The sequence below is a fragment of the Elephas maximus genome, chromosome 13 (assembly GCF_024166365.1).
Source record: "Elephas maximus indicus isolate mEleMax1 chromosome 13, mEleMax1 primary haplotype, whole genome shotgun sequence".
NCBI classification, from domain to species: domain Eukaryota; kingdom Metazoa; phylum Chordata; class Mammalia; order Proboscidea; family Elephantidae; genus Elephas; species Elephas maximus.
In genome coordinates this window covers 64086018-64229112 of record NC_064831.1, presented here as the reverse complement: position 1 = coordinate 64229112, position 143095 = coordinate 64086018, and the positions used below count along the sequence as shown (strand labels likewise).

The following is a 143095-nucleotide window of genomic DNA, read 5'->3' as shown; positions in this document are numbered from 1 at the left end:
TCAACATCTTTACAGAAGTATGCTTCAGTTTTTTGCCTGGGGAAGGATTAGGAAAAATTAAGTTTAATAAACAGCCTTTTTTTTCTTCCTTACTTTTTTTTCTTCCAGAAATTATCAATAATCATACCCATTGTTGTTGTTGGGTGCCGTGGAGTCGATTCCGACTCATGGTGACCCTGTTTGACAGAGTAGAGCTGCCCCATAGGGTCTTCTAGGCTGTAGTCTTTATGGGAGCAGATCTCCAGGTCTTTCTCCACGGAGTCACTAATGGGTCCAAAATGCTGACCTTTCAGTTAGCAGCCAAGGTCTTAACCATTGTGCCACCAGGGCTCCTTTAATCATATCTAAACCAGAAACACTTTACCCTCAAGTCAATTCTCACTCATAGTGACCCTATACAACAGAGAAGAACAGCCCCACAGGGTTTCCAAGGTTGCAAATCTTTATGGAAGCTTACTACCACATCTTTTTCCTGCGCAGCTGCTGGTGGGTTCAAACCACCGACCTTTCAGTTAGTAGTTGAGTGCTTAACCACTGTGCCACCAGGGCTTGTTTAATCATATCTACACTCATTAGATACCTAGTGGCTGGCCCTTTATACATACCATCTCCTTATGACCACATAACAAAGTAGGTAGGTATCTTCATTGCCCATCTAGAGAGGGGGACATTGGGGACTTGGGTTAAGGAATCTGTCAAGTGCCCCTTGAGATAGGAAGTAGGGGACAGGAGCACAAGCTAACACCTCCCTGATTCTCAAGCCCTGTTCCTTACATTCCACTCAGCTGCCTTGCAGACTGGTTAGAATTTGGCTTCTGTAGGAAAGGGAAGGAGCAAAGACATGAAGGTGGAATTTGTTTGACCAAAATACAGAGCCCTCCAGATGGCCAGTGGGAGCAAGGATGAAGGAAGTGAGCTGGGGCCAGGCTGCCTACAATGGCTTTTCTCCTGCGGGCATCTAGGAGCCAATGAGGGTTCCTGGATGTGAGACCTATAGGATAAGTGCTAGGATTTACGACTTCAGCATCTGGTGCAGATGAGATAGACTAGATAGAGAGGATGGTGGGTGGGGGAGCAGGAAGAGGCATTAGGAGCCCTCCCTGATTCCCTGTTAGAAATTCTTAATAGCTCAGGGGAGAAGTACTGGTAAGGGTAGTGGCAGTGGGGTGGCCAGGTGTAGGAGGTAGTAAAGAAATGACAAAATGGGTCATAAATTGGGCTTGGGTAAGAAAAGAGGGCTTTTCCCAGACTGGCAAAAAGAGTGCAGTCATTTCTTCTGGGTGATGTTCACCAATGGGATGGTGAGGAGGTGGTAACTTAGATGAGAGATACCCATTCATTCATTCATTCCACTGATAGTTTTTGAGCTCTTTATTATAAGGCAGGTAGTGAGCTAGCTTCTGGGGTTGGAGCAGGGGAGAAGATTGAAACTGGGCTGTCTTTATGGAGCTCACAGCCAGCGACCTGGATGCTGCCTCCCAGAAAGAACTTTCTGAGCAAAAATTCTCCACCTTCCTCCCCATTCCTTCTTTCCTCTTGAGATACAACATGAGAACCTTCAGGGCTCCAGGTATAAGATTCTGAGGGGCAATCCGGTTGGTTTCCCCACCTCCGCCCACTGTCCTTCAGCCAAAAGTTGATTCTTTACCTGGAATTGGATCAATATCACACAGAGAGTCCCCAGGACCCTTTCCACACCTGTTCCCAGTCTTTGGTTTCACAGGAGGAATTTTCTTTCTTTCTGTCTCAGTTCCATCTGAAGCAGTCGAGTGTCTACTGCAAAGACTGCTGTGATGGTTCTAAAAAATTGAATACCTTAATACACCTACTAGAATGGCTGACAAAGAAAAAAAAAAAAACCTGAAATTATCAAATGTTAGCAAGGACACAGAGTAATTAGAACTCTCATATTAATACATCATTTCGTAAATAATTACACCAAAAATCAAACCCATTGCCCTCAAGTCGATTTGGACTCATAGCAACCCTATAGGACAGGGTAGAACTGCCCCCTAGAGTTTCCAAGGAGCGCCTGGTAGATTTGAACTGCAGACCTTTTGGTTAGCAGTCGTAGCACTTAACCACTATACCACCAGGGTTTCCTAAATAATTATACGCAATTGTTTAATTTCTTTTAAACTATTACTAGAAAATATGAACGTAGGTATTTATTTGAAATTATATATTATTCTGCATTATTTACTTTTCTTGTTATTATTTGCTACTACTTAAACAGAGCATCAATAGGACTAGTTAGCAGTGGCAGCAGTAATTAATGGTGTTGTCGTTATTAGTTGCCATGGAGTCAGTGCTGACCCATGGTGAGCCCAAGTGTGCAGAGTAGACACGCTCCACGGGGTCTGCAATGCTGTGATCTTTCAGAAGCAGATCACCAGGCCTGTCTTCCAAGGTGCCTCTGGGTGGATTTGAACTTCCAACTTTTCAGCTACTAGTCAAGCGCTTAATAGTTTGTGCCACCCAAAGACTAATTCAACAAATATATGAGAAAAATATGACAAAATTTTTATACTATTTCTATCCTCCGGTAAAGAAGTTTATTTTAATTTTTAAAAACTCTTTACTGGACATTTAAATTTTGTAAACTATATAAAAAAAAGTACTGTATATTTTAGAATACATAAATATAGGACTTTTTAAAAGGGAGACATAAATGCAATCACACTAATTAAACAGATATTACCTACAAATAATACAAAATAACAATGACATGTTTCTTTCTGTCCCATGATACATTAGGAGATTTTTACTCTTTCAGCTCCGTTTTCCAATACTGCTTCTCTGAACTGCCTGTGATGGTGAGGACATCCTTCTTGTCTTTTAAAAACAAAACCAAACCCAGTGCCATCGAGTCGATTCCAACTCACAGTGACCCTATAGGACAGAGTAGAACTGCCCTGTAGAGTTTCCAAGGAGAGCCTGGCGTATTCGAACTGCTGACCTTTCAGTTAGCAGCAGTAACACTTAACCACTATGCCACTACGCCACCAGGGTTTCCATCTTGTCTTTTATGTAGTAGTAAAACTGAATACAAAAAATGTAAAATGCACTTTGAGTTGGGGCTCTACTCTTATCAAGCCCACATGACACCGTTTCCTGGTGCCAGTCCAACCTGATACATCAAGCTAAATATCCTTTCAATAAAAGCTTTTGAACGTGGACTGCTTAGGATGTTTCTTACCAGCAGCAGCAGGATTTTAGACTTGTAGGAATTAATCTCCACTTCCCATCTCCAAAAATGTCCATCCACTTTGTATCTAAAGGCTTGTTTGTCAGACCAGCTGTGCGTCAGTCAGGACCTTTGTACCCATAAATTCATCATATAGGATACCCATGTCTAAAGTGTCCATCCTTTTTATACATTTCAAAGCACATTGGGTGTCATCATAAGTAAACCTCTTTTCTCAGGGAAAATGTTTTTAAAGCACAGAGGTGATCTGAACTTGTGAAATCGAAGTTGGATTCCAAATAAGTTATTGTCTTGGTAAAGAAATTGAGGACATCCTGTTTAACTTGACTGCTGTTTTCTGGTAATACCTTTTTTTTTTTTTTTTACTTCCGAAGCAGTCTTATTTCCCAAAAAGCAAGAGTCTTTTTTTGCTCTATGAGTTTTTGTCACAACCTCATCATAACGCGGAACAACTCAGGTACGGTCAGTTCTCCCCTTGTCTAGGCTCCTTATGACCTCTTCAAAGACCATCAATTTTAGAGAAACAGCATACAAATTCCTGTTTTACTGTAACTTTTTTTCTCCATTCTCATCTTCAATGCCTTTCCAAATCACAGAAGGGCATTCATCCTGTCCCACACTTTAAAAATATGATTTTATGGCAGGCCAACATTTTCACATCTTTTCTATGGCCAGCACCAATGATAGACATCTTGCCAACACATGTCTAAGGAGGTGTTTCATTATGTAAGCTTCTATATCACAGGCCAGCAAAGCACACCCCTTTTTAGCAGTGCTGTGTAAAGATGTGCAGGACATTTATCATGCAAGATCTTCTCATTTTCTTTGGTAAGAAGTTCAGAGACTGAGCAGAATCTGCCAAAATTTACATTTGCAGTATTCGCCAAAAATATAGACAGATGAGCAAAGTCTTGCTTGCATTTGGACAAGTTATCAACAATCTTTCTTCAACATTCTCTGTGATTTCATTAAAACAGTCATAGAAAACAATAAAACAATCTGAAACTCCATTTTTCAAATCAAAAACTAAGAAAACACGTTTTTGCTGCCATGATTCAATTCATTGTCTATTCTATACACTATAGAAAACCTCCGTTGGTAACAGGGGTGGATTGACCAGTAAACAAGGTATGCATGAGTTTACAGCAAGCTATGTAGTGCGCTACAGATGAGTAAGCACAAGTAATCCTGTGCATACCTTGCTTATTGGGTCATCCTTCCCTGATTGGTGAGATCTCACAGGATCAGCTTACCCTGCGTCTTAGTCATCTAGTGCTGCTTTAACATAAATACCACAAGTGGATGGCTTTTATAGGCTAGAAGTCCAAATTCAGGGTGTCAGCTCCAGGAGAAGGCTTTCTCTCTCTGTCAGCTATGGAGGAAAGTCCTTGTCATCAATCTTCCCCTGGACTAGGAGCTTCTCAGTGCAGGGAACCCGAGTCCAAAGGATGTGCTATTCTCCTGGCTCTTGATTCTTGGTGGTATGAGGTACCCCCTTCTCTGCTTGCTTCCTTTTCCTTTATCTCTTGTAAGATAAAAAGTGGTGCAGGGAAACTCCCTTTACATTGGATCAGAGATGTGACCTTAGTAAGGGTGTTATAATCCCACCCTAATCCTCTTTAACATAAAATTACAATCACGAAATGGAGGACAACCACACAATACTGGGAATCATGGCCTAACCAGGTTGACACATATTTTGGAGGGCACAATTCAATCCATTATACCCTGTGAGGGGCCAACCCATCTATTATCAAATTCTTCCCTTTTGTGTGATATACCCAAGCTGAATCAGTTGCTGCTGTTTTCACCAGAGTGTTGGTGTCTTTTTGGGAGATGTAAAAACTTTCGATTGATTTGGGGGTACTTATCTGTCTCAACTTGGATTTATGAGATTCAGTCTTCATATGTGCTCTCACATTCTTTCCTCCACCGTGCCCAATCCCATCCCCACCTAGGGATTTTTACACCCCTTTTTCCTCCACATGCCCATACCCCATATTGTACAGCATGTTCAGTGCTGGTACTTACCTCCCTAATCCAGTTGTATGTGTCTTTCCAGTTGTCGTTAAAATAACAGAGTCACGGGCAAAGGACTTGAATAGACATTTCACCAAAGACGGTATACAAATGGTCAATAAGCACATGCAAAGACGCCGAACATCACAGTTTAAGGTTAAAGGAGATGTAGCTGCTGGTGATCATTATTGTGACTGCAAATCGTGGTTGCCACTATCAGGGGTCAGGGGAAAGCCAATGACAGCAACTATGAAAGGATCTATGCTGCATCCAGCTGACACTAAAGACAAAGTTGCTTTCAGCTCCAGTTTTTGGGCCACCATATGGGGCTTGTGCTTCTTCCCCAGCCTTCCATATCCATCACTGAAAATGGATTTTTTTTTTCATTCTAGACAGGGGTTTCCTGGGACAAAAGACTTTTAGTGTTAAAATCAGGACAAAAAAAAAAAAGTCTTAGTTATCTAGTGCTGCTATAACAGTAATATCCCAAGTGGGTGGTTTTAACCAACAGAAATTTATTCTCTCACAGTTTAGGAGGCTAGAAGTCTGAATTCACGGCACCAGCTAAAGGGGAAGGCTGTCTCTCCTGTTGGCTCTGGGGGAAGGTCCTTGTCATCAATCTTCCCCTGGTCTAAGAGCTTCTCAGCATAGGCACCCTAGGTCCAAAGGATGTGCTCTGCTCCTGGCTCTTCTGGCTTGGTGGTAATGAGGTTCCTCTCCTCTCTGCTTCTCTCTTTTATATCTCAAAAGAGATTGATTCAGGACACAACCTAATCCTATAGATGGTGCCCTGCCTCATTAACATAACTGCCTCTAATCCTGCTTCTTTACAATCATGGAAGTTAGGATTTATAACACATAGGATAGTTATCCTATGTGTTATAATTATCCACAGAATAGAGGACAACCACACAATACGGAGAATCAAGAGTTAGCCAAGTTGACACACATTTCACAATTCAATAATAACATTCCATTCTTTGGCCCCCAAATATTCATATCCTTGCCACATGTAAAACACATTCACCCTATCATATCTCCCCAAAAGTCTTAAATCAACTTCCAGTGCAAATTCCATCCTGAGACAAAATTCCTCTTCATCTGTGAAATTCAGAATAGAAGTTTCCTGCTTCCAAAGTACAATGGCAAAACAGGCACAAGTTAGACATTTCCATCACACATGGGAGAAATTAGAGGGTAAGAAGGGATAACAGGCACCAAGCAAGTCCAAAACCCAGCAAAACACGTTACGTTAGCTCTCAAATTTTGAAAATAATCTTCTATTCCCTGAGGCCATTTAGGCAATGGTGCTGCCCTCCAGACTCTGGGTGTTGGCCACACTATCCAGATTCTGGGTGGAGGCCCCTAGGCCCTGGGTTTCAGCTCCGCCTTCCAGGCACACTGGGACAGCAACTCTGCTCCCTCAAATTTGGGCGGTCCCATTCTGCTAGTCTAACTAAGCGGCAACCCTACCCCCTCAGCTCTGGAAGGCCCTGTTCTTCTACCACTTGGGCATGGCAACCGTACTCCCTCAGCTTTGGTCAGTGGGTCCAGCCCCATTCTCCTGACACCTGCGAACAGCAACACACATTCTGGAACTAAGTTGGTGAAGATCTGACTCTTTGAAACCTAGGAGGCTGCGGCCCCACCCTTTGAGACCCAGCAGACCATGGTTCCATCCTTTGAGGCCCCAGAGATCATAGCCCCCACCTTTGAGACTGATGTAGCTCTCCTTGTCTCTCAGCTTCTGTTTCCTTGTTCTTTGGCCTCTCAGCCCCTCAGACCTCTTGGACTGGCCCTGCCTCTGCCCCGCTCAGGCAAGTGTTACAAAGCACTTCAGCTCTACCAGTAAGTGCCCAGAAATACCACACTTCACCTGTAAGCCTCAGCTTGAAGGCCCTCAGCTCTCTCACTTTGTGGGTCAGCTCCCACACCATCTCATGCTGATCTCCTGGTTCTGCTGCCACTGTTTCTCTGCCACTGCTTCTCATTGTCTGCGCTGTCTCCAGTGTTATTAGCTCTCCTCACTTCCTTCTGAGCCCTCACCAGAATTGTCTTTGATGTTTATTATTCCACTAATGGCCTCTTAAAGGCAATCTAGGCTTTTACTAATAACCCAAAACCCATTGCCCTTGAGTCATTTAAAACTCTTCCAACCTCTACCCATTACTCAATTCCAAAACTGCTTCCACACTGTAGGTATCTGTTAGAGCAGCATCCTACGCCTGGTACCAAATTCTGCATTAGTTATCTAGTGCTGCTATAACAGTAATATCCCAAGTGAATGGCTTTAAGTGATAGAAATTTATTCTCTCACAGTTTAGGAGGCTAGATGTCTGAATTCAGGGCACCAGCTAAAGGGGAAGGCTGTCTCTCCTGTTGGCTCTGGGGGAAGGTCCTTGTCATCAATCTTCCCCTGGTCTAAGAACTTCTCAGCACAGGGACCCTAGGTCCAAAGGATGTGCTCTGCTCCTGGCTCCTCTTGCTTGGTGGTAATGAGATACCACTCCTCTCTGCTTACTTCTCTCTTTTGTATCTCAAAAGAAATTGATTCAAGACACAACCTAATCCTGTAGATTGTGTCCTGTGTCATTAACATAACTGCCTCTAATCCTGCCTTGTTAACATCATAGAGGTTGGGATTTACAACACACAGGATAATTATATCAGGTCACAAAATGGAGGACAACAACACTATACTGGAAATCATGACTTAGCAAAGTTAACACATATTTTGGGGGGACACAATTCAATCCATGACTCCAACAAACAAAACCTTTGCCGTCAAGCCAATCCTGACTCATGGCAACCCCATGTGTGCAGAGTAGAACTACACTCCATAGGGTTTTCAAGGCTATAGCCTTTCTGAAGCAGATTGCCAGGTCTTTCTTCAAAGCATCTCTGGGTAGATTTGAACTGCTGACCTTTCAGGTAGTAGTTGAATGCTTAACCCTTTGTGCCACCCAGGGATTCCAAAACCAGGACAGTCCCAGGCAAATCAAGGCAGTTGTCATCCTAGAAAAGAGTGCATAGTGTTTGATCTCATTTATATGATATTCTGGAAAAGGCAAAACTACAGAGACAAAACTCAGATCAGTGGCTGCCAGGGGCTGAGGGTGGGAAAAGAGATTGACTACATAGGTATGCAATGGAAATTTTGGGAGGTGATGGAAATATTCTCTATCTTGATTGTTCTGGTGGTTACACAACTATATAAGTTTATAAAAATATACAGAACAGCGTACTTAAAAGTGGTGAATTTTACCATATGTAAACTATGCCTTAAAAAAAAAAAAAAGGCTGCTATGGAGTGAGGCTCCAAGCAGAAAGAGGCTGGGCCAGGGCTCAATCCCTCTTTGTGGGACCCCAGTGGCAGAAGGCCAGGCCTCACTGTGTGCTCAGTGTGAGCCAGGACACACGACAGCAGGCTGGTGGGCAAAGTGAGCCTCTCCAGCCTCTGGAGGACAAGGCATTTAGAAAGGAAGGGAATCAGATTAGAAGACCCAGTTAAGCTGGGACCAAAGCATTTGTCAGCTGGGAGGTAAATGACAGGAAAAGAGGGTCATCGGCAGAATACCCACACACCTGGACAAAGGTATGTCTTATACAGCAGGAAGGGAAATGTGAACAGTCAGGAAAGTAGGAGTCTGGGAGGGTTGCATGCATTCCTGAGAGCAGGGTAGCTGCAATAAAGCTGGCCTTCCAGCTCATACTGAGGTCCCCTGTCACCTGTTGGTGGCCTCATGGTGGGTCTGGCAGGGCTTCACTCAGCACTTTTCTCCTGGCACCTTCAGGATCAAGGCTTCTGGAAGTTGCCCAAATTAAGAGACAAGAATTGCTTCCTCCCGAGATAGCAAAGTGAACTGTGTCTTTCAGCACCCAAACTCTGCCTCCCAGGGTAGGCCAGAAAACTGGCCTTGCCCAGCATCCTCTTGAGCCTGGTGCTGTGGTCTGGAGTATGTCCAGCCACGAGAGCTGCGTTTGACCAAGGTAGGTAGGTTGGGGTGGGGGGAGGCTTCTGTATTACTTTCCTAAGGTGGTTGTAACTAACCCTTGGAAACTTGGTGGCTGAAAACAACACACGCTTATTCTCTTATAGTTCTGGACAGCAGAGGTCTGAAATGGGTCTCACTGGGATAAAATCAAGGTATTGGCAGGGCTGCATTCTTTCCGGAAACTCTTCCTTGCCTTCTCCAGCTTCTAGAGGTGGCCCATGCTCCTTGGCTCTTGGTGCTTTCTCCATGTTTAAAGCCAGCAGCATAGCATCTTCAAAGCTCTCTGATACCCCTGCTTCTCTCTTCTACTTACAAGGGCCTTTGTGATTACATCGGGCCCACCTGAATAATCCAGGATAATCTCCTCAAGTTGACATTCTTAATCACATCTACAAAATCCCATTTGCCTTGCATATTCACAAATTCCAGGGATTAGGGCATAGACATCTTGGTGAGTAGAGGACTTTGTTCTGCCTACCTCAGCTTTCCTATCCTGAGGCTCTTCCTTGAGCTCTGGAGAGCACAGCGTTTTCTGTTTATCTCTGACCTCCTCCATGCCCCCATTGCCATCCTCTCACTCATCAAGTGGGTTGCCTGCTCGTTCCTCCCCCCCGACACTCACCTCCTCCACAGGAAGCCCCCATGAGTCAGGGCCAGGGTCCCCCCCACCCCCACCATCCCACTCCTCAGCCCCAGAACAGTGGAGCCCAGCCTGAACACTCAAGGGTAGGAGGGGAGATCAAGACTGGTGAATGGTGAACAGATCTCTCTGTCAGGGTTGCTTGCTGTGGCTCTCCGCTGCCAGGGCGGAAGCACCCAGCCCAGGAGCCCCTTCCCCGATACAAGAACAGCAGAAGAACATCTCTTGGGACAAACAAAAGTGCACCACCTCCCCAAACGAGAGCCCATCTTCAAGGTGACTTTTCTAGACCGATGCACAGCTATTCATCTGTGTAGACAGGGAGGTAGGAGGGGATGCTGTCATCACTGTAACCACTTCTAAGCCTTACATGTGACTGAGGGAAGTGGGGGATCTCACTAACATAATATCCTCAATTCTCTGCACTGGCGAGGGGGCGGGTGAGTGAGCAGACTAAGCTCCGGGGAGGCAGGCTGCATCCATGGAGGAGGGAGCACATGGGGTGTGCAGATTGTATGCACCCTTGTCATTGGTTACCAAGGGACAGCACTCTGCTTCCATCCGCCCCCAGGGAACAAGAAGGTGCTCTGCCTGCTTGGGAAAGGGTCAGGTGGCCAAAAGCCAGATCAGCTGTGCTTGAGGACAGTGGGAGGATATAAGTACCGCTGGCCTGTCACCTTGCGTGTGGAAGAACACACAAGGCAGAGGAACGATGTCTTTAATTGTTGGAAAATGACATTTTTTTCTAGCTTTCTGCTGTTACAAACAGCTCAGAGAATGAATAATCAGTTAACAATGGATTTCAATGATTTTTTTAAGTAAAAGAGAAAAAAACCTATTAAAACTAAAAAAATCAGATCAGTCACAAAAATGCTTAAAGATGTTTGCAAAACCCCTCCATGGAAAATAAATATTAGTCACACCTGAAAAACCAGGGATTGAGGGTTCTTAGTGGCTGGGGACACTTATGCTTGGCCAAATTGCTTTTGACTGGGTTTTGGTTTTTTGCCCCAGTGGATGCTGATTCTGTTGGGCAATACGGTTTTTTTTTTTTTTTTCAGTGCTTCTCAGAGTTACAGACTTCAGGAAGCTGGCAGAGACATGGGACTTGTCAGAGGGCTGATATGGAATCCAGATACAGTCCAGAACAAGTCAAGAATGATTCAAAGACAAACATACCCCACCAAAGCTGGTGGGGTAGGGACAGCCTTAGGAGCAGCTTCAGGGGAAGGGTGAACAGATTTTAGTTGACTCAGCTCATCCTCCACCGCTGAGACTAACAGCTCAATTTGCTGGCTCTGTCACTAGGGTGGACTGGGCCTGCTGCAGAGACACATCTATAAATCCAGTTGCAAGAAGCTGGAGAAGGTAAGCATGGAGAAAATGAGGCAAGGGCTGGCAGGGATCTCAAGAAACTGGCAGCAGTTTTTGCATTTTCCAACTTGCCCTTTGAGCTTCCTCTGATATGATCATAGTTAACCATGTGAACTTAATTATTACCAGCCAGTCATTGGCTTTTACAGGAACAAGGACTTTTAGAAATCCGCTTCAAAATGGTATTGCTGTCTTAGGAAGATGTTATGGATTGAATTGTGGCTCCCAGAAAAGATGTGTAGAAGCCCTAACCTCCAGTACCTATGATTGTGACCATGCTTGGAAACAGGGTCTTTGAAGAGCTTATCAGTTAAATTAACATGAGGTCATACTGGGCTAGGGTGGATCCAAATCCAATATGACTGGTGTCCTTATAAAAGAGGAGACGAGACACAGAGGGAAGACAGCCATGGGAAGACAGACGCAGTAATTGGAGTGATTTACAAGCCAAGGAATGTCAAGGATCATTGGCCATCACCAGAAGCTAGAAGAGAGTCATGGAACACACTCTCTGAGCCCTCAGATGTAAACAACATGGCTAACACCCTGAATTTAGGCTCCTAGGATGTTAGCAAAATTGAGAGAAACCCTCAGTGAGATGGATTGACATAATAGCTTCAACAATGGGCTCAAACACACCAACAATGGTGAAGATGGTGCAGGAGCAGGCAACGTTCTGTTCTGTTATACATAAGGTTGCCATGAGTTGGAGCTGGCTAGACGGCAACCAACAAGAATAACAGCCTCCAGAACTGTGAGACAAGAAATTTCTGTTCTTATAAAGCTATCCAATTTGTGGGTTTATTTAGGCAGCCCTGGGAAAGTAATACAGAAGGTAATTGGTGTTTTCCCACTCTGTGACTGCACTCATTTCCATGGCAGCAGGATATGTTCCCAAAATTCCTGTAGCCACAGCTGGGAACAGGGAGCATCTAGCTTCTGGGGCAGGGAGGGGCCAGCCTCATGTTTCCCAGCTTCCTTCTGTCTCCTGAGTTGAACAACTCTTCATTCATTGGTTCATTCATTAATTCAGAAGATACGTATTAAGTAGGTACTATACTTCAAGCCAGAAATGCTGGTGTAGTAGTGGTTAAGTGCAGCGGCTGCTAACCAAAAGTTAGCAGTTCAAATCCACCAGGCGTTTCCTGAAAACTCTATGGGGGCAGTTCTACTCTCTCCTATAGGGCCTCTATGAGTCAGAATTGACTCGACGACAATGGGTTTGCTTATACTTCAAGCCTAAGTCTAAGTTCTGGGGAAAAAAAGGTGAGTAAGGTACTATTCCTGACCATAAGGAGTGCACCTTCCAGGTTGCTGAAGACACCCAAGATTTTATTCCCAGCGAATGATGACTACATCTCCAGGACCTGATACTTCCAGTAAGTGCCTGGTGGGTGGTTGATAAGTACAAGGCCACCAATGATGAGTTGCATTCCCTGACCATTTTCCAATAACTGTCAACTCACACACCCACACACAGACAGGCCCGTAGGATTCCTTTCCTGTGGTGATTCTGATGGTTTTATCATTTTCTAGGCCACAAGCAGTAGCTTCCCTTTTGATAGATAAAACTCAACATAATTAAACCCAAAGCACACCCTATAGTCAAAGAAAAATGAGGAACAAGTTCAGATATGTTCCTTTGTTTCCTGAATATAAAAGCCAGGAGAAGGGAAACAGGATTTATAACTTCCAAACCATGAGAGGGAAACATACCATAAATAAAACGTGACCAGTTTGACAAAAGGCAAGAAATGGGGGGCAGGAAGGGAGGACAAAAAGTATGGTAGAGAGCTGAACTAAATGAATTAGAGAACAGAAAAACAATTGAAAGAATTAACAAAGACAAAAGCTGATTCTTTGAAAAAATTAACAAAATTGATAAACCATTGGCCAGACTGACAAAAGAAATACAGGAAAGGAAACAAATAACCAGAATAAGAAACGAGACGGGCCACGTCACAACAGACCCAACTGAAATTAAAAGAATCATATCAGATTATTAAAAAAAATTGTACTCTACCAAGGATGTAAAAGACCTATACAAAGAAAACTACAAAGCTCTACCACAAGAAATTCAAAAGGACATACTTAAGTGGAAAAACATACCTTGCTCATGGATAGGAAGACTTAACATAGTAAAAATGTCTATTCCAGCAAAAGCCATCTATACATACAATGCACTTCTGATCCAAATTCCAATGACATTTTTTAATATGATGGAGAAACAAATCGCCAACTTCATATGAAGGGAAAGAAGCCCCGGATAAGTAAAGCATTACTGAAAAAGAAGAAGAAAGTGGGAGGCCTCACTCTACCTGATTTTAGAACATACTATACAGCCATACAGCCACAGTAGTCAAAACAGCCTGGTACTGGTACAACAACAGGCACATAGACCAATGGAACAGAATTGAGAACCCAGATATAAATCCATCCACGTATGAGCAGCTGATATTTGACAAAGGACCAGTGTCAGTAAATTGGGGAAAAGATAGTCTTTTCAACAAATGGTGCTCGCATAACTGGATATCCATTTGCAAAAGAATGAAACAGGACCCATACCTCACACCATGCTCAAAAACTAACTCCAAGTGGATCAAAGACCTAAACATAAAGACTAAAATGATAAAGATCATGGAAGAAAAAATAGGGACAACCCTAGGAGCCCTAATGCAAGGCATAAACAGAATACAAAACATTACCAAAAATGATGAAGAGAAACCAGATAACTGGGAGCTCCTAAAAATCAAACATCTATGCTCATCTAAAGACTTCACCAAAAGAGTAAAAAGACCACCTACAGACTGGGAAAATTTTTCAGCTATGACATCTCAGACCAGCGCCTGATCTCTAAAATCTACATGATTTTGTCAAAACTCAACCACAAAAAGACAAACAACCCAATCAAGAAGTGGGCAAAGGATAGGAACACACATTTCACTAAAGAAGATATTCAGGCAGCCAACAGATACAGGAGAAAATGCTCTCAATCATTAGCCATTAGAGAAATGCAAATTAAAACTACGCTGAGATTCCATCTCACACCAACAAGGCTGGCATTAATCCAAAAAACACAAAATAATAAATGTTGGAGAGGCTGCGGAGAGATTGGAACTCTTATTCACTGCTGGTGGGAATGTAAAATGGTACAACCACTTTGGAAATCTATCTGACATTTTCTTAAACAGTTAGAAATAGAACTACCATACAACCCAGAAATCCCACTCCTCGGAATATACCCTAGAGATACAAGAGCCTTCACACAAACAGATATATGCACACCCATGTTTATTGCAGCTCTGTTTACAATAGCAAAAAGCTGGAAGCAACCAAGGTGTCCATCAACGGATGAATGGGTAAATAAATTGTGGTATATTCACACAATGGAATACTGCGCAGCGATAAAGGACAGTGACGAATCTGTGAAACATTTCATAACATGGAGGAACCTGGAAGGCATTACGCTGAGTGAAATTAGTCAGAGGCAAAAAGACAAATATTGTATACGACCACTATTATAAGATCTTGAGAAATAGTATAAACTGAGAAGAACACATACTTTTGTGGTTACGAAGTGGGGAGGGAGGGAGGGAGAGGGTTTTTTATTGATTAATCAGTAGATAAGAACTGCTTTGGGTGAAGGGAAAGACAACACTCAATACACGGAAGGTCAGCTCAATTGGACTGGACCAAAAGCAAAGAAGTTTCCAGAATAAAATGAATGCTTCAAAGGTCAGTGGAGCAGGGGCGAGGGTCTGGGGAAAATGGTTTGAGGGGACTTCTAAGTCAATTGGCAAAATAATTCTATTATGAAAACATTCTGCAACCCACTTTGAAATGTGGCGTCTGGGGTCTTAAAGGCTAACAAGTGGCCATCTAAGATGCATCAATTGGTCTCAACCCACCTGGAGCAAAGGAAAATGAAGAACACCAAGGTCACACGACAACTATGAGCCCAAGAGACAGAAAGGGCCACATGAACCAGAGACCTACATCACCCTGAGACCAGAAGAACTAGTTGGTGCCCGGCCACAATTGATGACTGCCCTGACAGGGAGCACAACAGAGAACTCCAGAGGGAACAGGAGATCAGTGGGATGCAGACCCCAAATCCTCATAAAAAGGCCATACTTAATGGTCTGACTGAGACAACAGGAATCCCAGCGGCCATGCTCCCCAGACCTTCTGTCGGCACAGGACAGGAACCATCCCCGAAGACAACTCATCAGACATGAAAGGGACTGGTCAGTTGGTGGGAGAGAGATGCTGATGAAGAGTGAGCTAATTATATCAGGTGGACACTTGAGAGTGTGTTGGCAGCTCTTCTCTGGAGGGGGGATGGGAGGATAGAGAGAGAGGGAAGCTGGCAAAATTGTCACGAAAGGAGAGACTGAAAGGGCTGACTCAATAGGGGAAGAGCAGGTGGGAGTACGGAGTAGGATGTATGTAAACTTATATGTGACAGACTGATTGGATTTGTAAACGTTCACTTGAAGCTTAATAAAAGTTAATAAAAAGAAAATTGTACTCTAACAAATTTGCAAACCTAGAAGAAATGGATGAATTCCTAGAAAACAGTTCCTACCTAAACTAACACAATCAGAAGTAGAACAACTAAATAGACCCATAACAAAAAAAGAGATTGAAAAGGTAATCAAAAAACTCCCAACAAAAAAAAGCCCTGGCCCGGATGGCTTCACTGCAGAGTTCCACCAAACTTTCAGAGAAGAGTTAACACACCACTACTACTAAAGGTATTTCAAAGCATAGAAAATGATGGAATACTACCTAACTCATTCTATGAAGCCACCATATCCCTGATACCAAAACCAGACAAAGACACCACAAAAAAAGAAAATTACAGACCTATATCCCTCATGAACATAGATGCAAAAATCCTCAACAAAATTCTAGCCAATAGAATTCAACAATATATTAAAAAAATAATCCACCACGATCAAGTGGGATTTATACCGGGTATGCAAGGTTGGTTTAATATTAGAAAAACCATTAATGTAATCCACCATGTAAATAAAACAAAAGACAAAAACCACATGATCTTATCAGTTGATGCAGAAAAGGCATTTGACAAAGTCCAACACCCATTCATGATAAAAAACTCTCACCAAAATAGGAATTGAAGGAAAATTCCTCAACGTAATAAAAGGCATCTATACAAAGCCAACAGCCAACATCATTCTAAATGGAGAGAGCCTGAAAGCATTTCCCTTGAGAACGGGAACCAGACAAGGATGCCCTTTATCACTGCTCTTATTCAACATTGTGCTAGAGGTCCTAGCCAGAGCAATTAGTCTAGACAAAGAAATAAAGGCACCCGGATTAGCAAGGAAGAAGTAAAATTATCTCTATTTGCAGATGACATGATCTTATACACAGAAAACCCTAAGGAATCCTCCAGAAAACTACTGAAACTAATAGAAGAGTTTGGCAGAGTGTCAGGTTACAAGATAAACACACAAAAATCACTTGGATTCCTCTACATCAGCAAAAAGAACATCAAGAGGAAATCACCAAATTAATACCATTCACAGTAGCCCCCAAGAAGATAAAATACTTAGGAATAAATCTTACCAAAGATGTAAAAGACCTATACAAAGAAAACTACAAAGTACTAGTGCAAGAAACTAAAAGGGACGTACATAAGTGGAAAAACATACCTTGCTCATGGATAGGAAGACTTAACATAGTAAAAATGTCTATTCCAGCAAAAGCCATCTATACATACAATGCACTTCCGATCCAAATTCCAATGACATTTTTTAATATGATGGAGAAACAAATCACCAACTTCATATGAAGGGAAAGAAGCCCCGGATAAGTAAAGCATTACTGAAAAAGAAGAAGAAAGTGGGAGGCCTCACTCTACCTGATTTTAGAACATACTATACAGCCACAGTAGTCAAAACAGCCTGGTACTGGTACAACAACAGGCACATAGACCAATGGAACAGAATTGAGAACCCAGATATAAATCCATCCACGTATGAGCAGCTGATATTTGACAAAGGCCCAGTGTCAGTTAATTGGGGAAAAGATAGTCTTTTTTTTTTTTGTCTTGATTTCACTTTTTTTTTTTAATTTTTATTGAGCTTCAAGTGAACGTTTACAAATCAAGTCAGTCTGTCACATATAAGCTTATATACACCTTACTCCATACTCCCACTTGCTCTCCCCCTAATGAGTCAGCCCTTCCAGTGTCTCCTTTTGTGACAATTTTGCCAGCTTCCAACCCTCTCTACCCTCCCATCCCGCCTCCAGACGGGAGATGCCAACACAGTCTCAAGTGTCCACCTGATACAAATAGCTCAGTCTTCATCAGCATCTCTCTCCTACCCACTGTCCAGTCCCTTCCATGTCTGATGAGTTGTCTTCGGGAATGGTTCCTGTCCTGGGCCAACAGAAGGTTTGGGGACCATGACCGCCGGGATTCCTCTAGTCTCAGTCAGACCATTAAGTATGCTCTTTTTGTGAGAATTTCGGGTCTGCATCCCACTGTTCTCCTGCTCCCTCAGGGGTTCTCTGTTGTGCTCCCTGTCAGGGCAGTCATCGGTTGTGGCCGGGCACCAACTAGTTCCTCTGGTCTCAGGATGATGTAAGTCTCTGGTTCATGTGGCCCTTTCTGTCTCTTGGGCTCATAGTTATCGTATGACCTTGGTGTTCTTCATTCTCCTTTGATCCAGGTGGGTTGAGACCAATTGATGCATCTTAGATGGCCGCTTGTTAGCATTTAAGACCCCAGACACCACATTTCAAAGTGGGATGCAGAATGTTTTCATAATAGAATTATTTTGCCAATTGACTTAGAAGTCCCCTCAAACCATGGTCTCCAAACCCCTGCCCTTGCTCCACTGACCTTTGAAGCGTTCAGTTTATCCCAGAAACTTCTTTGCTTTTGGTCCAGTCCAGTTGAGCTGACCTTCCATGTATTGAGTATTGTCCTTCCCTTCACCTAAAGGAGTTCTTATCTACTAACCAATCAGTAAAAAACCCTCTCCCCCCCTCATAACCACAAAAGCATGTGTTCTTCTCAGTTTATACTATTTCTCAAGATCTTATAATAGTGGTCGTATACAATATTTGCCCTTTTGCCTCTGACTAATTTCACTCAGCATAATGCCTTCCAGATTCCTCCATGTTGTGAAATGTTTCAGAGATTCGTCACTGTTCTTTATCGCTGCGTAGTATTCCATTGTGTGAATATACCACAACTTATTTACCCATTCATCCGTTGATGGACACCTTGGTTGCTTCCAGCTTTTTGCTATTGTAAACAGAGCTGCAATAAACATGGGTGTGCATATATCTGTTTGTGTGAAGGCTCTTGTATCTCTAGGGTATATTCCGAGGAGTGGGATTTCTGGGTTGTATGGTAGTTCTATTTCTAACTGTTTAAGAAAATGTCAGATAGATTTCCAAAGTGGTTGTACCATTTTACATTCCCACCAGCAGTGAATAAGAGTTCCAATCTCTCCGCAGCCTCTCCAACATTTATTATTTTGTGTTTTTTGGATTAATGCCAGCCTTGTTGGTGTGAGATGGAATCTCATCGTAGTTTTAATTTGCATTTCTCTAATGGCTAATGATCGAGAGCATTTTCTCCTGTATCTGTTGGCTGCCTGAATATCTTCTTTAGTGAAGTGCATGTTCCTATCCTTTGCCCACTTCTTGATTGGGTTGTTTGTCTTTGAAAAGATAGTCTTTTTTAACAAATGGTGCTGGCATAACTGGATATCCATTTGCAAAAAAATGAAACAGGACCCATACCTCACACCATGCACAAAAACTAACTCCAAGTGGATCAAAGATCTAAACATAAAGACTAAAATGATAAAGATCATGGAAGAAAAAATAGGGACAACTTTAGGAGCCCTAATACAAGGCATAAACAGAATACAAAACATTACCAAAAATGATGAAGAGAAACCAGATAACTGGGAGCTCCTAAAAATCAAACGCCTATGCTCATCTAAAGACTTCACCAAAAGAGTAAAAAGACCACCTACAGACTGGGAAAATTTTTCAGCTATGACATCTCCGACCAGCGCCTGATCTCTAAAATCTATATGATTCTGTTAAAACTCAACCACAAAAAGACAAATGACCCAGTCAAAAAGTGGGCAAAGGAGATGAACATGCACTTCACTAAAGAAGATATTCAGGCAGCTAACAGATACATGAGAAAATGCTCTCGATCATTAGCCATTAGAGAAATGCAAATTAAAACTACGATGAGATTCCATCTCACTCCAACAAGGCTGGCATTAATCCAAAAAACACAAAATAATAAATGTTGGAGAGGCTGCGGAGAGATTGGAACTCTTATTCACTGCTGGTGGGAATGTAAAATGGTACAACCACTTTGGAAATCTATCTGGCGTTTTCTTAAACAGTTAGAAATAGAACTACCATACAACCCAGAAATCCCACTCCTCGGAATATACCCTAGAGATACAAGAGCCTTCACACAAACAGATATATGCACACCCATGTTTATTGCAGCTCTGTTTACAATAGCAAAAAGCTGGAAGCAACCAAGGTGTCCATCAATGGATGAATGGTTAAATAAATTATGGTATATTCACACAATGGAATACTGCGCAGAGATAAAGGACAGTGACGAATCTGTGAAACATTTCATAACATGGAGGAACCTGGAAGGCATTACGCTGAGTGAAATTAGTCAGATGCAAAAGGACAAATATTGTATACGACCACTATTATAAGATCTTGAGAAATAGTATAAACTGAGAAGAACACATTCTTTTGTGGTTACAAGAAGTGGGAGGGACGGAGGGTGGGAGAGGGTTATTTACGGATTAGTTAGTAGATAAGAACTGCTTTAGGTGAAGGGAAGGACAATACTCAATACATGGAAGGTCAGCTCAACTGGACTGGACCAAAAGCAAAGAAGTTTCTGGGATAAACTGAATGCTTCAAAGGTCAGCGGAGCAAGGGCGGGGATTGGGGACTATGGCTTAAGGGGACTTCTAAGTCAATTGGCAAAATAAATTCTATTATGAAAACATCCTGCATCCCACTTTGAAATGTGGTGTCTGGGGTCTTAAATGCTAACAAGCGGCCATCTAAGATGCATCAATTGGTCTCAACCCACCTGGATCAAAGGAGAATGAAGAACACCAAGGTCACACGATAACTATGAGCCCAAGAGACAGAAAGGGCCACATGAACCAGAGACTTACATCATCCTGAGACCAGAAGAACTAGATGTTGCCTGACCACAACCGATTACTTCCCTGACAGGGAGCACAACAGAGAACCCCTGAGGGAGCAGGAGAACAGTGGGATGCAGACCCGAAATTCTCATAAAAAGACTAGACTTAATGGTCTGACTGAGACTAGAGGAATCCCGGCGGTCATGGTCCCCAAACCTTCTGTTGGCCCAGGACAGGAACCATTCCCGAAGACAACGCATCAGACATGGAAGGGACTGGACAATGGGTTGGAGAGAGATGCTGATGAAGAGTGAGCTACTTGTATCAGGTGGACACTTGAGACTGTGTTGGCATCTCCTTTCTGGAGGGGAGATGGGAGGGTAGAGAGGGTTAGAAACCGGCAAAACGGTCACAAAAGGAGAGACTGGAAGGAGGGAGCGGGCTGACTCATTAGGGGGTGAGTAAATATGGGAATATGTAGTAAAGTATATATAAGCTTACATGTGACAGACTGACTTGATTTGTAAACTTTCACTTAAAGCACAATAAAAATTATTTAAAAAAAAAGTATGGTAGATAGAATACTCAAAAGAACGTGTCAGGAATAGATGTAGACATATCATTAAGCATGATATATCATGAATAAGTTCTAATCTATTAAAAGAAAGGTGCTCAGACTGGGTTCTTGAAAATCCAGTAGTACATGATTTACAAATGTTCAGTTATCTATTGCTACTTAACAAACTACTCTAGAACTTCGTGGTTCAAAACAAAAATGATTTATTATTTCTCATGATTCTATGGATTGGTAATCCAGTTCTGCTGGTCTTGCTTGGAATCACTTATGCGGTTCCTATCAGCTGACAGCTCAGCCAGTGCTGGGGAGTTCAAAGTGGCCTCAATACATGCCTGGCAGTTGGTAATGGCTGTTGGCTGGGACATCTTGGTTCTCTTTGATGTCTCTCATCCTGCAGAAGCTTAAACTGGGCTTATTCACAGCATGGTGGTTAGAAGGTTCCAAGAGGGTAAAAGAGAGCCGCAAGGCCTCTTAAGACCTAACCTCAGAAGTCATATGTCCCTTCTGTCACATTATATTGGTATTGGTCAATGCAACACAAGTCTAGCTCTTGTCAAGTGGTGTTAAGAGTGGCTGCAGGTATATCTGGGATCTGATTAAGGGTATATTGAGCTGGGGATAGATTTAGCTTAGGTTTAGTGGCATATTTTTGTGGTTTGCAGTCACTTTCATGTATAGTTAAGTTCTTGCTATTTGCCCGAATTTAAGAATGATGTTTGGGAATATTCCTATCACCCACTGGGCCAGCTCACCTTTCATGGTGACTTGAAGGTGCAGAGCCCTTATATCATATTATGAATATGTTGTATCATAATATGACTGTGTTCCACGGCATTTGGCAATGAAGCATGTGGGTAGCGGAAAAAAGCAAGGTTTGAAATGTATGGAGCCAAAAGCTAGTCTATGGAAAATTCTTCCTATCATTGAATGTATACAATTGTAAGGGAAGGGTTCAGTTCTTACTGAAACTTAGTGTCTTAGTTATCTACTGCTGCTATAACAGAAATACCACAAGTGGATGGCTTTAACAAAGAGAAATTTACTTTTTCACAGTCTAGTAGGCTAGAAGTCCAAATTCAGTGCGTCGGCTCCAGAAGAAGGCTTTCTCTCTCTGTTGTCTCTGGAGGAAGGTCCTTGTCATCAACCTTCCCTGGACTAGGGGATTCTCTGAGTAGAATCCAAAGGACGCGCTCTGCTCCCAGCACTGCTTTCTTGGTGGAATGAGGTCCCCAGTTTCTACTTGCTTCCCTTTCCTTTTATCTCTTATACGATAAAAGGCGGTGCAGGCCGCACGCCAGGGAAACCCCCTTTACATTGGATCAGAGATGTGACCCAAGCAAGTGTGTTGCATCCCACCCTAATCCTCTTTAACCACAGTCAGAGATTATGATTTATAACACAAAGGAAAATGACAAAATGGAGACCAACCAAATAATACTGGGAATCATGGCCTAACCAAGTTGACACATATTTTGGTGGGACACAATTCAATCCATTACACTTAGTAAAAGCCAATAGTCTCTCCTGTCAGGAATATATTTGATAGTACAAAATGGACCTATACCCACACACAGAAAAATGAAACATACTTCATGCCCTGCACAAAAAGAAAACTAATTCAAAATGGATTAAATTTAGATTTAATATTTAAGTTTAATTTAAATATTAAATCTAAAGCCATAAAGTTCTTGGAAGAAAATATAGGAGCAAAGGTTTGGGGCCTAATTTTTTTCAATGATAGGTTATTGAACGCAACGATTGCACAAACAACAGAAAACAAAATAGACACTGTGACCACATAAAAGTTAAATACTTATGTTCATCAAAAAGGCTTTATCGAAAGAGAGAAGAACCTACAGACTGGTAAAAATTCTTTGGGAATGATACAGCCAATAAGGGTCTAATATCTAAAATATATAGAAAACTTCTACACCTTAACAAAAAAAATTTAAAAAAAGCCAATCAAAAACTGGGCAAAGGACAGAAACAGACACTTCGCCAAAGAGGATGTCCAAATGGCTGACAGACACATGAACAGATACTCAACATCATTAGCCAGCAGAGAAAGGCAAATCAAAACCACAATGAGATACCATTTCACCCCGACCAGTGTGGCTAAGATAAATGGAAAATAACAAGTATTAGACGGGATGTGGAAAAACTGGAACCCTCATCCTTTGCTGGTGGGAATGCAAAATGTTGTAACCACTGTGGAAAACAGTCTGGAGAGTCCTCAAAAAACTAGAGGTAGGGCTGCCATATGACCCAGCAATTTTACTCCTAGGTACATACACTAGGGATAGAATAGACGTGACAGGAGCAGACATATGCATACCTGTGTCCATTGGAAGGAATACACAGTCACTGTACCCAAAAGAATTGGTCAACATTCAAACATTTCAGGAAGCAGGATATGATCAAGAACCAATGGTACTGAAGGAAGCAGTCCAAGTTGCACTGAAGGCATTGGCAAAAAACAAGGCTCCAGAAATTGACAGAATACCAATCAAGATGTTTCAGCAAACAGATGCAATGCTGGAAAGGCTTACTTGTCTATGCAAGAAACTTGGAAGAGAGTTACCTGGCCAAACTACTAGAAGAGATCCATATTCATACCTGTTCCAAAGAAAGGTGACCCAATGGAATGTGGAAATTATCAAACAATATCATTAATACCACATGCAAGTAAAATTATGCTGCAGATAATTCAAAAATGGTTGTAGCAGTCAGAGGTGTAATTAAAGCATGGCAGGTAGAGCGAGTGCCCTGGGTCCCACTTGAGGAGGGGCACTAATGAGCAGTTTCTATTGGCCATTGTAGTTTCCATTGCCAGCTGTGAAAAATCATTCAAAAATTTAAAACTAATTGCCATGGTAGCTATTTTCCATAGATAGGCCCCCAGCAGTAGTATATCAACAGGGAACTGTCAGAAGTTCAAGACAGATTCAGAAGAGGATGTGGAGTGAGGGATGTCATTGCTGATGTCAGATGGATGTTGGCTGGAAGCCCAGAATACCAGAAGTGTACTTGTGCTTTATCGACTATGCAAAAGGATTTGAGTGTGTGAATCATAACGAATTATGAATAACATTATGAAGGATAGGAATTCCAGAACACTTAATTGTGCTGGTGTGGAACCTGTACATAGACCAAGAGGAAGTCGTCTGAAAAGAACAAGAGAATAGTGCGTGATTTAAAATCAGGAAAGGTGTGCATCAGGGTTGTATCCTTTCATCATACCTATTCAATCTGTACGCTGAGCAAATAATCTGAGAAGCTGGACTATATGAAGAAGAACATGACATCAGGATTGGAGGAAGACTCATTAACAACCGGCAATATGCAGATGACACAACCCTGCTTGCTGAAAGTGAAAAGAACTTGAAGCACTTATTGCGGAAGATCAAAGCCTACAGCCTTCAGTATGGATTACACCTCAGCATAAAGAAAACAAAAACTCTCACAACTGGACCAATGAGCAACATCATGATAAACGGATAAAAGATTGAAGTTGTCAAGGATTTCATTTTACTTGGATCTATAATCAACATTCATGGAAGCAGCAGTTAAGAAATCAAAAGACATATTGCATTGGGAAATTTTGCTGCAAAAGACCTCTTTAAAGTGTTAAAAGGTAAAGAAGTCACCTTGAGGACTAAGGTACCCCAGACACAAGACATGATATTCGTAATCACCTCATATGCATTCGAAAGGTGGACAGTCAATAAGGAAGACTGAAGAAGAATTGATGCATTTGAACTATGGTGTTGGTGAAGATTATTGAATATACCATGGACTGCCAGAAGAAGGAACCAATCTGTCTTGGAAGAAGAGGAGCCAGAATGCTCCTTAGGAGAAAGGATAGTGAGACTTCATCTCGCTTACTTTGGATATGTTATCAGGAAGAACCAGTCCTTGCAGAAGGACATCATGCTTGGTAAAGTAGAGGGTCAGAAAAAAGAGGAAGACCCTCAATGAGATGGACTGACACAGTGGCTACAAAAATGGGCTCAAACATAGCAATGATTGTGAGGATGGTTTGAGACTAGGCAGCGTTTCGTTCTGCTGTGCGTGAGATGGAACCAATTCGACGGCATCTAACAACGATGTTCATTGCAGCACTATTCATGATAGCAAGAAGATGGAAACAACCTGAGTGCCCATCAACAGAGGAATGGATAAGTAAAATATGGTACATATGTACAGTGGAATACTATTCAGCGATAAAGAAAAATGAGTTTCTAAAACATCTTACAACATGGATGAACCTGGCGGACATTATGTTGAGGGAAACAAGTCAAGCACAAAAAAAAAAACCAAAAAACCACAAATTTGTATGTTTTCACTTTTATGAAATGACATGAATAGGTAAATATACAGAAACTAATATTCATTAGTGGGCAACAGGGATGGAGGGAGAGGAAGATTCACTCTACAGATAGTAAACACTTGGTATTTTTGGTGATGGGAAAGGTAACGCCAAATGAGGGTGGTGTGTGCATAGCTTGACGGAAGTAAATGATGTCACTAAGATGTACACAGGAAAAAAGGACCTTTAGGTAATTGCTATGGCTTATATAATTTTGAAACAACAACCAAAAAATATATGCATGGGTATATATGTATGTATGTAGGCATATACATGTATAGGTATGTATGTGTGAGTGTGTATGTGTGTATATATAAAAACCAAAACCAAACCCCGTGCCGTTGAGTCAATTCCAACTCATAGCAACCCTACAGGACAGAGTAGAACTGCCCCATAGAGTTTCCAAGGAGCCCCTGGCAGATCTGAACTGCCGACCCTTTGGTTAGCAGCCACAGCACTTAATCACTACGCCACCAGGGTTTTATATATATATAGGTGTATACAAATATTTATGTATATGCATGTATGTGTGTGTATGCTTACATATTTATATATATGACAAACCACACAGGGGGCAAATTTATAGATACTTTGTAGACATAACCAAATATCTTGCAGGAATACTTTTCTGGGTTTGAAGCTTAGGACCATAGTCTAGTGGGACAACTCAGTCAATAGGCATAATAAAGTTCATAAAGCTTATGTTCTACATTCTAGATTGGTGAGTAGTGTCTGGGGTCTTAAAAGCTTGTCTAAGATACCACTATTGGTCTGTATTCATCTGGAGCAAAAGAGAAAGCAGGAAACCCAATATTCAAAGAAGGAGCTGGTCTACAAGACCAGCAGTCTACATGAACCATGGCCTCTTCTACCCTGAGACCAGAAGAACTAGATGGTGCCCAGCTACCACTACTGACTGTTCTGATCAGGACCACAATAGCTGGATCCTGATAGAATGGGAGAAAAATGTGGAACACAGCCTCAAATTCTTAAAAAAAATCAAGACTTACTGGACCAGGTTGAGACTAAAGGACTCCCTGAGACTATTGCCCTGAGATACTCTTTAAACCTTGAACCAAAACTAGCCCGAGGTCACCTTTTAGCTAAATAACAGATTGGCTCACAAAATAAAGAATATCACTCATGACTACTGTGTACCTTTAAAAAAACATCTATATGAGACCAAACTGTCAACAATTACTTTAAAGTAAAGATGAAAAGGGAGGCAGGGAAACTAGAGTAATGGAAATGGAACAACCAGAACAGATATAATGAGAATGTTCATGCATTGTGAAGAATGTAACCAATGTCACTGAACAATTTGAGTAGAAATTGTAGAATGAGAACCTAAATTGCTGTGTAAACCTTCACTGAAAACACAGTATTTTTTTTTAAATGGCCCAATACCTTCTAAGTACCAAGTTAAAATGGCCTCAAACCTAGAATTCTGTACTCAGCCAAATTATTAATTAAATGTGAGAGCACATTTTTTTTTTCTTTTTGAATGGGAATCACATTAAATAGAATATAATGGAATTCCTGTGTCTGTGGGACACAAACCTACAATGGTGTTGCAAACTTCAAGCCCATCTGTCATGTTTTATGAATCTCAATTTTCAATAATAAACAACAAATTTCCATCAAGCATGCTAAAGTAGACTGAACTATCTTTGATCTGCTTCCATAAAAGAATACAGCCAAGAAAACTCTGTGGGGCAAGTCTACCCTGTCACATGGGATGGCTGCGAGTTGGAATGACTCCATAGCACCCAATAACATGGGAAATATTACAAAGTCATTACCACTAAGAAGAAGCACTGGTGGCTTTGGAACGTGTCACATTGTCTAGGTCGAATTATTTTTCCCAGAATTTCCTTCCCTGTATGTTTCCACCTAGGGTGGGCCACCAGAGACATTTTTGAGTGGGATTTAGAAGGTGGAAGAGAAGCAGCAGCCTCTCTGTAGCTCATACACGTTTGTTGATTACCCTCCTTCTTTTGGAGCAGCAGCTGGGCCTGCAGCAGCTCCACCTTCCCCAGGATCCTCCTTCAACTTTTGACTCCTGGGCCAGGTATGTGTTTAGCTCCATGACATAGGGCACCAGCTTCTTCTGCAGGACACCCATGTCATCAAGGTTGGAGACAGTTCCAGTCTACCCTAATGGAGCCCAGCTCATGCTCTTGGGTTGCAGCTTGTCCTTGTTCTCCCTCATTTTACATCCATCTTCCTTTTCACACTGCCTGCCCTGTAGACATCAAGCTCCAGTGTCAGGTGGAAAGACAACAGCCTTACAAAGCATGCTTAACCAGCTTCATAACTGTGTAAATACTTGTAACAAATCCCTTATTTTAGATAGCTGACCAGTAAAACCAGTTGCCATCGAGCTGATTCTAACTCATGGCAACCCTATGTGTGTCAGAACTATGCTCCATAGGGTTCTCAATGGCTGACTGAAGTAGATGCCAGGCTTTTCTTCCGAGGTGCATGTGGGTGGGCTTGAATCTCCAAACTTTTGGTTAGCGGGTGAGCATGTTAACCATTTGCACCAACCAAGGATTCCTTTAGATAGATAGATAGTAGAGAGGCCGATAAACAGAGATGTAGATGTATAAAAGTGTGTGTGTATTAACCTTCTAGTGGTTCTGCTTCTGACGGAAGCCATCAGAGATACAACTAAAATTTCAATAATATTATAGACGTGCGCCATGCAGTTTATGTTAGACTGCTTTCCTGGATTTTGTGATGTTTATGGTGTTTGTCAGCTTTTTTGAAACTGCAATTTGTTGTGATTTCTTTCCATACTCAAAATAAATATTTATTTTGTGCTTGTAATTTTGTGTAATTGTATACATTTTAAGCCCCACAAAACCCAGATCCTCTCCTGCTTCTTTAGGCAAAGTCCTCCATCAAAAGGGGGAATAAACCAAGAATGACAATAACATAGCACCCAGGAAACAGGAGGCCCCACATAGCACAGGGCAAAGGTGATCTGGGGATGCTGGTGCAGGACGTCCAGGCTGACAGCTGTGCAGGAGGCCTTGAGAGGTGCCCAGGTGGGGCGGTGGGGGGCTGCAGAAGGAGTATCACCAAGAAGAGAAAATAAAGGCCTCAAACATCAAATTTTTTAAATATTTTGAGAGGAAACTTACACTTTTGCAATAAGTTTTGGGAGATAGCAATAGAAACACAGAAAATAAACAAATCTGAAAAAACAAGGCAATTATCAACTCCAAGGAGAACAAAAGTTTATATAAGAAAAGATATATAATCACATTGCAATGCGTGGACCAGCTGCGACTAGCAATTAGATAATTATTGTAATGTAAACATTGAATGTTGATTGAAGAAAAAATTGTAATTTAATTATATTGGAAAGATGGGGGAGGTGGGTGAGAGAGAGAGAGAGAAAAAAACAAAAAACCCACTGCTGTCAAGTCGATTCCAACTCATAGCAACCCTACAGGACAGAGTAGAACTGTTCCATAGGGTTTCCAAAGAGTGCCTGGTGGATTCGAACTGCCAACTTTTTGGTTAGCAGCCATAATTCTTAACCACTACGCCACCAGGGTTTCTGTGTGAGAGAGAGAGAGCTAAATCTTTAACTTCCATAAGAAGTCAATCGGTAATATCTAAAACTGAAAAAAAAAAAAAAGCAGAAAAGCATGTTTTTTTTAATATGGTAGTAAATATCAGACAAAACAGCTGAAAAATTTGAAAGTGGCTGCCTTAGGGAACTGGAATCAGGGACAAAAAACAGGGACTGTTTTTATCGTTATACACTTTAGAAATTATTTGAGTAAAACTAAAAATGTAATAATAGAAAAAAGATACCTTAGGCAAATACTAAGAAAGAGAAAGTTTCAATAGTTGAAATATTAATATAAGAAGAAATAAAATTCAAGGTTAAAAGCATTGAAAGGAACCAGGAAGGAATTTCGTATTAATAGATGGCATAGTTCACCAAGAAAGAATAATAGGCCTAATCATTTGCCTATCTACTAATGGAGCTTTGACAGAAATTCAGGGATAAAAGAAATCTACAAAGCAGGAGATTCCGAATGAATCTCTCTTCGAAGTCCACAGCTCAGATAGACAGAAAACAAGAATACGATGGTTTGATAACAATGAAGTAGCTTCATCTAAAAGATGGTATGAAACATTTTACCCAATAATTACAGAGTATAGATTTTCTTCAAACACATACGAAGTTTTCGAAAAAATTAAACATTAATTCAGCCACAAAGGAAATCAATAAAACTCAAGAAACAAAAATCATACGTGACATTTTCCCAGCCACACCTCATAAAAGTAGGAGTTCTATTTATTTAAGCACAGCCGAATAAAACAACCACCACAAAACCAGCCACCTGAAAAATTTTAAATACACTTATAAAATCTTTTGGGTTAAAGAGGAAATTCATACTGGAATTCACAATGTTTTCAAAAGGACAGAAAAAAACGTTACACTGAAGCAACACGCACAGGATCTATAACCCTCAACGATTTCTGTGATGAGGGACATGTCCTGCATCTCTGCTGTCTGGTATAAGGTAGCCACCAGCAATCTGTGGCTATCGAGCACTTGAAATGTGGCTAATGTGACTGAGGAACTAAGTTTTTTATTTTACTTAATTTCAATTTAAGTAGCCACAAGTGGCTACTGGTGGCTACCATATTGGACAGTGCAGTATTATAATGAGCACATTTTACTTTTTTGCCTTATTTCCAAGGGTGATTTTTTCCATTAAAAAATATTGAAGTATAACAAATACAATAAAGTTCAGGTATTAGAGTGTACAGCTTGAGGAACTTTGACATATGCGTACAGCTGTGTAACCACTTCCCGGATCAAGATGTAGAAAGTTTCCCTTGAGGCCCCTGCTAGGCAGTGCTCCCCAGCAGTATCCCAACGTCTTGCATCATAAGTGAGCTTTGCCTGTGTTTGAGCTTCATGTAAATGGAATCACCCACTATGGATTCTTTTGTGTTTGACTCCTGTTGTGGACTGAATTCTGTTCCCCCAAAATAAGTGTTGGACTCCTAACCCCTATCTCTACCTGAGTTTCATCCCATTAGGGAGTAGAACTTTCTTTCTTAAGTTAGTGAGGGCATTTTCATGTACAATGTGGCCTAAATCTAATCACTTCTGAGCTATAAGAAGAGCAGATTAGACACAACAGCAAGCACAAACAGGGAAAGAAAGACACCAGGTGAGGCTCACCAAGGAACCAAGGAACCAAGGAAAGAGACAAGGATTTTTCCCCAGGGCCAACAGAGACAGCCTTCCCCTATTGCCGGTGCCCTGAATTCAGACTTACAGCCTCCTGAACTGTGAGAAAATTAATTTCTCTTTTTTAAAGCCACTAACTTGTGGTACTTCTGTTACAGCAGCACTTGGTAACTCAGACAGCTTCTTTCGCTCAACATTATGGCATCCACATAGTTGTGTGTACCTGTAGTTCATTTTTTTCATCGTTGTGTATATTACATTGTATGAATATACCACAGTTTATTTACCCATTCTACTATTAGTGGACATTTGGGTTATTTCTAGTTTGAGACAATTACAAATAAAGCCACTATGAACATTCTTGTATAAACACTTATTAGGTTAAGAGCTACTGCTGCTAACCAAAAGGTCAGCAGTTCTAAGCCACCAGCTGCTCCTTGGAAATCCTATAAGGCAGTTCCACTCTGCTCTATAGGGTCACTATGAGTTGGAATCGACTCAATGGCAACTGGTTTTGTTTTTTTTTTTTTCATCGCCAAAGCCTTATTACGAACACTGGTTCTCTCTCTCTGTCTCTCTAGCCAGTGTTCTTAATGAGGCTGTGGTGATAAAATATATATACCCCCCCCCCGTTTGTCATACTGTGGGGGCTTGTGTGTTGCTGTAAAGCTGGAAGGTGTGCCACTGGTATTCAGATGCCAACAGGGTCACCCACAGCAGACAAGTTTCAGCTGAGCTTCCAGAGAAGACAGACTAGGAAGAAGGACCCAGCAGTCTACTTCTGAAAAGCATTAGCCAGAGAAAACCTTATGAATAGCAGCGGAACATTGTCTGGTATAGTGCTACAAGATGAGCCCCCCAGGTTGGAAGGTACTCAAAAGATGACTGGGGAAGAAGAGCTGCCTCCTCAAAGTAGAGTCGACCATAATGACGTGGGTGGAGTAAAGCTTTTGGGACCTTCATTTGCTGATGTGGCATGACTCAAAAGGAAAAGAAAGAGCTGCAAACATCCATTAATAATCAGAACCTGAATGTACGAAGTATGACTCTAGGAAAATTGGAAATCATCACAAATGAAACGGAACACATAAACATTGATATCCTAGGCATTCGTGAGCTGAAATGGACTGGTATTGGCCATTTTGAATCAGACAATCATATGGTCTACTATGGCATTGCATTCATCATCAAAAGAACATTTTGAGATCCATCCTGAAGTACAATGCCGTCAGTGTTAGGATAATATCCATACGCCTACAAGGAAGATCAGTTAATTCGACTATATTCAAATTTACACATCAACCACTAAGGCCAAAAATAAAGAAATTGAAGATTTTTACCAGCTTCTGCAGTCTCAAATTGATCAAACATGTAATCAGGATGCATTGATAATTACTGGTGATTGGACTGTGAAAGCTGGAAGCAAAGAAGCAGGATGGGTAGTTGGAAAATATGGCCTTGGTGATAGACATAATGCCGACGATTGAATGATAGAATTTTGCAAAACCAATGACTTCTTCATTGCAAATACCTTTTTTCACCAACATAAATAGCGACTATACACATGGACCTCACCAGATGGAATATACAGGAATCAAATTGACTATACCTGTGGAAAGAGATGATGGAAAAGCTCAATATCATCAGTCACAACAAGGCCAGGGGCTGACTGCAGAACAGATCATCAATTGCTTATATGCAAGATCAAGTTGAAACTGAAGAAAACTAGAATAAGTCCATGAGAGCCAAAGTATGACCTTGAGTACATCCCATCTGAATTTAGAGACCATCTCAAGAGTAGATTTGATGCTTTGAACACTGCTGACCCAAGACCAGATGAGTTGTGGAATGACATCAAGGGCATAATCCATGAAGAATGCAAGAGGTCATTAAAAAGACAAGAAAGAAAGAAAAGACAAAATGGATGTCAGAAGAGACTCTGAAGCTTGCTCTTGAATGTCAAGTAGCTAAAGCAAAACGAGGAAATGATCAAGTAAAAGAACTGAACAGAAGATTTCAAAGGGCGGCTCAAGAAGGCAAAGTATTATAATAATATGTGCAAAGACTGGAGATAGAAAACCAAAAGGGAAGAACACGCTCTGCATTTCTCAAGCTGAAAGGACTGAAGAAAAAATTCAAGCCTCGAGTTGCAATAGTGAAGGATTCTATGGGGAAAATATTAAACGAAGCAGGAAGCATCAAAAGAAGATGGATGGAATACACAGAGTCATTACACCAAAAAGAATTTATCAACATTCAACCATTTCAGGAGGTAGCATATGAACAGGAGCCAATGGTATTGAAGGAAGAAGTCCAAGCTATACTGAGGGCATTGGCAAAAACAAGGCTCCAGGAATTGACAGAATACTAACTGAGATGTTTCAACCAATGTATGCAGCACTGGAAGCACTCACTCGTCTATGCCAAGAAATTTGGAAGACAGCTACCTGGCCAACTGACTGGAAGAGATCCATATTTATGCCTATTCCCAAGAAAGGTGATCCAACCGAATGCAGAGATTATTGAATGATATCACAGTGGTTAATATCACACGCAAGTAATATTTTGCTGAAGATCATTCAAAATCGGCGGCAGCAGTGTATTGACAGTGAACTGTCAGAAATTCAGGCTGGATTCAGAAGAGGACGTGGAACCAGGGATATCATTGCTGATGTCAGATGGATCCTGGCTGAAAGCAGAGAAAGATGTTTTCCCGTGTTTTATTGACAAATTATGGATAACATTGCAAAGAAGGGGGATTCCAGAACACTTAAGGAACCTATACATAGATCAAGAGGCAGTTGTTCAGACAGAACAAGGAGATACTGTGTGGTTTAAAGTTAGGAAAGGTGTGCATCAGGGTTGTATCCTTTCATCATACCTGTTCAATCTGTATGCTGAACAAATAATCTGAGAAGCTGGACTATATGAAGAAGAACAGGGCATCAGGATTGGAGGAAGACTATTAACAACCTGTGTTATGCAGATGACACAACTTTGTTTGCTGAAAGTGAAGAGGACTTGAAGCACTTACTGATGAAGATCAAAGACCACACCCTTCAGTATGGATTATACTTCAACATAAAGAAAACAAAAATCCTCACAACTGGACCAATAAGCAACATTGTGATAAACAGATAAAAGACTGAAGTTGTCAAGGATTTAATTTTACTTGGATCCACAATCAACAGCCATGGAAGCAGCAGTCAAGAAATCAAAAGACACATTGTGTTGGGCAAATCTGCTGTGAAAGACCTCTTTAAAGTGTTGAAAAGCAAAGATGTCATCTTGAAGACTAAGGTGTGCCTGACCCAAGCCAGGTATTTTCAATCGCATCATATACATGTGAAAGCTGGACAATGAATAAGGAAGACCAAAGAAGAACTGACTCCTTTGAATGGTGATGTTGGTGAAACCCATTGCCATCGAGTCCATTCAGACTCATAGTGACCCTGCAGGACAGAGTAGAACTGCCCCATCAAGTTTCCAAGAAACACCTGGTGGATTTGAACTGCCGACCTTTTGGTTAGCAGCCGTACCACTTAACCACTATGCCACAACGGTGTTGGTAAAGAATATTGAATATACCATGGACTGCCAAAGAGTGAACAAATCTGTCCTGGAAGAAGTACAACCAGAATGCTCCTTAGAAGCAAGGATGGCGAGACTACATCTTACATAACTTGGACATGTTATCACGAGGGATCAGTCCCTGGAGAAGGACATCATGCTTGGTAAAGTATAGGGTCATTGAAAAAGAGGAGGACCCTCAATGAGTTGGACTGACACAGTGGATGCACCAATGGGCTCAAGCATAACGATTGTGAGGACCAGGACCTGGCACAGGACCAGGCAATGTTCCGTTCTGCAGTACATAGGGTCGCTATGAGCCGGAATGGGCTGGCCAGCACATAACAACAAAAAACAGACACATACATACCTATATATACACAAAACCAAAAAACTAAACACGTTGCCGTGGAGTCGATTCTGACTCATAGCAACCCTGTAGGACAGAGTAGAGCTGCCCCATAGAGTTTCCAAGGGGCACCTGGTGGATTTGAACTGCTGACCTTTTGGTTAGCAGCTGTAGCACTTAACCACTATGCCACCAGGATTTCCGTATATATATATATGTATGTGTATACATATATATGTATGTGTATATATATATCCAGGAGTAAAATTGCTGAGTCATAAATTGCTTCTAACTTGAGCAAACAGTGCCAAACATTTTTCCAAAGTGGTTATATTTATCCATTTACATCCCCAACAGCAGCCAGAGAGTTCTAGTTTAAGCATGTTTTACTTTTATAAGCGGCAAAAGATATGCAATTTTTGATATTTTGAGACAGCAAGAGAAACCCTTTTTCTTGACACACTCCGTAATTAGCAGCAAATTTAATGCTATGTAAACCATTTTGTCCTTCACTCAGTCTGACTTATACTCTATAAGTCTCAGGAGGAGGTTTGGCTTGATGGCTAAGAGCTCTGGCTTCAGAGTCAGACAACTGAAGGGGAAACCTCCATCCTGCAAATCACCAGCTGTGTGATCTTGGGCAACTTACTAACCCTCTCTGTTCTTCTATTTCTTTGCCTGTAAATTGGAAAAACCATGTTACCACCTCAGAGAATTTTATAAGGATTAGTAAGATAATGCTTATGAAGTTCATAGCATGTACCTGGAATATGGTAGGAGTTTAATAAATATTAGTTATTGTTGGTTTTATTAATAGTTGTATTAATGTTAGGGTGACCATTCTTAGCCATTCTAAATGTGTGGTAAGCCACTTTTATTAAAAAACATTTGATCATTAATTTCCCCTTCCCATTTTTTCCCCATTTTAACACTGATCAATTCTTATAAAGTTCTTTTCTGATTTCTATGGTCGTGGCAAATGGTCAGAAGCCTGAAGGACTTTTAGACTTAATTTAAGGGCCTGTTTGCCGGAGTGTTGCTAAGAGAAAATGTGTCTAATTTTTCAAAAGCAAATTAACTCCTAATACACAAGGGGCCCTGTTTGGACAGTAAACCGTTGATAAAAATATGAACACTTTTATTCTTTTTGTTCCATGTGGACTTAAACTTAATTATTAAACTTGCAGTCACATGTCCCAGACAAATTGCACACAATCAGCACAATTTTTTAAAAAAATCATAACATTTTCAAATCAGTAATTTGAAAATGTTATGATTTTTAAAAAAAATTGTCCTCCCAACTAATTTAACCCAACAGTTTGGTTTTATTTTCTACCCATCATGGGGTCTCTAATGAGCCCTGGTGGTGCAGTGGTTAAAGCGCTCAGCTGCTAACAGAAAGATCAGCCACTCTGCAGGAGAAAGATATGGCAGCCTGCTTCCGTAAAGATTTATAGCACTGGAAACCCTATGGAGAAGCCTTGGAAACCTAATGGGGCAGTTCTATTCTGTCCTACAAGGTCAAAACCTATGGGACAGTCTTGGAAACCCTATGGGGAAGTTCTATTTTGTCCTATAGGGTCATTATGAGTCAGAAATTCCAACTCTCGAAGGCAGTGAGTTTTGGTCTGGGGTCTTTGAATGGCTACTTTTTTTCATTTTCTTTCTTTTTTTTCCATCCATATCAAGTCTCATTAGGAACACTGGCCATATAACTAAACACTTATATTGCAAGACATTTCATAATTCAATCTCTTTTATATTCCAGTCCCAAGCAGATCTTTCATTTTCAATATGATGTCGTTCTCTATTGAGCCCTAAGGCAAAATCTTGTCATTGAACACATATGTGTGGTGGGCGGGTTTCAAATGCAATCAGTTAATTGACACGTTACAACTGAAATGGCTCTGCTTGCTCCATTCCCAATTCCCCAGCTGAATTGCTCTTGTTGGTATCCTCGTATTGGAGATTTACAAGGTATAGGTAGTTACGAGGTCAAACACAGCAACTTATTGCCTCTATATGGAACTCTCCTATGTTCTGGTGCCTGGGCTTGGCTCTTTCCTCGGTGTATGCACCTCGTCCTTGAATGGACATGTTTCTCCAGCTTCTCCTGCCCAGTGTTCACGCAGTCCTGGTTCTTTCTCTGCAGGTGACACCCCTTGTCGTACAGGCCCATCTCTCCCTGGGGGGTGTCTCATAGCTGGGGCTCTAATGTTAACAAATCTGGGGTGAGGCAGTCATAGCAAGATGCAGCCCCTTTTTCTTTATCGACCAAAATGCATCACCCTGAGATGGGGGAGGTGGGGGGGAGCTGAGATTAGCATCGCCATCAGGAGTAACAGCACAAACACTGACTGAGTCTTCATAGATGTTAGCTTCCGTTGTTATTATTTAGGTGTCATAGATGCAGGACTGTGTTCTAGACACAGGGTGAGGGAACAGAGGACCCCCCACCTCAGCTGCTTTTTCCTCAAAGAAGCCCTGCCTCCCTTTGTCCTCTTATATTAATGGACTTCCTCTAATGAGCTTCAAGATGGTTCTCATTCCAGCTGATCTTTAAGAACATGTGGGAGGTGGGAGGGGGTCCTTTCAAATCACCTTTCTGCAGACAGGTTTCCAATCTGATCCAAGGCCACCTCCTGGGCATCTGGTTTCTGTTGCTCAAAGAATTACTGCTCCTGATAAATTGCGTTGAGTTCCAAGGCCACTCCTGTCAGATTACATTCTCTGGTCATTTTCCAGGTCCCCCAGTACACACACACACACACGCACGCGCACACACACACACACACGCACAGTCCTCAACCTATTAGGCTCCATTCCCACGTAGCAGCCAGAGAAGTTCTATGAGAGAAGAAACTGGAGAAAGCTAAGGTAGCACAACACCTGCAGCACATAGGAGGCACTCAGGGAAGGTGCCCTGGAGGAACAGCTTGGGAGTCCTGGAGTGAGGGATGGAGCTGAGGACTCTGCCTCCAGGCCTCCACCGTGTTCTCACAGTGCAGGCGCCAGGACACTCAGGCCTGCAGAGTGGAAGCAAGGGGACATATTTTGTACTATTCACCAATTGGTTCCTTGGGAGAGGAAATAAATAGTGAACTCCCCTTTTTCGGGCTAAGTACAAGCTGAGGGTCCACAACCACTGGTTAGGGATATTGTAGAAAAGAATTAAACCTCAAATGGGTTGGCGAACTAGCAAGTCTTCAGGGTCCCTTCCAACCCTGGAATGTTACCAGCTTCCTTGAGGAAGGAAAAGGGAAGGAAGAAAGAGAACAGAGAGAAGAGGGGGAAGGAAATGACAGAATAAAATGTAAAAGGAGGCAGGCAGGAAGGCCAGAAGGTGGGGGCCATTGTATGCATGTACCAAACATTCAGAGAAAAGCTTGACAGTTCCTGGGAGGGCAGGTGTCTCTGTGGACAGTTATCAGAGTGTCTTGGGGCCTCAGCCCTGGGTCTGCAGCACCCACCGTTCCAGTCTTCTGGGCCCAGCCTTTGGGCCTGGTCCTGGCCAGGGAGCACAGGGCCTAGTTGAGCATGGTGTGTGTTTATCCGTTACACAGCTTGGCCCCAACAAAAAAGCAGAATGCTCAGTTCTGCCAACATTCCTCTGCAGGCACTCAGGATCCTAGGGGGTTGCCAGGATGGCCCCCAGTTCCTTCGAACAGGGAGGGACAGGAAGGACTCCTTCTCCCCCAGACACTCATGACTAGTGGATTGGGTTGGACCCAAATTGCTGAACCCTCACTGGCCTATCCTGGTCTGTGCCAAAATGCAATCATCCACGGGTCGATTTCCAAAGCAATCACAGGAATTGGGCCATTTCCTGGCCACTCAGCTGTGACCAGGGGCAGGACTCAGGCTGTGGCCCACAGAAGGCAGTGTTTTCTGAGAGAGTTGGACTGGTCTGGGGAGGGAACCTGGGCTCAGGCCTCTGGGAAATCTCCCAGCCACTGCCACGTCCCGGGCTAGGAAAGGATGCTGGGTACCTGGATCCAGGCCTGGACCCAGCCTGGACAGGTGCAAGTAGAAGGACCTGGTACCTACAGAAAGGGTGGGGGAGGAGAAGAGAAGGGGAGAAGGAAGAAGGGAGGGGAGGGATACAGTCTTCACCTGCTTCCCTAATTCCTGCTCCTTTACTCTCTTCTTACTGCCCCTCTGGGCTACTCCTTCTATCCTGGCAGGGGTGGGGGTTTGAACTGAAACAGGCAGCCAGCTCAGCCTCAGGAACCCCACATCCACTTTTGTTTCCCCATCTCTCCAGTTCCGCACCTGAGGAGCCCCATTTCTAGAACTATTAAACTAGCCTGCTTTCAGCCATGTGCTATACATGTGCACACCTTAGCACACCCCCTGCCACGTGTCCGTGTACTGTTCACTGAGCACCTCCCCCTCCCTTACACACACTGGGCTCTGGGCTAAAAGTGTCAGCTTTTTCTGTAGTTTATGTTTAATGTGACTTCTCCTGTGGAAGCCACAGCTGTTCAGCCCCTGTGAGTCCCCCACACTGGCTTCTCAGAGAGCTGAGGCTGGTGTTGGCAGTACACACACACACACACACACACACTCACTCACTCAGGCATTCCTGGAGCTCCCCGTGTTCAGCGTGTGCAGAGACCCACCCCTCCCACTCCGCCAGCCCCCTACCTACTCCCAGCCTCCCCAACCCCCCACCCTTCCATTTGGCTTCGCCCTCCACCCGGGAGCTGGAAGCACCAAACGCCTGGCAAAATCACAAACCTGTCGGACAAAGACAAAAATCACACAAAAGACTGACACTGGAGGGTTTTAGGGGCTTCCTCCCTCTGTCCCGGACAAAGAATCACGGAGCCCAGTTCAAGCCGATAGTTTATTGACTGTTTACATACAGACGCGTATAGAAAAGGGCGCGGGCTCCGGGAGGGGGGGGGGCTACTCCTTCCCGAGCCGCACTTGTGCTGCGCTTCGCAGAGAGGGTCGACCCACAGGCCCGAAACCCCCGACCCCAACCCCGACGCTTTCCTTCAAAAACGAAAAAGGATCCCGACCCAAGTTGCCGCGCCCGCCCTCAACCTCCCTCCCTCCCGGCCCACCTGTCTGCCCGCCCGCCCCCTCTACACTACACGCTCACACTTCACAGGACACAGTCTTTTCCCCTACAGAGCACGCTGTCTAGGACTACACGCCCGCCCAAGGCGATTCTCACCCAAGGAGGGACAGGGCGGGGAGTCGCCAGGGCCTAGCGCTTTCCTACATCCCATCTCGCTGCGGCCCCGCGGAGGCTTTGTGCTAACCAGGGCGCAAGCATTCATGAGGGACCGAGCCAGAGGGGCCGCAGTTGGCTTCCTATGCCCCTAGCCTTCGTGGGCAGGGGTCTGGGCCCCCGGGAGTCGCGGAAACCGCACCGACCTCCGGAAACCCCAACACATTGACAACGAAATTGGCCCCGGGCCCAGCCCGCACCATCAGCCAAAAAGGGGCGCACAGTCTTGCGGCGCTTTAAGTTAGGCTGGAGCGCGAGAGAAACGGGTTCCCGTCCCCCCTCCACACACATGCCCAATTTTTCCAGAAGCTGGAAAGGGCTCTTAGCACCAGGCCTGGGAGTGTGTAGCTGTCTTTGAAAAGAACAAAAATATGAAAATCAGAGCACTGAGCTGAAAGGGGCCCAGGTACCCGGCTCAGTTCCAGCTGGTCAGAAGCCGGCTAGGGCCAGAGCGGGGTGGGGATAGTGGAAAAGGACCCCAGTCGGGAGGGAGGATTTCAAACACAAAACTAGGGGTGTAAGGGAAAATGACTTCCTTTTATGCCACCGGATCCCTGCGCCCCGGAAAGGGCGGAGGGAGTGGGGTCGAAATGGGAGCCCACGGCGCACCGCGCTAGGGACTTCCGCCAGGGGTCCAGGGCTGGTTCCAAGCCACAGCATTACCACCAGATGTTTCCAAGGTCTTTTCCTATTTCCTTTGGATCCAGAGCCGACCGTGGGGTCGGCGGTGGGACGTAGAACCACCTACCAGCTGGTTGACCCCTTAGGGAACCTTCGCGATGGGAATGGAGGGGTGTGGATTCCCCCCTTTCCCGTTTGTGGGGCGTGGCTTATTTGGGGAGGAAGGAGCGAGGAACTGTGCTTGAGGCAAGAGGGGTTCCACCCGCCGAAAGAGTAACGGCAGGCTGTGGGTACTGGGGACTGGTGAAAACGGTCTGCTTTCCCGACGCCCCTAGTATTCAAGATTGGGGAGTGACAAGGGGGCGGAGTGGGTGTACCCGGGGTGGGATGGGGTGATAAGTCCTGCCAGCCCAAGGCTTCTGCTCCTCGGGACCCAAGGTGAGGGGTGGGAATGGGCGGGCCTGGTGGGTCCAGTGGGCCCGAGGTTCAGCCCTCCGTCTGCCTGTAGTTGCCATTAATCTCCTGGGCAATATTGACCGCCTCGGCGCCCAGGGGCAACCGGTCGCTGTACTCGGAACCCGCCTCGAACTCCTCTTGGTTGGCCTTGGACTGGGACTCCACCAGAGAGCAGGCCGCCAGGCTCTCCTCCCTCTGCAGGTCCCCGCTAGAGTCCTCCTGCTCCGCGTCTTCATCCAGACCCTCTCCGGGGGCCTCCTCTGGCTCCTCGCCGCCTGCCTCGCCGCCTGCGGGGTAGCTTTTCTCCGACTCGAGGTAGGAGGCACGCGGATCGAAGTCGGCGGCGATGCGCTTCTCCATGGGATCGGGAGCCTGTGGTCGCAGGATAAGGCGGTAGGGCTTGCCGGGGTGTTTGGCCAGCAGATGGCAGCAGGCGGCGCCCAGCAGGGGTACGGTGGCCAGCACCAGAAGGAATACGCTCACGGCCACAATGACCAACAACGAGGGCAACTCCTTCTTGGTGGCGAACACCACCTGTACGTGACACGCCTCGCCCGCCAGCGCCAAGCACACGGAGTAGTTGGTGCCAGGACGCAAGCCGCGGAACCAATAGGCATTGACGCCCTCCTCCACCCGCGACCACTGCACGGCGGTGCCGCCCCCGGCTGGGCACAGATAGAGTAGGCGCAGGGGCCGCCGCCCAGGCTGCCCAGCTCCCGCGGCCCCGACGGGCCCAGGGCTCCAGTGCGCCGCCAGCGGCGTCAGCTGCACCCTCGCCTCACGCTCCGCCACGTCTAGCGCAATGACTCCCAGCTCGAAGACGTGAGGTTTAAGGTCCGCGCTCTGGTTGAACGCGTGGTTGGACACGTATCGCGAGGGGTCCCCGTGGCCGCACCGCTGCTCCTCCGCTGAGCCCTCTAGGACCTGATTTTCGGCCTCTTCTCCCTCACCTGCCTCCTCCTCCAGCCCCGCCTCCGTCTCCCCGAGGACGCTGACCCGGGCCAGGCCTTGGCCTTTGGTTTTGCCCTCGGGCTTAGAAGGCAGGACGCTGTTGCCCCGACCTTTGGCTGTGGACTTGCGCTCAGAGAGCGGGGTCTGCCCACCGGGCTCTCCCCCGACGCCGGGCGCGTGCTTCGGAGGCCCTGCTGCTGCCACAGCCACACGTACTGACGTCGAGTTGGCGCCCAGCTCGTTGTCTGCACGGCAGGTGTAAACGCCGGCCTCCTTGGCGCTCAGGATGGGCACCAACAGGGAGCCGTTTGCGAGCGCCAGGAAGCGTGGGGTAGCTGGGGGTGCGGGCCAGGCGGGTGCTGGAGTCAGGGTTGGGGCTTCGGTCTGCGTCGGCCCGTCCCCATCCCCCTCCTGGTCCTCTATCCCGTCCGCATCGTCCTCCTCTCTCAGGGCCGGCGGCTCTAAGACTACAGTGCCACCCGGGATCTGAAGGTGCCATTGCAGGCGAGGCGTCGGGTGGCCTTCGGCAGTGCAGTGCAGGACAAGCGTCAGTCCGGCGCGCAGAGGGCTGCCGGGTGCCTCCGGCTCCGGCTCTGAGCTCAGACGCACGCTGGGCGGTGCACAGGGCAGCGTGGGCAGGCGGTGCACCGGCACCCCCTGCAGCGCGGGAGGCGTGGCGCATGCTATAGAGTCGGGCTCGGGCAGCGAGACCCTGGTGCTCGAGGCCCAGGCCTGCAACCACACAAGGCCGCAGCCGCAGTGGAAAGGGTTGTGATAGAGCTGCAAGTGTGACAGAGCGCTCAGCTCGTCGAAGGTGCCGGGGGCCAGCGTACGCAGGCGGTTGTTGTTGATACGCAGGGAGCGCAGGTCCGGCAACGCCCCGAGCGCGTTGCCGGGCAGCGAGCTTAGGCGGTTGTGATTCATTTTCAGCAGTTGCAGAGCGCTCAGGTTGCGCAGGTCGCTCCACGGGAAGCTAGATATGAGGTTGTGGCTCAGATCGAGGTTCTTGAGCTGGCTCAGCACGGCCAGCGCGCCTGACTCCACGGTGCGCACCTCGTTGTGCGCCAGCCACAGAGATGTGACCTGGGTGACGTTGGCGAAGGCCCCGCGCCGCAGGACGGTGATCTTGTTGGCCGACAGACTAAGCGTGGTCACGTTGGCCGGCAGCCCCTCGGGAACTTCGCGCAGTTCCTTGTAGGCACAGTCGGCAAATTGATGCGCATACTTGTCCACGCAGGCGCATGGCTCTGGGCACGCTCCGGCCACTCCGAGCAGCGCGCAGGTCAGCCACAGGGCCCTCAGGGTCGCCATTGCAATTCCTGCAGATGGAAGCGGGGATGAGGGGGGAGAAGGTGACTCGCTAAGCCCCAGTTCCCCTCCCCTACAAAGCCCTGCCTACGCAAGCTGGTCTAGCGCAGGCCCCGGAGCTCGAGTAACCTCTTCTGTGCGGAGGAGCCTCTCTTGGGCACTGGTGGAGCTCAGTAGTCCTGGGATTCGGGGGGTACCCACTCTCAAGGCCCTAGCCACTATTTCCGGTAATCTCATAACTCACACTTATTTCCCGGCCTAGCCCCTCACCCAGCACCGCCAAGCACTAACCTCTCCACAGGCTTTGCAGCTCGCGAATCTGCCCTGGCGGGGAACTGACCCCCCTCCGCTCCGGAGCCTCTGCTCAGCCCCGTGAGAAGGGTCCACAGAACAGGTATCATCTTTGTCGGTGACCAGCTGTCTTCCCTTTGTCCCACGCACAGCACACGGACACGCGCCCATATGGGCACACACAATACACAGGCACAGGTATCACCATCAATCCGCCAACTTCTGCAGGGGCTTCGAGCCTCTATGCGCCATCGAGAGGTTCGCAACACATTTCGCATACACAAAAACACACAGGCACCTAGACACGGGCACCATATACCCCGGAAACCTCATTGTTTTAGCAACAGGACCCCGCATTTGTCCAGCGTTTTCCACCACGGAGCAAAGCACTTTCCTGTCCATTGTGAGAACTGATAGACAAGGACACACGTCCTCACTTGAACCAATCCACACACAGGGACACAGGCTCTCACTTGCTTGTGCACACAGCCCTCCATTGGGGCTGAAGCCCTGGCTTTCCTAGCACAGCTGATCAGCTACGCCTAGAACTTGAACTTGGGGAGGGTGGCCCGCGTGTGGGCTCCGGGGAAGCAGACCCGCTGGATCGTCCCCTCTGTGGTCAAAGTCTCCCGCTCTCCCAAGGGGAGAACTAGGGCTGCAGGGTCAACCTTCTGTCCGGAAAGGGCGGACCTCCTCCGAGGTCCGGGAGAAAATTGTTGGGGGGAATGGTCCCCGCAGCACCCTTTCGGGTCCCTCTGAGGCCCAGGCAGCACCCAGCCGGACAGAGGGGTCCCGCCCGAAGGGCCGAGGGGAGCTGCCACAAGCTAATGAAGCCAGGAAAGGTTCAAGATTCCAAGGCTTTCTCCGCAGTTTCAGAACGCCTGAGGGGCCCCCCATAAAACCTTCTTATCCCCAGCCACACAAACGCACTTACACACAGACACCCCGCCCCGCTGGGGGGCCTGTTAGGCCCAGCAGAGCCCCTCCCACATTCCATCCTTGGGAACCTGGGTCCCCTGCTCCGCCTTCGCTCCCGGGGGAGGCTCCCTCCCCCCTGTCCCGCCCAGACCGCGCTGGCGGGGTCCAGCGCACCAGGCGGGGCCCACCTGGTAGAGGTTGTGGAGCGGTCCCCGTCGCTTACCTGCTTCTCACTGACTCTCCGAGCTCTGCCCTCAGGCCAGCAGCCCCTTTTCCAGAGGCAGTGTCGCCAAGCCCGGGCCACAGACAGCCCTAGGATGCTCCCTGCATCTGTTGCTGCGGCTGTCGGGGAGAGACGAAAGAGGGGCAGAGAAAGGAACTGGTGAGTTTGGGGGACTCCCCTGGCCCCGAGGTCCCACTAGCAGTTTTTTCCTTTCTTGTCTGTACTCCCCACTTCTGTCTGGCTGCAGGTTGGAGAGAGTCCGCGCGCGCTCCCTGACTCATCGGGGATGCGCACAGCCTCTCCCACCTCCCGCTTGGTCCACAATTGTTAGAGACCCTCCTCGAGGCCGAGACACGTCGGTCACAAGGAGTGCTCCCGCGCCCACCGCCGTCGGCTTGTCTCTTTCCAGCTCACCGGACTCCCCATAACCCACATCCCCCCACATTTACACACCCTCTGACATTGTCACTATCCTTCTCCACACCGGCCCCCACGTTCAAATACGTTCTCACACACACAGACCCTCACCCCCTCCACACAGTCGACCTTCACACATTAGAATTATGCATCATAGTGCAATAATCGCGTCAATGTGTTGAGCTCTCGCTATATTCACTCTCATTTTCACACACACCCCCTACCCGGGACACTCCATTCTCCCTCTCCCGCAAGCACACACATTCACGCGCACTCACCCTCACGCGCCCGTCCAGCCTGCGCCCGCGAGCTTCGCTGCTAATTGAATGCGAGCAGCTTTTACGCCCCGCAACACGTGAGACAAACCATCTTTGAGGATTTTGGGGGAAGAAAAGGCGTTGCTGCCGGGTGGGAGGGCGTGTCTTTGCCTTTAAACTCTTTTTGCAAATGTGGGCTGTGGCGCAGACAGACCTCAAGCGCGACCGGCTGAGTTGCGCGCATCCCTGCGCTCACCGACCCTTCGCTCCTGCACTCCTCCTCCCCGAAGACACGTTCAACACGATGCATAATTGATAGTGTTAGCAGAGCGCCTCACCCTCCCTGCCATTTTTGCCTGGATCTGGGCAGATCCGAGTCCCCATCTCCCCCGCCTCCCTCCAGTCCAACCCGGTGACGAGAACGCACGGCACTGCAGGATGCGCAGGGAAGCAACGTCTCCCTCCCTAACCCCACTCCGCCCCTGCCCCGCTTCTGAAAGCCCGACTCTTCGTCTCGTCTTTTGTGGCTAAACCAGCGCTTTAAGCCAACTGCCCAAAGCGCTGGCCCTGGCGCGCCGAGGGGTGGGGTGGGGCGAGGCGAGCCGGATCAACCCACGCTCCTAGGAAGCGGGTCTGGGAGCACCCAAACGCCTCTTTGGCGGGTCTGGCCTGCTCCAGGCTAATGGGGCACTAGGGCTGCAGGGGACAGTGGCACAGACGCGAAGGGTTTACAAAATATTTGCGCCTCTTGGAGCACCGCGGGCTGGGGACTTAAGGGCGAGCATCTCCTCTCCCACGTACATATCTTCACAGGCTCACAAGCAATCACACCGTCACTCCCACACACCATCCGCCAGTGCCGCGGGGGCCCGCCACAGCCCGCCGTCTCACACCCTAACACGACAGCCGGTCCCCACTGTCCTTGTCTCTTGGCGAAACCCAAGCAATTTTTTGCCACACGGAGGCGGAGACGGGGGGTTGCCGAGGCGTTTGGCTAAAGCCCGATTTCTGCCTCCCTGTGCAGCTCAAGGCAGCGCTGGAAACAGCTGCTGGTCAGAACCAAGAAGGGGGACAGACTCCAGGAGACGCGCCCCCCGGCCCCAGCCGTCCTCGCCACAGACACTGGGCTCTCAGGGCGCATGTGGCCCCCCAGTCCTCACCCCGGGCAGCGGGGGTCTCTCGCCGTGGGTCGATGAGACGGGGTTGGGGCCTCTGCGGAGATCAATACCCTGATTTGAGTGTTGCGCATTTTAATGAGCAGAGGAGGGGGTGGGGGAGAGCTGGGCGAGGAGCTCTGCATCTGAAGAGACCACCCGGCCGGGGTTCCGAGGCTCCTTTGTAAATTAAATATGAACAGACTGGCGCACACACACTCTCCGCGTCCCTCCCTCCCTTCTACTCCAGCGGTGGCTACAGGCGGCCCGGCCCAGTGGGCTGGGACCGGCCCGGCTTTCTCAGCCCAGAGCTCAGAACCCAGAACTTCCCCCTGCCTGCCAAGGCCTGGAGTCTCTACAGCAGGAGGGGAAGGGCTCTGGGAGCTGGGGGAGGGGCCCTCCAGGGAGCTGAGGGTAGGCGGCTGCGTGTCCCAACCCCCAAACTGGATCCTGAGGTGGGACAGCCGAGAGCGCGTCCCTAACCCAGGAGGGAGTCTCTGCTGTTTGGGCCTGACTGGATCGGGGAGTGGCGCGGGCAGTGGGTCCCGTCACCGGCTTCTTTGTCTGCGGAGCGAGGAAGCGTCCTGGGTGTAGTGTCGGCGTCTCGGGAACCCTGAGGAGACGGTTCCGTGAGCCTTAGCCGGGGAAGAGAGGTAGAGGGAGGCGGAGGCCCAGCAGCGAAGACGGAGTCGGATCCGCGATGGCTGACCCTAAAGGCTTTCCTGGGCAGGGGTGGGGGAGACTTGGGCGCAGAGGATCCGGCGTGGAGGCACACAGTTGGAGGACCCTCCCCCCAGGCTTTCACCTCTTTCTGGTTCTTTTTGCCTCTGGGGTGGAGGCAGGTGGGCAGGGGACAAGTTGGAAGACTGAGGCGGGGGAAGGGAAGTGAGAATGGGCTCGCTCGCAGCTGCCCGGATTCCCTGTACCGCAGAGGCCCGCCCCTCCAGCGTCCCGGGAATCTCCCGGAGCCCCTAGGCCAAGAAACCTCTTTTGCTTTCTCTCTTACCGGGGGTGGGGGGGGGAGCAAAAGCTGGGGGATTCAGGGGGAAAACAGGGCGCCAGGCGCATGAAGGGGCGGCAAGGGCCCAGCGGGCACCCCGGCACCGGCGCTGAATCCCACGGGCCCCCGAGACTCCCGCCCACTTTCCGGCAGCGCCTTTGTTCCCCGAACCTGCCCTGGGGGAAAAAGATGTCCCTTACCCCAGCCTTCGACCCGCGACCCGGAGAGGCCAGCGCCTGCGCCGGCAGGGCGAGAGCCCTAGCCTCCCAGGCACAGTCCACCGAGGCCTGGTTTGGGAGCCACGACTCAGGCTTCGGCTTCGAATCTCTGCTAGGAGATTGCGCTTACTGCGCCCGGGGCCGCCAGCCGCGCAGGAGCCGGTCTAATGTTTATAATGTTAATAACCATACAGTTACCAGAGGGCCGGAGAACCGAGCTAGAATAGCACCCCCCGCAGCCGCCCACGTCTTTGATCGTTAAAGAAACAGGCACCTTAATCAGGTGTGTGGGAGTAGGGGAGGGAGAAAGGAGGCATAGTAGGTTCCAAGCCACGAGCGCCAAGAGCTCTAGATTTGGAATCTGATGGAATCCGGACTAAGGCATCGGGACGACACTGGAGACCCAGCCACAGACAGACCCGGAGAAGGGGAGAGCTGGAGCTCCAGGCCACTCTTTTGCGTCCGGACTTCTGACTTCGACCTTGAAGACCCTCAGTGTCCGGAGGGTAGGTCGAGTTGAAACTAGAAGGCTTCGGGTTCTCGCTTTGCGGATTCTGGTCTCTGGCCCAGGCCTGGTCCGCGGGCGCCCTCTGCTGGACACCGCCTGCCAGGCGTAGAGGCCGGGAATGATGACCTGGGAACCTGGAGGAAGGGGCTACCGCGCGAGACCTCCACCAAGGCGCGCGCTCCCAGCAGCTCTGCAGTCCTGCAGGGCAAAGTTTTGAAGCCGGGAAGGGGTATTAACCAAGGTCCCCAGGCTTTCCTTCCAGGCCCACCCTAGCCTACGTCCCAGGAATCTGCAACCTCCCCTCCCCTGACCCATCCAAGTTAGGTCCCTGCTTCGCGCCGCTTCGTGTTTTCAGCTTCTAAGGCATTTTTTTTTTTTTTTTTTTTTTAAGGCACAGAAGGCGCCCTATGACTACTCACTGAGCGAATAGTCCTAGGCAAGAACCACTGAGCTAGTCGCTGTTCCTGAAGGGAAACTTTCCTGTACACCCCCCATCACCTCCTGTACCGCAGGAGAGCCATCTCTGAGCCTTGTACCGGGCCCTAGAAGACAACGACTTTGTCAAGGGCCTGTAAGATGTCTGAGATCTAAAAAAGAAAATCTGTTGGCTCTAAGAGGGGAAAAGAAAACAATAAAATTGAATTAAGAGATGTTGGATGAAATGTTTAGGACATGTAACACAGCAAACGGTTCAGTTTCAACTCCATGCAAAGAGTTATGTGCCTTGATTTTCATGTGACACAGGAGTAACTATGAGCTTGCAGGGAATGTGGGAGGGACCTCTGAGAGTCACAGAGCCAGCGCCTCCATGGGCTTCAAACATCCCCAACCAAACATCCGCCAGCGTAGCAGCCTGCTCAGAAACCCCTCCCTGGCTCCCCACCTCCCAGCTGCCCTCCAGCCAGAAGTCCCTGAGAGCTTGCAGCTTACCAGCTTTCAGCTTCTGCAGTCCTGTGTCCCTACCCTCTTGACACAGTCACACAGTCCTCCCACCAGCCCCTCCAAGAAGCTGCTGTCCTCTTTTTATGTCCAGAGAAATCTCACTCCTCAGGGAAGCCAGGTTCTGTTCATACTATCCCACTTCTCCCCATCCTTCCCCTCATAGGCACGGTCTAGTGGGTAGAAGGACAGATTCTACCACCAGATTTCACTGTGCACTAGCTGTGTGACCTTGAGCAAGTTTCTTAACCTCTCTGTGCCTCAGTAAAAGGGGTATAAATAAGAGTGCCTATTTCATTGGTCTCCTATGAGGATTAAATGAGTCAAAACTTGACTCATAGCCATCCCTATAGAACAGAGTAGAACTGCCCCACAGAGTTTCCGAGGAGTGGCTGCTGGTGGATTCAAACTGCTGACCTTTTGGTTAGCAGCTGAGTTCTTAACCACTGTGCCACCATGGCTCCCACTACATACAAGGCACTTAATATTTGGCACATAGAAAGTGCTCAGTAAATGAGCTGTTATTTTATTAACAATAGCCAGAATTAATCTTTTTCTCACTTGGATGAACTGGATACAGGTGTGATAAGAAGTGTCTGGTGCGCACACCCCTACATGTATGCGTTCTTCCTCCCCCAGCAGGGAGGAGGACCTTGGCCCTGCCCCAAGATGCCTGTCTCTACCCACTCCCCATATTCACATATTGCAGGCATAGGCAGCAATCCGAATGATTGCTAGTATTATTTGTAAAGGTTTCTAGTACCCATGCTTCAACCCAGATTCTGACGCTCACTGCTGTGTCACCAGGGTGCCTGTTTGGAAAGACCTACAGCTGCAGCTTTGTGGTGGGAGGTTTTTAAATAAAATCACAATCTGTTTAAGTATTTATTGGGCTCTGTGACTTTAATTATTTTCTAGGGAAAAAAAAATCCACATTTGCATATGGAATGACTGTTGACTTCACAGGAAAGTAGCAACCTGTGGCAGTTTGCTGGAGGCAACTGGGAGGAATTTCCTGAGTGGTTCAAATGGAGCTCCACGTTATTAACAATCCAGGGTCCTGTCCATGACCTTCCTCCCCGTGCTTTGGTGCTTTCATGAAATTAGCTTAACGTGCTGGCTAGGCTGTTTATTGCCAGCAAAATTAACGACAGCTCTTTCAGTGGCAGCTCATGTAATTATCTGGATTGAGGATGGGGAGCTCCTGCCTGGGAGAGGCAACACTCGGGCTTATGGGGGGCAACAGGCTCAGCTGCTCCACTCCAGCCCAGGCAGGACTTAATGTGAAGAGCTGAGAGTGCGGGAGGTATCGGAGAGGGAGGGCAGGGAATTATTTATGATGCTTCCATCTGCAACCAACAAAAATTCTGCCTCAAAGGATCTTAAACTATTAAGTGTATCAGCCCATAAAGTAAGAAGTAGGCTGGCTTCAGGGCTGGTTGATTCAGCAGCTCAACGACATCAGCAGGGCCCAGGATCTTTCTGTCTCTCTCCTCTGCCACCCGTAACAGGGATTCAGCCTAAGACTCATGTCCTTTGGCACCATTGAATGGTTTTAGCAGCAGCTGGGGTAACATTCTGATTGGTAACAAACTGGTAAGGCTAAGCTCTCTTTCTAGAAGCCGCAAGACTCTCCACGGGTCTTACTGATACACAATGACTAAGGACTCACCCACCATCTCTGAACTACTAATCACTGGCAAAGGGAATGGGATTGATTGTCTTAGAGTAATCATCTTGCCCTGAAATGGATGTTAAGGAGTCAGTCCCAAGGTGCACTACAATCAAGAAACCCTCCTTCCGCCTTAAAGAAAGATTTGGGAATCACATGCTCAGAGTAATCTAATAATTCTGTCAGAATGAATTGAAATGAGAACAACCACAATTGTAATGAACCGTATTGGACACCTCCTTATCTGCAGATTAGACCAGTCTATATCCATAATCTGTGACCAGGGTCAGGGCTCAGTATGGGGTCAGGGTCAAGTTTCAGGGCATGGCCAGGTTCAGGACTCAATATGTGATTAAGGTCAGGTTCAGCCTGGGGCCAGGATTATGGAGCTCTCTTGGATAGATAAGCAAATCACAGAATCCTCTGCTTTCCTAGAATTCTTGAAAGGATACAAATCTGTTCTTGGAAATGTCAGTGCTGGGATCCAAAGCTATTTTGGGAGCAGTGGAAGCTTCCGTCGTTAGTTGGATATGTATGAATAGAAGATGTTTATGAGCTCAGAACTGTTCCTACATGACTTCACATCCTAAACATGTCACCTGCTCCTATGGCTGAGAAGAGAGGCACTTTCCCATAGAGGTGGAAACAGGAGGGAGAATTCTACCCTAGTCTTATGAAGTATGCGGAAGCAGGGCAAAGCAGTGGCAACCATACTGGGCTTGGAAATCTCGCTCCAGTTGCACTGACTGTGTGTGGTCTTAGGCTCTTCCTTCCTTTTCTCCATCTAAGTTTCTCCACTGCCACAGTAAGAGATGGACTCCATGCTCTCCGAGGCCCTTCCAGCGTGGCTGTTCTCTGAGATCCTGGTTCTTGGAGCACAGACTGCAGGAGATGCCAGTTTGCAGATTGACCCAGAGCCTCTGGGAGGCAGGCTGCCTTCCAATGGGGCTTCCTGCAGTAGGATGTCCTCAGAATGTCTGGTGGCATTGCTTCTCTTCCTCCTCCAGTCCCTGGACAGTTTTTTTGTTTAATTTCCCACCACACTGCAGTCTGCCTCATTTCTGAGGCTATTAGCACACCCGACCCCAGGAGCTAACCCCCTCCTCAAAACTACTGGGTACTGCTCTGTGGATAGGAGGCACACTTCTCAAAGGCCCTTGACATAGTAGGATTCAGGGAGCAGCATGGGTGATGTTAGGAATTAAAATCTGACCACTGACTATTTCAGAAGCCTTGGTGCTTCGGTCTCGGAAGAAAGACCAAGGCTGCCAGGGGATACCTGGCTGGTGGGGACATCCAGAAGAATGCACAACTCTTCTTGTAGTTCTGGCCACTCCCCTCTGCCCTGATTCCCTCAATGTCTTAGTCAGGGTTCTCTAGAGAAGCAGGAACAGTGAGAAATACATACATATATACACGGAGAGAGAGAGAGAGAGTTGTACTTCTAGGGGTTGACTCATGCAATTGTGGAGGCTGGAAAGTCTAAAATCTGTCGGTCTGGCAGCAGTGGGAGTCTTCTGCAGGCTTCCATCCCCAGGTGTTTAGGTCAGGCAATAGGAAGAGTGCAGAGAGAGAGGGAGTGAGGGAGAGAGGGAAGAAGGTAGAAGAGGGAGAGGGAGAGAGAGATATCTGCCAAAATATCTATTTATAGTCTGAAGGCAGACCACAGCCTAAGGAAATTCCTCTTTCGGCTGATAGATTAGATTACATTATGGAATGTGATTACATTATATCAAGTTAGATTACATTGTGGAACAACAACTAGTCTAGTGTTTGGCAAAAACCACTGGGAACCACAGCCTAGCCAAATTGACATATAAAATTAACCATCACACTGGTCCATCAGAGATGTAAGGCCACAACAAACACATGCCCAGAGACTCCCTCCCCTCATGTGGCCTCCAGCATTGTCCACAAGAGATTGTCCTCCTCTCCAGCCCCCAGGCTTAGAGTTCCTCACCCACTGTCCCCGTCAGAGCCCAGAGCAACTCAGGGTTGGGCACGTGGCGGATGGAATAAAACAGAATGTCCTTCCAGGAATCTTTAGTCTCTCACTGTGAACAAGCTCTCTTCATTTATTTTAGGAAGTGACTCTGAGGCAAGGGTCTGTGTGTAGTGGTGGTTAAGGAAATGCTCCCAGGAGAAACTGGCTAGGGAGAAGGGGAAGCAGAATAGGAAGGGAAGGAGCTAAGGAAGGGTGTTGTTTCAAGCAAAGCCTCAACCTTAGCCTGATCCGCTGGGAGGCTCTAGAGCATCAATTAACCCCAGAGTTTGTCTTGACTTGAGTGGGGAAGCTGGGCTCCCTTAGATGCACTGCAGCCAGACATTGGCTAAGGACTGCCCCACACCAAAAACAAACTAGTTGCCATGGAGTTGATTCCAACCCATGGCAACCCCATGTGTGTCAGAGTACAACTGTGCTCCATAGGGTGCCAACCTTTCAGTTAGCAGCCGAGTGCTTAACTGTTGGGGCCACCCAAGGGACTCCTAAGGGCTGTGCCAGGGAGATATAAACTCCCAGATGCTTCCCTCCCTCTGTGCCTGTGGGCAAAGCAGCTTGAGTAGCTCAAGGGCAGGCCTGTGAAGAAAGTCACAGGTGTGAGCTGTCAGACGCAAATCACACAGAAGCCGGGGGATGGGTCTGCTACATCATTCACTCAATAAATAGTCATTGAGTCCCCCCCATGCCAGGTTCTACGCTTGGCACAGGTACGGCAGTGTATCAGGCAGATGCCATCTTTGCCCTAAGAGAGTGTCTCCACCACCCAACATGTTCAGGTCCCCTTTGTGTGACCTTGGGCTTCTAGAAGGTGAGTGCCCCCAGAGTATGCTCCATCCACTCAGTCAGGTCTGTGAGGCCTGTATTCCCCTTTCCCCCACTGTCTTAGTCATCTAGTGCTGCTATAACAAATACCCCAAGTGGATGGCTTTAACAAAGAGAAATTTATTCTTTCACAGTCTAGTAGTCCAGAAGTCCAAATTCAGGGCACCACCTCCAGGGGAGTGCTTTCTCTCTCTGTCAGCTCTGGGGGAAGGTCCTTGCCATCAATCTTCCCTTGGTCTAGGATCTTCTCTGCACAGGAACCCCAGGTCCAAAAGATGTGTGCTCCTGGCTTTTCTTGGTGGTATGACTCCCCCGCCCCTGCTGGCTTCTGTCTTTTCTATCTCAAAAGAGATTGGCTCAAGACACAATCCAGTCTTGCATATTGAGTCCTGTCTCATTAACATAACTGCCGATAATCCTATCTCATCAACATCATAGAGATAGGATTTACAACACATAGGAAAATCACATCAGATGACAAAAAGGTGAACAATCGCACAATACTGAGATTCATGGCCTAGCCAAATTGATATACATATTTTTTGGGGAGACACAATTCAATCCATGACACCTGCCAAGCTCTGTTTTCCTGAGAGGAGATATGGACAGGGAGCTGCCCCTGACAGCCTTAAAGGCTCCCAGAATCACGGGACATTAGAGCTGGGGGCCTGGAGTTCCCCTGTTCCCATTCCTTTACTTTCCTGGAGGAGAAATTGAGGCCAAGAGAGAGGTCAGAGCAGATGGGGCTGGGGTTGGGGCTGGGGCGAGAACCCAGGCTAGGTGGTCCCCAGGGTGCTGCTTCTCTGACATACCCTCAGAGTAGCCAGGGTCAAGAAAGTGCCAGGTTTGGTGGCCCTTGGAGAGCTTGCTGGTTAGCAGGCCTTTGAGACTTTCAGGCATCTGTGGCTTCCCTGAGGGCAGAGGCAGCTGTTTCAGGGCTGGGACAGGTGCCCCACACTTCAGTCTTTTGCATTAGCCCTTTGTGCACTGTTTCCCCTCCCCCCACAAAGTGCTTACAGGCACCAGAACCAGAGCCCTACCCTTGTCCAAGACAGGCTGAGGTTATGCCCTCAAATTGGAGTTATCTATAACAGCAGGATGTTGTCGTTGTTAAGTGCCCTCGAGTCGATTCCAACTCGCAGTGAACCCATGTGACAGAGTAGAACCGTCCCATAGGGTTTTCTTGGCGGTAATCTTTATGGGCAGATTGCCAAGTCTTTCTCCTGCAAAGCCGCTGGGTGGGTTCAAACTGCCAATGAGCACTCAACCGTTCTGCAACCAAGGCTCTTTTGCTGATCCCAAATCGGCCTCACGGGAGGAACATCTTGGCCAGGTGGCTGGCTGGGGCAGAAATTTCAAGGACGGAGAGCCCTCCCTGAGGTAGCTCTTGCCTTGTAGTTGAGGTGCCCCCAGTTTTACACCCAGATGAGCCAACTGGAATAGCAAAACATCTTGGGACCCTCAGGCAGAGTTCAGTGTAAGGGGGTCTACAGTGGGAGATCAGGGGTTGGGGGGCACCTGCTTTTCCACTGACTTCCTGTGTGACTTTAGAAAAGTCTAACCTCTCCCCTCCCACCTGCCTCACCTGGGACAGTGGCTCAGGTCTCTCACAGTCCCGCTCCTCAGGTCTGTTCCTTCCAAATCCAGACTGAGGAAGGACCCCTCAGTGCAGCGCCCTCCCAGGAAGAGAGAACTGCCAGGCACAGTCTTGTGCCATGTCCTCTTTGAAGTGCCCCAAACGGGCTTTCCCAGCGAGGCTCCCAGCAAGGGTCCCAGCGAGGCCAGTGGGAGGGCTAGGAGGCCTCTGTGAATGCACAACCTCATCACAAAAGCCCTTATCTCCAGGCCCAGCTGGGAACTTGATGTATTTATTTGCTTCTTCTAGGGCCCCCTCTGTCCAGCCTATATGTCTGTCTGCGCTGCGAGAAAGTGACCTTCCTGCAGATGGCTGTGTCTGGTATCCAGGTGGGGGCCGAGCAGGGCGGGGGGAGGACTACTATAAATCTGTCCAGCCTGGAGCCTGCAGGGTGATCCACTGGGAAAAGCAGACAGTTGAGGAGACTTGGAGAGATGAGGGACAGAGGTGCCAGGAGAGATGGTCTGGGACAGTCACCCAGAGTCACCCATCCTAAATGGACTGGAGCCAGGAGAGAGGAGAGTGAGAGAGAGAAAGGGAGGGGAAGGGTAGACAGGAGGAGGGAGAGCTGAGGGAAGAGAAGAGGGTGGGAGGGGAGGGGAGAGGAAGGGCAGAGAGTGCTTTCTGGTTGTCAGTAAAACACCTCCGCTGAGCTGTTGGATGTATAGCCAAGCCTAGCCTGTTGCCATGGAGCCGATTCTGACTCATAGTGACCCTGTAGGACAGAGTAGAACTGCCCCATAGAGTTTCCACAGAGCGCTTGGTGGATTTGAACTGCTGACCTTTTGGTTAGCAGCCGTAGCAGAGTTACTTTTTATTGAGCAGTAACCATCCATTAAGCTTAGTGCTTTATGTATGTCACCTCATTTCATTCTCCCCATCTGTGAAGTGTGTATTAAAAAAAAAAAACTCTTTGCTGTCCACTTGATTCCAACTCATAGCGACCTTATAGGACAGAGTAGAACTACCCTATAGGGTTTCCAAGGAGTGCCTGGTGGATTCGAACTGCCGACCTTTTGGTTAGCAGTGGAACTCTTAATCACTATGCCACCAGAGTTTCCATAGTGTGTATTATCACTCCCAATTTACATATGAGATGACAGAGGCTAAATGACTTGTCCAAGGTCACATGGAAGACCTGAGACTTGAACCCAGGTCCCTCCAAAGCCCACATTCTACAAGGGCGCCACCCTCTGCCTACTCCTTGGCTGGCCTGATTTGTTGTAGAGTAATCGGAATCAGTCAGGGCTCTGCTCTGGGATCAGTCTGGGCTTGATGGCTGTAGGACTACAGGAGAGAGCCAGCCCTGAGGTAAATTCCATTCCAGGTTCTGCTTCTCAGTCTGCACAAGCGACGCTTAGATGATTAGGCCAGCACCGTTGGCCCTCACAAAACCTCCTATCACCCTGGCTTGGCTGGCAAGCTTTTTGGAAAATGTCTGTGGTTAGCCAGTAATGTGCTTGGTTATCAGTTTGGGGATATTTCTAATATTTGTAAACCGACTTAGCATCGTTTGGGCAGCTGGTCTTTTAGTGAATTCCTCCGGGCTGCATTTGAGGAAGTTCCTTGAGCCAAGAATGAAGGAATTTTCCCCTCACTTGTCTGCAAATGGTTTTTTTGTTTTGTGGGAAGCGTTTGTCAGTTGAAATTCTAAGCCCTTTTCTCAACTCAGTCCTGTTTGGTATCTGGTTTATTCAAGTCCAAAAGGTTTGGAGCTGACACCTGGGCTCAGAGACCAAAATAAATGCTGGTGTTGACCCCTCGCTTTCCCAGCCCCAGGCTCCCCCCGTGCCTGGGCCCAGGACCAGGGCTACTCCAGAGGGGTGTGTCCTCAGAGACTCTGCTCACCTTCCCTCCCATCTCCCTCCAGCCTGGCCCACATCGTCCCCACCTATGAACCAAGCCACATGGAAAGGTTAACCAGTTGCTGTCAAGCCAGTTCTGACTCATGGCGAGCCCGTGTGTGTCACAGTAGGGTTGTGCTCCATAGGATTTTCAATGGCTGATTTTTCAGGAGTAGAGTGCCAGGCCTTTCTTCTGAGGTGCCTCTGGGTGGACTCGGACCGCCAGCCTTTCAGTTAGTAGCTGAGCACGTTAGCCATTTGCACCCCATAACCACTTCCTAATTACACTGCAACAGACAATCTCAATAGGGGCCATATCACCCTACAGGGAACAAAAATTGGCTCTTGTGGGTGGGAGCGGGGAGGGAGACAGCCTTAGCTATTATAATGGTTTCTGACCTTCTGAAGTACCACAGTACATAAACAGATATACAGTAATCTGTGTAAGGAAGAAGCAAAACGATCTCTATTTGCAGGTGATATGATTTTGTGTATAGAAAATCTGAAGGAATCTATGGTATATCTACATATTAACATTTCATTGGGGGAATAATTAAGAAAAAAAAGAATGTCCAAACTGGCTCCTTTTGTTGTTGTTGTTTTTAGCTGTGGTGGAGTCAGCCCCTGACTCATGGTGGCCCCGTGCACAAAGAGATGAAATGCAGCCTGGTTTTGCTTTGTGCCCAAGATCAGTTGCAGATTGAACCCTTGTGATCCTTGGGTTTTTCACTGGCTGATTTTTGGAAGTAGATCACCAGGCTTTTCTTCCTAGTCTGTTTTAGTCTGGAAGCTTCGCTGAAACCTGTTCAACATTATAGTAACATGGAAGCCTCCACCGACAGATGGGCGGTGGCTATGCAAGAGGTGCATTGGCTGGGAATCAAACCAGGGTAGTCTGCGTGGGAGGTGAGAACTCTACCAGGGGGTGATAATGAAAAGAAAAAGAAGTTGAGAAACACAGTCCTGAAAGAAAACATTAGAATTAGGATAAGACCAAGCACTGGGACCAGAACGTTGAGGCATGAACTTTCCAGGGTCTGCCTTTCCCATCATGTGAGATTGACAGCCTGGGGAGGGCACAGGAAGGAGAGGACAGTCCCTCCCTGCCCCCTGCCATGGCACCTCAACACAGGGCAACGTACCTGTCAGTGTGGGCAGCAGATGGCTCCAGTGCAGACACAGGCTTCCTGGGGGCAAATCCCAACCCGATCACATACACGTTTAATGATCTTGTGCAAGTTATTTAGCCTTCCTGCCCTCACCGTTTGCATCTGTAGAATGGGAATGACAACGTCACTGAATAGGGCTCTTGGGAAGATTAAAGGAGGTAACTTGTGCTGCATGGTAGGACAGTGTATGGTACACAGGTATCTCAGTTGTGTCACCTGGTTGTCTCAGAGGCGCCATCTCATGCCGGTCAAGGTGTGTCCATTCCTCAGTCCCTCGCCAAGTCCCTCACCGTGCTCTGGCCCCACCACGGTTCAGTGAGTCCAGGCCAAGCCACTGCCAGGGCTTTTAGAAGAGGATGCTGGGGAAAGAGAACTCGCGGTGCCAGAGTAGGGAGGAATCTCTGGTCGGATCCTCCTCAGAAGTCTCCTGTCCATCTGTCCAGAGTTTTACTGGCTTTTCAGTTGCCGAAGGGACAAGTAGCCTGAACAGGGACTCTTCAACTCTGTTCCTAACCTTAATCACCAAACGTGACCCCAAATCTAATCTAACTCCAAGCCCTAACCTCAGACCTCGCCTGAACTTTAGCCCTAACCCTAACCTTGACTCCCAATCCTGCCCCCTCCTTACCTTGGGCTGCTAACCCTCCCTCATAACGCTTAGCCTAATTTTACTGATAACCCAATATTTCTCAAAATTGGACCATTCTTTCTATGGTCACAACTTTCGCTATATCTGTGGCCCTACTGAACTTTTAGTCGTTGAATTTTTTTCTCTAAGTTGACCTCTAAGGAATACCACTTTAGTGTCATTCTGAGCAATGATACCCTAGAAAACACAATATTGATGTTTTTTCTAATAAACCCCAAAACCAAACCCACTGCTGTTGAGTCCATTCCGACTCATAACAACGCTACAGGACAGAGTAGAAATGCCCCATAGGGTTTCCAAGGCTGTGAATCTTTTTTTTTTTTTTTTTAATGTTTATTGTGCTTTAAGTGAAGGTTTACAAATCAAGTCAGACTCTCACACAAACGTTTATAAACACCTTGCTATATACTCCTAATTGCTCTCCCCGTAATGAGACAGCAAACTCCTTCCCTCTACTCTGTCTTTTCGTGTCCATTCCGCCAGCTTCTGGCCCCCTCTGCCTTCTCATCTCCCCTTCAGACAGGAGATGCCAACATAGTCTCATGTGTCTACTTGATCCAAGAAGCTTATTCTTCACCAGTATCATTTTCTATCCCATAGTCCAGTCCAATTCCTGTCTGAAGAGTTGGCTTTGGGAATGGTTCCTGTCTTGGGCTAAAAGAAGGTCTGGGGACCATGACCTCCAGGGTCATTCTAGTCTCAGTCAGACCGTTAAGTCTGGTCTTTTTATGAGAATTTGGGGTCTGCACCCCACTGCCCTCCTGCTCCCTCAGGGGTTCTCTGTTGTGTTCCCTGTCAGGGCAGTCATCGGTTGTAGCTGGGCACCATCTAGTTCTTCTGGTCTCAGGCTGATGTAGTCTCTGCTTTACATAGCCCTTTCTGCCTCTAATTACCTTGTGACCTTGGTGTTCTTCATTCTCCTCTGCTCCAGGTGGGCTGAGACCAGCTGATGCATCTTACATGGCTGCTTGTTTCCGTTTAAGACCCCACACCAAGGCTGTAAATCTTTATGGAAGCAGACTGCCACATCTTTCTCCTGCGGAGTGGCTGGTGAATTCCAAATGCTAACCTTTTGATGAGCAGCCAAGCCCTTTAACCACTGCCCCCACCAGGGCTCCCTTTTTCTAATAGATGTTAAAATAAATGCAAAATGGTTAACATTTAAAAAAAAAGTTTCTCCAAAGCACAACATGCCTTTATCCCTCCTACCACGGAGAGTTTCCTTGGCACTTGGTAAAGACAGCTACCAGAGCTTAAGCTGCATCACCTTTCCCCACCCACTTTGGAGAGAGGCTGCCTCAACGCCAGGCACGGTGGAGCTGCAGTGCCCTCTTCTGGCCGAAACTGAGATCCGCTCTAGCTCGGCTCCTCTTCCCTGCAGGCAGTCCCTCTCACTTGACATTTGGTGTGCCTTGGCCCCTGCTCACCAGCTGTGCAATTCCCTTGGTGGTGAGGGGTGGAGGAAGAAGAGAAAGGACCTCCTTACACCTGGAGTGTGGGGCGGAGACAAGTCTGAGGTCAGAGGAAGAGGTGGGACCAAGAGAGGGCCGGGGCCTGCTGGGAAGTATAAGGTGAAGGTTAGGGTTGGGGACAGGAGTCAGTGTGAGTGTGGCAGAGGGAATAAGGATGGAAGCGGGCAGTCGGGCTGGGCCAGGGTAAGATGAAGGGAGGGTGCAGGGCAGTAGAACAGCAGGGCCAGGCTCCAGGGTAGCACTAGGTGTTGTGCAAGTGGATGGATATAAGGGCAAAGTTAGAAAACAAAAAAAGTTAGGGTTGGGGTTAAATCAGATTTTTTGAGTGACCTTCCTGGGGATGTAAGCCCTTGAGCCGTAGACGGAGGCACTGGAGCAGAGCTGGACAAGGCAGGGCAGGGCTGGGCAGGCTGGATAGGGCAGGACAGGGCAGGGCAGAGCAGGGCAGGCTGGGCTGGGCAGGGTTGATCAGGGCTGGGTAGGGCTGGGCTGTGAAGGGCAGGGCAGGGCAGGGCAAGGCTGGGCTGGGCTGGACAGTGGGGCTGGGCTGGACAACAGATCTGGGCTGGTCAGGGCTGGGCAAGGTTGGGCTGGACAGCGGGTCTGGGGTGGACAGCAGGTCTGGGCTGGGCAGGGCTGGGCTGGGCAAGGTTGGGCTGGACAGCAGGTCTGGGCTGGGCTGGGCTGGGCAAGGTTGGGCTGGGCTGGGCTGGACAGCAGGGCTGGGCTGGATGGCAGGTCTAGGGTAGACAGCAGGTCTGGGCTGGGCTGGGCAAGGCTGGGCTGAACAGCAGGGCTGGGCTCGGCAGGGCCACCACATGAAGGCTGTTCTCTACTCCAGGTCCACGTGGCTGAAATCTCCACCTGGGTGTGTTGGGAACAGAGAGCCACCTGCCGCTCAACCACTTCAAGGTGGGCTCCCCTGTTCTTCCTGGTGCCCTCAGGCTCCAGGACCCCCACCGGTTTATGCTCTGTTCAGGGGTTTTCTTCAGGTCTCCAAGATGTTGTTCTTTATTCCCCTAAATACAAGCCCATGCACTTTTTCCCCTAAGATCTAATATCTGTTTATTTTTCTAGAATTTATAAGCAATAATACAGTCCTCTTGGTTGTCTATAAAATAATCTCTTACATTTGTGTGCTTCTTCATATATTAAAGATATTTGCACAAACATTTTCTCATTGGTTCACACAAAGATCTTGCAAGGCAAAAATGACCCACATTATCCCATTTTATAGAGGGGAAGCCTAGGGATCAGATAGCCTAATGCACCAGATTAGGGTCATAGGACTAAGGGTTGAAACTCAGCATCCTGACCTCTACCCCGGTACGCTCCCAGTTAGCTGACACATGTAAACCTGACATATAATTCAAAGATAAAGCACAGGTGACATGTTTGGACTTGATCTTTTTGGTCAAAGGGCTGAGAAAACCTTGGGACTGGAATTTGGGCATCTGGGAGAGATAGACGGGGTGAAGGGTGGGGGCAGTGATAAATCACATCACTAGGCTGCTCATCCAGGCTGCGGGTGCCACAGGAAGCCCTCTGGGTCCTTATGTAAGTTCCATCTGTGACACCCAGGATAGCAGCACATTCATTACACATTGCTAACGTCCCCAGCCTCTTCCCCCTCTTCTAAAGGGGTTACCTCCTATCTCTCTGACACAGAAAGGGATACACAAGTACCCAGCAGGTCAGTCGTTAAAGTTCCTGCAGACCCTGCCCCAGGTTCCTTATTCCCACAGGAGGTAACTATTGAAGTTGGTGCTCCCTCCCTTTTGGAGATGATCCCAAGGCAGGCCCACCCTGGTCTCTGTTTGCCATGGGGGATCCACATCCTCGAGGCCCTCAGCACTGAGGTGCTGTCAGCTCTGCCAAGTCTCAAAAGACCCCCACAAGGAATGGCTGTGCTGCGCATGTGGCCTTCCCCCATGCCCGGGATTGGGGATGCTGCTCCCCTCATCAGGCAAGAGGTTTCCCTCTGGCTGCTCTGGGCTGGGCCAAGCAGAGTTTAGGTTGGAGCATCAGGCTTTTAGGACTCACATCTTTATTAAAGGCTGTGACAATGGAGACAGGGCAAAGCCATACTTCATTATAAAAACTGGGATTAGCTGCATCTGAAAATAGCAAGCATTGGGGTGTGATTGGAGCTGGGAAGTTGGTGGGCGCTACTCGGTCCAGGGCTAGGCTGAGGTGAGGAGGACATGGGGTGTGGCCCAAGGACTGCCTTGTCAGTTGCTGAGATGTTCATCACAGTCAGATTGTGGTCCTAGCCACCCTCCTCCCCTCCACCCACTAGCCTGCTCCCCACGGGAACTTTGGAGTCAGCACCTGCTTTAATGGTCTGGCATCTGAGTCCACTGTTCTCATGACGCCCCCATGTGTGTCAGGGTAGAACTAGGCTCCACAGGGTTTCCAAAGGCTGATTTTTCAGATGTAGATCGCCAGGTCTTTCTTCCAAGGTGCCTCTGGGTGGACTCAAACCTATAACCTTTCGGTTGGTAGCCAAGCAAGTTAACTATTTGCACCACTCAGGGCCGTCACGGATACTTGAGGTTGCCATGAATCAGAGTCAACTTGATGGCAACTGGTAACTGGAAGTTCGCTGTTCCCACCTCAGCAGCAAGCCCCTATGCAAACCCTGATTGGATCTGCAGGGCACCCACTGGGCGGGGGCTGAGGTGTCATTACCCAGATCCCACAGGTATGGAAACTGAGGCCCCAGAGGCTGGAGGCCTGGGCCAAGTCTGTGAAGCATTCTAGTAGCAGGAAATCCAAGGAAGAAGGTGGAAAGGGGAGTAGGAGGGAGGGCGAGGAAGTGACGGGGCTCTGCTGGTCAGGGGGTAGAGTGTTCTGCTGCTGAGCTCTGGCATGACTACAAGGATGCTTAGCCTCTGTGTCTTGGCGACCAGTGGCCTAGGGATGGAAGCTAGGGTTCAAGAATGAGGAAACTCCTGGTCCACCACCTCAGAGGACTGCTGTCTGTTCCTAAAATCCCAGAATGCCAGAGCTGGATGGGACCTCTGAGACTCTCTGGCCAATCAGCCCATTCTACAGATGGGGACATTGGAGCTCAGTGAGGGGCCTTTTCCTAGGTCCCACTCAATGCACACAGCTGGGGCAGGCCAGCGCATTCATTCTCCGCTGCTCCACGATGCTTCTCCTCGGAGGGGTGGTCTACTGAAGCGGTGGTTCTCACACTTCAGTGTGCAACACAATCATCTGGAGAACCTGTTACAACCCAGATTCCTGGGTCCTACCCCAAAGATTCTGATCCTGTAGGTCTGAAGTAGAGCCCATGAATCTGCACTTCTAACAAGCTCTCCAGTGACACCAATGCTGCTGGTCCCCAAGTACACTTTGAGTAGGCTGCCTGGAGTGGGGCCTGAGGGAGCGAGCAGTGCAGGGAGAGGGCACGGCCATGCTGAGGGGTCTGTGGCCAGGAATAAGGAGCAGTGTCTGCATGGCCATGAGGAAGGGTCAGACTTTGGAAGTGGAGACAGGCATCCTGTGGTTTGATGTAGCTGGGAGGGGCGCAGGGAGCCACAGCATCTGTCTCTGTGGTTATGAGGCCCCTTTGGAATGAAAGTGCTCCCAAGGGGAGGCCTACAGAAAGCCAGGTCCTGGGCAGACAGGGGCTGGGAGAACCCAAACTCATGAGGGGTAGCTTGGCGTGAAAGGCACTTTGGGTACCTGGTGGGGGGGGTGCTGGTGTCCAAAGCAGTGTCCTCTCCAACTGCCGTCCACGGAAGCTGTCAGCAGATCCCTTGGGTGGTGTCTGGGGGTCAGGGAAGAACTGGAAGGGCATCCATGGAAGAGGCAGGTGGGGTAGCCAGGCCCGGACAGAGATCACTTAGAGCCCAGAGGCCATGGTCTCTTCCCTTAGGATGTCCCTAGTTCTGGCTCCTGGCTGCAGGCGGGGAGTGGCGAGGGTCTCGTGAGCAAACCCACTGGCTCTCCCAGAACCCACAAGGGGATCTGGGTGGCCCCTCAGGGGGTTTCTTGGCCTTGGAACCTTGGTCCCAGAGAAGGGGAAGTGGTTCTGGGCCAAATAACAACTGAGTATGAAGATACAAGGAAACCCTGGCGGTGTAATGGTTAAGAGCTACGTCTGCTGACCAAAAGGTCAGCAGTTTAAATCCACCACCTGCTCCCTGGAAACCCTATGGGGTAGTTCTACTCTGTCCTTTAGGGTCACCATGAGTTGGAATCGACTTGACAGCAACAAGTTTGGTTCTTTTTTGGAGACCTGGGACTATTGTGACTGGTGGGGCCTGGCTCAGGGGCCCCACCCCCTCTGCCCCCAGAGATCTCAAGCCAGTTACCCCCTCCTCTCAGCTCTGCTGGGAGGCCCTTTCTGCCAAGCTATGGCTGGAGGGTGGCACAGAGATGCCCTCCCCCTGTGCCAACAGGCCTGCGAAGTAGGCGCTCAGAACCTGCAGGTCGAAAGCTGGCTGGCTGGGCGGTGCAGGAGCAGCCTGTGGGCTCAGGTACTGGCTGTACTTCTTGAAAGCCCCCTGCGGGTCGCAGCGGTGGGCAGCCAGCAGCTCCTCGAAGCTCACATTGTGGAGGGCCAGAAGGCGGGCCTCGGCCAGGGGCAGGACAGCCGCGCGAACCAGGGGCTGCAGGGATGCGAAGCACTGCAGATTGCTGAAGGAGTAGATGTGCCGGGCCTCTGGGAAAACCTCGAGGAGGCGGCACAAGTCTCGCATGGCGAGCACAGAGGCCAGGGCGCTGCGCTCGTTCACGTTTCTCGCCAGGTAGGTCTTGGCCAGGTTCTTGAGTTTGAAGCTGCTGGCCCCAGGTATTTGCTCCCGGATCAGGGGCAGGGTGGCCAGGAAGCCCGAGATGGACTCCTGGAATTCCCACAGGCTGTTCATGTCCTCCAGGGCCTGGAAGAATTTGGGGAGGCTGGGCCCCCACAGCTTATAGCAGGCCAGGATGGGGCGGTGCATGGAGCCCAGGAAGCGGAGGAAGTGCCTCAGGCCCACCTCCAGGGACACAGCCTTGGAGTAGATGCTGAAGAAGGCCTTGGGCTGGATGAGCACACGGAACTTGCTTTCCCGGTTCACTGCCGCCAGCTGGCTAATCTTCTGGGCTGGGCAGGAGAAAAGGGCAGCATGAGGCCCCAGGGGAACAGGAGGCACTGGAGCGCGAGCAGAGGAGGCTCTAGGGCAGCCAACCCACCATCTACAGACTCCACCTTGGGGCCTTCCGGCAAGAACCAAACAGCCTCCAAACGCATTCTGACCCTGGCTCTAATGGGGACAGGGGTCTGAGGGGAAGGCCAGGCTGCCCTTCAAAGACCCCTTGCTCACCTGCCCTAGAGTTTGCCAAACCCTTTCGGATCCAGGTCCCTACTGTCTATTAGCCTCTACCCACCTACATGGGAGACCCTTGATTGGATCCACCTGGCCCTCCACTCCCTGCCCTCTGACCTCCAATGCTATAAGTCACTCGGCTAAAGCTCCCCAGCCCTGTCAGAGCCCTGGGATGAGGGCGGCAGACCCACCCAGCCCACTCCATTCACAGCAAGGCCCAGAGCCTACACCTGAGGTCTGTAAATGGCTTCCCTGCACTATGAAAGCTCTGCTGTTTCTGTGGGCTGGATGGGCTCCAATAGTGAATCCATGCCACAGGGCAGGGCTGGGGCTCAGGCTCAGGGAGGACCAGCACAAGCTCTGGAGAGCAGAGGGGCCTCCAGGAGAAGGGGGTGTCTGTGGCCTTGGCTCTGTGGTCTCCCTCCAGAGTCATCTGTGGGATGGGCCTGGACTCAGGAATGTATGGTCTCAGCCAAAAGCTATGTGGGTTACTGGCCTCACAGCAATGAGTTCACACACTGTGTTTCTGTTTAGAAGTGTGTTCCCCCAGCTCTGGGTATAAAAGAAGTGCTTCCTCACACTTCCAGGCACTGGTCAAGGCAAAAGTCCTTACTCAGACAAACAAGTGGTACAGCTGGGAGGCCCCAGGTGAGGCAGTGCTCTACCCACTCCAGCTGCAGACACTGGCCAGGGCTCAGGGCTCTCCCAGGCCTCGCACACAGCTCTGCCTGCACTTATCTTAGGAATGGAGTCCCTAGATGGTACAAACAGTTACTGCACTCGGCTGCTAACCAAAAGGCTGATGATTGGAGTCTACCCAGAGGTACTTCGGAAGAAAGGCCTGGCTCAAAAATCAGCCACGGAAAACCCTATGGAGCACAGTTCTACGCTCAACACGTGGGTTACCATGTGTTGGCATCAACTCTATGGCAACTGGTGGTGGTGGCGGTGCCTTGGGGACTGAGAGGCTAAGCTAGAAAGGGGTGGGTATGGCCATTGGAGAACCCACTTTCATTGTCAATCTTGAGGTCAAAGAAAACCAAGGGCCTGTCTTCTGCTCGGGGGTCGGCGAGGCTCTTGTCCAGGACCCTGAGGGAGCTGGGGCCCTCCAGCTGGAGGTCACTGGACTCGCTGCTGCTATCATCCAGCTCTCGGGAGGACTGCAACACAGAAAACCAACAGGTCAGGGGCTCGGAGGGAAGAGGGTGCATCAGCAACGTGTGCCTGTGAGCGTGTGCTCAGTGTGAACACGAGCAGGCGGGTATGGCCGGGGCATCTGTGCACACACAAGGGAGGGGATATTATTGGGGCAGAGAACGTGTGCGTACAGTTGAGTATGTGTGCACCAGAGGACGTGTGTGTACCTGCATGAATGTGTGGATGTGAGGCGTGAGGGTCGAGTGTGAGAACCAGTGTGTATGCTTTTACAAGTGATTAGGTGTGAGAGGGTGTGACCACACAGGTGAGTGTGTGAAAGCATGAGTGTGGACATGAAGGGTCAAGTGTGTGCGTGCACAAGGGGGTGTGAGTGTGGGAACCAGTGCTGACATAAGTGTGTGAAACTGTGAAAGAATATGTGGGTGAGTATGTGCATGGGTGAGCAGTGCTTGGCACGGGGCTCAGGACCAGGGTGGGCTGCTGTGGTGGGCAGGGCCTGAGAGGTCTGCTCCTGAGGGGACTCAGAAGAGCCACCACAGACTTGGGGCTGGGACGAAGGAGCCTATCTTGAACCCCAGCTATTTCTCTGGAAGGTCCTAGGAGCTTGGTTTTCTTGTCCCCTAAGCCAGCAGAGGCCCCAGTGATCCGCACCAAGGGGACAGGAACTTCACACCCTGAACTTCACACCTGGGTGAACAGGCAGATCCTTGGCAGCGGGAGAGCAGTGGAGGGAGATGCCTCCAAGCCTCAGAGCCTGGAGAGCTACCCAGGCCTTCCTCTCATGTAGCATCCATGTCCCAGGCTGCCTAGAGAAACCTGTGAGTTCCGGGATCCCCCAGGCTGGGCACTTGAGGCTCTATCCTCTCTAGCCCCAGGACCCTTACAGAAACACAGTTTGAAAAGCTCAGAGGTGGGAGGGAGGAAGGGCTCCAGCTCCGAGAGTCTCCAGAGGTACTGGGGCTACGAGGGAGGCTGAGCCTGTGATGAAAACACAGGGTTAGTTGCTCATCATCTGCACAGCTGCCAAGCCCAGATGTCCAGTCTTTAGTGGCCAGCTCGGAGCCATCCTGTGAATTCTACCTATGGACATTAGCCAGAGACCAGGGGGAAGGGACATGGCCAGTGTCACAGGGCTGGTGGTGACACTGTGGGACAGAGTCCAAAGTAGACCTCTGGTCTTTCCTCTTTACGAATTGCCTCTGGCTTGAGGATGGGAGTTGGTGTCACCTGGAGATATCCGAGGCCTCCATTAACTCTGGCCTCTGGCTAATATCTCAGTCTTGAGAATATTAGCACATTTCCCTAGCCCTTCCATGGTCCACGTGAAACATGGTTTTCAATAAAATTTCAGCCCAGAGAAAAGTCATTACTGCCCACAATTTACACGTTCTGGGTTTTCCAAGCAATGTCTGGTTTTTACTTTATTTGCATTTCATAGCCCTGCCCAGGCTTAATAACTTCCTCCCAGTCATTGATAGAAACAGACATTCGCTGTAAATCCATCCAGAACTGGTTTTCTTCTTTTTATGGTTCTATAGCCAGAATGTTCCTTATAAGCAAGGATGGTGAGACTTTGTCTTGCTTACTTTGAACACATCATCAGAAGGGACTAATCCCTGAAGGACACCATGCTGGGCAGAGGGTCAGCAAAAAAGAGGGACACCCTCAATGAGATGGATTGACACAGTGGCTGCAACAATGGGCTCAAACATAGCAACGACTGTGAGGATGGTGCAGAACCGGGCAACATTTTGTTCTGTTGTACCTAAGGTTGCTTTTAGTCGGTGCTGACTTCGATGGAACCTAACGACAACACGTACAGATCTAGTTAGAGACCGTTGAATGCTTTGTCTCTATACTGCCTTGGTTCAGGCATGCCATCAAAGGCTGACTGTATATGCTCTGCTCCAAGTGAGCCCACACTGCTGTCTCTCCGACCACTTGTTTTCCTACCCATAAGGAGCCTTCTTCACGGAGTCATCGTCAAAGTTGTTATTGGATGGTGGACAGTAGACTCCACTTTCTTCTTCTCTAGGAGAATCAAGATGTTTTCTTTCTGCAGCCTCCCAGCACCTGTCCCATTCACAAAGTGGTGGTTCTCTCATACTTTGGCTGATGGAGGGACTGGGCTCCCTTGCTCTGTGGTCCCCGGGGCCTCAGCTTCCTCTTGCCAATGGCTGAAGAGCAGTCCCCTCGGCCGGGTCCTCTCTGTCACCCACTGACATGGTATTCCAGGCCTTCTCTTTTTTGTTCTTCTTTTTGCTCCGAAGATAACTACAAAAGCCCCTCTGTGCTTCTACTAGTGTCCTTCCATTTGGAACTTTGGATCTTTGGATGTTGCTTCAACCTTAGAGCCAAGTCTAGAGTCACAATCTTTTCACTTTCATATCTGCACTTCCAAGAGTAGCTCCCCAGAGAGCCACACAACTGTATCTTTGGGCTACTTCCCCCATCTCTACATCAGGATCATTTATGATGGCCAGCAGAGTCTCCCATTGTCCTGACGCCATTTTCCCTTTTATAGTCACGGGAATTCCTTTGTCCCGAACTTACTGAAGCTGTATTCTGTAAGAAAACTCTGCTAGCTCCCTTAGTAAAAGGATACCTCCTTTCCACTGAACTTGTCGGTGGAAGGAAGGATGGATCTTTCAGCCCCAACTCTTCTTCCTCCAAGATTCCTCTTGCCCTTGAGGGCTTCCATAAGGTATGCGTGCACCATGGGGGCTGGTCTCACTGTGATGCCTTCCGTTTAACTCCAGCCAGCAGTAAACTCACAACACCTTCTCTAAATCCCAGCAACACAGTTGGGAAGTAGCCAGAGCATTTAAACAAGACTTTTCTAAAGACCCAGGTTTAACAGAAGGGCCATCAGCATATAGAGGAATCTGGCTTCAGACATCTCTTCCTCTCTCTACTCATTAAGGGAAACTCTGATGTTCCATATCCCACACCCCCTCTCCTGGGCTTTATCCACTTATCAGGGAAATTGGATGGGTAGAGGGAGAGGACAAAGAAGGATAGCAGTAGAGAGCAGAACCCAAGAAGCCAGGAAAGGGCCTTTCACAGGAAAAGGCTGAGATTTGCTTGGCAGGGAAAAGGAATGGGGGCAAGAGGAAATGGGGAGTGGGAAACAGAGAAGCATCCATGTGTGAGGACTGAACAGTGAAAAGTAGGGAAAAGCTTTTAGGAACTATGGTGTGGGAGGTGATGAGAGCTACAGGAAAGGAGAAAAGGAATTTATTAAGTACTGCAGTAGGTTGGTTACGAGCTTGGCTGCTAACCAAAAGGTTGGCAGTTTGAAAACACCAGCCACTCCTTGGAAACCCTATGGGGCTGTTCTACTCTATTCTATAGGGTTGCTGTGAGTCAGAATTGACTGGACAGCAATGGGTTTGTTTTGGGTTTTTTTTTTTTTTGGCAGCAGGTTATGAGTTGGATCCCCTTTAATATTCTTCGAAAGATGCAATACTGGAATTTATTTTTATTATACTTGGTTAATGGACGGTGTTTCTTTGAATGCAAAACTGTGCTCAGACTGAACCATATGGGATCCAGGAATTTTCCAGGATACACGTGCTACTAGGGTACCCAGGCAATCTGGTTCACAAGTTCTATTTCACTGATCGCCGTCACAGATCTCAGGGCCCGAGCAGGTCAAGTGCATTCCGACTCAGCACAGGAAACCTAACCAGGGCACTCGTAGGAGGTAGCTGGGCTGACATTTTCACCACCTTCCAAAAGTCTAGAGAGCTTATCTGTGAAGATCTAGCCTCTCTTGTCCCCAGCTGTATCATACCCCAGTATGGACATGTCACCCCCACTCAAGGCTGAATAGACTTGTGAGCAGCATTCCTCTGGCACAGATGTGCAGCTGAACCCCCGATTCCGAGTGCCTCTCCTCTGGTTGTGCATTAGTGGCTTTAACAAATCTCAATGCCCAGGCTGTGCCCAGGAAGGCAGAGTTGTTCAAACTGCCCAGGGGTGAGAGCCACTTTCCTAATTACTGACTCGCTCCATGCTTGGTCATCAGTCAACCAGACATGAGCCAGACTCTTTGATGGACAGCATCCAAACACACACACACACAAAAACCCATTGCCGTTGAGTTCATTCTGACTCATAATGACCCTATAGTACAGAGTAGAATTGCCCCACTGACTTTCCAAAGAACGCCTAGTGGATTCGAACTGCTGACATTTTGGTTAGCAGATGTAACCCTTAAACTCTAAACCGCCAAGGTTTCCGGACAGCATCCAATCACGTGGAAATAGCCAGTCTCCAGCAGTAATGCTCATCAAGAACCCCAAACTCCTAAGGAACTTTCTCTGTCACCAAGCTGCAGCCACGACTGGGATCAGTTTAGCAAAACAAATGCATCACTGTTTTTCACAGACATGAAACCCCAGCTCTTGCAAAGTCTGGAAGGCCCTGGAGATAGCTCCTATGTATCCATGAACTGGACCATTCTGTTAGGTAGCCTGTGGCATCTACTGCCTGTCTGTCCACTGCTCTGGCCCCTGGGCAGGGCGCTGCTACCCTCAGGGAACACAGCTCCCACCAGCCTCCCTGAGGAGGGGGCCGTGGAAGGAGGGTGACGGACACTCACCAGCACCACAGCTCCCTCCCCCATCAGCTGCTCCCCACAGGCAGACTCATAGAGACCCTAAAGGACAGAGTAGAACTGCCCCCATAGTTTTCAAGTAGCAACTGGTAGACTGGAACTACCAACCTTTTGGTTGGTAGCCTGCGCTCTTAACCACTGCACTACCAGAGCTCCACCTAGGGCAATTAGTGTTAAATTGCTGAGTGATCTCTCTCAGTTGGCGAGGGAAACTGTGATGACCAATAGAAACTGCTCATTAGCCCCTCTCTTCAAGCAGCACCCAGAGCACGGGCACCTGTGCTCACACAGCGCCCAGGGCGCGCCCTGCCTGTGCCGCACGCCCTAGGTAGGCCTGTGCACACAGACCTCCCTTCATCTGGTCACCACTGCCACTTCTGCCATCTGGCTACCACGCTGGCCAGGCCCTCCTGCTTCCATGGGGTCCTGCTGCTGCCGAGGTGCTAGAGCCAGTCACCCTGTGGGGAAGGTGTGTGAGAACACCTATCTTTTCTGCTTTGGGGGCTGAAATGGGAGCCCCATGGCAGAGACGTTGCTGACCCACCCTCGCAGGTTGTAAGCACAGTCCTCACCCAAGCCCCACAGTTGGGTCTAGGGCTCGCCAGTCCACCCCTGAGCTCAGCTCCATCTATGGCCCACTCTTCGGTTCACCGCCTCTTCTAGCACAGCCAAGGCATTTCACAGAAAGCACCTCCTCGCTCTAGCAGTTTCGCAGACTCTGCAGGCCTGCGCTTGAGCCCCCAGACATGCCTAGATTCCGGCCACAGACACAGCCGAGGCCCAGCAGGTAGGTCTCTACATGCCCTGGTACACTCGGAAACTGACCTTAGCCGGCCATATTTTGCCACGTTCACTCACTGGGAGGTTGGCTGAAGGCCACAGGCAGGGAGAGGACGGGGCTATGTGGGAGCTGGAGCACCCTGCAAACACCGCCCGGCCCTTTAAGCAGGGAGTAGGAGTTTGCGGGGGGGAGGGGGGTGCTGCAGGGGCTGTAGGGGCCCCAGTGGGACGGAGGGATACACAGAAACAAACTCATTGCCTTCGAGTCAGTTCCACTCATGGCAACCCCATGTGTTACAGAGTAGAACTGCTCCATAGGGTTTCCTTGGCTGTAATCTTTACAGAAGCAGATCACCAGTCCTTTCTTTGTGGCAGCACTGGGTGGGTTCAAACCACCAACCTTTCGGTTAGTAGCTGTGAGCAAACTGCCACCCAGGGACCAAATTTGTTTTAAAGCATTGTTTTTAAGAAGTTTGGGACTCCTGCAATGGTTAAGTCTTAAAACGTGCATCTAAAAAATGCCTAGTGCAGCTGCAGTTCAGGAGGAAGTAGGAGCACTGGAAGATGCGTGAGATGAGGATGAGCAGATGGGGTGAGGGCCCCAAGGGGGTGAAACAAGACAGAGGTGGGGCGGTCCCTCCTCCACCCTAACAGAAGGGATAAGGGGAGATGCGGTGGGGCACGTCAGTCTGTAACGAGGTAGCAGGATATCGACAGTTCCGTCCCACCCAAGGGCTCCCGTCTTATCTCTGAAGCAGGAGATTTGGTCACCTGCCTACCAGGGTCAGAATGAGCGACCAGAGTGAGGCAAGCGGAGGTGTGGAGGGGCTGCTGCATGAGCAGAAGAGTGCACTGAGGCAGGACACCTGAGATTGTTCACAGTACCAAGGGACTGGACAGGTTAGAAGCAAGCATTTGTAGTTTTCCTAGAGGTGTGACTTTTTTCTAACAGAGTTCGGCCTCCAGGTGGCAGCACAGAGGAGGCAGGACTAATGGAAAGGGCAGGGAGAAAGGAGGAGGTCAGATCCTGATGAGAGATGGGCTGAAATGGTGGACTTAGCTGACTCGAGAGGTGAAGACAGGAGGTGGAGGCAGAGAGCAGAGAGGCTGCAGCACCCAAGAAGAACAAAGAACCAAGGTCCTGCAAGTAAAGGATGGAGGGTACGAAAACAGGAGGCTGTCAGCAGTTGGAGGTCTGAGAGGGACATTGTAAAGATGGACAGTTCTCTGTGATGGTGATGCCCAGGAGGCGATCATGGAGTTGGCAGCTTAAGTAGAGTGGGGTGAAGACCCCTGAGAAAACAAGGAGTTGTTGGTGTCAAAGTCACCCAGGAAGAAGGCAGGACTTGGATAGGGAGAAGCAGCCTGGAGGCAGGGGCCAGAGTCTCCCCTACATGAGGGGGAGGTGAGATGACTGGGTAGAGTAGGGTATATCCAATGGCTGGAGCCTCCGAGGCTGGGGGGATCTGATCTAATGGTGGAGACATAACAGTCCATGCGGCAAGGAGGGCCTCGAGTCCACCGCCCACCTCAGGTGCTCACAGGTGTGGGAGGAAGAGTGGATACAGGATCTCAGAGGAGAATCCTCTCAGGGCAGGAGGAGACAGAAACACCCTGTGGGGAAAGGTAAGTCCATCAGGGACCGGGGTGGCCATGGAATGAGGGTTCGCAAGGTTGATATTTCAACAGATATTTATTGAGCAGCCATGTCTGCCAACTCACAGGGCAAGCAGAGTCCCTGCCGTCATGGACTCAGATCCTGGCAGAGGCCTAATGGAAAGGCTTCAGGTGGGGTATGGGGTGACAGAGGATATACTATCAGTGGGGAGGGGGTCGGCTGAAAACACAGGAGGGCACAAACAGCTGGAGAACTTCCTTCTTGGGCAGAGAGACCCTGGGGTGTGAGAATCAGGGTCTGAATCTCACCCTCCCCCTCTCAGCCTGAAGGGACCCATGTGTCCCTGCCCAGAGGTCCCTCAGTCATTCAGTGACCAATATTTATCGAATGCCCACTATGTACAGGGCCTCTAGGAGCATGGCCAGACCTGGAGAAGGAGACGCAGGGACCAGGACAGAGGTGTTTGGCCAGTTATAAGACGATGATTGCAACAGCAGCAAAGGACGAGGGTCTTCAGCGCTCTCAGAGAGCTCACCTGAGGGGGGCCTGGGCCTGGGCTGGTGAGGGCCTCTCCGAAGGGATGATGGGAATGCAACTGGAGAGGCTTCCAGAGGGGGTCAGACTTGGGGATCCTCCACAGGGGTTCTGTTAGAATCGCTAAGGAGAACTCCTGCCCCGAGAATCTGGGGTACCCTCTCTCCCTCCTCAGCACCCCCAGCAGAGGCACCAAACTGGGAAGCCACTGAGGAGACAGGGAGGGAAAAAAAGTGGTTGATCCACTGGGTGATTTGGGAACCCCGGTATGAGCGGCCGCGGGGCCGCCCTCCTCGAGCCCGGCGGGATTGGCAGGTGGCCCTTTGGAGGAGGGTGGGAGCCTCCTGGGACAGGGCCGAATGGTTGGGAGGACCTGAGGTGGCAGGAGTGGTGGCTGGGGCTGCAAGGACAGCAGGAGTCCACACCGGGGCACAATACACTCTGAAGGGAAAGCCCCAGGACTGGCGAAGGCAGCTGCCTCTCTGTGCTCTGTGCACTGGGAAGCAGATCCCACGGTGGATGGTGGTGACATGTTCCTCGTGTCCGGCGAGCAGGCTGGGAGGCTGAGCTTCAGGGGCGTCGGCTTGCTCAGCAGGATGGTGGGGAGGCCAGGCGGTGGGGCAGCACTTGTGGCGGGGCCGACGGGAGGCCCGGCTGGGGCAGGGTGCTCCTCGTGCTCTCAGCAGAGGGTGGGCTGGCGAGGAGGGTGGCGCAGCCATCTCCGTCGGCTCCACAGGCTTTCCAATACAGAACCTCAGACTGAGGGCTGGAAGGGAGCTCGGGGCCACCCAGTCCAACCTTTCACTCTGTTCGGATCCCCTCTTCCCCTGGACAGTTGACAGCCCAGCCTCTATTAACAGACTCCAGGGACAGAAGGCTCACTACCCAGAAGGCCACCTGTTCCCACTGCGGGATGGCTTTAGAAAAGCTCTTTCTGACATGGAGTCAAAACTTGCTCATTTGGCCCCTGTAGGTGTGGCCCCAGTGACCTCACACCCCTTCATGGGCCCTCATTGGCTGGGGTTAATGAGAGAGTGGATTCTTATCCCGCCCTTGCTGAGGACTTAAGAGGACAGAAAATGCATAAGGGTGCTCCAGACCAAGGCATGGGATACAGGCAGTCCCCGGGTTACGAACATCCAATTTGTGGACAACTCATACTTAAGAACGGACTGCTGTAAAGCTTACTGTGTTAAAAACACTTGAGTTAAATACAATAGTTTGTAATAAGGAACGCACGCATTACTTTGTGACACTCATGGAAACATTGCGCAGTTTGGAAGTGTTTCTTAAATGTTTTATATTTAGAGAAAGATAAAATATATGCTATATGCTAAGACAAACATTTGACTGACGCTAAATAAGAACCACATGTACCTGTTCCGACTTACCTACAAATTGAACTTAAAGACAGACTTAGGAATGGATCTGGTTCGTAACCCGGGGACTGCTTGTATTCCAGAAAAGAGACAGGGCGCCGGGTAACACTCTACCAGCATTGCAGAAGAGTATGTATAGTTACGAAGGCTCCTGCCCTGGTGTGGTGGGAGGCCTGGGGTGGTCCAGGCAGGCAGCTGGCATGTGAAGGCCCTCCCCAGCACAGCTCAGGACTCACTGCCTTGCTGGAAAACTCCCCAGGTGCAGGGCAAGTCTGAGAGTCACCTGCTGAGGCTGTGCCCCCTGGGGCCTGGAATGGGGGGAGGCAGGAGTCCTGGGCCGAACTGCTGGGCCACTCACCGAGTCCTCTCCATCTGAGTCTTCCGAGCTGCTGATCACCACAATTCGCTCCTCTGAAACAGGCAGGGAGATGCCATTAGGCCCTGCCTGGGTACAACGGGCAGGCGAGTGGACTGTGTGGGTGAAGCGTGCCCTGTGGGGGAGGACGTGAACATTCACTGTGTACACCTCATCTGTCTTGTGTGTGCAGAGAGGTTCTTTGCAAAAAGGCGTCCATCATTTCTTGCTGTTCGTATTTAAATAGCCTGTTGGCCCTAACTTCGGAATTTGCTCCTTGGACAGGAGGCTTGACAGACACCACCTAGTTTGGAACCCTAACGAAGCACACTGGTTTGTTCCAATTCTCCGCCCCACGAGCTGTGGTATCTACAGTCAAAAGATGGTTCATCTAGTTAATTGAAATCCTTTGGGATAACCAACAATGCTTGTGAGAAAGGAACATGGGTCAGGGCTCAGTCAGGGGCTTAGAATGAAGAACAAAGCTGGCCTCTGGGTGAAGCAGATCCAGGAAACAGAATTCTCTTGATCCAGGGTTCTATGAGTTGGCTTCAGTTCCTGCCCAAGGACTCCCTGTCTGGCAGTGGCCATGAAAAAGATCTCAGACAAATGAGATCCCTCAGGGCAGTAGCCTTGCAGAAAAAATCTGGGGAAATGATGGGTGTGGATTTCACCCAAGTCTTCACCTAAGGCACCCACCAGCAAACATTTCTTGAAGAGACCCACCCTGTGCAGAGCATGGTACTGAGCGCCGTGCGAGTGCGCTGGGGGAAGGAGCTCCAACTACTCTGGGTTTTAGCCCGGCATATCCCCTACACTGGGTCACAGCAAAGCCCATGGTAAATCTCAGGGTCTCTCCCTGCTCTATTCTGCATCAGCTCAGAGCAGGGCACACGGGGGTCTCATTGGTTTGGGGCTCCCCGGGTGAGGGTTAAAATGCAGAAGAGGGGTCCCACCCAGCCCCCGGAGGACAGCGTGCAGGCCTCAGCCTCTGCTGCTACCCCACCTTCCTACCTGCCTCCCCAGGCTCACTGGTCACGTGGTTGCTGTTTGGCAGGAGGGCCTCGTTTCCAACGACGGGGCTCTCGGGGCTGGGGGACCCATCCAGACGGGGTGGCGAGACGGCTTTTGAGGTGCTGGGCCTGGGCTGCTCAGGGAAGCTCTGGGCCAGCCTTGCCTCTTTCTCCTCCTCAGACTCCATCTTGATGATTTTCCTGGGGCCCTCGGTCTGGCAGGACTTCCTCTTCTGGGATCGGGGTGGGCTGGAGTCCTCCTATGCAGTGGAGGGGTCACAGGGCTGGGTCAGATGCCTCCAGGCGACTGGGCTCATGCAGAGGGCCGGCAGGTAGGCGCAGTGGGGCTGAAAGCCCAGCCCAGGCAGCTGTAGGCCCTGCTGTGCTCCTGCTCCCCCTCTGCCCACCGTGCCCCTCCTCTGCTCTCTGCCTGGACTAACCATGCCTCTCTTCAGACAGAAAGCCCTCCCAGGCTGCCCTGCACTCTGGTCCTGGCTGCCCACCACCAACCTCCACTGGCCTCTGGTTGTCCTGTGGGTCCCAGCTCCCCGGTTTATGCTTAGAGGGGTGCTTCCCTAAAGCCGAGAGCAAGGGATTGCGCACAGTAGGTGTTTAAGGAGCACCTGCTCATTGATGAGCTGATTAAGCCTGGATTCTCATCCCAGCTGTATCCCTTACTGCCCTGCCTTGGTAGAGCCTGGGAACCCAAAGCTTTTATAAACCCCTGCTCGCGAGTGGAGGGCAGGGCCTCCCACCCTAATGGTGACACCGCAGCTATCTTGATGAGGCAGCAAACTGAGCAATTCTGTCCCTGGGACATGGGGAATGAAGTGGCTAACTCTACATATGAGATTTAAAACATTATCAACTACTTCCGTATCTCAAACTTGCTGGAATGGGTGAAATTGATAAAAGTATATGTAGAGGATGGGAGAATGGAGTTACTGTTGTGTGGAAAGGCAGGTTCAAGCTTCTTGAATGTTGCCATGATACTGTTTTTACAATGAGTATAATGTAAACCATCATTTTAAGGACTCCCCAGCCAAGGCTCAGAGTGGACAGAAGGACCACCCAGATGCTGTCCCCAGACTCGGCATGGCTTCCCATGGACCGGGAACCCAGCATGGTCTCTCTTGGGTCCCCTTGCCCTATACCTGCATCCATGTCCAGGACCAATGCAGATCCTGGATGAGGCCCTCAGGAGGGTAGGTGGGTGGGTGGAGGCTGGATGGAAGCTTACCTCTCCGTAGGAAGTATCTTTGATGGAGAACGCGTACACCGGCACAGGGTGTGCACCGGGCTCCTGCTGTACCACAGCCACTGGCTGGGCCTCACTCAGCCCCAGGACCTGCGCCTGAGCCCTCTGTGCTTCCTCTGGCTACAAAATCGAGAAACAAGAGAGTCAGAAACGACCAGGCAGCAGGCCCGGGGTTAGGGACCCCAGGCCTATTGTCAGCCTATGGCTGAGTGACATCCCCAGGGTCTCACCAAGCCCTAGGTGCAGGCTTCCTGATCCAATCCCAGGAGCCCACGGAGAACAAGAAGCCTCGCCACATCCTCCATGACTTCACCTTCTTCTGACCCAGAGCTGCTGGTGGTCTGGGGCCACTTCAGTTCATGTGTCCTAACACAGCTAGAAGATGGCCTCAGGGATCACACTGCCCGACTCTTTCCCAAGCCCAATAACTTGCCCCAGCTTGTACATCTCCAGGGACAAAGGGCTCACTACTGACGGAAGCAGCTCCTTCTACAGCTGCAAACTTCTGACATCGAGAAAATCCTCCCACTGAGCTAAAAGCAGCCTCCCTGTGACCTTAACTCTGCCTGGGTCAGAAGAGCTGTCATACAGGTTGAGCCAATTACTTAAAACACATTGGACCTCAGTCACCCTTTGTAAAGCGGGAATAATAATATTTGCCTCATAAGGTAATACAGATTAAATGTGCTAACGTAAGTAAAATACTTAGAACACCACCTGGTACTTACATGTGCCACATAATCATAACTGTTTTCCTTTTTTTAAATCACGGAATAACTTTTATTTATAATGGATGCTATTCTCTCCATACCTGAAATCATTTCACTCTTACAGCAGAGAATCAATTTAAATAACACCACCGAAATGGAATGAAGACAAAACAACTTGCTATTACTTATCAGTTTCTCTGATATGTCATAAATGACATCCAATTAGTCTTGCAACATGGTCCATTTCCAATGAAAATGCTCATTAAACTGCTAAGAATTTCAGTCCTTCACACTGACATTTTATTCTTAAGGTGTGCTAGGCAGTGGCTCTCAATATCGCTTCAAAGGGAAAACAGTCACAACGTTCTGAAGAAAAGGCTGACATCGTGAAACCACTTCATCATACGTGATCCTTCCACAAATGGACAGCATGCCTTCACATCCTTTGGTTTTTTTTAACAATCCCTTTCTAAAGTTCATTAATTGATGGTTCTTCCCATAAGATTCTGCTTTGAACGGCACCTATATGGTTTGTGCCACCATTCTTGACTCTCTCTCACCCACTGATTTATCAGACCTTGTAGTGATGGTAGTCTTATTTTGTCCATATTTTTGCTGTAAACATTGCAAATACACCCAGGACAACTAACCAGGCCATACAGCCTGCGATATTAATGGTCTAGCAAAAAATACAAATGAAAGTACAATGGCCGTCGCTTTTCTTTCTGTTATCACTATTATAGCAACAAGTGCACCAAAAATTTTAAGCAAAGCCAGAACAAGGAGATTCCAAAATACCCCGCGAGGGGGAAAAAGGGAGGCATAACCATAGGTCTGTATTGGATTCTTTGAACAAAATGTGACTGCAGAGTGTAATCCGCTAGTTCATGTCAATCCCAATAAAACATATACAAAACCTACTGAATGCGAATACAGACCCACTTCCAAATTAGCAGCATTATGTAGTCTCATAGCTTTCTCTTAGATGTTCCCAATAATGCCATCTGCACATGGTACCGAGGAAACAGGATCACCCGTCAGGTCGAAATTCGGTGCAACTGTGCGGTCAGCCGGGGTAAACCTTATCCGGACAAGGCTCATAGACGCTGCAGCAGACTCATCTGCAGTGTTATATTGCTTTCCTTGAATAACAACTCTCAGCATAACCGAAATTAATTTGCAGCACTTGAAGATGACTTGGGTAGGATAATTCAGGTAGCCCAAGGAAGTGTTTCATAACCCCATAACCCCAGTCAGAAAAGCCATCATCATGTAGGTTGTTCCTGGTATTCTCCTTTTGTCCTGAATAAGCCGACGTTCTATTAGGCCAAATATGGAGTAAAACCCAAACTGCACTAATGTAAGGTACCAGCCATAGGACCTAAAACTCTCCACTATTTCCTGTAAATATCCATAAATTAGGTAAAATACAAAAAGGCCAGCAACACATATGGAAAATTGAGTACGTTTGTTATATCTGCTGAGCTTTATGCCAAGGACCGCAACAGCATCTACTGACTTGACGTGTGGTGACGCTGTTTGGGTTTTGGAAGGGATGGCAATAAAAACTACACTTCCTGGAGCTGCTGAACTTCAGATCCATTATCCTTACTTTGCTGCATTCAGTGCTTCCAAAGTTATCTTTGCTGATTTCCTCTGTTTTGTTCAGTTTTTCTTTTGCTTGCTGATTCACATCTTTAGTCATGTTGTCAGAAAGGACCAGTCCCTGGAGAAGGACAACGTGCTTGGTAAAGTAGGGCGTCAGCGGGAAAGAGGAAGACACTCAATGAGATGGATCGACACTGGCTGCAACAGTGGGCTCCGACATCACGATTGTGAGGTTGGTGCGGGACAGGGCAGTGTTTCATTCTGTTGCAACAGGGTTGCTATGAGTTAGAACCAACTCAACAGCACCTGGAAGAGTGGCCGCAGCCCAGACGGCACCTCAGCCACACGGCGGAGTCTCCCCTCCAAGATCCGTGGCCATCACCTCCTCCTCCTGTCTTATTCCTGCGCTTTCCACCACTGGGGCTGCCTCTTTGTTAGGTGCACCAAAAGAAAACAAAAAAAACCCGTTGCCTTCAAGTTGATTCCAGATCATAGCAACCTTATAGGACAGTGTAGAACTGCCTTGTAGGATTTCCAAGGAGTGGCTGGTGGATTCAAACTGCCAACCTTTAGGTTAGCAGCTGAGCTCTTAACCACTGTGCTCGAATCCAGTAATTATTACTACTACTCTGTGCCAGGCCAGACAGGGGCAATTCCTCAGAAAGTTAAACATCGAATTACCATACGGCCCAGCAATTCCACTCCTAGACATATGCCCTAAATAAATGAAACCATGTGTTCAAACAAATCCTTGTCTACAAATGTCCACAGCAACACTATTCACAACAGCCAAAAGGTGTAAACAACTCAAATGTTCAACAAATGAAGAGATAAAACGTGGTACACACATGCAATAGAACGTTGTTGTCAGGTGCTGTGGAGTCGATTCCGATCCTGTGCACAACAGAACGAAACACTGCCCGGTCCTGCAACATCCTCACAATTGTTGCTAAGCTTGAGCCCACTGTTGCAGCCACTGTTTCAGCCCATCTTGTTGAGGGTCTTCCTCTTTTTCACTGACCCTCTACCAAGCATGATGTCCTTCTCCAGGGACTGATCCCTCCTAATAACATGTCCAAAGTATATAAGACCCAGTCTTGCCATCCTTGCTTCTAAGGAGCATTCTGGTTGTACTTCTTCTGAGACAGAATTGTTTGTTCTTTTGGCAGTCCATGGTGTATTCAATATTCTTCGCCAACACCACAATTCAAAGGCGTCAATTCTTCTTCGGTCCTCCTTATTCACTGTCCAGCTTTCGCATCCATATAAGGTGATTGAAAACATCATGGCTTGGGCCAGGCGCATCTTAGTCCTCAAGGTGACGTCTTTGCTTTTCAACACTTTAAAGAGATCTGTTGCAGCCAATTTGCCCAATGCAATGCATCTTTTGATTTCTTGACTGCTGCTTCCATGGGTGTTGATTGTGGATCCAAGTAAAATGAAATCCTTGACAACTTCAGTCTTTTCTCCGTTTATCATGATGTTGCTTATTGGTCCAGTTGTGAGAATTTTTGTTTTCTTTATGTTGAGGTGTAATCCATACTGAAGGCTGTGGTCTTTGATCTTCATTAGTAAGTGCTTCAAGTTCTCTTCACTTTCAGCAAGCAAGGCTGTGTCATCAGCATAATGCAGGTTCTTAATGAGTCTTCCTCCAATCCTGATGCCCCGTTCTTCTTCATATAGTCCAGCTTCTCGGATTATGCGCTCAGCACACAGACTGAATAGGTATGGTGAAAGAATACAACCCTGACGCACACCTTTCCTGACTTTAAACCACACAGTATCCCCTTGTGCTATTCAAATGACTGCCTCTTGATCCATGTACAGATTCCTCATGAGCACGATTAAGTGTTCTGGAATTCCCATTCTAACAGAATGCTAGTCAGCCATAAAAAGGAATGAAGTGCTGATAAATGCGGTGACATGGGTGAATCTTGAAAACGTTATGCAAGATGAAAGCCAGGCAAAGAAGGCCACATATGGTATGATTCCACTTATAGAGAATGTCCAGAATGGGGAGTGATTGTTTAATGGATACAAAGTGTTCACTGGGGTGATAAAATGTTTTAGAATTAGACAGTGGTAGTAGTACATTGTCAATGTACTAAACGCCAAAACTGAGTACTTTAAAATGGTGTCATGGATTGAATTGTGTCCCCCCAAAATATCTGTCGATTTGGCTAGGCTATGATTCCCAGTATTGTATGATCTTCTACCATTTTGTCATTTGATGTGATTTCCCTATGTGTTGTAAATCTTGTCACTGTGATGTAATGAGATGGATTAGTGGCACTTATATTGATGAGCTCTACATGATTAGATAGTGTCTTAAGCCAATCTCTTTTGAGATATAAAAGAGAGAAGCGAGCAGAGAGACATGGGGACCTCATATCACCAAGAAAGCAGTGCCGGGAGGAGAGTGTTTCCTTTGTACTTGAGGTTCCTGTGCTGAGATGCTCCCAGACCAAGCAAAGACTGATGCATTGTGAGGACCTTCCTCCAAAGCTGAGAGAGACAGAAAGCATTCCCCTGCAGCAGGTGCCCTGAATTTCGACTTCTAGTATACTGGACTGTGAAAGAATAAACTTCTCTTTGTTAGAGCCATCCACTGTGGTATTTCTGTTATAGCAACACTAGATAACCAAGACATATGCTGTGTATGATTCCTCTGCATAAAAAAGTGGAACTAAGTGTCTATAATCATATTTGCTTCTAATTACATAATGAAATCCTGGAAGGATACTTAATAATTAATACAGAGGAATGTGGGGGCAAGAACTGGACAAATGGAGGAAGAGGCGGGAGCGAGACTTTATACTACTTTTGGTCATGTGATAAAATGTTCTTTTTTACTTTTTAAGCTGTGTATATGGGGATGTAGTACCCAAGGCAGACAGCAGCTGATTTCTAGTCCAGCCCCTAGGCTTGCGGTGTGACCTTGGTTAAGTCACACCCTCCTCTGCGGGCCTTAGCTTCATCCTCTGTAAAAGAGTGGAGGAAACCCTGGTGGCATAGTGGTTAAGTGCTACGGGTGCTAGCCAGAGGGTCGCAGTTCGAATCCGCCAGGCACTCCTTGGAAACTCTACGGGGGAGTTTTACTCTGTCCTATAGGGCCCCTATGAGTCGGAATCGACTCGATGGCACTGGGTTTGTTTTTTTTTTAAAGTGCAGGTTAGACTTCATGCTCCTTCCTAGCTCTAAAGTCTCAGAAGCTAAGACTTGCCTGCTCCACAAAATCTCCCGATTGCCTCAGTACACAGCAATCTCTCTCATTTATGCGTCACGCTGTGGCAAAGCTAGGGAGGCTCGCTACTACCCCACCCCCCACCTGATGACCCACTTTCCATAGAGGACCAGTCAGTCCTGGGCCGAGAACCATGAGAGGCAGGCACACGTAAGCTTAGGTGACCAAAATGCGGAGGAGACCAGATGCCCGGTCCAGGCAGGAACTGAGCAAGCTCATCCTGGTGGAGAGGAGCTGTGCTGGTGAGTGCCAGAGGGCAAGTCAAAAGGATGCCATTTCATTTCCACCCAGGGCAGCACTTTCTCAGTCACAGCATTCCAGAGATGGGAGTGGCTGCCTCAAGAAAAAGTGAACTTCCTGTCCCTGGAAGTGCGTGCATGAAGGTGGACAGCCACAGGTCAGTAGCACTACAGAGGGAATGCCAACATCAGATGGCATAGGGGCACCTTCCAACCCTGACCAACCCTTCCGACTAGATACATGCTGGTCCTGGAGTCCCAGCAGCAGGAGCCAGGATGCTGGCATGGAGTCTGACTCTTGGCCCACTCTTCATTCCTTTCTAAGAACCACGTATCTGGGGGAGAAAAGGGGGAGGTCCACAGATGCTGACCCCAGGAAAAGGCTCACATAACGGGTGGAGCACCATCAGACGACAGGTCATCTGTCATGTCCATCAGGGCCACCTGCCAGTGACCACCTCATTCATGTCCTCCTGTCTACCCCTGGGCCTAGGCCACCCTCCTGAACCTGGCTCATGTCCCATTAAGAGCTACTCTGGCATTTAGGAGCCCAGAGCCAGCCAGCCCTTCCTGGATGTCTTCCTTTACTCCCACCCACTGGAAAGCTCCAGTCCAGCCACCTGCTGTCCTTCTCTCAGGCACTCTCTCTCCTCCATTCCCTGCACACATGGGAACAGCAAGCAGTGGATTTCCTTCTTGACTCAGGAGCTGCCAAACCACTTGACTTGCTGGGCCCTACCACCTCCCCCTCACACCTCAACCCCATCTCACCAGGTCAACGTCAAAAGAGTTCCTCGGAGTCCTGGCGGCCTCTGGGCTGGCTCTCTTGGGTAAAGCTGCATCTGGAGAACACAGAGAAGGTCTCAAGCAGGTCAGGGCAGCCCTGGTGAGAGGGACAGCCTAGCCTGGGACAGTGACACAGAGGATGTCCCTGTTGCTTTGTCTGGAGATCCACTCCCAGGGCATTTAACAGCTCAGGGGCAGGTTCGAGGAGGGGTTGGCAGTTGGGAGGAAAGTTCTCTTGGCTACAGTGGGCATGAACCCAGGGTGAAGGGAGAGCGGGTGGCATCAGAGAGAGCTTGCCTTTGGCTTCAAACGCAAGTGCACCTCTCTCCAGCTCTGAGGCACTAGCAAGGCAATGTGTAGAAAATCCTAAAGCCACTGCTGCTCACAGACTTTTCTACATTCAATGAGAGCCCCATGACACTCTTCGGACCTGCAATCTGGTTTTTATTAAGTCTAGCCTCAATCTCTCATGCTGCAGAATATAATGACTTCTCTAACTCTGCCATTGCCAGGTTACAGCTCTGAAGATCAATTGTTTAAACTCTGTGGGATCATTTTTGGTATATGGGGGCAACATCCACTGCCTGGGTAGAGAAGATGCAAGTGTCATGCCCACTCTTTGGGGCCCACATCCCTCAGCTCCAGGAAAAGCCCTCCATCACTGGCGCCTGCCTGGGGGCCTTCTGATTCTGTAACCTCCCTCTCCTCTCTCAGTAAAGGCATCCTCACGCCAGATGCCCTGAGGTCAGATTCCAGCTTAGAGATTTAGTCAGAGTTGTTAAAGCCTCTTCCCCCAGGAGGCCCTCCTGCTTCTCCTCAGAGTCTCTCTGATGTCCCAGCTCATACAGAGCTTCTACGACTCCTAGATTGGGACTGCAGAGCCAAGCATTCTCCAGCTTTGTGATGTGCCCCCAGTTTGTTTCCTAGTTAGACTGGGCACCTCTTGAGGTCAGGAACTGGCCTGCTGTCTCTTCATCCCCTAAGGGCCCAATACCAGCAGGGCCTACAAAGCTTGGCAGCTGGCCCAGATGTCAGGCCATACTGGGGACAAAGGATCTCCTCCACTGTGCACTGTGTGGTTTGGGACAAGCACCTAACCACTCCAGGGAGTGTTCTTAGCCCAGTTCTGCCCTAAAACTCATGCCCCAGTTGCCTTCTCTGTTCCTGGATGTAGGTGCTACAAGAACCTTCTGGAGTGGTTAGTCCCTCTGGGGCCAAAATGATACCAGAATCTGGTTCTAAGCTTTGCAGTTTCTCAACTTTCCATGTCCCCCAATGGTCACAACTAATCCAGAGAGTGTTTTGTGTAAATTACCACCTCTGGGTGCCTGCAACCCCATGCCAGGGCCTCCTCTCTCCTTTATCCTGCGTCTTGGAACCTATCACCTGACTAAACCCAACAGAATAAAAACCCTGTTTTCTGTGAAGTGGAAACAACCTTTTTCTGTCCTGTCTCCCCCAGGGCAGCAACTATGAGAAGCAAGCCCTTTTAAATGGCAAACAGGCCACCCACGGGAGTGGCTCGGAGTGCTTACCTGTCCCCTCGGTGGTGCAAGATATGAGATCCTGCAGGCGCACCTTGAACTCGTTGAAGCCGTCAGTGGGCACGGGGGCTTGCAGGCTCTGGGGTTCCTCCTGGCGCAGGCGGTGGAGCGCCTCACGTAGAAAGCCGTGCATGTCCAGCACCTCCTGCTCTGAGGCATAGCGCTTCATTCTCTCCACGAGCGCACCACCCATGCGAATGCGTTGCAGCACGCCATCCAGGTGGCCCAGGCGGCTAGTCATCTCCTCAGAGTCACTCTGGTACCGCGCTTTCAGGCTCTCAAGCAGCTCCTCCTCCCGCGCCTTCACGTGCGCTACCACCTGGAGCACGCGCGCTCGAATCAGCTCCTCGGTGTCTGCGCGTGCGCGGTCCAGCTGGCAGAGGGCCGAGCGAATCTGCGCATGCGCCGCACCGAAGGCGCTCTCCTGCTCCTGTAGCGCATGCGTCATAGCAGCCAGCTCCTCCTGCCGCTGCTGGATCTCAGCATGGATGTCGCACTTGAGCTCGGTATGGCCTGTGTCCAGGAGTGCGCACGAGCAGCACAGCGGCTTGCAGCAGCCCCGGCAGTAGATGCTGCGGACGTACAAGAGTAGCCTGGTTTAGGGTTCTGCGCTCTCTCGCCCCACTTTACGTTTCTATTATTAAATTCCTCTTCAAAAATTACCAAACTTTCAATCATGGTATGTTTCTAGGTTTGTGTTTTTCCCAATTCAATGTCTGCGGTTATGGTGATAGTATCCAAACTACTGATAAAACATTAAAATATTAAAGAAGTTACTGAAGTAGCAATAGCTAGCCTCCATTCTTGAAACAACATAAAGATATACAAAGAGAAAGTCAATTTCTTTCCCCACCTTAGGAATTTCTCTTCCCCACCTCCAGGTAATCACGTGAACATCCTGGGGGACATCCTTCCACATCTTTCTCCACTCAAACCACCTTACACAAATAGCCAGACAATGCTGCTGCTTTCAGGATTCTAAGGACTTGATACCTATCATGACACTTAAGCCACACAAGAACCTTTCAGTCCATTGTCTTCGGGGAAAACTCAGTCAATTGGCATAACATAGTTCATAAAGATAATGTTTTACATCCTACTTCGGAAGAAGCGTCTGAGGTCTTAAAAGCTTGCCAGCGGCCATCTAAGATACAACTATTGGTCTCCTCCCGTCTCAAGCAAGAGAGCGTGAAGGAACCCAAAGACGTGAAGAAGAAACTAGTCCACAGGACTAACAGTGCACAGGAACCATGGCCTCTTCTAGCCTGAGACCAGAACTAGATGGTGCCTGGCTACCACCACCAACCATTCTGACCAGGGATACAACAGAAGGTCCTGGATAGTATGGGAAAAAAATGTAGAACAAAACACAAAATTCATTAAAAAAAAAAAAAAAGACCAGATTACTAGACTGATAGAAATTAGAGGAAGCCCTGAGACTATCTCCCTAAGATATTGTTTTAACTTGGAACTGAAGTCATTCCCGGAGGTCTCCTTTCAGCCAAATAAGAGATTGGATTATAAACAGTATCACCAGTAAGGAATGTGTTCCTTTAAATAATCAACTACATGAGACCAAACAGTTAACATTTAGCTGAAAGCAAAGAGGGGCAGGGAAGCTAGATCAATGGAAACAGAACAAACAGGATGGAAATAATAAGAAATGCTGACACATTGTGAAAACTGTAGCCAATGTCACAGAACAAAATGTACAAAAATTGTTAAACGGGAACCTAATTTGCTGTGTAAACTTTTACCTAAAACACAATAAAATACTAAAAAAAAAAAAAAAAAGAACCTGTTAGGTAAGAATTACTGTTACCCTCATTTCTCAGATGAAGAAACCGAGTCACACAGGGGTTAAAAAATTGGCCCAATTCTTTAAAAGAATTGGGGGGGGACTAATGTATATTCTTAAAAATGAGATCATGCTATAGCATTACTTTGTAACTTCCTCCTCTAACTTCCATCACAGACATTCCTCCAAGTCTACAGGTATATACCACACCTATCGCCAGAGAGTCAGTTCTGACTCATGGCGACCACATGTATGTCAGAGTAGAATTGTCTCCACAGGGTTTCAATGGATGATTTTTCAGAAGTAGATCACCAGGTCTTTCTTCCTAGTCTTAGTCTGGAAGCTCCATTGAAACCTATTCAGCATAATAGCAATGCACAAACTTCCATTGCTAAGGGGGTGGTGGCTGCACATGAGGTGCACTGGCGGGGAATTGAACCTGGGTCTCCCACATGGAAGGAGAGAATTTTACCACTGAACCACTGCCCCCTCTTAACAAAGACTACAATCACTATAACTGACTGCAATATTAATGCTCACCAGTAACACTTAATTAGAATTGCTAAGCAATAATGAAGGAGTCCGCTGGTGACGCAAACAGTTAAGTGCTTGATTACTAGCTGAAAGGGTGACAGTTCAAACACACCCAGAGGCACCACAGAAGGCAGACATGACAAACTGCTCCCAAAAAGTCACAACCTTGAAAACCCTATAAAGCAGTTCTACTCTGCACATGTGGGATTGCCGTGAGTTGGAATCAACTTGATGGCAACTAACGACAACAACAAAAATATGGAGTCTAGAAATAAAGGGAAGAGTTGTCATCTTTCCACTTCGGACACACAGAAGAAGGGCTGGGTCTGATGTTGGGCACCCTTGCTAAGAAAGAGCGTTCCAAGCCTGGCAGGGACACACCTCCAGCGCCCTGGTGGTGGGAGAGCAAGACCTTCTGGGACACCCACCAGCATCTGCCAAGGTCTTATTTCCAAGCACCCTCTGCCCCAGGAGGGGTCTCCCTAGAGAAGCTGGCTACCGATCTCCCCCAGGATGGAAATGGACAACTGGCAGCAGACCTCTCTGAGTTGGTCAGCCCAAATCAGTCCCCCTGAGCCCAACCCCCCTCCCCCCAGCAATCTGATAAGACACAGGTACAGACCCTGAATTGGGGTGAACATCAAGGGGCCGCCACCCAGGGCCAGGACTAACCTCAGGCCTTAGCTTAATGATTCCTTCACCCTCATTCAAGGGACATTCATTGAGCACCTACTGTGTGCTTGACGCTTTGGGGGAGGCAGGAGCAAGGTGGGCACCTGCCCTCAAGGAGCTCTGTGATAAGAACCCAGATTTAACACAGACATAAAGAAGAATATCTCTGGGAATGTGTGTGCAGAATGACAGGGATTTGCTCTGAGAATACCCAAAGAAATCAACTGAAACACAATAGAATTAATAAACTACTCAGCCAAATAACAGAATTACGCCAGAGTTAAATGACAAGAAAATAGCTTAATTCTATCTCAACAAAGCAAATGAAGATAAATATGGGGAAAAGTCCACGTTCACAACAGCAATTTCAATAATGCTAAAAATACCTAGACATAATCTTAACAAGAAATATGCAAGACTTAATGAAGAAAATAACAGAAATCCACGTAGGGTTAGAGAAGGTCTAAAGAACAGAAAAGTTTCAGCTGGAGAGGCTAAGTACTATCAGAATGTTAATTCTCCTGAAGTTCATATAAACACTTAAAGCAATTTTAATAATATTGTAAACGGGATTTTGAAACTTGACCAAACGATTCTAAAACAGATCAAATAGCTAAGAAATTTTTGAAAAATCAGTGTAATGAAGGGGAATTTGCTTTACCAGATATAACACATTATAGAGCTACCATTATATTAAAAGAGTGTGGTACTAGCCTACGAGTCAAGACAAAGATCAGCAGAACAGCCCATATAGTCCTAACATAGGCCCTGGCATCTATATGAACATAATATTTTATATAGTAAAGAAAGCACCCCAAACTAACAGAAATTAAACGGGTTTTCAACAATTAGTAGCAGGGAAACTGGCTACTGGGGGGAAAAAAACCAGGTTAGAGTCTTGCTTCATACTCCACACAAAGATACATTTCCAATAGCTCACAAAGTTAAATGTAAAAAAACACCATCATGAAGGAGAAACTAAAGTTGACTATTTGCTCTCATGATGGTAATCGCTGAAGTTATGAAAGAAATCGTATAATTTCTTCCTGAAAATCCAAAACTATAGTTTTTGGGAAAGACATTAACCAACCAGTTACCACTGAGTCGATCCTAACTCAGAGTGACACCATGTGTGTCGAGGTAGAATTGTGCTCCACAGGGTTTTCAATGGCTGATTTTCTCCACAAGAAGATCATCCGGTCTTTCTTCTGAGGCACCTCTGGGTGGACTCAAACCGCCAGCTTTTAGGTTAGCACCCAAGTGCTTAATCACTTTCACTACCCAGGGGGTCCTTTGGAAAGACATTTCCAGCTTATTATTATATAAGAAAAGCACATTACAGAGCACTAAGGGTTGTTCATTTTGTTTTAGATGATTATAAAGACAGCAAGAAGGAAAGGAAGAGCACTAAGTGTTGTTCAATTTGTTTTAGATGATTATAAAGACAGCAAGAAGGAAAGGAAAAAGTCTGTATTGATACTGGCTACCTCTTTCTCTCCCCTCCCCACTTTTCACATTTTTAGATTTTCCAAAATTTTCTATCATCACTTCTAAGCAAAAGAGTTTGGACTTTAAATAGGAGGCAAGAGGGCACCCTCAAGGAACATTCCACTTAGGAATTACAACAAAGCTCTTTCTCTTCTTCCCTGTGATCTATTATTTCACTTATCTCTTATGACTATGCAGTGAATTGGCTATGTTGTTAATATGTTAATAGAAGCCCCAATATGTTTCTTGGGTTCTCAGGCTTTCTATCCTAAAGTTGCCACTGTCTAAACTACCATGCCAGAGACCAAAAGACAGGGCAAAGGGTATGGGCTCTGGAGGCATCAACAGACCCGGCCACTTCCTAGTTATGAGACCTTGGGCAAATTACTTTCTATGAATCTTAATTTCCCCATCTGTAAAATGGGAATAAGCACCAGTGGTTCAGAGGTGGAATTCTCACCTTCAGTGCTAGAGACCCAAGTTTAACTCTTGGCCAATGCACCTCAAACACAGCTACCACCCATCTGTCCGTGGAAGGTTTCAGGCTTCTATGATGCTGAACAGGTTTCAGTGGCACTTCCAGACCAAGACAGCTAGGAAGACTACGACAGTCTAGGAAGAAAGTCTTTGTGATCTCCTGAAAAATCAGCCAGTGAAAACCCTATGGATCACAGTGATCCAATCCTGTTGTACATGCAGTTGTAATGAGCCAGGGGTCGACTTGATGGCAACTAACAACAACAACAAATGCCTCCCTCATAGACTGCTGCAAGGACAAAGATGGGATGGTTGTAGGTAAAGTGCCCAGCATAGCGCCAGGCATACATTGGACATTCTGGAGTCATGAAAGAAGAGAAGACATTAACACCTATGTACATGTGGCAAGGGTTAGTCCTGCTGTTAGCAGGCAAACCTCTCAACTTCGGACAGTAAAGAAACATCACAACTGAGTGTGGTCTCAGGATTGTTCCCTTCACGGTATGGACAGGCCACCCCAGTCCAGCCATACCTCCTGCTGGGCCAGAGCAGCATTTCACTTCTGCTGTTCTGGGAAACAGGTGGCTCAGATCAGAGGTGCAGAAAGCAAAAATGCTATGAAACAGCCAACTTCATCCTAAATGGAGAGAGTCTGAAAGCATTCCCCTTGAGATCAAGAACCAGACAACGATGCCCTTTATCACCACTCTTATTCAACATTGTACTGCAGGTCCTAGCCAGAGTAATTAGGCTAGGTAAAGAAATAAAGGGCATCCAGATTGGTAAGGAAGAAGTATCTCTATTTGCAGATGATATGATCTTACATGCAGAAAACCCTAAAGAATCCTCAAGAAAACTACTGAAACTAATAGAAGAGTTTAGCAGAATATCAGGATACAAGATAAACATGCAAAAATCATTTGGATTCCTTTACACCAACAAGAAGAAAATCAAAGAGGAAATCACCGAATCAATACCATTTACAGTAGCCCCCAAGAAGATAAAATACTTACAAATAAATCTTACCAGAGATGTAAAAGACTTATACAAAGAATTCTACAAGACGCTACTGCAAGAAACCAAAAGAGGCCTACATAAGTGGTAAAACATACCTTGCTCATGGATAGGAAGACTTAACATTGTAAAAATGTCTGTTCTACCAAAAGCAATCTATAAATACAATGCAATTCCAATCCAAATTCCAACGACATTTTTTAATGAGTTGGAGAGACAAATCACCAACTTCATGTGAAAGGGAAAGAGACCCTGGATAAGTAAAGCATTACTGAAAAAGACGAACAAAGTGAGAGGCCTCACTATACCTGATTTTAGAACCTATTATACTGCCACAGTAGTCAAAACAGCCTGGTACTGGTACAACAACAGATACATAGACCAATGGAACAGAATTGAGAATCCCGACATAAATCCATCTATATATGAGCAGCTGATATTTGGCAAAGGCCCAAAGTCAGTTAAATGTGGAAAAGATGGTCTGTTTAACAAATGGTTCTGGCATAACTGGATATCCATCTGCAAAAAAATGAAACAAGACCCATACCTGACACCATGTGCAATAACTGACTCAAACTGGATCAAAGACCTAAATATAAAATCTAAAACGATAAAGATCATGGAAGAAAAAATAGGGACAACACTAGGAGCCCTAATACATGGCATAAACGGTATACAAAATATTACCAAAAATGCAGAAGAGAAACTAGATAACTGGGAGCTCCTAAAAATCAAACACCTATGCTCATCCAAAGACTTCACCAAAAGAGTAAAAAGATTACCCACAGACTGGGAAAAAGTTTTTAGCTATGACATTTCCGATCAGCATCTGATCTCTAAAATCTACATGATACTGCAGAAACTCAACTACAAAAAGGCAAATAACCCAATTAAAAAATGGGCAAAGGATATGAACAGGCGCTTCACGAAAGAAGACATTCAGGTAGCTAAGAGATACATGAGGAAATGTTCACGATCATTAGCCATTAGAGAAATGCAGATAAAAACTACAATGAGATTGCATCTCACTCCAACAAGGCTGGCATTAATTCAAAAAACACAAAATAATAAATGTTGGAAACGATGCAGAGAGATTGGAACACTTATACGCTGCTGGTGTGAGTGTAAAATGGTATAACCACTTTGGAAATCAATTTGGCGCTTCCTTAAGAAGCTAAAAATAGAACTACCATACAGTCCAGCAATGCCACTCCTTGGAATACATCCTAGAGAAATAAGAGCCTTTACACAAACAGATATATGCACACCCATGTTCACTGAAGCATTATTTACAATAGCAAAAAGATGGAAGCAACCAAGGTGCCCATCAACGGATGAATGGATAAATAAATTATGGTATATTCACACAATGGAATACCATGCATCAACAAAGAACAATGATGAATCCGAGAAACATTTCATAACATGGAGGAATCTGAAGGCATTATGCTGAGTGAAACAGTTGCAAAAGGACAAATATTGTATGAAACCACTATTATAAGAATTCAAGAAATAGTTTAAACAGAAAAGAAAATATTCTTTGATGGTTATGAGAGTGCAGAGGGAGGGAGGGAGGGAGAGGCATATTCACTAATTAGATAAGAACTATTTTAGGTGAAGGGAAAGACAACACACAATACAGGAGAGGTCAGCACAACTGGACTAAACCAAAAGTAAAGAAGTTTCCTGAATAAACTGAATGCTTCGAAGGCCAGCATAGCAGGGGCGGGGGTTTGGGGATCATGGTTTCAGGGGACATCTAAGTCAATTGGCATAATAAAATCTATCAAGAAAACATTCTGCATCCCACTTTGTAGAGTGGCATCTGGGGTCTTCAACGCTAGTAAGTGGGCCATCTAAGATGCATCAATTGGTCTCAACCCACCTGGAGCAAAGGAGAATGAAGAACCTCAAAGATGCTAGGTAATTATGAGCCCAAGAGACAGAAAGGGCCACATAAATCAGAGGCTACATCAGCCTGAGACCAGAAGAACTAGATGCCCTGACAGGGAACACAACAGAGAACCCCTGAGGGACCAGAAGAGCAGTGGGATGAAGACCCCAAATTCTCATAAAAAGACCAGACTTAATGGTCTGACTGAGACTAGAAGGACCCCGGAGGTCATGTCCCCAGACCTTCTGTTAGCCCAAGACAGGAACCATTCTGAAAGCCAACTCTTCAGACAGGTTTGGAATGGAGCATGGGATAGATAATGATACTGGTGAAGAGTGAGCTGCTTGGATCAAGTAGACACATGAGACTATGTGGGCAGCTACTGTCTGGAGGAGAGAGGGCAGAGGGGGTCAGAAGCTGGCCGAATGGACATGAAAATAGAGTGGAGGGAAGGAGTGTGCTGTCTTATTTGGGGGAGAGCAACTAGGAGTATATAGCAAGGTGTATATAAATTTTTGTATGAGAGACTGACTGGATTTGTAAACTTTCACTTAAAGCACAAAAAATTTTTTTTAAATGCTATGAAAATAGGGCCAGTGGAGGAGAGCTGGAGTAGGGCCCCAGGGCAGGACCTAGCTTGTCTGAGTGGCAACAGAAAAACTCTCCCCCACAACACATACCTCTACGCAGCAAGTTGGAGCTTTCACTTTGGAGAGGTAGTAAAGGAGCAGCCTCTTTTGGAAAAGCAAATAACTACCGGGCAGTTAAGGGTTCAATAGTCCTTTACATTACAGTATAAATGCATTTAATCAGACTGGTTCCTGCCATCTCCTGGGTGATACAGTTGAGGAAACAAGATTTCTGAAGGCAGGAGAGGAGATGGGTAATTCCAGAGCCTGGGATACTTGAAGAGTGAATGCATTATTCCTATTTACCTCCCCTCCTCCAATTTGTCATTAGTTGAGAAGGTGTCATCGAAGAGTAAGCGACCAGAAGTGAAAGAAGAGGCAAGGGAAGAGGTGAGAGGAGGAAGTGTTGTTTGTTTCACACTATGGTCTCATGCTGGCCCCACACTCAAGCAAGAGGAAGAGAAAATTTGTGCTTTTCCTTCCCCTCATCTTTCCTGCACAGGTCCCTGCTCCCAAGACAGACGGCTGTCGTATCCATGGTGGACAATGTTCTGTTGGGTCATATCACTATTCAGCAGGTAGCAGGTGTGTTGCTGTGTAGGTTCTCTGATCCTCTTGCCCTCTTTATGGTGGTAAACAGCCCACCATTCACATGCCACTCAAGCCAAATGCCAAGGGGTCATTCTAAATTCCTCCTCCTTCTTTACCCCTTCAACAATCATTCATCATTAAGCCTCGTTGATTCTACCTTCATTTACTCTACAAAATTACTGAGTCCTACCATGTGCAGGCATGGAGCTAGGATGTAATGACGATTAAGGCAGAATCCTGGCTCCTGGATCTGTCATATCTGTTCTCACCGCTACTGTCTTTGTTTTCTCCCCAATTACCGTTTATCTGTCATTTGGCACAATCCCTAATAGATCTCTCTGCTCCTGGTCTCTCCAACTCCTATAAACCCTCCCCAGCGCCACCAATGTGGCATTTCTAAAATGTAATGATTGTAAGTGCAATCAGAAGAGTGTCAGGTACAAGAAGTCTTCTAAGCATCAGGTAAGTTACATGATGTTAATAAAGAGATTCAATTTTTGGAACAAGGTTAGATCGTTTGGGGAAATTCATTAAGTTTTATGATAATGCATTACCATTATACAGTATTGAATACTGGTAAACATGAATATAATTTGGATTTACATACCAGTAAATGTTGCAAGGCAATAAGACAAAGTGTGTCATGTAGATAAGCACAGTAATTATCAAGCTACTTTATTTAAATCTGATCTAATTTGAGTAAATGAAATGGCAATAAATAAATAAAGAATGGGAACACCTAGAATAATCAATGAATTAAAGCCATGAATAAGCAAAACCATATTCGATGATTTAAAAAAAAAAAAAACCCAAACCCGTTGCCATCAAGTCAATTTCGACCCATAAAGACCCTACAGGATGGAGTAGAACTGCCACATAGAGATTCCAAGGAGCAGCTGGTGGATTCAAACCCAACTTTCTGGTCAGCAGCCATGGCTCTTAACCACTATGCCACCAGGGTTTCCAAAAGGTAACAATATATTAGTTAAACAGTATATGGTGTAAACAGGTAGCTCTTCTATGTAGTAATGATAATCTTGAAATACCTTGCCAACTCTAATAGCTTTGGCAGAATATATTTAAACTGTAAAATACGCCAAAGCAGGAATTTGTTACAAAATACAATGACTGAAGTTTATCACTAAATGTTGATAGAATCTAGTGATATAGAAAGCCCTATGTGATATAAACAATTCTGATATCTTCAATCACTTTTATAAAAATGTGTTACATTTTTTATACAGATACTAAAAAAATTACTTTTATGTAGCTTTGAATGCATAGTGTGCTTCTGATCTTGGTTACTCTTTCTATAATCACAAAAGAAATTAATTCCTCCCAAACTGTACTAATGCTGTTAAATTACTAATCTGCAAAAGACCAAAATTAATAAATTAAAAAGTGTGATACTGGTGATAGTACAGCAAGAAGAGGAAAATGAGGAGAAAGACAAAGAAAAAGGAAAAGGTGGGATAATGTACGAAAATTTCATTAAAATAAAAAACACTTTTAGATTGAAGGATCATACCAGGTTTCAGAATACTTTGATACAGAATGCTCAACACCAAGACAGTGGGTTAAATTAATAAACTTCGAGAATTAAAAAAATATCTTTGGGCATCAAGGCAGGAAAAGCAAATCAGTTTGGCCTTAGACCTCTCCTCATGAACACTCAGTGTTAGAAGACAATGCAGCAATGTCTACAAAGTTCTGAAGGAAAGAGAGTATGAGCCAAAATTTTATACCCAGCCAAGATGTTATTCAAATATAAGGGCAACAGATAGACTTTACCAACACCAAGATACTCAAGGAATTCAGAATACAGAAGTCCTCCTTGAAAGAACTGTTTATTGACCAAACTGCCCAATTAAGAAAGAGCTGAATCAAGATAAAGAACTTGGGAAAAGTGATATAAAAAGCAAAATGATTAGTGTTGAGCCTTGTAGCTGTTTTGATTTGGAATCAAGACTAGAAGGATGGGAACAGACTGTCCTCATCTGTCATAGTGGAGACTCAATTACTACTTTCTAAAATAGGAGCATTTCATTAAAAATAAACTATAATGCCTCCAGCCTCTTAATGTCTTTGTAATTTTTTGGCTTAATTCTAGAGTGATCTTTTAGGAAAAATATTTTGGGATGAAGAAATATTTCTTTAAAGTTTAACAAGTCTAATTTTACTTTAATTGCTATAACAATGGACTCAAATATGCCAGCAATCATGAGGATGACGCAGGCCCAGGAAACATTCGTTCTGTTGTACATAAGGTGGCCATAAGTTGGAACACACTTGACGGCAGCTATCTATCTATCCATCCAACCATCTGTCATCTATCTATCTGTTTAGTTTTAATTCAGCTTCTTTTTCTTCTGTTGAAGTCAAGGAAAATTAAACTTAATGCTGACTAAGTAGGATAATTACTTTTAATAATATAATTTGAAGGGAAAATACACTCTGAGTTCCAAACAAACACCTTGCAGCATCCTTTTTGCAAACCAGCCCAGTTGTTGGTTGAGGACTACCTGAGCATAGAGGCTGTGTACTAGGAAAGGTGCACTGATTCTGCAGTCAGGAAACCCTGCATCCTGTTCTGGCCGTGGCTCTGAGAAGCGCCTAACTGGGGTAACTCTCTGGCCTCTTGCCTCATTTGTACGATGGGGACAACTCTTTCTTCTTCAACAACTTCAAGGGAGGGTGCAGGAATTAAGACAATGGCATAGGAAACTATCTCAAAAAGCAGAAAAACTGGAAAATGGGTCATCTGACTATCTCCACTCAAGCATATTGCCCCAACTCCTGGCAGCAGCCTTTCTTTTCATTGGCGTCAGGAACTAATCTTCAATGAGATAATCAATCCCCAGTAAGACGTGATTTCCTGGTGGCATCATCGAGGGCACCAGACAGAACCAAGGCCCGGGGAGAGGCAAGTTAGACGCCTGGGGCAAACATTCTCAGTTTCTGTGAGTGCAGGTGAGTGCCTCCTTAAGGTTTGCGCCCAGGCGTCTGGCTTGCCTCCCCCTAGTCCAGGCCTGAAGCAGCCCCATCAGGATCCTTGACCCTCTCTTTTCCTTTTCAGCCTGCAGCCCTTCCCTGCCTTGCCACCAGCTTTGCCATCACTTGATGTCAGCCTCTGCCCTCACCCTCCCCAATGCTGCTGGCAGGCCTCTGCCCCATCTGCTGCCAATCTTTCTAGATTCTAGTCTTGGGAACTGTTTTCCCAGCTTATGACATCATCACACCTCTTAAACTTGATTAATACGTCTTTTGTTTTCCCCACTGAACTATAATCCAAGCTCTTTCCAGCTACAGGCTTTGATGGCCCAGGATTAATTCCCCCATACCATCCTGCAAGCCTTAGGATCTGATACCCAGGCACAGGTCTCAGGTCTACCTATAGTCCTAGACCCATATCACTTTTGGGGGAAAGCCACCCCCCAGTGCTCTAGGGCACATGTGCTAGAAAAGCTGCCGCTACCTTAGCCCCCAGGCAGGCCCGGCAGTGTGAGCCTCTGGCCTGCCCTCACCCCACCATCTCTGCGTTGTTGCAGGTCTCACCCACCTGGTCTATGACCTCAGTCTCCTAATGGGGCTTCCTTTTCCCTGGTCCAAATTCTTTACTTCAGTTTCTGTTGGGTACTTACCCAACAGTTTGGTAATAAAGCACCTCAAATTCTTAGTAAAATAGGCTAAATTTACGTAAGTATCCAGCCACAGGAACAAATACCAGTTTCCCTGTTCCCAAATATGCCCAGTTCTGTCAAAGTATCACAGAGCAGAGGAAGAATCTAATCATCTCACCCTCTGCCTTAAAACCTACCAATGGATCTCCAATAGAGCCTCTGTGGGGTCTGACTCCCACTGTATCATTCCACAGGATATTCAGTGGAAAAGTAAGAGTAAGCTAGCAAGAAAAATAAACAAGATCACCCACCTTCATGCCTGATTGCTTCTGCCCTTTATCAACTATTGACTGAGTGCTCACTGGCTGTCACTGCTGTGCCTGATTGGAGGAATTGGCAAGGGAAAGCATAAGGTAGAAGACAGTGTGAAGGTGTAATCAAAACCGGACACAGGAGATAGGATAGTGGCAAGAGTGAGCAGCCTTGATCGTTCCCTGCTGATGTGGCTTCTCCACCAAGGGCTGGGGCTATTGGTTCAAATGTATACCCCAGCACCTAGCAGAGGGCCTGCCACACAGAGATGTGGGCTGAAAGAACGGACTCCACAGGCAGGTTGATCAAGTGGCAGTGGCCTCAGGGTAGACACTCTTTGGCCAGGTCCCAGGTTTAAAGTCAGCTCTGGTGCTGTTCCCCAGTGTAAGCTCTAAGTTAGCTCAATTTCAAAGGACAAGGTGGCTTATTACTGACTCGTGGCCAGAAGGAAGTTGTGCGTTATTTATAGCTCTAAGATTTTCTGCAGAAAAACAAATTGAGTTTTTCTAGTAACTACTGGGAAATTGTGAAACGATGAGAATTGGGAGTGTAAGTGTGAGACTTTTAAGCAACAAGGTCAGGTTTTTCAAGCCATCCACCAAGGATGCGGGGGCATACCCACTACTGGACCAGCCTTGCCCATTGTACCTGGGGGAGAAATCTACCCCTGACTCCCACACTAGGGGTGGGACCACTTTCAGTCTACTGCCGTCGGGCTCTAGAGGCTTCACAGTCCTCACTTTGGGGGTGGGAGAATCAATTGTGTCTACACCATTGCTGCCTAGCCCACGTTAGCCATTAAAATTGAACAATGTGAACCTCAACGTGGAAACACATGATCTGTGAAGACAATCAGTTGTCCAAGATGGGGAGCCAAACCAAGCAAGTCTCTCGGCCCCCACTGAGAAAAGGGTAATACAGGAAACAAAAACGTCTAAAATGTTAATTTTTTTCTTTTTTTTAAGGAAAATATAAGAAAATACTACAAGAGAAAACAAGAACAGGCTGACAAAAGAACCATCTTAAGCATATTAAATTTTCTGGAAATTAAAAATACTTGATTGCTGGGCAGAGGGTGGAAACTCAACACAGGCAACAAATAGCAGAATGGCATCTCCTAAAGAAATGAGTTGGTGAACTAAAAAATCAATTCAAGGAGTTCTATTTGAATTCTGGGAAAAAAAGAAAAGCAATAGAATTAACAAGAAAAAAGATAAAAGATGTAGAAGATGGATTTGGAGTTCAATATCCATATGAAAATAATTGCAAAAAGAAAAAAAAAAAGCAAATGAAAGGGAATCAACACATTAAAAAAGTAGAAGACAATTTCCCTGAACTGAAGAAAAACTCAAGTTTTTAGATCAACATTGGTCATAGAGAATTACTGAGGGGAAAATAGACCTATACCTACATATAACTATGATCAATGGTATCCAAGTATAAAGAGAAAATTATATAAAAATCTTTACCAAATAAAATCAAACAGACCACCCACAAAGGAAAAAAATACTGAGACAATAATGGAATTTCCAATCTTCGACACTGGAGGCTAGAAATTTATGAAGCAGTGTTTACATATTCTGTGAGGAAAGAATTGCGACCCCAGAATTCTACACCTAGCTAAACTTTCCTTTATGTGTGGCAGCAAAAAAAAAGACATTCACATTTAGACATTTAAGGACTCAGAAAGTACACGCTTTCTTTTCTATTTTTTTTATTGTGCTTTAACTGCAAGTTCACAAATCAAGCCAGTCTCTCAAATAAAAATTTATACACACCTTGCTATGTACTCCTAGTTCCTCTCCCCCTAATGAGACAGCACACTCCTTCTCTCTACCCTGTATTCCCCATGTCCATTCATCCAGCTTCTGTCCGCCTCTGCCTTCTCATCTCCCCTCCAGACAGGAGCTGCCCACATAGTCTCATGTGTCTCCTTAAGCCAAGAAGCTCACTCCTCACCAGTATTACTTTCTATCCTATAGTCCAATCCAATCCCTGTCTGAAGAGTTGGCTTTGGGAATGGTTCCAGTCTTGGGCTAACAGAAGGTCTGGGGACCACAACCTCCGGGGTCCTTCTAGTCTCAGTCAGACCATTAAGTCTGGTCTTTTTACAAGAATTTGAGGTCTGCATCCCACTGCTCTCCTGCTCCATCAGGAATATTCTGTTGTGTTCCCTTTTAGGGCAGTCATCGGTGGTAGCCGGGCACCATCTAGTTCTTCTGGTCTCAGGCTGATGTGGTCTCTGATTTATGTGGCCCTTTCTGTCTCTTAGGCTCGTAATTACCTTGCATCTTGGGTGTTCTTCATTCTCCTTTGCTCAAGGTGGGTTGAGACCAATTGATGCATCTTAGATGGCCACTTGCTAGTGTTTAAGAACCCAGATGCCACTCACCAAAGTGGGATGCAGAATGTTTTCTTAATGGATTTTATTATGCCAGTTGACCTAGATGTCCCCTGAAATCATGATCCCCAGACCCCTGCCCCTGTTACTCTGGCCTTCAAAGTGTTAAGTTTATTCAGGAAATGTCTTTGGTTTTGGTTTAGTCCAGTTGTGCTGACCTCTCCTGTATTGTGTGTTGTCTTTCCCTTCACCTAAAATAGTTCTTGTCTACTATCTAATTAGGAAAGTACACTCTTTTTAAAAAAAAAAAAAAAAAACTTGATTAAGTATTCCAACCAAATGGGAAATTAATCACAGTAAAATAATTCAAGAAAGGGGAAGACATGCTACAGAAAAAAATTACTGTGAGCAATGAAGCTAGTTAAAGTCTAAGATTACGACTAATAAGTTGGTCGTAATGTGATAATAAAGCTTAATAACTGTTAAGAAAGGATGCTTAGACACTCATGGAGGTCACATTTCAGCCAAATAATAGACTGACCTATAAAATAAACCATAACATCTGTGAGGAATATGCTCCTTAGAACAATCAACTATACGAGACCAAACAGGCAACATTTGCCCAAAAACAAAGATGAGAAGGCAGGAAGACACAGGTAAACTGCAAGTACAGAAACAAGGAAGGCTGGGTGGAAATGTGGAGAGTGCTGACACATTGCAGGGATAGCAACCAATGTCACGGAACAAACTGTGTATAAAGTATTAAATGGGAAAATAATTTGCTGTGTAAACTTTCACCTAAAACACAATAAAGTGCTAAAAAAAAAAAAAAAAAAACACAAACCAAACAAATGCACAGAACACATTACTGAAAAAAAAAAAGGATACTTAAGATAAAAAAGGCATAAAAAAATTGGTAAGAGGAAGCACCACCATTGTTGAGTGGCTGGGACACCTGAGTGGGTTGGTGGCCCCACCCCAGGCCCACAATGCTGCAGTACCAGGCCTGGGAGAAGTTCAGCATGGCAGCAGAGAAGCTCTACCTCACCGGCCCTATCAAGGCCCCTGTGGTTCTCAAATACAGGCATACTGATGGGAATCTGTGTATTAAAGTAACAGATGATTCAGTTTGTTTGGTGTACAGAACAAACCACGCTCAAGATGTAAAGAAGATTCAGAAATTCCACAGTCAACTAATGCGACTTATGGTCCCCCAGTGTTGCCATGGAAACAGACTTACTGGTTTAAAAGGGAGCCTGTCACATTTTAGGAAGTATATATGTTTTGAATTTGAGAAAGTTTTGAGACAGAAAATACTTTATGTAACTGTGTGGGCTGTTAAAGATCTGATTGATATCTAAGAGTGTTTTTTTTGGACTTTGTTTTTTAATGCTTAGAGAGCTAGAGAGGCTTTATTTATTTTTGGAAAGTGAGCAAGCTACGCATCTATCTTAGAAATCTTTTGTGGATTATTTTATGTTGGGCAAAATATATAATTATTTCTCTGCTAAATCTGTATCAATAATTTAAAAATGAGGTATCAGGAGAAGCCAGTTCTTCCTTAAATTTACTGTTTTTAAAAGTAAATTAAATGTAAACATTTTGCTGAATTGATATTTCCTTTGGAGCATTAAAATCTGTGCCACTGATGGCCATTAAATATGAAGTATTGAGGTGGCTGTTAAACCGCACTCCTGCCCTCACCATAGAACCAGGCTATATTAGGGCTTCAGGCCAAAACTGTCTATGCCTAACCACTTCCTTATTCTTTATTTACATGGTTTTAACTTCAAGGTAATTCTGCTGCTAAAAGTCATAAACAAGTTCCAAAAAAAACCAGCACCAGACCACCAGACGTGTGCAGGTGAATCAGAAAACTCATGTCAAGGAACAAAAACACTCGTGCCAAGGAACTAAAAATCACCAGACTTATGTCTTCTGCAGTAGCCGAGCCCACTGCAGAAGCAAAAAGTCCATTAGTCGCTTCCATGCCAACTCCTAGCCCTACCCTGCAATGAATAATCAGCAAAAATCATGAATATGTATAATTTCCTGATTCTGCTTACTATGATGGCAACTCAAGTCCCGGCATGCTCCTTTACTTGACTAACTAAATAAACACTTTCACTTTGCCAAAGAAGAAATGACACCTTTAAATTATGGCGCTGGTGAAAAATATTGAATATTTCATGGACTGCAAAAAGAACGAACAAATCTATCTTGGGAGAAGTACGGCCAGAACGCTCCTTAGAAGCAAGGATGGCGAGACTTCATCTCACATACTTTGGATGTGTTATCAGGGGGATCAGTCCCTGGAGAAGGACATCATGCTTGGTAAAGAAGAGAGTCAGAGAAAAAGAGGAAGACCCTCATGAGATGGATTGACACAGTGGCTCCAACAATGGGTTCAAGCATAACAAGGATTGTGAAGATGGTGCAGGGCCAGGTAGTGTTTTGTTCTGTTGTAACAGCATCACTATGAGTCGGAACCGACTCAACGGCACCTAACAACAATATGTGTGTGTATAAAATGGTACCTTGCAAAGTGTACACCTTTTTTAAGTCCAAGGAATATTTACAGAAATTGATCATGTTCTAGGCTCCAAAGAAAATGTCAATATAGTCCCAGATACAGAACTCTTACTGGATATATTAACTGACCATACTGTAGAAATTAACATCAATATAGAAACCAGACATCACAAACCACTTGAAAATTTTACAAAAAACTCTTCACTAAAACTGTTCCACCAAACAGAAAATTAAAACTGAAATTATAGTTATTTGAGAATTGATTGACTATGTGAACACTCCTTATAGAACTTATGGGATGCAGCCACAGCCACCTCAGAAGGGAACTCATACCTTTAAATTTTTTTTTTTGTTGTTAAACAATAAAGTTCACAAGTAATTGAATTAAATATTCAATTAAAGAATAATGATAAAAAAATAAAAGAAATAATGATGACAAAAACAGAATGATTAATTAGAAAGAAGAAAAACATTAATATCAGTAAGCAAACTGAGGAAAAACTAAGAGCTAAGTTAAACACAAACATAAGCAGTTGCCAATGAGTCAACTCCAACTCATGGTGACCCCATGTACGTCAGCCAGAACTGTTCTCTATAGGATATTCAATGGCTGATTTTTCAGTAGATGGGCAGACCTTTCTTCCCAGGCACATTTGGATGAACTCAAACCTCTAACCTTTCAGTTACCAGCTGAGCTTGTTAACTGTCTGCACTATCCAGGAGCTCCCAGACACAAATATACAATATTAGACATAAACCCACTGCCGTCGAGTCAATTCTGACTCATAGCGACCCTGCAGGACAGAGTAGAACTGCCCGGTAGAGTTTCCAAGGAGCACCTGGTGGATTCGAACTGCTGACCTCTTGGTTAGCAGCCATACCACTTAACCACTACGCCACCAGGGTTTCCTATTAGACATAACAAATCAAAAACCAAACGAAGCCCGTTGCTGTCGAATCGATTCCTACTCACATCTATGTAGAACTGCCCCATAGGGTTTCTAAGTCTGTAATCTTTACGGAAGCTGACTGTCACATCTTTCTCCTGATGAGTGGCTGGTTGAAACCACTGACCTTTTTTCAGTTAGCAGCCAAATGCTTCATTACTGTGCCACCAGAGCACAGACATAAGAAAAGGGGTGTAATTACAGGTATAGAGGAGTTTTTTTTTTTTTTAATTAAGAAAGCTAACTCTGAATGAACTGGAAATTTTCCAGAAAATATTACTCAAGATCCAAAATAGATTAATACCATGGAAAAAATTGAAAAGATTCTCAAAAATCTAATCCTCATAAAAGGTACCAGTCCCAGATGGTTTTTCAAGCAACTTCTCTGAAGTTTGAAGGGAAAAGAACTTATGTTCTTTAAACTGTTCTAAAGCAGAGAATATATAATAGGATTTTAACATTTATTGAGTAACAATATATGCTAGGCAAAATGAGGAGGCACAAGGGTTAACAACCGGCTACTAACCAAAAGGTCAGCAGTTCAAACCCACCAGCAGCTCCACAGGGGAAAAGACCTCGAAATCTGCTCCTGTAAAGACTGCAGCCTAGAAAACCCTATGAGGCAGCTCTACTTTGCCATATAGGGTCCCTACAAGTTGCAATCTACTCAATGACACGCAACAGTAACAAGGCACTATGCTAAGCAATTTATATACAATATTATCATGTTCAAAAAAGAAGGAAAGCTTACAATTTCATTTAAAAAGATTAGTATAAAATGAGTAAGAAAATTTGACAAAGAAATCATACACATTCATACAAAATCGATCACATTTATGAATATAGATGACGGCCTAAATAAAATATTACTAAATGGAGTCTAAACCAAAAAAAAAAAAAAAAAAAAAAAACCGGTGTCATTGAGTCTATTCCAAGTCTAGCTATGAATTAAAACAATAGTATATCATGACCAAATGGCATTTTTCCTCCTGAGAATTCAAAATGTTCAACATTAAGAAACGTACTGATATGATTTATCATATTAAAAGGTGAAAAGACACCTTCATAGAGTCCAAAAGGACACCTGCTCCTGAGTCAAAAGTAAGACAAAACAACAACAGCAACAGAACCCTTAGTAAACCAGGAATAGGAACACACTTTCTTAATGGGATTTTTCATGAATGGGAAGCAACATTCTTAACGTGATTTTTTAAAAAAATTACCTAAGGGAGTCAATAACAAACATCACACTTAACAAAACAACATAAACTTTCTCGTTAAATATACATATTTTTTAAAAAACCCAAACCCATTGCTGTGAAGTCGATTCCGACATATAGCGACCCTACGGGACAGAGTAGAACTGCTGCACAGGGTTTCCAAGGAGTGGCGGTGGACTTGAACTGCCCACCTTTTGGTTAGCAGCCAAGCTCTTCACCACTGCGCCACCAGGGCTACTTATTAAATGTAGGAACGTGTTAAGTTGCCTTTTTAAACCACTATTATTCACTATTGTTCTGTTAGTTCTGGCCAATGAAACCAAGATATAAAATGAGGTAATATATAAAATACTGGAAATAAAAACCCCCACAGTTTTTATTATACCAAAAACCAAACCCAGCACCATCGAGTTGATTCCTTTGGGTTTGCTGAGTAAACGATCATATCATCTACAGTTTTTATTATATGTAGATAATATGATTGTTTACCTAGCAAACCCAAAAGAATCAATACAAAAACTTACTAGAACTAATAAAAAAGCTCTATAAAATGGCTGGGTATAAAATTAATATGCATAAATTAATGCTAGCAATAAGGAGTTAGAAATTATAATGGAAAATGATCCCATTCACAATATTAACTAAATACTATAAATTTACTAAGAAAAGCTCAAAACCTATGTGAATAAAGCTATAAAACCTGAAAGAAACAGCAAGAGATGGGCCAGTTCTCCCCAGATTTAATGCAATTTCAATCAAAATCCCAACGAATATGTAAGTTTTCAAACTGCAAAAATTCTAAGATCAAAGAAAAGCAAAAACAATTTTGAAGAGCAAAGAATGAGAATGTGCCCCATCAAGTATAAAGCTGCAGAAATTCTTACAGCAGTTAAGGATTCATGAAGGAATAGTCAGGGCACTAGAAGAAACTGAGGTTGTCAATGACTTGAGAACTGCCCCGTAGGGTTTCCAAAGCTGTAATCTTTGCAGAGGCAGACTGCCACATCTTCCTCCCGTGGAGCGGCTGGTGGGTTCAAACCACTGATCTCTCAGTTAGCAGCCGAGCACTTTAACCCCTGCACCACCAGGGCTCCTACTTAGGTCAACAATTAACGTCCATGGAAGCAGCAGTCAAGAAATCAAACAGCATACTGCATTGGGCAAATCTACTGCAAAAGATCTCTTTAGTTTTAAAAAGCAAAGATATTACTTTGATGACCAAGGGCCACCTGACCCAAGCTGTGGTCTTTTCAGTCACCTCGTACACATGCAAAAGTTGGATAATGAAAAAGCAAGACAGAAGAAGAACTGATGTGTTCAAACTGTGGTGCTAGTGAGGAATATTGAACACACTGAGGACTGCCAAAAGCGTAAACCAATTGGTCTTAGAAGAACTACAACAAGAATGTCCCTTAGGCGTAAGGATAGTGAGACTTTGACTCGCTTACTTTGGACACATTAGGAAAGATCAATCACTAGAAAAGGACAACATGCTTGGTAAAGTAGAAGCAACAACAATAACCAATTGCCATGGAATCGTGGACCCCATGTGTCTCAGAGTAAAACTGCACTCCATAGGGTTTTCATGGCTGTAACTTTTTGGAAGCAAATCACCAGGCCTTTCTTCCAAGGTACCTCTGAGTGAGTCTGAACTCACACCCTTTTGGTTAGGTGCCAAGCGTTTAACATTTGTCCCACCCAGGGACTCCTTGGTAAAGTAGAGGACCAGTGAAAATGAGGGAAACCCTCAATAGGTGAATTGACACAATAGTTGCAGCAATGAACTCGAACATACCAACGATCCATAAGGTCACCATGAACCAGAGCAGACTTGACAGCAACTAATGACAACAAAGTCAGATCGCTGGCACGGAACAGATTCAGAAACACACTCACGACTACATGGGCATTTAGTACATGGAAAAAAAAAAAAGGGCGTTTTAGATCAATGAGCCGAGTAGACTATCCAACAAATAATGCTGAGAGAATTGACTTTCCATCCAGAGAAAAAAAAGTTAAGATTCCTACCTTATACCATGCACAAGAATAAATTCCATATGAATTAAAGATTTAAATATAAAAGCAAAATTATGAAATAATCAGAATGTAAGAGAATATCTTTAACATTGGCGTGGGGAAAAATCTTGCCTAGGATGCATCAGAGCCAGAGACCTTAAAGGAAGAGAGCGAGGGATTTGACTACAGGTGGTCCCCGATTTACAACAGGGTTCTGCTCTGACAACCACTCCGTGGTAAGTTGGTTCTGATGTAAGTCAAATACCTCATTTTTTTTAGTTTTCATTATTGCCTTTTATTTTCAGTATCTTTATAAAGCCAATCTTTTTTGTTTTGGGGGGGTTGAAAACATTACATCTGAGAATGATAACATCAGCAAATTATGCGGTGCAACGTCATATATAGTAATATTAAATTATACTACATTAAAATAGTAATATTAAAAAAAAAAAAAACCCAAAACTGGAGAGTCGTCTAAGTGTGGTTCACTGTAACTCGAATGTTGTTGTAAGTCAGGGACTACCTGTATATAAAACTAAAAATTTATTTTAAACGCAAGATAACATAGTAAAGGAAATGCCAAAGGTCAACGTGGGGAAAATATTTGTGCTACAACATGCTCTTACGAATTAAAGTGACTAATTCCTTAAAAACAAATGTGCCAAGGACCTAACAGGCAATTCAGAAGTGAAGAAACACAAACGGCCAATAAGCATATGAAAAGCTACTCAACCTTGTCACCAAGCAAAGAAATGCAAATTAAAACAATAATCTCCCACGTTTCCCTGGGAGGAAACCCGATCCCCTCAGACCCTCAGAGAGGTTTTGCAGGTGGTGTGGAAACAAACCACACTCAGTTTAGCAGGTGTGCAGTTCTGAGTATGTCCAGGATGGCCAGAGAATACGATCTCTTCGCAAAAGGATCCCAAAGAACTAGTACCCATGGGAATCTCATACAAGCAATGTATTCCTGGGAACTGGCTCGCAGGCACCTAACAACAATGCTACCTTTTTGGTTAAATGCGGAGAAGGGGAATCCGACCTTATGAGACTATATACTCATATCTGTTTATACATTCACAAAGGAACTCTGGAAAGATACATTCAACATTCAAAACTAAAAACAATGACTACCAGTGGATGTGTGGTGGGGAGAGAATAGTGGGAATGAGACAGACAAGAGGCAGGGGTGGGATGAAGATTTCACTCCGTCTATATTTTTCTAAAATTTGTAATGTTTTGAATCATAAAATGTATTATCTATTAAAAGACTGCATTAAAAATTTATGCTACTTAAAAAAAAATTATATCTGGGTTCGATTATTTTTTTCATACCGACATTTCCATATAGCACCGCCAGGTGTTACAGGTTTGACTTTTCAGAAAGAAACTCCCTGCGTCTCATCCTAGAATCCAGCTATATACTGAGCTGAATACAAAGCAGTCGGAAAATTCTACTGTAGGACTTCCTAAAGGGCAGTCTGGTAACATGTATCACAACGTAAATTTTTCATTTTACAGCAAGGGCACTTCTCAAATTTTGTTCTAAAGAAATTCTTGCATAGGACTGCATAGATGATTGCCGAGCATTATTTATAAAAAGAGGGAATCTGAAACTCATAGTATTCACCAAGGTGGGGATTGGTAGCATCAGTTATGGTCAACTCTGCAGATGCTGCCGGTCCACAGGCCACAGCTGGAGCTAAGGCCCTGGTGGTGGTGGTGTTGCGAGCAGTAGACCCGATTCGGATTTGTAATGACCGTACAGGACAGAGTAGAACTGCTCCATAGGGTTTCACAGGGTCCTGATGAGTCGGAAGCAACCTGACTTGAAGGCAGTGGGTCTGTTTTTTCTTTTTTTTTGAGGGGAGGGGAGGCGGGGGGAATCTTTATGGGAGGGAGCAGGTCACAGATCGCCAGGTCTTTTCCCCCAAGGAGCCGCTGACCTTTAGCAGCCAAGCACTTAACCATTGCGCCACTAGGGAATCTGTTAAGACTCTACAAAGTCCTTACCCACAGCTGCATGACGTCTTTGGGTCTCTGCCCCACCCCCCAGCCCGCACTCCCCTGGGGGGGCCGGCTCACCTAGTCAGCTCAGGGGTGTGGTGCTTGGAGTTGGAGCAGAAGATGTTGTTGGACCTCCGGGAGCAGTCCAGGAACTCATGCACCGACCGGCCGCGGAGATCCGCCAGGGGTCGGGCCTCGTGCTTCACAAACCACTGGTGCGCCTCAAAGCACTTGGTGCAGATGAGCTGCTCGCACTCGAAACACCAGAAGTCGGCGGGCTCTTTGCAGCGGGTGCAGGCTGCACAGACGCTCACAATCTGCCGGTATATCGACAGGCGCCGCTGCAGACTCTCGAAGAAGACGTTATCCAGGGCCGGCGCGTTAGCACCCGGGGACCTGGGCGTCTGGCAGATGGGGCACTGCACACCCGCCACCTCCAGGCATCCTGAGCAAAGCGTGTGTAGACAAGGCAGCAGCTTGGGGCACTTGGCTTCTGCCTTGCAGTCCTGGCAGCGCAGAAACTGGAATTCCTCCTCTGCGATTTGCTAGGGGGCAAAGAGGGGCATGAAGTCTGGAGAAGTCCCGGGGGTCCTCACCCTCCTGGCCACCCACCCCTGTGGGCCGGGGGTTCCCTCCGTCCAGGGCTCCTGGGACTTCATATTTCATGCCACCTGATCAGTCATTGAATGTTGCAAAACCCTGGCTTATCAGCACCCCAGGCCCCATTTACTCAGGCCTTCCTGCTCTCTGCCACAATTCACTGACCACCTACTTTCCATCAGACACACCCTGAGATACAAGGATGAATAGGACATATTCTTGCCTTCAGTTTAGAAAGTAGGCACACTTAAGGACCTAAGCGTAAACCTCATATAAAATGTTTAACACAGTATCGAACACTTGAGAAGCTCTTAATAGATGTTAATGAGTATTGTCTAAAATATTAATCTTAGTTATAAGACTAGTCAGGCTTATAAATTATAAGACTAATATCAACCTTAGTTATAATAATAAAAATTACTGCAGTACAGCGTCATTTGAGCTTTCTTGAAGAGGAGCAAAGGGCCTGGGAGAACAAAGAGCAAGGGACCTCACATAGCTCCTTGGGGGGTGCGGGTGTTGAGATGGAACAGGCTAAGGCAAAGCTTCCTGGGGAAGGACCTAACATGCCCCTTCTCTTGGCAGGGCAGGGAGAGTATTCCAAGACAAGGATCTGGAAGGCTTCCTGGAGGAGAGACAACTTGAGCTACGAGGCCTTGGCCAAGATACTTCTGTCTGGGCCACAGTTTCCCGCCTCCAATTTGGAAACTTTAGATTTTAGCTTTCCCAAACCTGGGGACATGCCCCCTGGCTCCAGGCCAGTGCCACAGGGCTACTCCCTGTCCCCTGCTAATCTGTGATCCTTCAGCTGAAGCAAGAACAAGGGGCAAGGCCCCAGCGCGCGGGGGGGGGGGGGGGGGGGGGGGCCGCCTATGACCCTCAGCTCTCCTCTCTGCTCAATGGACAAACTGCAGCTCAGAGAGGCTGCCCCAGCTCATCTTGGTTCCCTTTCTACTCTCCCCCACTGCTCCACCCCCGACCCCTGCCAAGAGAGTGGGTACCTGGGAGTCTGATCTTTCCCTTGTACCACTCTTCAAGGTACTTGGCCAGGTTCCCCATTACACCCTCCTCCCCACCCCCCCAACCCGCCCCTATCCCCCACCAGAGCAAACTAACAAAGCCCAAACTCCATAACCCCAAAACCCAACAGTACCTCCGTGGGGTTGGAGCTGGGGCTGGGGCTGAGGCTGGACTGGTGGCCCTCGGAGGGGGACCCCGGGGGCGGCATAGTGGGCGAGTCGGGCAGTGCGGGGTCCTCCTGAGGCCCGGGAGACCTGGCGGGTGCGGGCTCTTGCTGCATGGAACCCAGCGCAGTTTCGATTCCCGATTCTGAGCTAAGAGGGAGGAGAAACTGAACGGAAGGCGCGCGCCAGTAGCAGAGTCGCCGGAGTTGCCCAAAAGGGAGGCGCTCGCTGAGGCCCGCCTCCCGAGAGGAAGTGACACACGGGCCGGGGGCGGTTCTAGAAACGAGAGGTAGAGTGTGGGTTTTGTAGACGCGATCAGAGCGGGGAGGAGAGGAGCAGATGCGCCGCTGCCTTGGGGAAACGGAAGGAAAGAGAGCTGACAAGGAGAGAAACAGCCTCCACCCCTGCCTTTGATCCATTCATTCTGCTCACCCCTGCACAACTCTGTGCCAGCCTCCAGCTGTTAAATGCCCCCCCTTTAAACGTAACTCTTTTTAAAAAAATATTTATTTTATGTGGGGTGAAAATATACCCAGCAAAATATACACCCATTCAACAATTTCTACATGTGATATCGGTTACATTCTTCACGTGTCTCACCATTCTCCATATCTCTACCCAAATTACTACACCACCGTTAACTTAGACTCCCTGTGCCCTAAGCTTCTCATCTATGCGTTAGAGTTACTGTGGTCAATTTGCGTCACACAGATATTCTCTAAAAGAGCACAATGCTCAAGGCAAACATTCTTTAGTAATTGAACTAAACTGTTTGGGTTAAAGATGACTTCAGGGGACAGTTTCAGGTCAAGGTTTAAATATTTTTTCAGGGCAACAGAGTTGGGGGTTCCTCCATTCTCAGTGAGTCCAGTAAATCTGGATTTCACAAGGATGTGAAATTCTGTTCACATGTTTTCCCTTGCTGATCCAGATCCACCTATTGAATCCTTGAACAAAACATTCAAAAATGGTAGCCAGGTACCATCCAGTTCTTCTGGTGTCATGGCAAAGGAGGCAGTAGTTCATGGAGGCAATTAGACCTGCAGTTCAGTTTCTTTTGTGATAAAAAAAAAAAAATTTTTTTTTTTTTTTTTTTTTTTTGTGATACCTGGGTCTTTTTCTTCTTCTCTTGCTCCAGGCGAATAGAGACCAGTTGTTGTAGTTTGGATGGCCCCCAGCAAGCTTTGAAGACCCCAGGCACTACTTTAAAAAACAGAGGTAGAACCAAAAACAAAAAACCAAAGCCATTGCCATAGAGTTGATTCCAACTCGTAGTGACCGTACAGGACAGAGAAGAACTAGCCGCCCCATAGGGTGTCTGAGGAGTGGATGGTGGATTCAAATGGCAGACCTTTTGGTTAACTGGCAAACTGTTCTTAACCACTGCGCCACCAGGGCTCCAAGAGGTAGAACAAAAACCCGTCACCATTGGGCCAATTCCGACTCATAGCGACCCTATAGGACAGAGTAGAGCCACCCCACTGGGTTTCCAAGGAGAACCTGGTGGATTCAAACTGCTGACCTTTTGGTTACCAGCGGTAGCACTTAACCACTACACCACCAGGGTTTCCAAGAGGTAGAACAGAAACTCTAAAAAGAATATTAGGCCAGTTGACTGGACTGTCCCACGAAACAATGACCCTAAACCTTTGAACCAATAAAACTAATCCCATGAGGTGTTTGGTTGTACCTAATAAACTTAACTTTTAAACCTTTCCGAGAAACTAAAAACTCGTGATAAAGACAGCTCCGGAAAAAGTTTAGATAACTAAGTAAGCCTTAACTAGCCTGTAGAATGCAGACACGCAAACGTGATAAACCCATCCAAGCTAAAGCCCTACTTTTAGATAGCCCACCTCCTGCCAATTAAGCGAAGGACAACCGATCATTTTAAATTTCCCTTTTGGGAAGTCCCCTAACAATTTGTACTGCCTAGAAGCTGATCAAAACTGTAATGTGCCAAACTCATCTCTTTGGAGGGGTACTCACTGTTCACAAACAGATTTTTTCTGCCCAACAAAACCTTTGAACTCTAATTGACTTATTGATCAGATTTTTATTTTGACAGGACGCAGAGAATAGCCACACACGACTCCTGCTTTTGAAGAACCCCAGATCTAGCCAAGAGCAGGCTTGAGAACAGTCTTCTATGCAGTGTTGGGACTGGCTGGGAAGGAGATCCCTCGCTGGGTCTTGAAGAACAGAGAGAATTTGCCAGATATTTAGGGATTGGGAGGACACTTGAAGCAGATAGAACAGTATGTGCAAAGGCATGGAGGTGTGAAACAGAAGAGCCTGTTTGGAAACTAGTTTTGTCTATTTTCTCATTTCATAGGGTATTTATAAGTAACGAGGCCAGAGGAGTGGGCTGGGGCAAGATCATAGCTAAGGAGATTGGACCAGTTCTGTGGGTGACAGAGAATCAGTGAAGGGTTTAGAGCTGGGAACAGAGCCATCAGCTATGCATGTTGTGATAGTCACTCTGACAACCTAGGGCCTTGTGGTCTGGTCTAGGACAGTGGCTGTGGAATGCCAAGGAGGGGTCTGAGTCAGAGACACTGGGAGGGAGGCATTGACTAGATAAGCAGGACAAGATGATGCGGTGGATGACAGTTGGAAAGGCCAGTGAGTCTGAGGAAGGTGATGGTGTTGGTGGGAACCAGTGAGCAGGCATGAAGATGGTAAGGAGAGAGCAGGCTAGGTCTTGGCCAGTGGAGAAGCATGCCAGACCCTCAGCTGGTGTCTCCAGGGGGCCTCACTGGGCCAGTGTCCCTGGCTTGAAACGTCAAACCAACCCAACCGCTGTGCCAAGCCCTGTGTACCCATTTCTGTGCTCAGTTCCAACTCAGAACAGACTAGAAAGGATGGTGACAGGGCCTTGTTCTTGTAAAGCTTATAGTCTGGGGTGTGTGCGGGGATAGAAAGGGGATGGTGGAGAGAGACCCAACTTGCCCAGAAAATGTGAGAACCCTCAGGAGCCTTCCCTACCTTCCAGCCTGGTCAGTACCCCCAGGGTACCTACCGTCAGGTCACCCTCTGAGCACCAAACTAGGAAAAGCTAACAGTGGTGGGCAGCCATCTGCAGTGGGCTGAAGGGCTGAGGTGCCTGGGGAGGGAAGACAGGCATGTGGCCAAGACAAGAAAAAATTTATTGATTTCTTTGCTGCCTTTCGAAGACAACCTCCTAGCCAGAGCCAACACCCTGATGGGAGTTAAGGCTTCTCAGAGTAAACCCACCATTTGCATTTGGGTTTTCTCAAGCTGTGGAGAGGCAAGTTAACTCTGGGTACCTGGATCAAGGGGTGTGGTGTTTGAGGATCTGCAAGACTGAGGGTCTCACTTCTGTGATGCCCTGGACAGCCTGCTGTAGGCATAGCTCTTTGCTATCCCCTCCTTCCTAACTCTGCAGAGCTCCCTGAGTCTGTACAGGAAATTTCTCTCTTTTTGTGCCAAAGTTCAGGCCCTCTCGCTTGCCCCAACTTGGGCGGCAGTGGTCACGACTTCATTCAACAAATAAGTACTGCGCCTCTGCTCCGGCTTCCTGGACTGTGGGAGGCAAAGAGGAATCTTGCTGGCCATGCCTGGAGAAACTCTAAGTCTAGATAAGGGAACCACTCCAATATGCCCGAGGTCCCCAAGTGGTGCAAAATTGTTTGTACTGACTGCTAACCTAAAGCTTGGAAGTCTGAATCCACCCAACGGTGCCTCAGAAGAAAGGACCGGTGATCTGCTTCCATAAAGACTACAGCCAAGAAAACCCCATGGAGCAATTCTCTGTAACACATGGGCTCACCAAGAGCAGGGCTCACAAGTCAACAATGAGTTTAGAGAGGGAGAAGGCTGATAACAGCATTTTCTTGATTCTGGGGCTATTGGAATCTTGAAAACCACCTTATAAAACCCGGCTTCCTTTCTTGCGCCTTTTCTGAAGCCAGGTAGGAGAGAGGAGAAGAGGCAACCCCTGGCCTGCTCCCAGGAGCACAGAGCCTCCCGCCTCGTGGTCGCAGTTCGGTCCTCCGAGGGCAGGGGGCGCTGTGCGGCTGCGGGAGCGGGGCCTGGCCTGCCTCCTCCTCCTGCGCCCTGGCCGCTGCTGGTAGCCGCGCAGGTGAAGCCGGAAGCAGCGGCTGAGCCCAAGCCCGCGGCAGGGGCGGGGCAGTGCAGGCCCAGCTGGTCAGGCCCCGCGCCGCGCGGGTCGTGGCCAGTGCCGTCTGTCAGGCGTCATGCTCGGCAGGTCCGGGTACCGGGCGCTGCCTCTGGGGGATTTTGACCGTTTCCAGCAGTCGAGCTTCGGCTTCCTGAGCTCGCAGAAGGGCTGCTTGTCCCCGGAACGGGGCGGCGTGGGGACGGGGGCGGGTGAGTGGCCGCCCAGCACTGCGGGTCCGGGGGGAACCTGCTGGCGCCCTTATGCCCGAACTCCACCCCCTCTCAGGAGCTGGCTGGCCAGGCGCCCTCACATCCAAGAGGAGGGACCGAGAGGAGATTGCACCGTGAGCTGGGGTGTTGGCGCCGATCCGCCCCCTGTGGGACCTTGGGGCTGCAGTCCTGGAGCCGGCGCAGCTCTCTTACCTTCCAAAGCCGTTGCCCACCATACTGGCCCTTAGCAGCCCTCTAGCAGCCCTGTAGGCCGGAGCAGATGTTTCAAGACGCTAATCTGCATAGGAGAGAAAAAAAAATGAGGTCTAGGCAGAGGAGGTTACCAGCGGTTCTAAGAACACTTGGCTGCAGAGAAATGGCAAAAATCTTCACCCCAGAGAGCACCTCCTTATTTCTTGGTAAAGATGCACAGACCAAAAAGGCAGACCCTCAGCAGTCTGTTGTGTCTGTTCTGACCCTCTTTTGTGCCAAAACCTTCCATGGTTATCTTAGCGCACAGGCCAGATCCCACACCCCTCAGGAAGACAACGAAACCCTGGCACTCCTGTACTGACAGCTGCCCTTATCCAAGGGTTTCTTTTCTGCAGGGGCTTCCAGGGTTAGAGCCAGGCAGGAAACAGAAACTTAGTGTCCTGGGACTTGGAGAGCCCAGAGGATATGGGGTTCCTGGAAGGATGACGCAGAACTGCCTGTTTCCTGTCACAATTAGGAGGGAGGGAAGAGCAGAGAGTAATCTCATCCCAGAATCTGGGCTCGTCTCAGCTCCACTTCATCCGGGGGCTCCTGGTTCTCTTCTAGGGGCCAGGACCTCTGGCTCAAATGAGCCTCTTCTTGGTTCCCCGCCTCCCACGTGAGCTGCTCGAAGTGAAGCATGCATTTGATAGCCCTTAGGGCACTGGTGGTAGAATGCTTGCCTTCCATGCAGAAGATCTGGGTTCGATACCTGTCCAGTGCACCTCATGCGCAGCCATCACTCATCTGTTGGTGGAGGCTTGCATGTTGCTATGATACTGAACAGGTTTCAGCAGAGCTTCAGGACAGCATTTAGTTCTATTGTGCACGGGGTTGCCTAGCAGCTAACAAGGGCATTAAATGGGGCGAGGAATACCAAAAAAACCCACAGCCATCGAGTCAATAGTGAGCGGGAAAAGAACATCTTAGCCCCTGTTCATCTCTCCGGTAATGCTTTATCCCTTTAAGCTAAGACATTATCTTCAAAAGGACTCCTGGTGGGAGAGAAGGGGTGTGTTAAGCCAGCTACATTCAGTTCAACTCACCTGGGTTCCAGGTATGAGTAGGCAACATAAATCAGACAAGGAGACTGACCCCCGCTCAGTCCAAGGAGAGCATCACGTGGATTGGATAGTCAGATTCAATGGCTGGTGCCTAGCAGAGCATAGGGCCTTGTGGGAGCGGGACTCAGAACAGGTTAGTTTTGAAGTGTGGGAGGTGAACACTCCCTAACTAGCACCTGCCCAAAGAAGGAACGAGCCTTTGAAGGGGAGGTGGGCAAAAGATACACTTGACCAACTTTCTGCTGTCCTGCCAGAACCAATTGGCATTCCTTGACTGCCTCTGCTCTCCCTCCAGATGTGCCCCAGAGCTGGCCCTCCTGCCTCTGCCACGGTCTCATCAGCTTCCTGGGGTTCTTGCTGCTGCTGCTTACCTTCCCCATTTCTGGATGGTTTGCCCTGAAGGTAAGGCTGCCTGCGTCAGGGCGGTTGGGGTGCGCTGAGAGCTTTGCCATTGATGAGCGAATCCCTCATCCTCTGCCCCCTTTCCTTAAACAGTGTATTATTCCACCTCTGTGAAATGAGCTGGGCAAGGATTGTTCATGCCCATCTTCCAGATGAGAAAGCAGAGGCTCAGACTTGTCCAAAGTCGCCCAGTAAGTGGTAGAATGTTTTGTTGTTGTTAGGTGCCGTCGAGTCGTTTCCAACCCACAGCGACCCTATGCGCAACAGAACGGAACACTGCCCGGTCCTAAGCCATTCTCACAGTTGTTGCTATGCTTGAGCTCACTGTTGCAGCCACTGTGTCAATCCACCTCGTTGAGGGTCCGCCTCTTTTCCACTGACCCTGTACTCTGCCCAGCATGATGTCCTTCTCCAGGGACTGATCCCTCCTGACAACATGTCCAAAGTATGTAAGACACAGTCTCACCACCCTTGGCTTCTAAGGAGCATTCTGGTTGTACTTCTTCTAAGACAGATTTGTTTATTCTTTTGGCAGTCCATGAAATATTCGATATTCTTTGCCAATACCACAATTCAAAGGCGTCAGTTCTTCAGTCTTCCTTATTCATTGTCCAGCTTTCACATGCATATGATGCGATTGAAAATACCATGGCGTGGGTCAGGCACATCTTAGTCTTCAGGGTGACATCTTTGCTCTTCAACACTTTAAAGAGGTCCTTTGCAGCAGATTTACCCAATGCAATGTGTCTTTTGATTCCTTGACTGCTGCTTCCATGGCTGTTGATTGTGGATCCAAGTAAAATGAAATCCTTGACAACTTCAGTCTTTTCTCTGTTTATCATGATGTTGCTCATTGGTCCAGTTGTGAGGATTTTTGTTTTCTTTATGTCGAGGTGTAATCCATACCGAAGGCTATGGTCTTTGATCTTCAAGTGGTAGAATAAGTCTCCCGAAACCCCCAAGTCCTGGAACCTGAATGCTGGCTTGAAGATGCACACAGATATTTTGGCTAAATATTACACCCTCTGGGTCAGGCTAAATTAGAAACGAAAGCAACTTGGCCCAGCAAGTAATGAGTAAGAGGAATTCAGGCCTGGTTTTTAACAAGGGGTGGTATAGCGAGGAAAAGGATGAACAATACAGGTGTAACAATGGACTCGGACATACCAATGATCGTGAAGGTGGCACAGGACTGGGCAGCGTTTTATTCTGTTATATATATAAGGCATCATGAGTCAGAACTGACTTAACGGCAACTAACAAGTTGAAGATCAACCAGGAAGCTGCAGTGAGGCTGGAAGCCGGGGCCAGCCTTGCCCTTCATGGGGCCCTAGGCAACCATCAGCTTTGTGAGAAAGCTTCTGGGCTTGGTGTGGTCTAGAAGACAGTCCTTAGAAAGCTCAAGATCCTAGTCCTAAAACTGCCACTGAAACAAATGCTGTGTGCCTATGGGAAAGTCACTTTGCATCTCTAGACCTCTGTTTCTCAGTGTGGACATATCTGCTCTTTGAAGCTCCAGGGGCCAGAAGCTGGCAAAGACCTTGGCTCCAGGGTTCTGGTAGAGCATTCCAGCCTTCCCCCTAACTAGTCTGAGGGTAGACAGTTTCCTGATATGAGTCACGTCTAGTTTCAGAACACAGTGGTGAAATATTTCTCTGAGGTTCAAGTCAATACAGTGTGGTGGTTGAGAGTATGCCCTTTGGAGTCATTCAAGACTGAATTCAAATCCTGCCTAGTTTACTTAATGGCTGTGTGATTTTTTGAGCAAGTCATTTAACATCCCTGAGCTTTTGGTTTTCTCATCTAAAAAACAGTTAAGGATGCCTAACTCTGACCAAGGCGGGGGGAGAGGGTGAGGGAGGAACCTGGGCAGAAGTCATTGGCCGTCCTAGGTTCACCACTTTCACCCCTTTGCCTTGCTATCGTGGACAGATTGTGCCCACCTATGAGCGGATGATCGTGTTCCGGCTGGGCCGGATCCGCACCCCCCAGGGGCCTGGCATGGTCCTGCTCCTGCCCTTCATTGACTCCTTTCAGAGAGTGGATCTGAGGACGAGAGCCTTCAACGTCCCTCCCTGCAAGGTGAGGGGCTTCTCAGCTCCTCTGGACAGAGGGCATGGCGGCCTGCACAGTGGACTGTGAGCACCAGTCCCTGGGCTTAGGAGTAACCTTCTGGGTGGGGGAGGAAGAACAAACCAGAGAAATGAGGATGGAGCTTGGGAAGGCACCCTGGCTGCATACACCTAACCCCATGCAATTGGGGATCCCATTTTGCCTTTGAGGAGCTAGCTGCCAGGTGGGTGGGTCAGGCAGGTGGCCCCAGGGGCCTGATGTCCCTGCAGCCCCAGCCTCTTGGCCCAGCCCTTGACTGTCTCCTCTTTCACGGCCTTGTCCAACAGCTGGCGTCTAAGGACGGGGCTGTGCTGTCTGTAGGGGCTGATGTCCAGTTCCGCATCTGGGACCCAATGCTGTCGGTGATGACTGTGAAGGACCTGAACACAGCCGCGCGCATGACAGCCCAGAACGCCATGACCAAGGCCCTGCTCAAGAGGCCATTGCGGGAGATCCAGCTGGAGAAGCTCAAGATCAGCGACCAGCTCCTGGTAGGCAGCCCAGCACCCCCTCCTCCCTGGATCACTTTGTACAAAGCACCATATTGTTCTGGGCCTCAGTTTACTGTATGGCCAGTGAGTGTACCATCCTTTGAGGAGTCAGTGGGACTGTATGTTGAGGAATGGAAGGTGGGCACAGAGCATGTGATCTCGGGCAGACACGCTCCTGAGAAGTGAACGGGCCCTTAGAGGGGGAAGTGGCCTAAATGGAAATTCCTGGGGCCTACTTCTCACTGCTGAGGTTTTCCCCAACATTGCTCTACCGGGCCCAGTGGTTGCCTCAGGGTTCCCCTGCAGTCCCCATTACCTGGGCCTGACTCACCTCACTCACAGGTGGGTAAAAGAACAGGCGGGAAATTCCCTGCTCCACAATGCAGCCTCCTAGGCTTGTACATTTTTTTTTTTTTTTTTCCCTTGTTCTGAACAGAACAAAGGGGCCTGGGTATATCTGGACCCTATTCCTGCCACTTCTCGTGTGTAAGAGAATTTATCTATGCCGAAATAAGCCACCTTAAATCCCTTCTGCAACAAGCTGGGGTAGAAGGACCTGCACACACAACGGCATGGCCGCTTGTGCCCCCTCCCAGGTCTGACTGGGTAATGTGGATGAAGGTCCCCTCATCCCCTTCGGCTCTGCTCTCTCCACGGGATTTAGGATTATAGGACAGGACGGGGGGTGGAGGTCCCAGTGCTTTCAGGAAGTAAATTGGCAAACAACCAGCCAGGCAGAATTCTCCAGAAAATCATACCCATGATAGTAATAATAGCTCTCCCAAGCATTTTATAGTTTAAAAAAGACCTCTTGCCTGCCCAGTGTACCTCAGCTTTACATCTTTGTTGCAGGAGGGCAGGCTTTATTTTGGAGGGAGGAAACGGAAATGGTTTGACTTGCCTCTAAGAGCCCTTCAAATGCATCTACATCTGTGCTGTTTCTCTTGCCTCATTACCTGTCCCACTTCCTGTGTGTGAGGCTTGTCCCTGTACCAGGCAGTGCTCTGGGCCCCAGCTTCTCTGGCCAGGGCTCAGGTCCCTCCTTCTCCCTTTCCTGCTCTCCCTTTGCCTGGTCCCCTCCAGCTCTCACGCCCTCTCTCCCCTTTCCCTTGGAAGGCCTCCATATCTCCCCTTACATCTCCACCCTGCCACCCCACCCCCCCGCCCCTTGAGAAACCTCTGGCCGACATCATGGCAGCCTCCCTCTTGATAGCCCAGTGGGTACCACTCAGTCCTCTCCCAGGGACGCAGGAACCCAGCCAGAAACTGGATGGCCCTAACTCCCCCTACTCGCCCCCCATCCCACATCCAGGCAGCCGATGAGCCTAGTGGTTCCATTTCTCTCATATCTTGCTGTGGCTTAAAGTAGTTAACAGAGTTTGTTCCTCCCTGGGTTTATCTTGGCTTCACAGCCACCACTCTGCCAGATACAGATCATTATTTCTTACCTGTCACTTGAAGTAGTATCTCACCTGGTCTCTCAGTCTGCACCCTCAGCCCCTCCAGTCCAGCATTCACACGGCAGCCTCCCTGCTTAAACTCCTGAGACTCCTTGTTGCCTGAGAATAAGTCCAAGTCAGCGAGCACAGCCCTGCCTCTCACCCTCAGCTCTCTCCAGCCCCCCAGCCCTCACTTGAGGGCCCAGCTCAATGGAACTGTGGTTACTCACAGTTCTAGAACATGCCAGGTTCTCCTGTCTTGGCTTTTGCACATGCTGCTCCCATTGCCTGGAAGGGTTCTCCATCCCCTTATGCCCCTTTCACTGAATAATTCCTACTCTTCTTGGCATCATTCCCCCCTCCTGCCCCAGGCCTCCCTGGCCCTCCAGCCCTGCCAGGCCCCTCTCCTGGGAACCTACACCTCCCTGCTGTCTAGGACTTACCACAGCTAGGTTGTAGTTGACCTCCGCCTGCGTTCCCAGGCTGGGAGCTCTCTGAAGGCAGGCGTGGGGCCTCACCCACCTCTATGCCCCCACCTGTCCCTACTATCCTGCCCAAAGGAGGCGCTCAGGGAAGGTGTGCTGAATGCATCCCGTTTCTCCCCACACTGCCCTCCAGCTGGAGATCAACGACGTGACCAGGGCCTGGGGGCTGGAGGTGGACCGCGTGGAGCTGGCAGTCGAGGCTGTGCTCCAGCCGCCCCAGGACAGCCCGGCCGGGTCCAGCCTGGACAGCACCCTCCAGCAGCTGGCCCTTCACTTCCTGGGAGGAGGCATGTCCTCAGTGGCAGGAGGTGCCCTGCCCCCGGGGCCAGGTGAGGAGCCCTGCGAGGATGGTAGGGGAGAGGAGGCCGCTCTTCATGTACCTGGGCTGAGAGAGGAAATGGAGACTTTTTGTGGGGAGAAGGGTGTTTTGTGGGAGGTTGGTGCTAGCCAGGGCTTCTCTAGCTCATACAGCACCTTTGATGGAGACAGAAAAAGGCATCTAGTTTGGGCATATGGGGCCCTGCACCAGAGCACTCAGCTTGGCAAGCAGAGCACAGCTCAGGCTGCACTTGGCCACGTTCTTCCTTAACCAGGCACACTTGTGCAGGGCACACCCTGCACAGCTGTTCAAGCAGCCCTGATGCTAGAGCTGACCAGAGCTAAGGCAGTGAGTAGAGTCCAGGTGTCTGGGAGTGTGGAGGCCTTTGGGAACCCCCATGGGAGGGAGGCAACAGGGCCCAGAGGGAAGCTGGGAAACGAGTCTTATACTCAAAGCTGGAGTAGGTTGAGCTGGCTGGGGGATTAGGGCTGGAACCCAGGGGGTGCTTCTTAGCGGAGAAGGAAGTTGATAGAGGCCTGAAAGGGCTATGAGGGGAACTGCCGCACACAGGTACTGAGGCCACAGTGCCCTGGCCTTGGCAGCACACTGACCTTTGCTCCCTCCTCTCTGCCTCCCTCCCCAGCAGACACCTTGGAGATGGTGAGTGAAGTTGAGCTGCCTGCCCCCAGTGTCAGCGCTGGGCCCAGCCTGAAGCAGCCTGTGGCTGAGGAGCTGCTGACTGCTCTGCAGCCCTTCCTGTCTGAGGCCTTGGTCAGCCAGGTCGGAGCCTGCTACCAGTTCAATGTCATCATGCCCAGTGGCACCCAGAACATTTACTTCCTGGACCTCACCACAGGTGCGACAGCCTGCCTGCCCTTCTTTCCTACCCAGGTTGCTTGTAGGTCCCCCCACCCCCAGTGGTCCTCTTTCAGACTGTCTCCTACTCCTGCCAGCAGTTTCGGGTGAACTCAAATGGCAGTCTGGGGCTCAGATGCCATTTTCCGACAATGATTGTCCAGGCTCGGCCCCCCACCATTGGCAGTACAGCTCAGAGGGCCAGGCGTCCCACACCAAGAGCCTGCGTGTGTTGTGGCCCTACTGTGTCGCAGGCACTGTGTGAAGCACTTCTTGTGTGTTATTGCACCTGATTCTATGATTTAGGGATTGCTATCATCCCCGTTTCACAGATCAGGAAACTGAGGCTCTGAGCGGCCACACAGCCAATAGGACTGAAACCCAGGGTGTTAGCACCTCAACTCCAACCACTGCTTTCCACCTCTCCCAGTCCAAAACAAAAACCAAACCCAGTGCTGTCAAGTCAATTCCGACTCGTAGCGACCCTATAGGACAGAGTAGAACTGCCCCCTAGAGTTTCTAAGGAGCGCCTGGCAGATTCGAACTGCCGAGCCTTTGGTTAGCAGCCGTAGCACTTAACATCTTTGGCACCAGGGTTTCCCCTCTCCCGGTAGGACGTGATAACCCTGCAGTCCAGCAGTTCTGAAACAGATGGAGGGAAGGCTTTTTGTATTGCGGATAAGATCCATTTTACAGAATAGGTCAGCAGGGGAATTCAGCAGCACCCCTCCCCCATCCCGGTAATCACCCCACTAACACTCCGTTTTCTTTCCCCAACAGGGCGAGGGAGAGTGGGACGTGGGGTGCCTGATGGCATCCCTGACGTGCTGGTGGAGATGACCGAGGCGGACCTGCGGGCCCTGCTTTGTAGGGAGCTACGGCCCCTGGGGGCCTACATGAGCGGGCGGCTGAAGGTGAAGGGTGACCTGGCCGTGGCCATGAAGCTGGAGGCTGTCCTCAGGGCCCTGAAGTAGCAGCAGCCTCAGCTGACCACCTGTAGCCCAGCCTCGAGCTTGGTGCCAAGCCAGGAAGGCCTCTTGGAGGAGGAGGCAGCACTGTTGATGCACCTTGGAGAATTGAGGCTCTCTGGCATTTCAGGCCCAGCTGGGGCCAATGGACAGAGGCTGGCAGACAGCGGAGGCCGAGAGAGGCCAAACCAGGCTGTTTTGCCCTTCTTGCCTGCAACACTGGTTCCCTGGACAAGCCTTTGCCCATCCCCTGAGCTGGGTACATAGTGTGGATGGGCCTGCCCTGCTCTGCTGCCTACCTGGCTGGGAAGCCAGGACCACAGAAACAGCCTGGCAGCAGCTGCTTTAGCCTTGAGCGAGGGGCCAGACTGTGTGGCTCCGGCTCGGAATGCTGGGGGAGCTCAGAAGGAGGGGTGCAGAAAGGGTTGGGGGAGGGAGAAGCCAGGCAGCCACCGAGAAGCACTCACTACAGCGGAGGCACCTGGGGATCCGGGCTGGGCCCGCCTTCCTGGGTGCAGCCCAGGCCCAGGCTAGTTGGAGGGTGGGGATGGGAGAGAGCAGGGCCTGCTCCTCCCCTGGCCCTGCTCCTGAGGATAACCTGATTCATGTACCGGCCGTCTTGCATGCGTGATGGGCCGGGACCCAGGGCAGCATGAAGGGAAGCCCTGCTGTTCCCGTGCTTCTAGCCAGAGGCCTGAAAACCTCCAAAAGAAATAAATGTGTTTACAATCAGAAGAGAGAAGGAGTGGAGACTGGATGTAGTGGGAGTAGCCTAGGAGGGTCCATGAGGCAATGCCCCTACTGCTGGGCCAGGGCCACGGGGGTCCAGATACCCCTGCTGTGCCCTTCTTTGCTGAGTGACTCCAAGTGTTGACTCCTCCCACAGGCAGGAGGGTGGGACAGGGGGTCACTCTGTTATCCCTCTTTATGGTGGAGGTACAGGTTTACTAGGAGAGAGGGGCATGGGCAGGTCAAAACTGGGCCCCCAAACACCTGGACCTAATGAGGGGTAGGGCGGGGGGCTCATCACCTTAAGGAGAGGGGCTGGGCTGCAATCATCCTCTCCTGGGCCACCCAGGGTCACTGCTTGTTTCTCCACTGGCTGAAGGGGTGCACACAGATAGACGTTGAGGCCTGGCCCCAGGGGCCCAGTGGGTTTCTCTTCAGTGCCCCAGCCCCAGAGGCCCCAGAGATGGGCCTCCGACTTCTCTAGTCCTGAGAAATGAAGCTTACTTCCTGGAGAGTGTTACGGAAAAAAACAGACAAAAATCAGAGCTAAATGAGTGTCTCCTTTGAGGAACAAGCTCAGCTTGTCCTCTGGAATCAGGCCTGGCCCTCCCAGGGCGTGCTCCCTCTTTGTCCAGGTCAGGCTGGTCCAGCTTGCCCCTCTGCTCCAGCCATTGCCTGGCACTGCGTTTTCCCTCCTCCTGTGTGTCTCCACAGTGCCTGAGGCACCTCCCTAAGGCCCAGCGCAGACCTCACGGCCATGGGGATTCAGGCTTTAGCTCTAGGGCGCCCTCTCCCCAAGCCTGGAACATCTACAGGTGTTTCCGGGCCCTGAAACTTTCCAGCTGGGGTTGTCTGTGCCCTCTAACCCTTACTGGCCCCTTTCAGCTGGGACTAAGTCTTCCCTCCAATCCCCAGCAGCCACACTCCCATGCCCCTTGAGGCCCCGTGGGGATGGCAGTGCTTGGTCCCTAGGTGTTCCTAATGTTTGCCTGCCTTGCCTGAGGGACCATGAACTGCGCGAGTGAGCGATTCATGTATTCCGTCATCCCTATTGCACACAGCAGGCACAGCGTTAACAGGAAGCCCCGCAGATCCTCACCAGGACAGCCGTGCCTTTGCCGTGCCTTTGCCAGAAGATAGCACTTACCCCTCCAGGCTGAGCCAGGGGAGACAGGAATGATGAGATCAAAACCTAGGAGAAACTGAAACTGCTGAGTTTCTCTGTGGGTTTGAGAAGAGCAACGTAACATTTAGGGGAAACTGAAACTTTTCTGGATATTTGTGTGGGTGGTGGCACAGCGGTTAAGCGTTTGGCTGCTACACAAAAAAAAGGTCAACAGTTTGAATCTGCTAGCTGCTCCTTGCAATCCCTATGGGGCAGTTCTGCTCTGTCCTACAGGGGATCGACTCGAAGGCAATGGGTTTAGTTTTGGTTTGGTGTGGGTAGAGGACAGGACCTACCCAGCCAACATGGGGTGAGGAGGGTGTGGGAGAGAGTTCATTTCTTGGCCAGGGCAACACTACAGGGGAAAGGAGTGCATAGGCTCAAGGACCCTGGGCTATGGAGGATTAAGCAAACCTTGGAGTCCACAAAGGGTGAGGACTGCCATGGAGGAAGGGAGCATGAGGGTTATGTCAATCACAGGAGTCTTCCTGGAGGAGGTGATGCCTGAGACTTGAGGCTAAGTGGGCCATGAGAGAAGAGGAGGGGAAAGATAGTCGGCCAGAGGGGAAGGCCCCTGCAAGGGTACAGGCGGAAGAGGCACGTGGGCACTTTCAATTTGGGGAACTGGAACCTAAAGTATGAGAGGGATGTGGGCAGGGATTTTGGGAGGGGACAAAAATAGTGGCCATTATCGGGTGTTGTATGTGTCACTGTATTGGACTCAACATTGCCTATATATTATTTTTTTTCCTCAAGACAACCTGGTGAATAGTACTTTTAAAATGTTTATGCTATGTTGATGTGTTAATATATATTAATATTGGTGTTTTTTTGGAAACTCTATGGGGCAGCTTTACTCTGTCCTCTAGGGTCGCTATGAGTCGGAATCAACTCGACGGCACTGGGTTTTTTTGTTGGTTTGGTGTTATTTTAAAATAATTATTTAATTTTTAAATAGCTAATACATTCACATGGCTCAAAAATTTTTTAAAGATTAAAAAGGCACAAAGAAAATGATTTCTCACGTTCCTGACCCCATCCAGACACTTCGCACACCTTCCTCCAAACAAGTACCCCCTGCTATTAGCTTCTTTGTTATTCTCCGAGAAGTTTTTTTTTTTTTTTTTAATCCATTGTCTTAGGCTGGGTTCTTTGGAAATGCTAAACGAGTGAAGCGCTTCTCTCTGTCTTAGTTATCTAGTGCTGCTATAACACAAATACCACAAGTAGATGGCTTTAACAGAGAAATTTATTCTTTCGCAATCTAGGAGGCTAGAAGTCCAAATTCAGGATGCCAGCTCCAGGGGATGGCTTTCTCACACTGCTGGCCCTGGAGGAAGGTTCTTGTCATCAGTCTTCCCCTAGTCTAGGAGCTTCTCAGCACAGGGACCCCAGGTCCAAACGACACACTGTTCTCCTGGCTCTTGTTTCTAGGTGGTATGAGGTCTCCTTGTCTCTCTGCACACTTCTCTCTTTTATATCTCAAGAGAGGCCGATTTAAGACACAACCTAATCTTATAGATTGAGTCCTGCCGAATTAACATAACTGCCTCTAATCCTGTCTCAACACCATAGAGGCAGGATTTACAACACATAGGAAAATCACATCAGCTCACAAAATGTTGGACGGTCGCACAATACTGGGAAACATGGCATAGCCAAGTTGACACACATTTTTTGGGGATACATTTCAATCCATAACACTCTGTATATGTAAGTATAAGGAAGAAATGATGAAGTAAACTGAACAGAAGATTTCAAATGGTGGCGCAAGAAAAGTAAAGTATTAAAATGACGTGCAAAGAACTGGAGATAGAAAACCAAAAGGGAAGGACACTCTCGGTGTTTCTCGAGCTAAAAGAGCTGAAGAAAAAATTCAAACCTTGAGTTGCAATAATGAAGGATTCTATGGGGAAAATATTAAACGACGCAGGAAGCATCAAAAGAAGATGGAAGGAATACACAGACTCATACCAAAAAGAATTCGTCGATGTTCAACCATTTCAAGAGGTGGCATATGATCAGGAACTGATGGTACTGAAGGAAGAAGTCCAAGGGACTCTGAAGGCATTGGCAGAAAACAAGGCTCCAGGAATTGACGGAATATCAATTGAGATGTTTCAACAAATGGATGTAGCGCTGGAGGTGCTCACTCGTCTATGCCAAGAGATATTTAGACCAAAACTAAACCCATTGCCTTCGAGTCGATCCCCTGTAGGACAGAGCAGAACTGCCCCATAGGGATTGCAAGGAGCAGCTAGCAGATTCAAACTGTTGACCTTTTTTTTGTGTAGCAGCCAAACGCTTAACCGCTGTGCCACTGACTGGAAGAGACCCATATTTATGCCTATTCCCAAGAAAGGTGATCCAACTGAATGTGGAAATTATAGAACAATATCATACGCAAGGAAAATTTTGCTGAAGATCATTCAAAAACCGCTGTAGCAGTATATCGACAGGGAACTGCCAGAAATTCAGGCCAGTTTCAGAAGAGGACGTGGAACCAGGGATATCATTGCTGATGTCAGATGGATCCTGGCTGAAAGCAGAGAATACCAGAAGGATGTTTACCTGTGTTTTATTGACTATGTAAAGGCATTTGACTGTGTGGTTCATAACAAATTATAGATAACATTGCGAAGAATGGGAATTCCAGAACACTTAATTGTGCTCATGAGGAACCTTTACATAGATCAGGAGGCAGTTGTTTGGACAGAACAAGGGGATACTGATGGGTTTAAAGTCAGGAAAGGTATACATCAGGGTTGTATCCTTTCACCATGCCTATTCGATCCGTATGCTGAGCAAATAATCCAAGAAGCTGGACTATATGAAGAACGGGGCAGCAGGATTGGAGGAAGACTCATTAACAACCTGCGTTATGCAGGTGACACAACCTTGCTTGCTGAAAGTGAAGAGGACTTGAAGCACTTACTAATGAAGATCAAAGACCACAGCCTTCAGTATGGATTGCACCTCAACATATAAAGAAAACAAAAATCCTCACAACTGGACCAATGAGCAACATCATGATAAATGGAGAAAAGATTGAAGTTTTCAAGGATTTCATTTTACTTGGATCCACAATCAACAGCCATGGAAGCAGCAGTCAAAAAATCAAAAGACGCATTGCATTGGGTAAACCTGCTGCAAAGGGCCTCTTTAAAGTGTTGAAAAGCAAAGATGTCACTTTGAAGACCAAGGTGCCCCAATCCATGCCATGGTATTTTCAATCGCATCATATGCATGTGAAAGCTGGACAGTGAATAAGGAAGACTGAAGAAGAATTGACACCTTTGAACTGTGGTGTTGGCAAAGAATATTGAATATACTGTGGACGGCCAAAAGAATGAACAAATCTGTCTTGGAAGCAGTACAACCAGAATGCTCCTTAGAAGCAAGGATGGCGAGACTGCATCTTCCATACTTTGGACGTGTTGCCAGGAGGGATCAGTCCTTGACAAAGGACGTCATGCTTAGCAAAGTACAGGGTCAGCAGAAAAGAGGCAGATCCTCAACGAGGTGGATTGACACAGTGGCTGCAACAATGAGCTCAAGCATAACAATGATTTTAAGGATGGTGCAGGACCTGGCGGTGTTTCATTCTGTTGTGCATGTGGCCGCTATGGGTTGGATCCTACTCAACGGCACCTAACAACCGCAACAACGTATATATATATATATGTATATATTTCTATCTGTACATGCATACATATACATACAGAGAGAGAGAGAGAGATTCATATCAAGGAAGTGGCTCATGCAGCTGTAGAGTTTGGGAAATCCTAAGTTCATGCGTCAGGCTGAAGTCTTCTCCTGACTCATATAGCTGCAGGGGCTGGTGAACCCAAGAGCGGTAGATCGGCTGCTAGCTCAAATCCCAAGAACTGAAGGTCAGATGAACAGGTGCCAGCTGCAGGATCCAGAGTAAGCAAAAACCCGAAAGCCTTGCCGGAAATTCCGCCTATATTGGATGCAGGCTACACCCCAAGGGAAACTCCCTTCCAACTGATTGGCTACTCACAGCAAATCCCTTCGTGGAAGTGATCACATTATTATATGACTGACAAAATACATCATAACTGCCAAATCACTGAGAACCGTGGCGCAACCAAGTTGACACACAACCTTAATGATCACATGCATATATAAGAAAATCCAAATACATATGTATCCTCTGTGTGTGTGTGTTTACACAACAAATGACAACACAGCAAACACAGTGTCCTGCAATTCTGCGAATTTGTTCACACAACGCTACGTCTTGAAGATGGGTTGTTGTTAGGCGCCGTCGAGTCGGTTCTGGCTCATAGCGACCCTACGTACGACAGAACGAAACACTGCCGGGTCCTGCGCCATCCTCACGATCGTTGTTACGCTTGAGCCCATTGTTGCAGCCACTCTGCCAATCCATCTCATTGAGGGTCTTCCTCTTTTTCACTGACCCTCTACGTAGCATGATGTCCTCCAGGGACTGGTGCCTCCTGATAACGTGTACAAAATATGTGAGATGTCGTCTCACCATCCTTGTTCCTAAGGAGCATCCTGGTTGTAGTTCTTCCAAGATGCATCTCTTGAGGATGTAGACTTTCCCTACTCTTTGTTGTTGTTAGTTGCTGTCAGATTGATTCCATCTCATGGCAACCACGTGTGCAAAGTAGAACTGCTCCATAGGGTTTTCGAGGCTGTGGCCTTTCAGAAGCAGGCAGCCAGACCTGTCTTCTGAGGAGCCTCTGGATGGATTTGAACCGCCAACCTTTTAGCCAGTAGTTGACTGCTTAACCATTTGCGCAACCCAGGAACTTCATAGAACAGTGCCTGGAACACAGTAAAGGCCAATAAATGTCAGCTACACAAGTGACACCAAGCACAACCCAAACTATGGGGAAATGAGAAAAACCATGAGACAATGTATAAGCCATGGACTTTGTCCTAGAGGGGAGTAGAAGTCATTGAGAGGGCACTTTGATTATTGTTACATGTATTTTACCACAATTAAAAAAAAATGAAGTAGCATGCTTCAACTTCTTTTTAGGATGTTGAATGGCACAAAAGTAACTCACTCCATTCTAACAAGAAAAAGCCAGATAATCTGCAAAACCATGATTTCTTAAACCCATCAGAGAGCCGAGATCATAAGGCAACCAAGAGAATGGAATTCAAAGCGTGACAAGCTCCCTCTCCAAGGAGAGACAGGGTAGGAACGTTTTGCCTTTGACAGAGCTCGAGGCGGGCGGGAGGGAGTTTGCACTCATTACTACGCACTTTTCCACAAGCCTTCTCTGGGTGTGCATCAGAGAGACGGGAGACAGAGCAGGAGCCTGGAGAGAGCCCCCTGGTGGCACAGACATGCAAGAGGCGAATGACTGCTGTTTGGAGGACAGGAAGGACACACCACCCACTTTCCAGGAGGACTGTTACCGCAGACAAAGCAAAAACCTTACGTCATTGGGGAAGGGATAGCAAACTCTCTAGTCCCAGGAATGTTGTTAGTTTCCCTTGAGTTGGTTGGAGTCGGTTCTGGCTTATGGTGACCCCATGTATGCAGAGTAGAACTGCTCCATAGGGTTTTCAAGGCTGTGACCTTTTGGAAGCAGATTGCCAGGCCTGTCTTCCAAGGAGTCTCTGGGCGGGTTTGAACCACAACCTATCCACTAGTTGTTGTGGTTAACCATTCGCAACACCCACACAGTATTCCGTTGCATGGGTGTATCAATTTGTTTAACTTGTCCTGTATTGAGGGACACTTAGATTATTTCTGGTGTTTTGCTATTTCAAACAATGTTGCAATGAATAATCTCTAACATACATTATTTCACCTGTGCTTGAGTGGATTTGTGGGATAAAATCCTAGAAGAGGAATTGCTGGGTCAAAGCATTTGTAATTTGTTTTTATTGCCAGAATGCCCTCTTTGGGATTATACAGTTTACATTCCCATTATCAGTAATTGAAAGTCTTTGTTTCCTCACAGCCATGCCAACACCATGTGTTATTAAACTTTTAGAGTTTTGGACAATCTGACAAGTGAAAAATTGCATCTCACTGTAGTTTTTTGTTTATTGTTCAATTGTTTTATTGCTTTTGAAGTTCCAGCAAAGCATTGGGTTTTTGCTGTCTTCCTCCAGCATTTACTTTTTTTTTTTAATCAACTTGATAGAGGTATAATACAATACAGTTATCCATTCTAAGTGTATTGCTTGATAAATTTTGACAGCTGTGTCCACCCATGTAACCACCACCCACAGTCAAGAACATGCAACTTTTCCATCAACTCATAAAGTTCCCTCGTGTCTCTTCCCAGTCAACCTTCACCTGCCTCAAGCTACCACTGATCTGCTCTCTGTAACTGCTGATTCAATTTCCCTTTTCTAGAATTTCAAATCAGCAAACTCATACAGCATGTACTCTTTTATGTCTTTTTTTCTCACTGAAGTATTTTTAAGTCATCCATGTTATGAGTGTCGGTAGTTTATTCCTTTTTATTGTGGAGTGGTATTCCATTGTATGGATAGACCCACGATTTAGTCATCCATCTATTGTTGATGGACATATGAGTAGTTTCCAGTTTTTGGTTATTTAATAAAACTGTGAACATCTGAGTACAAGTCTTTCTATGAAAGTATGTTTTCATGTGGGTAAATACCTAGGAGTGGGATTGCTGGATCAAAACCCCATCAAACCAATTTCCAAATTTCAAAGTGGTTGTAACATACCAGCAACGTTATGAGAGCTTCAACAGTTCCATATCTTTGTCAACACTTAGTATTGTCAGTCTTTATAATTTTAAATACTCTGGTAAGTGTGATTGATTACACTGAGCATTGTCGTGGGTTGAACTGTGTCCCCCCCAAAAAATATCTGTCAACTTGGCTGGGTCACGATTCCCAGTATTGTGTGATTGCCCACCATTTTGTCATTTGATGTGATTTTCCTGTGTGTTGTAAATCCTATCTCTGTGAAGATGATGAGATGGGATTAGTGGTGGTTATGTTCATGAGGCAGGACTCAATCTACAAGATTGGATTGTGTTTTGAGTCAGTCTCTTTGGAGATATAAAAGAGAGAAGCAAGCAAAGAGACGTGGGGAATTCATACCACCAATAAAGCAATCCCGGGAGCAGAGTGTGTCCTTTGACCCGAGATTCCTGTGCTGAGAAGCTCCTAGACCGAGGGAAGATTGATGACAAAGACCTTCCTCCAGAACTGACAGAGAGTGGAAGCCTTCCCCTAGAGCTGGTGCTCTGAATTTGGACTTCTAGCTTCCTAGACTGTGAGAGAATAAATTCCTCTTTGTCAAAGCCATCCACTCATCGCATTTCTGTGTACCAGCACTAGATGACTGAGACAAGCATCTTTTCATGTGATTGTTGGCCATATACCTTCTTTTGTGAAGTGTCTGTTTAAATTTTTGTCCATTTAAAAAACTGAATTCTTTGGAACTCTAGTGGTGCAGTGGTTAAGAGCTCAGCTGCTAACCAAAAGGTCAGCAGCTCAAATCACCAGCCACTCCTTGGAAACCCTACAGGCAGGCAGTTCTATTCTGTCCTATAGGGTCATTATGAGTTGGAATCGACTCAAAGGCAACAGGCTTGGGTGTTTTTTTTTTAAAGGGCGGAAGTTTTTACTTTTGATGAAGCCCAATTTATACTTTTTAAGATGGTTACGGTTTTTTGTGTCTTGTCTAGGAAATTTTTGCCTATCCCAAAATTTTGAAATTTTTCTCTGATGTTTTTCTAAAAGTTTGTAGTTTTGGCTTTTGCTTTTGGATCTATGATCCATTTTAAGTTAATTTTTGTGTATGGTGTGAGGTAAAGGCCAATGTTCATTTTTCCCCCATGTGCATGTCCAGTTGTGCCAGCACCTTTTGTAGAAAAGATAGGTTTTCTCCACTGAATAACCTCGACACCTTTTAATTTGTATTTCTTTTATTGTGATTAAGGTTGAGCATTTTATATTTGTTGGAAATCTTTTTTAAATCCAATTTGCTGTTTATAATTTCCCTTGGCTTATATTTTCCATGTACTTTTTTTTAATGTATTTGAATTTATAAATCTTTGATGACTTCTAGGTTCTGAAACATAAAAAAACAAAACAAAAAAACTCCATTCTGAGATAATAACAGAATTTCATGTATTGTCATTATTGCATTTTTTACATGTAAATTTTTGACCCCCTTGGAATTTAAATTAGTGTAAAGTATAAAATATGGGCCCTAAATTTCTTCAACATCATGTATCTCTGTTTGTATTTAGATTTACATCTGGGATTTCTGTTATGTTTCATTGGGCTAATGTTTATCCATGTTTTAGAATTGCTTTGCTTTGATTATTGAGGCTTCATAAAATGTTTAATATCTGTAGGATCAATTCTCTTTAACGTTATTTAAGAAAGTTTTCCTGTTTATTATTTTTAAAAGGAATTTTAGAATCATCTAGTCTAAAAAATTGTCAATATCTTTACTGGGATTACATTAAATGTGTAGAGTAACTTAAAGAAAATTGCAATTTTTATGAGCCTTCCTATCCATGAACATTGTATGTTTTATGTTCAGAAGTTTAAAAATGTTCTTTATATTGGTCTTGAACATTTCTTATTAGGTTTATTTCTAGGTACTTTATCTTTTTTGATAATTCGGTAAGTTGGACCTTTCTTCTATTATATTATTTGATCAGAAAGCAATTTTACTGCTTACAATAATTTTGTACCTTACTACCTTACTATAAGGTCACTATAAGTCAGAATCAAATCGATGACAACAGGTTTTTTTTTTTTTTTATGGGGATTTTACTGTACTTTATAGTACTTCATCTTCTGCATACAGTCATATCACCTGCAAATGTCGATAACTCTACCACCTCCTTTCTGAAACTTTGAGATTCTTTCTCTTATTTAGGTGCATTAGTTAGTTTGTTGTTATTAGGTGCCATTGAGTTGATTTTCAATTTTCAACTCATAGTGAGCCCATGTGACAAAGTAGAACTGCCCCTTATGGTTTCCTAGGCTGTGGTTATCAGCCAAGTACTTAGTCTTTGCACCACCAGTGTTCCTTGGCTAGTTTAACCAAAACCCAAACCAAACTCCTTGCTGTTGAGTTGGTTATGACTCATAGTGACCCTATAGGACAGAGTAGAATTGCCCCAGAGGGTTTCCACAGAGTGCTTCGTGGATTTGAACTGCTGACCTTTTGGTTAGCAGCCGAGCTTTTAACCACTGCACCACCAGGTCTTCTTGGATAGTTTAGGGGAGAGTATTTTTAAGATGGAAATGATGTGAGAGGTTACTATGCTGAGTGGAGGAGTCAATAGGAAGAGAGAGTGAAGGAGCGAGTTTCTAAAGGAGGAGAAGGGAATGGGATCCTGAGCCCCGATGGAGGGATTAGCCTCAGTAGATATCTGGGCTAAGGTAGAACATGTCTATAATCACCCCACCCCCTGCCTAGCACACAGGAGGCTTGAGAACGTACATTAGCTGTAATAATTTCAAGGGAAAGAAATGTTCCTGGCAAATATTAGTCATTGTGTCACTCCCATGGGCATCCCTGGGTTCAGCCCTCAGTGGAGCCTGTAAGACAAAACTCATGCAGTGAGAGTGATCAGGAGGTGGGAACTTGGGCGGAGTGGGGGGGGGTGTTTGTGTATCGGGAGGGTGGAGGCTCTCTCTGGTAGGTGGTTCTTTTATGTGTATATATGCTGTTGTCAATCTGACCCCATATAGATAGCTCTTAAAAGATCGTAATGCTCAAGGGAGATATTTTTTATTAGTTAAACTAAACTATTTTTTTTTTTTTATTGCTTGGTTTTAAGACTTTTGGTTTTAAGAAGACTTGGTTTTAAGTTTAAAGATTATCTCAGAACAAGAGTTTCAGTTCATCCAGCCTCCATGGCTCCAGAAAATCTGGATTCCATATGAATTTAAAATTTTGTTCTACATTTACCCCCTTTTGATAAGGATTCTTATATAGAATCTTTGATCAAAATGTTCACTCTCTGTAGCCAGGAACCATCCAGCTCTTCTTTTCTCATAGCAAAGGAGGCAGGTGTTCATGCCACACATCCCTTTTCCTCCTCCTACTCCTGACTTTCCTTCTTCCTCTATTGCTCCAGGCAAATAGAAAGCAACTGTTGTGACTTGGATGGCCACTTGCAAGATTTTAAGACCCCAGGCACTATGCAACAAGCTAGGAGGTAGAACAGAAGAACTAAACAGATTATTAGGCCAATTAACTGGGATGTCCCATGAAACCATGACCCTAAACCTCCAAACTGAGGAATCAAATTCCGTGAGGTGTTTGGTTGTACATAAGCAGCCTCAGCAGCTACTCCTTTTTTTTTTTTTTTGTAAATATATCTATCACACAACTTTTGCCAATTCAACTTTTTACAGGTGTACAACTTGTTGACAGCACTTATAATAATCAGCTGGGCAACCCTATCCTTAATCAACGTGATTTTCCCATCATGGTAAAGGTGGGTGGTTCTTGATCCCTGTCCTGGGCTCCATCATGGTAAAGGTGGGTGGTTCTTGATCCCTGTCCTGGGCTGAGTGGCGTCCAGCCAACCAGCCAAGACAGTGATTGTTTCAGTGAAGACCGCAGGCCAGTGTCCTGGGGAGGGAGCTGGGAGTTCTAGGTGAGGCCGCAAGGCAGGGGTAGGGGGAGAGTCCAGGAGAATCGAAGGGTGCAGAGCTGGAAGGGAGCAGGAGATTACTGATATTACTTCACAGGAGGGGAGGCTGAGGCCTGGCAGGCTGGGAGAGGGGCCTTCCCAGAGGGGTTGGCGGCAGAACTGGGCCCAGAACCCAAGCGTTGTGATTTTTACCTCAGGACTCTTCTACTACATCTGCTGGGGACCGTGGGAAGGTGGGACTTGTTTAGAATAAAGAGGGTCTCCACCTCTGGTGCTTCCTGTCACTCTGCCAAGCTTGACTCCACTGTATAGAGGTGGGGACCATGGGGGGAGCAGAGGGGTGGGCACGGTCCCCACCCCCACTGCTCCAAATTCTTCCCGACCCAGCCAGGAGAGAAGCCAGAGAGGGTTGGGGTGGGGTCAGAGGACAGAAGAGACTCTGAGGCACTGGGCGCTTGCTCACCACAGCCCCCTTCTGCTGTGACCTGCTTCCCCTGGGATGGGACTCCAACTTGCTCTCACTGAATTTCCAGAGCCTGGCACAGAGCGTGCCATATAGTAGGTACCAGTGACTGGTTTTTAAAATTAATTTGTTGTATAGAATGAAAGAGTCTTGAATTTGTTGAGAAAGATGGAGAGAGACAGAGAGGACAGAAAGACAGAGAGATGGACAGAGATGGAAAGAGTGAACTAGAGAGAGACAAAGACTGGGTAAGGAACAAGGAGGGACACAACAGAGACAGAATCAAGTGGTGGAAAGAGGGAGACAGCGACAGAGAGAGGGGTGGGGCTAGATGAGTGGACAGGGACAGAGACAAGCAGGGCCATAGACCACAGAGAGGCAGAGACAGTGAAAGAGGAGACTGGTGTCTGTGGGACACCGCAGGGGTGGCAAGGGGGTCTCAGAGTTGCTTTGGGATCTCAGAACTCTGTCCTCCCTCAATTCAGACTCCATCCTAACCGTGGCCTTAGCACTGAGGATGAGAGTCTAAGAGGCCAAAATGGGGTCCTCGAAGCTCCTTGCTCCCTTCTGGGCCCTGTGGGTGCCCAAACTGCTGGGCATGCCACACCTGTGAAAACAAAGCCAGCATTGTCCCCGAGGAGGCCGGTTCCCTGCTCTGCTGCTGTTTGCCTGAAGGGACCCACAGAGGCCCAGTCGTGAGCATGTGGTGCCATCTAGTGGCTATTTGGGGAATAGCTGGTTTGCTCATTACTGATGTAGCTTTCAAGGGCCAGGAAGGGTCCTAATGGGCAACGGAGCTGGGATAGTGGAGAGTGAAAAAGGGGAGAAGCCAGAGCCTGAGCCCCAGGCAGGTGACTGCTTATCTTGTCTGACTGTACCATATATATTCACGCGCACACAAACATCCCTCTAGGCCTAGGGCAGGCTTGGCAGGAGGAGGGAGGTGGAAAGTGTGTGTGTGGGGCGGGGCAGGGGTGGGAGGGATTGGCCTGGAGAAATTGTGGGAGGTTGACTAGTGTGACCAGGAACTGTAGATCATGGGGTTCAGTCTGTAAAATGGGCTAGTTATATCAAAGGCTATTATTTTAAGACTAGGTTGTCCCTAAGGAGGCTTGGTGGCTCAATGGATAAGCACTCAGCTGCTAATTGAAAGGTTGAGGCCTGGTGATCTGCTTCTGAAAGGTCACGGCCATGAAATTCTACGGAGCACAGTTCTACTCTGTAACACACGGGGTCCCCATGAGTTGGAATCAACTCAGTGACAACTGGCTTGGGAGGAGGTGCTTTTCCTTTGGGAGGCTCCTTCCACATCTTATCAAATATTAAAATGCATGGAATTATTACATTAACTATATCACTTTACTATACAATAATATGAAGTTTTTTTTTTTTTTAATTTTGGCTTGGAAATTATTTGTCCATGAGTAATTCGCTTACAGTATAATTATCCAAGATTTCTCAGCCATCCTTGGGCATTCATTTGTATTCTTAAAGAGTTCACGGAGTTAAAACTAAACAAAAACTAATCTACCAGTTCTTTCCAAGTGTAATGAAATTCTTGTGAACACTACATTTAATAATTAAAGAAGCTGACATAGAATTAACGACATGAATTAACAACCAATGACATTTTCTAGACATTTGATTAAAACCTTTATCTATTTAGATTATTTTTTAGTTTTTGTATTTTAGAACTAAGATTTTTTTCAGGTCTTAATCATTTATGTAGGTCCTTGAAAAACTCGAGGACTCTGGGTACTGTACTCCTTGGGTCTATCTTACCTGAAAGATGAGTAAGTGACCCTGGTAACACCCTCCCCATAGGGGAGCTATAAAGAACAAAAGGGGATAATACGTGAAAAGGAGCCTGGTGGCACAAACAGTTAAGGACTAGGCTGCTGGCTGAAAGGTTGGAGGTTCACACTCACCAGTTCCTCCTCAGGAGAAAGACCTGGTGATCTGCTTCCGTAAAGATTACGGCCAAGAAAGCCTTGTGGAGCATCTCCCCTCTGTCACACGGGGTAATTATGAGTCGAAATCCACTTGATGGCCCCTAACAACAACAAGAATTCATGAAAGCATTTAGCCTAGTGCCTGGATAAACTCTTAAGTACTCAATAAAAGGTAGTTGTTGTTGTTAGTTGCGTAGACCCCATGTGCACAGAGTAGACCAGTGCCCTGTAGGCCTTCTCAAGACTGTGACCTTTCAGAAGCAGATTGCCAGGCCTGTCTTCCGAGGCACCTCTGGGTGTGTTCAAACTGCTAACCTTTCGAATAGTAGTCAAGCACTTAACGGTTTGTGCCACCCGGGACTCCTAAAAGGTAGTCATTGTTATTAAATATGCCTGCACACAAATACCTATTTATTCATTCAAACATTTTCTTGGGCACACACTGTGGGCTGGTTAGAAGAATGATCTAGTGGTGAATAAAACCAACTACAACCCCTGTCCTGGTGGGATTTATATTCTAGTTGGGAGAGCTAGACATAAACAATAAACCCATTGCTGTCGAGTCGATTCCGGCTCATAGAGACCCTATAGGACAGAATAGAACTGCCGCATAGGGTTTCTAAGGAGCACCTGGTGGATTCGAACTGCCAGCCTTTTGGTTAGCAGCCGTAGCTCTTAACCACTATGCCACCAGGGTTTCCGGACAAAAACAATAGACGTTAAAAATAAATGTCATTCAGTATGTTAGAAGGTGGCAAGTGCCTTGGGCTGGGGTGGTGGTGGGGGTTGGTTAAGAGAACAAAATCATGGGGATTGGAAGTAGGGGTTGCAGTAGGGTGGTCAAGGTCAGCCTCCTTGATTAAGTGACATTTGAGCAAAACCTTGAAGGATGTGAGGGAGTGAGCCATGCCAATAGCTGGGAAAGTGTGTTCTAGGCAGAAAGAACAGTGATTGCAGAGGCTGTCAGGTCAGAGAGGGACTGGCATGTTGCAGAACAGCCAGGAGACCAGTGTGGCTGAAATGAAGTGAAGGGGAGAGTGGGAGGAGTGGAGGCCAGAGGGGTAATGTGGGTGGATCATATAGGGCCTGGTAGGCTATTGTAAGGACTGCAATGGAGACCCACTGGAGGATTCTGAGCAGAGGGATGACTGCTTTAGGATCTGCCTATTGTTCTAAAAGGATGCTCTGTTGAGAATAAACTATATGTAAAAACAAGGAGACCCGTTATGAGGCTGTCTTAGTTACCTAGTGCTGCTATAAGAGAAATACAAATGGGTGGCTTTAACAAACAGAAAATTATTTTCTCACAGTTTAGGAGACTAAAAGTCCGAATTTAGGGTGCCAGCTCTAGGGGAAGGCTTTTTTCCTCCGTCGGCTCTGGAGGAAGGTCCTTGTCTCTTCTGAGCTTCTGTTCCTGGGCAATCTTCTTGTGGCCTGGCATCTCTCTTCCCCCTCTCTGTTTGCTCCCTTGCTTGTTTAATCCGTTACATCTCAAGAGAAATTTAAGATACGCCCTACATTAACCATTTCATTAACATAACCAAGAAAACCCGTTTCCAAATGGGATTATAACCACAGGTATAGGGGTTAGGATTTACAACACATATTTTGGGGGGACACGATTTAATCAACGACAGAGGCTGTTGCAATAATCCAAGCAAGAGACGAGAGTGGCTCGGACCAGGCTGGTAGCAGGGCAGGCCGTTAGAAGGGACTGGATTCTGGTTATACATAATTTTAATTTTGAAATAATGACCAATTCACAGGAGGTTACAAAGAAGTCCCATGCACCTTACCCTGAGCACCCCCTCCATGCCAGCATCTCACTGACCACAGTACAATATCAAAACCAAGAAATTGAGACTGGCACAACCCATAACAACAAGCTCCAGCAGTCTACCATTAGAGGGGGAGCAAGAGCAAGAGGGAGCCCCTGTGGTGCAGGTGTGGGACTACTGAAAGCTGAGGGTGGAAAAAACCCTCAGGTGCCCCGGGCACCAAGCTAAGCACAGAGTAACAATAGCCCACTGCTGAAGAAACTGAAACTTGGAGTGCACGACACGAACAGTAAAACCTGTTGTTGTCAAGTTGATTCTGACTCATAGTAACCCTATGGCGACCTTATAGGACAGAGTAGAACTGCCCCCTAGGGTTTCCAAGGCTGTAATCTTTTCTTTTTTAAAAATAATTTTTACTGTGCTTTAAGTGAAAGTTTACAAATCAAGTCAGTCTGTCACATATAAGCTTATACACACCTTACTCCATACTCCCATTTACTCTCCCCCTAATGAGTCAACCCGCTCCCTCCTTCCAGTCTCTCCTTTCGTGACCGTTTTGCCAGTTTCTAACCCTCTCTACCCTCCCATCTCCCCTCCAGACAGGAGACGCCAACACAGTCTCAAGTGTCCACCTGATACAAGTAGCTCACTCTTCAGATACAAGTAGCTCACTCTTCATCAGCATCTCTCTCCAACCCATTGTCCAGTCTCAAGGGTGTAATCTTTATGGAAGCTGACTGCAATATCTTTCTCCCACAGAGCAGCTGGTGGGTTCGAACTGCTGACCTTTTGCTTAGCAGCTGAGCACTTTAACCATTCTGCCACCAAGGCTCCTGACGCTAAGAGTAGGAACAACAAAACCCAAACACAACTACTGTCTAGATCAACTCAACCCCTCCCCTGCGACTAACTTCCTGACAGAAGAGGTGTACCCATTTTGGAGCATGCCAACCAACTACGTCATGCCTGTATCTCCCCCCATTTTACGTAGCCTATGTTTAAATTGCCCTTCCCAGTCTAACCAGTACAGTATTCTGAGGGGACAAACATGTTCCTTGGTCTGAAGAATCTTCTATTCCGGTTGGAACTTTGAGCACCTGCATCCAACCTTTTTACCAATTCTGACACCAGCTGTCCCTCCCACGGCACTCTCTACTTCTCTGCTGGGCTCGACAATTCGTTGCAGTGGCCACACGGAACTCACAGATGATACTCATGATTTGGGGGTTTATTAGGGAAGTAACAGGTTACAATTCAGGATCAGGAGTGACTCAGGATACAGTTCTTTGGTCAGGACAGCTT

The 143095-nt window shown here is 47.2% G+C and overlaps 3 protein-coding genes, 1 long non-coding RNA gene and 1 pseudogene across 17 annotated transcripts; 1 reads left to right on the top strand and 4 right to left on the bottom strand.

The window, feature by feature from the left end:
• Nucleotides 1–39636: 39636 nt before the first annotated feature.
• Nucleotides 39637–47656, bottom strand: ISLR2 (immunoglobulin superfamily containing leucine rich repeat 2). 2 transcript variants are annotated; one of them, XM_049852602.1, is made up of 3 exons: nucleotides 47567–47656; nucleotides 44539–44657; nucleotides 39637–43117 (listed from the first exon to the last, which is right to left on the bottom strand). In XM_049852602.1, exon 3 carries the CDS (start codon nucleotides 43107–43109, stop codon nucleotides 40878–40880), a length of 2232 nt encoding a protein of 743 aa, XP_049708559.1. In that variant the 5' UTR covers nucleotides 43110–43117; nucleotides 44539–44657; nucleotides 47567–47656; the 3' UTR covers nucleotides 39637–40877. The 2 variants fall into 2 exon arrangements, with proteins under 2 accessions (XP_049708559.1, XP_049708560.1); XM_049852603.1 differs by lacking the exon at nucleotides 47567–47656 and adding an exon at nucleotides 45234–45405.
• A 9800-nt stretch (nucleotides 47657–57456) lies between these two features.
• LOC126087875 (uncharacterized) lies at nucleotides 57457–61159 on the bottom strand. 2 transcript variants are annotated; one of them, XR_007519888.1, is made up of 4 exons: nucleotides 59719–61159; nucleotides 58393–58535; nucleotides 58150–58278; nucleotides 57457–57809 (listed from the first exon to the last, which is right to left on the bottom strand). It is a non-coding gene; the product is annotated as an uncharacterized LOC126087875 (long non-coding RNA). The 2 variants fall into 2 exon arrangements; XR_007519887.1 differs by lacking the exon at nucleotides 59719–61159 and having other exon boundaries at nucleotides 58393–59134.
• A 209-nt stretch (nucleotides 61160–61368) lies between these two features.
• On the bottom strand, nucleotides 61369–126194 carry PML (PML nuclear body scaffold). Of its 9 annotated transcripts, none has more exons than XM_049905518.1 (12): nucleotides 126112–126194; nucleotides 122488–122574; nucleotides 116908–116992; nucleotides 112311–112491; nucleotides 110636–111102; nucleotides 86457–87037; nucleotides 84907–84977; nucleotides 78317–78454; nucleotides 77078–77336; nucleotides 75992–76119; nucleotides 66628–66778; nucleotides 61369–65395 (listed from the first exon to the last, which is right to left on the bottom strand). In XM_049905518.1, exons 3-12 carry the CDS (start codon nucleotides 116928–116930, stop codon nucleotides 64632–64634), a joined length of 2763 nt encoding a protein of 920 aa, XP_049761475.1. In that variant the 5' UTR covers nucleotides 116931–116992; nucleotides 122488–122574; nucleotides 126112–126194; the 3' UTR covers nucleotides 61369–64631. The 9 variants fall into 9 exon arrangements, with proteins under 9 accessions (XP_049761475.1, XP_049761473.1, XP_049761476.1 ...); XM_049905516.1 differs by lacking the exon at nucleotides 126112–126194 and adding an exon at nucleotides 122898–123146; XM_049905519.1 differs by lacking the exon at nucleotides 126112–126194 and having other exon boundaries at nucleotides 76067–76119; nucleotides 122488–123145.
• LOC126087779 (adenosine 3'-phospho 5'-phosphosulfate transporter 2-like) lies at nucleotides 78461–84900 on the bottom strand (annotated as a pseudogene).
• STOML1 (stomatin like 1) lies at nucleotides 116446–126121 on the top strand. Of its 4 annotated transcripts, none has more exons than XM_049905527.1 (7): nucleotides 116446–116694; nucleotides 118306–118412; nucleotides 120345–120494; nucleotides 120812–121015; nucleotides 123073–123268; nucleotides 123905–124114; nucleotides 124894–126121. In XM_049905527.1, the coding sequence occupies exons 1-7, from the start codon at nucleotides 116562–116564 to the stop codon at nucleotides 125085–125087; spliced, it is 1194 nt and encodes a 397-aa protein (XP_049761484.1). In that variant the 5' UTR covers nucleotides 116446–116561; the 3' UTR covers nucleotides 125088–126121. The 4 variants fall into 4 exon arrangements, with proteins under 4 accessions (XP_049761484.1, XP_049761483.1, XP_049761486.1 ...); XM_049905526.1 differs by having other exon boundaries at nucleotides 123902–124114; XM_049905529.1 differs by lacking the exon at nucleotides 120345–120494.
• Nucleotides 126195–143095: the final 16901 nt, after the last annotated feature.

Excerpts from the sequence above, each read along its gene's own strand:
- ISLR2 (XM_049852602.1), bottom strand. The coding sequence starts at position 43,109 with ATGGCGACCCTGAGGGCCCTGTGGCTGACCTGCGCGCTGCTCGGAGTG.
- STOML1 (XM_049905526.1), top strand. The coding sequence starts at position 116,562 with ATGCTCGGCAGGTCCGGGTACCGGGCGCTGCCTCTGGGGGATTTTGAC. Across the intron at positions 116,695-118,305 it reads CGGCGTGGGGACGGGGGCGG|ATGTGCCCCAGAGCTGGCCC; the intron begins GTGAGTGGCCGC and ends CTCTCCCTCCAG. Across the intron at positions 124,115-124,893 it reads CTTCCTGGACCTCACCACAG|GGCGAGGGAGAGTGGGACGT; the intron begins GTGCGACAGCCT and ends TTTCCCCAACAG.
- PML (XM_049905518.1), bottom strand. The coding sequence starts at position 116,930 with ATGGTGGGCAACGGCTTTGGAAG. Across the intron at positions 112,492-116,907 it reads GTGGGCAACGGCTTTGGAAG|CTCAGAATCGGGAATCGAAA; the intron begins GTAAGAGAGCTG and ends CCTCCCTCTTAG. Across the intron at positions 78,455-84,906 it reads ACTCTTTTGACGTTGACCTG|CCAGAGGAAGCACAGAGGGC; the intron begins GTGAGATGGGGT and ends TCGATTTTGTAG.